General features: G+C 43.8%; 4 protein-coding genes across 8 annotated transcripts; all 4 read right to left on the reverse strand.

The window, feature by feature from the left end:
* Positions 1-3842: 3842 nt before the first annotated feature.
* On the reverse strand, positions 3843-14672 carry LOC114780054 (protein kinase C and casein kinase substrate in neurons protein 2-like). Its single transcript, XM_028967560.1, has 10 exons — positions 14554-14672; positions 8203-8271; positions 7971-8127; positions 6516-6751; positions 6058-6216; positions 5699-5874; positions 5049-5169; positions 4848-4918; positions 4682-4761; positions 3843-4279 (listed from the first exon to the last, which is right to left on the reverse strand). Exons 2-10 carry the CDS (start codon positions 8269-8271, stop codon positions 4167-4169), a joined length of 1182 nt encoding a protein of 393 aa, XP_028823393.1. The 5' UTR covers positions 14554-14672; the 3' UTR covers positions 3843-4166.
* A 1890-nt stretch (positions 14673-16562) lies between these two features.
* LOC114780053 (SH3 and multiple ankyrin repeat domains protein 1-like) lies at positions 16563-83264 on the reverse strand. 5 transcript variants are annotated; one of them, XM_028967555.1, is made up of 28 exons: positions 83149-83264; positions 82805-82904; positions 57005-57573; positions 53937-54140; positions 47161-47232; positions 46860-46968; positions 42960-43111; positions 42497-42664; positions 38070-38186; positions 37491-37568; positions 37342-37408; positions 37069-37250; positions 36573-36700; positions 35013-35134; positions 34563-34676; positions 33825-33903; positions 27301-27383; positions 27081-27205; positions 26864-26999; positions 26605-26685; positions 26333-26341; positions 26133-26159; positions 25886-25942; positions 25546-25661; positions 25270-25396; positions 20778-23865; positions 18300-19262; positions 16563-17804 (listed from the first exon to the last, which is right to left on the reverse strand). In XM_028967555.1, exons 3-28 carry the CDS (start codon positions 57536-57538, stop codon positions 17723-17725), a joined length of 7020 nt encoding a protein of 2339 aa, XP_028823388.1. In that variant the 5' UTR covers positions 57539-57573; positions 82805-82904; positions 83149-83264; the 3' UTR covers positions 16563-17722. The 5 variants fall into 5 exon arrangements, with proteins under 5 accessions (XP_028823388.1, XP_028823389.1, XP_028823387.1 ...); XM_028967556.1 differs by lacking the exon at positions 83149-83264 and having other exon boundaries at positions 35013-35131; positions 82805-83037; XM_028967554.1 differs by lacking the exon at positions 83149-83264 and having other exon boundaries at positions 82805-83037.
* A 9315-nt stretch (positions 83265-92579) lies between these two features.
* LOC114780064 (forkhead box protein K2-like) lies at positions 92580-99962 on the reverse strand. Its single transcript, XM_028967586.1, has 9 exons — positions 99524-99962; positions 99216-99410; positions 98704-98842; positions 98489-98635; positions 96556-96749; positions 96322-96485; positions 96039-96248; positions 95793-95957; positions 92580-93570 (listed from the first exon to the last, which is right to left on the reverse strand). The coding sequence occupies exons 1-9, from the start codon at positions 99811-99813 to the stop codon at positions 93422-93424; spliced, it is 1653 nt and encodes a 550-aa protein (XP_028823419.1). The 5' UTR covers positions 99814-99962; the 3' UTR covers positions 92580-93421.
* On the reverse strand, positions 96759-98466 carry LOC114780065 (uncharacterized). The gene is made up of 2 exons (XM_028967587.1): positions 98006-98466; positions 96759-97785 (listed from the first exon to the last, which is right to left on the reverse strand). Exons 1-2 carry the CDS (start codon positions 98242-98244, stop codon positions 96933-96935), a joined length of 1092 nt encoding a protein of 363 aa, XP_028823420.1. The 5' UTR covers positions 98245-98466; the 3' UTR covers positions 96759-96932.
* Positions 99963-101437: the final 1475 nt, after the last annotated feature.

The following is a 101437-nucleotide window of genomic DNA, read 5'->3' on the forward strand; positions in this document are numbered from 1 at the left end:
CAGGTCAGTCATGGTTTTTGTGTTTATTGGTGTGAGTGAAGAAGAACTTCTGTTGGTTTCATTCAATGTCGTCCCCACTTCCCCTCTTTGTGTCCACCAGATGGCAACCAAGCAGTGGAGCAGAACCCCAGGGAGGAAGTTCCTGACCCGACCCGCCGGTCCAGGACAAGGTGGACTAGCCCAGAAATACCCCTTCCAGCCATGGGGGGTGCTCCCTATAAGATTTTTTTGGGGTGGTGCGGTACGGGTTGGGGGCTCCTCCTGAGGGGAGGGTGGGTGGACAAGCAACGGAGCTGGGTCCTCCAGAAGCTGGTAGGCAGGGCGGGCCAGGCATGGGGCGGAGCGCCACAGAGCCCCCTGGATGGCATGAGGATCTAGCTGGGACAGCCAGAGGGTCCGGGTGGGGGCTGCTGGGGGCTCCGAGGATGTAGCCCGTGGAGGGGGGGGGCTCTGTCATGATTGGGTGCACCAATCTGCATGACAGCAGGGCAATTAAAAGGAACTTTGGTTGGAGATGTGGACCGGGCAACTGTTGTGTTAGTAGTTTTCAGTTCTGGTAATGGCAGGTTTGTTTGTGTTTTCCCTTTTGTTTCCCCTTTTTTTGGTGCTCATGCAGTTTGGGTTTTTGTGTTTAATAAATCATCCAGAATGTCCTATCTTGGCGCTTCCTTCCCCCGTCAGCTCGTGGACGTAACAGTCATGATCGAGAGGTGTCAGAATACTAAGTGCTTGCTGTATGTGGGGCTGCCTAGTCCAGTTAAAATGTTTAAACAGTGCTTCAGAAAATTATTGGTAAAATAATGTTCCAATTATTTTAATACATATCTAATTTATTTCCTTAATCAGGAGGTACTGTGAACTGATCAACCATCTTTGCTGCAAACCTAACAGCTCACCAGGTCTGTGCCTTACTTATTGATGCTCTACTCATGCAAAAATATTCTGTCATCTCACTTCTAACTTATTTCAATTTACAGCCTGCACGCTGTAAATAAAAAATCATTGGCATATAGACCTGAAATATGCTTGTAATTAGACAAAGATATTTAAAACAAATACATTCTTATGTTCATAATATTGTGTGTTGTGTGTTTTCTCATAATCTTTACTTTGAGAAGTATCAAAAAAAATTGTCAACAGTAATGTATTTGTATCTGTCAGGATTGACGGTGGCCAATCCTGACGGCGCATATAACCCCTAGATTTCCGCCCCTTCGAAAGGGACGACATTTTCGTGGACACTGAGCACGAACTTCAGTTTCTGTTTGGTATTTGAGTTCTGGCAATCGCCACATGCCTGCGGGCAAGTTTATGTTCTTTAATTAAGTTGATTTGTTTTCGGCCACCGCGCCATTGTTTCTTTGTGTTTAGTGTTTGTTTATTAATAAAACCCCATTCCCAGCATGTCCTGCTTCTGCGCTTCCTTCCCCTGTAAGTCCGCAGTCGTGACAGAATGTCGTCCCTCTACCCAAAAGCGCAGAGGTAAAAAGAAGCAGAGGAGACGAAACGCGCCCATCCATGATCGTCGAGAGGTCCGTGGGGAACCATGTCACTTCCAGGGGGGTGAGAAGCGGCAACAACGGCAGCGTTCCTCCAGCGAGGAGGTGGGCAGCCTCCAGCCCGAATGGCCAGAGTACTGCCCATGGGAGCTGATCGCGCCATGGGTCCAGGATGTCCGCAGGGTGGACGACCTTCGGAGTCACCGGTGGGAGGACACAGATGACGAAAGCGATAATGACGTGGATTTTCGGTGGGCGGTTGTTGCCGGGATGGCTCCGCCCAGCGTCCGTGATGACCCATGTGACTTCCGGGGGTACGAGGTGGACACGGACGACGACCAGGATGACGCCGTTTGGGCGGTCGGTGCAGGGATGGCTCCGCCCATCGTGCCCGTCCAGGATCGTCACGAGGTCCGTGGAGACCCACGTCCCTCCCAGCAGTGTGAGGAAAGCTGGTGGAAGAGGGCGACGGGAGGTCGCCAGCCAGCAACTGCGCTGCCGGGACTGCCTCGCAGGGAATCCTCCATTCCTGCTCCAGTCGCCGACCCTTCTTCCCTCTGCCCGGACGTTCTCCAGCGAAATGGCAGCGCAGCACCAGCGCCCACACCTGCTGGAGAAGACGTCCACCCCCCTCCACACCACACACCTACCACCATCTCCACCCACGAGCCCAGCCCCGTGTGGGACAGCCCAATGGTCCCAGGACCCTTCAGACGGGCAGCAGACACTGATAAGACCACCACCATCCTCGCGTGTCTGCTTGGGTCAGCATGGGGCTGGAGCGCAGCCCTCTGGCAGCAGGGAGAGACCGACAGGAGTTTTCGGGACTTCCAGCAGAGACTGAGGGCGGAGTTTGATCGGCCAGAGCCTGAGCCAGGGATCGAACTCTGCCCCTCCACCACATCCAGCGCCAGTCAGGATCCGGGGCAAGAAGACCCAGCACTGGTGGGCGATGAGAAGGTCGTGCCCACTGAGGAGGTCCCGGAGAGCCCAGAGAGGGAGCCAGACGACCCTCTCTTCTGTCTGTCTCTGTCTGTGTGTGTGTGCGTGGTATATGTGTCCGTATGTCACCCCCACTTCTACTCTTTGTGTCCACCAGATGGCGAACCAGCAGCAGAGCCGAACCCCAGGGAGGGAGTTCCCAACCTGACTGCGCTGGTCCAAGGCGAGGTGGACGAGCCCCAAGGTACCCCTAAGGCCAGCCGGGGGGGGTGCTCCCCCAAAGAATTTTTTGGGGGGGTGCAGTTCGGGTTGGGAGCTCGTCCTGAGGGGATAGGAGGTGGAGAAGCGATTGAGCTGGGTCCTCCGGTAGCCGGTGAGGAGGGCGGGCCATGGATTGGGCCTGCGCCCGCCTCCAGAGGGGTGGAGCGCCATAGAGCCCCCGGGTAGGCATGAGGACCCAGCTGGGACCGGCAGGAAGAGGGCCTTCTTGTCCCAACGGACGCAGAAGGGGCTAGACGGATGGTCTGGCAATGCCCCCCCCCTTGGCACCAGGGCCGTGCAGCAAGAGGGGCTGCATAGTCCCAGAAGGCCGTGGGTCCAGAGCCGCCATACGGGGCCACGCCGGGGAGCCAGGCCGAGGGTCCGGGGCCGCCATGCGGGACCACGCCGGGGAGCCAGCCCGAGGGTCCGGGGCCGCCATGCCTGACCACGCCGGGGAGCCAGCCCGAGGGACCGGGGCCGCCACGCCTGACCACGCCGGGGAGCCAGCCCGAGGGACCGGGGCCGCCACGCCTGACCACGCCGGGGAGCCAGCCCGAGGGACCGGGGCCGCCACGCCTGACCACGCCGGGGAGCCAGCCCGAGGGACCGGGGCCGCCACGCCTGACCACGCCGGGGAGCCAGCCCGAGGGACCGGGGCCGCCACGCCTGACCACGCCGGGGAGCCAGCCCAAGGGACCGGGTCCTCCAAGGGGAGGATACAGCAGGGCAGGAGCCCTGTGGTTGCCGCCGTCCGCCCCGCCGCCTCCACTGATGGTACTGTTGTGGCTCCGAGGACGTAGCCCTTGGAGGGGGGGCTCTGTCAGGATTGACTGCAGCTGTGCTAATCACCGGTGGCCAATCCTGACGGCGCATATAACCCCTAGATTTCCGCCCCTTCGAAAGGGACGACATTTTCGTGGACTCTCTGCACGAACTTGACCTGGTTTTGTTTCAAGTGTATTTTGAGTTCTGGCAATCGCCACACGCCTACGGGTTTGTTTACGTTCTTCATTAAGTTAAATCGTTTTCAGCCACCGCGCCATTCTTTATTTGTGTTTATTGTTTATTTAATAATAAAAAAAACCCTTCCCAGAATGTCAGACCTCTGCGCTTCCTTCCCCTGTAAGTCCGTAGACGTGACAGTATCATTTCATTTATTCCAAAGGTGGACAAAGAACAAGGATTTTCGGGAGTTTGAAATAGGACACTTGACTGGGTGGTAAGAATAAAAATATCTATTATGTCACATGGCTTAATTATTAAAAACACATCTTAATTAGATGTATGTACCATATAGGCCAGATAAGATTACCCCACATATAAAATTACCTTCCCTTTTTCAAACCTAACTAGTAAAAGACTACATAATTATTCAGCTTTTTACAGTATACAGCATGATCAGTGTAATCTTCATAAGGCATAAATATTTTTTTATAGTGAACAGATCTGCTCTACACCTGGTGGTCACTGCACCACCTCTACATAACTGGCCGGATAGAAGCCTTCTTTGCCACCCTCCTTCAATCCACGGCACCATCCTTGTTCATCTTCATCTTCAATTTTCAGAAACTGCTCTCCTGGGGAGGTTCAATTGACACAAATCAGGGTATGCTGGCATGTTCAAATATGTAGTGTATTTATAGGCTTTCATTGTAATTCTGAAAACATTCAGCACTTTTGTGTTATATTACACCATTTGGTTGAGGAGAATATCTCTTAATCTGTATTGTATGATTATGGCTAAGGAAGCAGACTTGTGACCGGAAGATTGCACTCATGGCAACCCACATGGGTGTTGGGTAAGCTTTGTAAAAGTTGTTGTCCATTTAAAAATTCTACTGCATGTTTGATATCAGGAGGTTTTGATTTCAAGAACCCCAAGATGGACTCCCAAAATGTTAGCCCCAAAATATGAATACACATTAGTGTATTGTAAAGGATCAGTTTGACAGGTTCTGTGCAAAACTTTCAGGTCATACCTTCTTTAAATGAGAGTTCATCGGCTTCATCCCCAACATAATTGTAGAGAGCACGCACTTTAACCCCTCCTATAATCACTCTAAGAGATGGGAAAACTTCAAAATGTCAGAAACAGATAACCCCTGCCCGCCAAAGATTAGCCTCCAAAGGCATAAAAAAACTTACATTCTTTCATCCAGACTTTTTTGTGATGGCTTTTTTCCACGTTTCAACTTGCACAATGGTGGAACCCATTCCTGACAAAGCATATGTTTATCAGACACCCTTATCCAGTGCAAATTACAATCAGTAGTGACACTCAGAGTTGACCCTCAAAAATGAAGAACACCAAATCACTGAATAAATGGATGTGTGGAAGGACAGAACCTCTAATCTGGGCCAATCAGTGGGCATTCCAGGGCCATGAAAATTCTTCCACCATCGCAGATCCTCTTGCTCATTGATGGACAAGAGTGCATGGTGGAGCTCAGTGTATACAGCCTTGACACTGATAGTTACAAAACACACAAAATGTAAAGTCTTTACAATAGTTACAATATTGCATGCACAGTAAAGGATAGACAGGAAGGATGTTGCAGATGAAACAGATCAAAAGGCATACTATATATACACACACACACACACACACAGACTACAGGCCAAAAGTTTGGACACACCTTCATATTCAACGTGTTTCCTTTATTTTCATGACCATTTACGTTGGTAGATTCTCACTGAAGGCATTAAAACTATGAATGAACACATGTGGAGTTCTGTACTTAACAAAAAAAGGTGAAATAAGTGAAAACATGTTTTATATTCTAGTTTCTTTGCTCTGATTACTGCTTTGCACACTCTTGGCATTCTCTCGATGAGCTTCAAGAGGTCGTCACCTGAAATGCAGTCTTGAAGGAGTTCCCAGAGGTGTTTAATAAATGTTGGTGTTGTTAAGTACATAACTCCACATGTGTTCATTCATAGCCTGTACTGTGTGTGTGTGTGTGTGTGTGTGTGTATGTGTATATATATGTACACACCTCTCATTGTTGGTGATGTCCAAATGACGATGTATTGACAAAAAAGCCTGTTTGAGAAAGCTGATACGTTTCCGCTCCTCCTCCTGTGATTGCTCAAAAATGGCCTCCATTTCCTGCATGTAGCAGGGAATGTAGGAGGAAACGTCTTCTAGAACCTTCTGATAATGTGCACAAGACTGAGAACAAAGATTCATGATTTTGAACAAAGAATCCATTCAAGAGCGAGTCTAATAGACATATTATCAGTTATGTCACAAAGAGGTTGCATAGATTTCACTAAAGAGCACTAAATAAAAAATTGTAATGAACATGTATGCCATCAACATATAATACATTAGATTTATCCTACAAGGACTCACATTGTCCCTGTCATGGCTGGCTTTCTCTCTGGCCTGCTGGATCTTGCTAAGTTTCTTACTGCTGGGGTTGACACTGTCCCTTGTTGCTTGTATCTCATGCTCCATTGCAGCCTGATATCTCTGGTAGGCCTTGTAATATGCCATACGACTTTTCTCTAGCTGCAGAAAGCCAGGTCCATAAACGAAAGATAAAGACATTGTGATGTTATTCTTTTTGTACATGTACATGTTCTGTAAATGTACAAAAGCAACAGCCACTTAATCTGACCATTTACAAGAAGTCATTTTAAAGAATCATATCTTATTATTTCACACAACAAATAAAAGTTAATATTATGAGACATAAATATACCAAAGTAAAAGTAAATTTCACACTTGTGGGACTAATAAAGGTCTTGTCTTATCTCATATTCTAATTTAGAATAAGGGAACAGTTTCTGCCCTTATTTCTTTTATACCTTCTTTATTTTTTTTGACCAGGGTTTTTGAGCCTGTTCAAAGCTGGTTTTGAAGTCATGTGACTCACGGAAGCCACAAAACATCTTGCGTTGGAAAGTGTTCTTCTGCCAGATTTGCAGTCGCTCTCCATCCTCAGAAAGAAGAGACTGAGATATGGAGGAATGCAGAACAGAAAGACGCTCAGCCGAGAGAAAGAAACACTGCCAGGCCTGCATGAGGGAACCATAGAGTGTTCCTGAGGACGGAGAGACAGAGAGATAGTAATAATCGTAATAATATGTGGCACTATTCAAAATGAGTGATTTAAGCGGAGAGGATTACATGTCTAAACTATAGATATATGCTGTGAAATAGTTACTGTAATTAATGTTAATTATTAGATCAGAAATTGCTGTAAGTCAGTGGTTCTCAAATGTATTCCATCACTCCACAGTTTGGACAAGGAGACATTATGATGATTACAATTTTTGTGTTGGCCAGTTAGATTTTGAGGCTTTTATGGCTTGACAAATACCCTAAATTCTTAATTCTTAAACTGTCATATTTTATGCCAAGAGTCTCTGAAATTATTGCTGTGTTTAAACATGCTTAAATATACAGCTCATGTCCTCACTTGCTGTGTGCTTTCCTGTAGTATTGACCATGTCTGACAGTGTAAACTAGTTCATTATGACCAAGATATACACATATACCCACTCTATACATACAGTACTGTACATACTGTACTGCATGTAAAATCTAAAATCAAAAATATATCTTCTATGTATATACCGACATGTTTTTTATTTTATTCTAGGACTATTTATTTGCTTATTTGTACAGTGAAATTTTATATTATACAGTTGCTATTGTCTTTTGCTGCTCTTATCTTGTACTGTCCACTTCCTGTGTGACAATGTAAATTTCCCACTTGTGGGACTAATAAATCTTATATTATTTTATTTTATCTTATCTTATCTTATCTTATCTTATCTTATCTTATCTTATCTTATCTTATCTTATCTTATCTTATCTTATCTTATATGAATGTTTAGGAAGCTCAGAAACACAGACCATTTTGAAAACCTGACCAGACACACTTTCCAGGTTTTATAAAGAGGAGAAAGAGGACATCTGATCACACATGTTAATGGACACACATAATTCCTGGATCTCAGGTGGTTTCTGACATACTAACAAATACTTTTAGTGTCAATGCTTGGCAGTTAAACAAATTTAGTTCAAAACAATCAGAATTGCTTGGGTTAGTAATTGCCACTGGTGGCTCTAATTTTTAAGGGTGATGGTTAAACACAGAGGACACATTTAACTGTGTCGCCGTGTGTTGTACTGTGTCTGCTTGGTTTGTTTAGTGTGGCTGCTAACAACCAATTAAATATCAAACATTTTTTAAATAATCTTATTTTGCTGTTTCAAAATGTCTTGTAAGTGTAGTAGATGACAACCACACTCACTTGTGTCAGTAATGGCCTTCCACTTATTGCTCCATAGACTGAGCTGTTGAGCATACAGTTTCTCAACGTGTGCTCGCTCCTGGAAACAGGCTGCAACATCATTGCACGTCTTGAAGGAGTCTTGAGTTCGCTGCACTGTACGCTCATAATTACCTGGCTATGGAAGATAACGTCAGATCACAATCAGTACCCTTCATCCACCACGACATTTAAATCTCCTCCTTACACTCACCATCCAGAAACTTTGCTTGCTTGTGTCCTCAGGAGGGTGTCTGGGGGCTTCAAGCTTCTTGGGATTCATCTGTGACACAGCAATTCAGAGTACAGGCAGGGTCATGGCTGCCAGATCGCATCCCAGGATATATAATGCTCTACTTATTGAAATGCCCGGCATCATCTGGCAGTGAAATCCAACAAGTTCAAAATGCTGCCACAGGAATTCTAACTCAAAAGAGAAAATTTTAACACACCACACCAATTCTGTCTTCCCTGTAACTGTACAATTTTGCATAGACTATAAAATTCTGATACAGTGTCAGAAAAATCTTTTTAGTCATCTACCATATCCACTCAGTCCCAGCCACATGAGTTTAATCTAGATCCTGGTTCCTGGTAATGACCTGCTGATGAGACATACCAGCATGAAATGTACCACAGGGTCACCACAGCCACAAACACCATAAAGGCTGAAGCAAGAGGAGTCTTCAGATGGACCAAAAGTACTAAAATATTATATTATTAACTTCCTGGGTGTACACATGACAGACAACCTCTCCTGGAACCTCAACACCACCTCCACCACCAAGAAAGCCGAGCAACGTCATACAGCTGAAGAAGGACAACTTCCCTCTTCCCATTTTCACATCATTCTTCTGGGGGAACATTGAGATGTTCTCTGCTGCAACATCACTGTCTGGTACAGGAACTGCACTGTCACTGAGCAGAAGGCCCTGCAGTGGATAGTGAAGAGCAGCAGAGCCCATCATCGGGGTTCCACTTCCACCCATCTATACATGCCCTTTTCTCCCTGCTACCATCTGGCAGATGGTTCTGCAGAATCAAAACTGTAACTGCCAGACACTTCAAGAGCGTCTTCCCCCAAGCAGTCAGAGCTCTCAATGCACTGCAAAGGCCAAAACACTGTTAGACCCCCAATCAGTACACAATGCACTACAATTTTGCACACCAGGCTATGCAGTATTACACACGTCATTAGACACATGAGAATTTGACAGAAATAATATTTGATGGGAAGACTGCATGGTCTATTGAGACTACATTCAATAGTTTACCAATGATAATGGTAACCCTGATTATGCATCTGCATGTTTGATTTGGTAGCGGTTTGGTAATTATTACAAAATTATTATCGCATTTGTGGGGTATGCTGATGGTATGTAATCAAGTTTCATTATAAGGACAGAAAACAGAGGTAAACAGAGAACGGGAGAGGAGGACCTTACACTATCTTTCAGGGTCTTGCACTGAGTGTTGCCAGATTGGTGTTGTCAAATATCTCCTAAAAAGGAATTAATTGAACTTTACTCAAAAATAACATACGGGTCATTCCATGTCAGATGGTCTCATCTCATTTCAGGTCTCATTGTCACAGTTTTTGACAAACCTGCTGATTCAAAACACATGACTCACTTATGAAGCTGAAATTGGGTGTGGATCAATATTGAGTGGGATTTAAGTGAACAAAGTCTTAATGTTTTGGGGGGACTATGATTTTGACAGGCGATATTGACCTTACTGTAAGCTACAGAGAAATGGTTCTCATATTGGGGCACTGGACACGCAGAGGACACATTTTGTCATGTGCTGTGCTGTGTATTACAATGACAATCACTTCACTTTCACTAAATATTGTTTTAAAGCTATTCTCCAAATCTATGGTGGGAACAAACAATAAACTATGCCCATATGAATAATTACTATGTAATGACTATGTAAAAACAATTTGTTTTCAAAGTGGATCAACTTTTTACTAAATCAAGCTCACAAAGTGAGTCAAGAAAAATAGATCTTTGGTTTGAGAGTTGTTGCAAAGTTATCATTACCTATGTAATATTCTGGATCCCCAGTCCACCAGGTTGAGCCATCTTGTTTGCCATTGTTTTAATCATAAATTCACTCATGTGTTTCCACAGTGAGACACTGGCAACAAAAAGTCACTGAGATAGAAGTGAGAAGTTTGCTATCCCAGCTGACTTGGTGACATGTTGGGATGAACTATCCACCATCCAGGAAACAATACATATTGAGTTTATTGGCCAATGCATTTTTCATTTTTCACCTGGCCCAATCTGCCCCCTCATTGGTCCCAGCTGGGCTAGGGTTTTTAGGTTCAGTGCAAGATGATCTTACCTTTGCTTTCTTCTCTGACCTTCTCTTACATGCTTTTACTTACTATATATATTATCTATGTGTGGTCTGTCTCTATCCACCCCTCTACCCTGCCTCCTTGCAGGAAAGATGGTCTCTTGTGCTCTTCAGCCCCCAATGCACCAGCTGACAGCCATGTAAATCTGAAGGGTTGGCCTGTAGTGGCCAACCCTTCAGATTTACATGGCTGTCAGCAGAACCAGCTTCACTGGGTGTGGGAAAAAGGAAGAGTTCACCAGGCTGCCTGTCCACACCCAACAATGACACGTCTTATTCCACAAGGATCCTGTCCTCGCCACCACCTTGGGTGGTTCTATTCTGTGCAGTTTTCCAGTTCTCTTCTTTTTATGTATGTATTTATTTATTTATTTCCCACCAACAAGAAGGGAACATTGAAAAAAAAAGGAAAAATAATCAATCAATTCACTTTTATGCTAATGACTACCAGATCTACATGCCCCTTAAATACAGGAACATGCTCTGTACAGCCATTACTTAAATGCCTTAAAGTGGTGGTTTTTGGCAGTCTCACACCAGTAAGGTGTATTTAGATTCTTTAGCCCAGTATGATAAGACAATTGCCACAAATTTGGGGGTCAAACTACATTTACATTTACAGCATTTATCAGACGCCCTTGTCCAGAGCGACTTACAATCAGTTACAGGGACAGTCTCCCTGGAGCAACTTAGGGTTAAGTGTCTTGCTCAGGGACACAATGGTAGTAAGTGGGACTCGAACCCAGGTCTTCTGGTTCATAGGCGAGTGTGTTACCCACTAGGCTACTACCACCCTCTAGATGCTGAACTTAAGCTTGATAGTCAAATTAAAGCAGTTGTTAAATCAAACCTCTTCCAACTGAGACAGCTGGCCCATTGCTTCCTTTGAGACAGTAATACACGCCTTGGTTACCACCTGGCTGGATTACTGCAATGCACTTTATATAGGGGTCAGTGCTTCTTCTATCATGCATCTCCAGAGGGTGCAAACTGGTGCATATTTTAATCTGGCACTCAGACATTTGAACACATTACCCTCTATTTCAGCTTCATTACACTATCTGTCCATGTCATTTAGAATTCATAAAAAAAATGTAAATTCCATCCTTTCTCTATGAGCTGCTCCAGCCTTTTCCACCCATGCAGTCCCTCAGGTCAGCCGATCAGCTGCTCCTTAGTGTAACCAGGACTCAGCACAAATTTAAAGGAGATTGTGCTTTTTCTGTAGCAGCGATCTCCTTCTAGAGATTTGACAGGCCTCTTCTCTGTCAGTTTTTGAATCCCATTTGAAAACCCATCTGGCCTTTGACACCTTATGAGATATTTAGATTTCATCTTTATTTATTTTTTTTTATGTCTCAATCAGTTTGTTTTATTAATCATTCACTTTATCTGGAAGTCCACAAGATAAAATTAACTTCAGAAAATCACATCATGCCCACAACCCTCTCATCATAAACAATTCAGCGGTGGAGATTGTAAAGAGCACCAAGTTCCTGGGTGTGCACATCACTGAGGAACTTACGTGGACAGGGGTCAAGAAAGCTCAGCAGAGACTACATTTACTGCGGAGGCTGAAACAGACAAGCCTTCCCCCCACCCATCCACACCATATTCTACAGAGGCACCGTCGAGAGCCTCCTCTGGTACGGCAACTGCAACACTTCTGACCACAAGAGCCTACAAAGGAGAGTGAAGACAGCTGGGAACAAGAGGCACAAGAGGCTTACAGAAAGGAGGAAGAAGAAGGCAATGCTGGGGTAAGCTGCTGGAAGAGGTTGGAGGGAGGGCCCACCTCTCCGCATGCAGGTCATGGACACACCTCCCCTCTGCCTGGCCACTCCCCAAAAGTTCCACTGCAGAGAGTCCACCCCTCCCAGCTACCACCAGTACCAGCTCCCAAAGAAGCACAATGCCGTCATCCGGTGTAGCATTGGAGCTGTCACCCACGCTCCCTGCAGTGAAGAGCCCGGTCCACTGCAGGTTCGGACGAGCATGCCCAACAGCACCAAGGATCTGTCCGCGGGTGTGTTCCCCGAGAGGAGGGTCTCCCAAAGGGACGCTGGGGGAGATAATGAAGAGACACTGTGTTTTGTCAGTCCTTATGTATATTCATATGCATATGTTGTGTTGCACTGGATAGGCCAATCAGGGAGAGGGCTGGCGAGGCCTCTGAATCCCAAGTTAGGGCCCGCAGGGAGAGGGCCCGCTCCTCAATTAGATGAGCCCGTGTTGTTCCCAGCCATTTTCCTTTGCTTCTTGGATGTCTTGTGTGTGTCATCATTCTGTGAGTTCACTATTTAGACACCTCTAATGAAGTGGAAAGCCAGGAAATGTCTTCTCAAAACTTTACAAATACTGAAACATGTCTACACTGCCATATGCACTCTAGTGCTCCCCTTCCTCCAGTATTATTGCTTTGCACCCCAGTGGTATGCCCAGTGGTAAGTTGGGGAGCATTTAAGTAATATTAATTAAACAATAAACTGCTGTTTCCATTTGTTGATTAAGACTATGAATTCTGATGCATTTGTCATCCTATTAAAGAAAGTAAAATTAAAACATCAGTCAGTGTGGGTTTATTTCTATGTTGCATGTTGCGTTGATCTGTCTCGCCTTTTAACACGATGCTCTATATACCTGAACACACCCAGAAAAGCACTCCCGCTTAGTGCTGGTAAATAATGTTCTTGTGCACAAAATAGAGAATCTGTCAAACACACTACTACAACTGGGGATTGTGTGGGGAAGGAGGCACAGAAACCGGACATCATGGCACAAAAGGGATTGTGGGAGTTGTGCCGTTAAGTGGCGGCTACCCTCTCTTATGGAACCTCGGTCAACCAATCCGGATTGAGCCCAGCTGTGATCGAGCAAGACTCCCTAATCAGGTACACCGGCATACATACATTCACTACTTGAAATAGTTACAGTTAAGGTCAGAACGATTAGCCTCCTTAATGAAATCCCTCCATATCCCTTAATATTTGACAAGCAAAATCATCATCGTGGAGGACTTACAGTCCAAGAAAAACTCCATTGCTAAAATGATGAAATTGAATCATGGTTCTATATCTAAGCATCTAACTTCAGAGATGTTGCTTTTGATTAAAGAAGTAAGAGAGAGGCCTTCAACCCCAGAAACACAGTTCCAAATGTTCCCCTCCAAATTACTTCCTGCAGAGGTTGAGGAAAGCCCATTTTCCACCACTCTTGAGAGCATTCTAAACAGCTGGTTTGGCAAATGCATGGAATTGGACTTCAAGACCCTACAGCGGATAGTGAGGACAGCTGAGAAGATCATTACTTATTTTTAGTGCTGTCTGTCTTGTGTTTTCATGATTTTTTATTTTTGTTCTGTCTCTCAATGTTCAAATAAAACTACTGTTTAAATTATGATTCATTTTTTGAAAGACCCGGTGTCCCTGGGTGACTGCTGGTACTGACTGCTGGTACTGAGTGGTACTGGAAATCAGACTGCATGTGGGAATCAGCCATGTGACAGTGTGTGGCTGTCTACCTCAAGCTACTGGAGGAATATGCTACTTGGTGTGCATTCTACTTTCGGCCAATCACAAAATGAGCTAGTATGCATAGAAAACTCTAACTCTATACATGCTTCAGTGGGGATATTTCTCACTGCTACACACAGAAAAAGCTTTATTGCGCAACAAGGAGAACACATTTAGCAACTGTAAGTGTGCAGCTTCTGTCATTCTTAAGATAAAAGAACTAAAGAGATATTAGACATGTCTACTGTAGTCACAGCTACAGTAATGAAGTACACAACTTGTCCTGCTCACAGAGGAACTGGACAAACAATACTCTGGACACATGCATGCATTTACTGTATTTATGCTGAGGTTGAGAATTTCAATTCTATGTCTGGAATCTGATATTGGATCCTATAAGCCCATCCCTTCTCCCACCTGTCCCCACCAGTTACATTCCGTCATGGAAGACAGGGCCAGCCCAAAATAAACTATTTTGAAAGGTCATGCTCGTTTCTCTGCTACAAAATATTCCATTGCATTTTTTCTCAATCTGCTTAATATTGTTCCCCTGAAGACAAACACCAACACAACACACATACAGTATAACGAAAAACACACTTATACGTCCAAGCTCAAATTTTGTATAAATGATCCATTACCAGATAAAAACAACTGTGATGGAGGAACTGAGATGATGAGATTACCTTTCTTTCTCTGGTAACAGTTACTCTCAGCTAGGTCTTTGCTTTTCCTCTGCAGTCCTCTCATCTCCCTTCTGCTCTTCCTTCTGCTCGGCTCCCTTGGTGTCGAGTCATGACATCACTTGCACGTGGCTCTTCTTCATTTACACACAAGCTCATCACATCATACCCATGGTCACATGATGGTTTCACAGATATTTTCTAACAATAGAACAATTTAATTTTGGAACTTTTTTTGGGAAGCGGTAATGTTGTGGAGAATTAAGACTGCAAAAATAAAGTAAAAATAATTTTTTAGTCTACACGTCTTATTGCCAGGTAGCTGTTGCACATGCTTGTAGATGTTTTTGACCTGTTCAGTCGTTAGTGGGAATAAGAGCCTTATCTTTGTTGGGCATGCATTGTTGGCTTGGTGTGCAGCCACTGCATGGCCCTACAGTTTACTGTTTAAAAGGTGACAGTTATATGCAAAAGGTAACAGATATGTAGAAAGGGGTAGGAAGCAAATATATGAAATAATTAAAAAGATGACAATGATAAACAATAGTAAAAAGACTAAACATGTTTTATAAATGTGCATCTTAGCTCAGTCTCAGGTTTTTTCTGACAGGAAACTGAGAAGTCAAGTGCGAAGGTTTGCACACACAAAATAAAAGGATTTTAAAAATCAAGGTCCCAAAAATAATACAGGTTTTTCGGGAATGAAATGTTTCTCATATTTTATATCTACAACAAACCACAACGCAGGATGCAGGTTCAGATGGACAGAGCAGACAACATGATGAATTTAATTGTCACTAATAAAGTGATAGTTTATATGTTACTTCAGTATTTTCAGCATTCTCTAGGGGGGGGACTGTCCCAGTGTGACAATCACTTCACTTTACTTTAACTACTGACTGTAAGTCACTCTGGATAAGGGCTTCGGATAAAGGCTGTAAATGTAAAAAAATGCAATGCTTTCCATTACAATTTCAAAGTAATTTTTAGAGCTCAGCAGCTTATGGAATCTAAATGGAGCAATAATAAAAATTTTGACAAAAAGGACATGAAACTACAAAATATACAATATTTTTCACCTGTTATTATTTCACCGGTCACACAGCTCTTCTGAAGTTAGTGACGTGGCTCTCCCTGTGTTGCTGTTCATTTCAGTTTATCTATCTGTGTGTTATTTCTGTTCATGATAGTCCCTGTGTGTTTTTTCTTAGGCACTTATGCCTCATCCTTGGCATGACAGAATAAGTGGCTTATAAAGGTAAATAACTGTTCGATGATATGCAGAAATGAAGATACGTGCTTTAAATTTAAGATGATGGGATACTGGGCACAGAGTGGGGCTAACCCATGAATGTTTTCCCACAGAAATCACCCTTCCTGCATTCACACCCACCGCCAGTTTAGAGACCCATGATGTGACAGGGAGAGCATTTGAATTCCATGCACACAAAGCCAGAGCCTGGGAGGTGTGAGGCCACACACTGTCTGCCATGAAATTGTGTAGCCCTTAAAGTACATTTTAAACCCTTCACAAGTATTCTGTAGAGGTTGACCTAACTGTACATTTTGGATCACTGTTGTGCTGAAAGAGTGCTCTTCAATGAAGTGACTGTTCCATTCACACTTTTATTATTTCACATGAATTCATGATATCATCCCATGGATACAAAATTTGTCCAGTGCCTTTCAAATGAACTCTGATTTTAACTGACCTGAGAGATGCCTGTGGCTCCATGGTCTTCACAGATACATTTTCCGTTCTGGTTTGCTATGTAGCTCACTGTTACTTCACAACCGCTGTCTACATTCTACAGGGCAGGCAGGAATCAGTCTTGGGTTCATTCGTTAACCAAGGGGACAATATATTTTTCACTTGGGTGATACAGGTGGCCGAAATCCATTATATGTGCTAGAGTTTATGTATCATAAAAGCAGTCAATTCAGAATGTATAATACTGGTTCGTTAGATTGTCAATAAAACATCATGCAGATGACGTCAAAAGAGACACGTAGTTGGTTTAGCATTTATTCAAATAGCTCAAGAATAACTCTGTATGGCATTATCTGTCATTAAAACCATAGAAACTCTTATTATTTATCTTATCTCTGTATACACAGGTTCATAGTGTATGTTGATATACAATTTAATTTAGATATTTGACTATGTTCTTAAATTTTCTTTTTTAAATGAAAGTATAGGTGCTTTCTACATAAATGATTCTGAATCCCTGGTAAGTTTTGTGTGTGTGTATGTGTGTGTGTGTGTGTGTGTGCATGCATGTGCATTTCTGAATGGGTTTCATAGAACACCTTTGTGTAGAAAGCACCTCAGGTAAAAACTAAAGGGCAAGTATTCAGGCTATCTGGAAGACAAATTTAATTTCGGAGCTTTAAATACATTTACGTACATAATAATCTATCAATAAAATATCAACTATAAATATGCAAATTAGTGAAAATTTATATTTTTTTATATATATATATATATATATACATATATATTCCTCATCAGCTCTACCATAGTCCTTTTTTATATTTAAGCAAATATCAGCATATATCGGTAATACTTTTGGCCCTTTGCATGTGGCCACAGCACACCAACACCACCATCTCAACATAGTGTATTATTATACCACAGTTACCTGTTAATATTTATTTATTGATATTGTGAAATGTCATGTTAATCTCTGATCCATGTGGTGGGATGATATTTAAAGAGACGCATCAGAAGGCCAATATCCCTTCCAGTTTTCCTCTCAAATAATTAAAACGTCAGGGGCAGGGTATAATGACAAATCATGAGAATAGTGGTGCTGGTAACATCATTACATAGTCCCACAAAGACACAATATGGTTCTTTAATACAACTGTTTTGTGTGCTGTTGTGACTGAAGATTTTCTCCCTTAGATGACTGCATGATTTGGTGACATTTTTTCAACACATTGGCAAATGTGAAAGTATTCTTTTGTATTTGTCACCATTTACATAGTGAACCCTGAAAGAAAAAAATATGTATTTGTCCCATCTCCTTTCTGGTTCCAGGATGCATTTTTGTTGTCCAGTTTTCTCAGCATTTTTTTTCAAATGAAATTCCTTTCCATTAGTCCTTTCTATTGTCCTTTTCTTGACCACACTCTCTCCACCCCCTCTCTTCCCCTGTCTGTCTCTGTTTCAGTTTTGAGTCCCCTCAGCTTTCATTCTGTCATTCTGTCCTTCAGAGGAAACAGTGGAGACAGAAAGAGGAGAGGAGAGCCTAGGAGAGAGTCCAAACCATGCGGTAAGACAGAGGGAGCAAGAATAAACAAGTGCTCTGGGAAAAAGGCATCTATAGACAATATGCTCTATAGATGGATAAACTAATATATGTAGTTAGAAATGGACATACACTCACTGTTAACTGATAAAGAACATATTTAAATGAACTCAACTTGTTGCATCAGGCCAAGGAGCAACCAGCTAAAAACCAAGCAAATATTAGTTTTGGTGTGTGTAGATATTTAAGGTAGCATCTTTACTTTTGACTCTATCACATTCAAATCCATGAAAAGTATATGTAAACTTCTAACCACAACTGTAGAGGAATAATGGTAAATTATTGACTGAGATTTGCAAAAAAAATGTTCACAGAGTAATGAAAATGGGTCATGCTATGTTTCAGACAAAAGAAAAAAGAGAAGTAGAGATTCTTGTTCTTCTGAAAACAGCCCTACACTCAACTCTCCTGAATTCTCTGCTTGTCTGGCCTCACCTGTTGGTAAGTGAACGGAGCGCACGCTCAATGTTCATCCGATGGCCTACTCTGCTCACGCCCAGATCCAGGAAGTCCTCCTTTGTCAGAGAGGGAAGGTGTGAGCCATCAATCTCATTGTCCAAGAAGCGTTCCCGGTGCTCCCCCAGGTTCAAGTAGGTTAGCCAATCAGCAACGTCATACTTGCTCCAGAAAGGAAGGGCTTTTGTGGCAAAAGGTCTGGTTGATGGAGGTAGGGTGAAAGGTGGATAGTTCACACAAGAAGGGGAGGAGCCTCCAGACAGGAACTGTGTTGGTGAGAAGCAGTGTGATACCATCAGGGGGTTACTTGCTGTGGCATGGGAGGGGGAGAAGAGAGGTGGGGGCGTGCTGGGAAAGAAGGAGTCAGTAAGTGGAAGAGAGTGGGCTGGCGGGGTGAGTGGAGACTGCAGCTCAAAAGGCGCGTTGTACAGTGCTGAGCTGGGGAAGACGGGCAGAGACGATGGCCGAGGGGGGCCGGGCTGAGGCCGATCTGTGCAGGAGATCAGAGGGCTAGGGGCTCTGCGCCTCACAGCGTGAGAGTGGTGGTTCTCAGACTGATGAACTTCAGTAGCCCGGTACTTAGAGCGATGTTTTGGAGAAGTGGTATATGGGGAGTAGGATGGAGAAAGAGGGGGATGACAATGGCTGAGAGGGGAGGCTGGGAGAGGTAGAGCAGGTGGGCATGTCCAGTCTGAAGGGGAAGACTGGGTTGGGCTGGATGGGGATGGGAAACTGGCTAAGGGGTTTGGGGTCAGCGTTGGTGATAAACTGCAACTGAGTGAGGGGAGTATGGACGTGGGCAGTGCTGATGGTAGAGTTGGGGAGAGGGGCAAGGTTGGGGAAAGTTCCCTCTGTAGCAACTGTGGGGCAGAAATGGGCAAAGGAGAGGAGGTGCTAGCAGAAGGAGAAATCAAGGTGGAAATGGAAGGGTCTTCTAGGAATCTGTTTGAAGACAGAACACAAGAGTGCAATCAATATTTGCATACTGCGACTGCAAATGGGGATTTTCCAAAAAAAAATTACATTTGTTGCATGGACCTTGTTAGAAAAACTCCCTCGGCTAGAACATGTGGGGCCATATTTTCCTGTCGTTAAATAGTTTATGGGGCATGTTAACAAATGTCTTAATCACTAGTTGAATAAAATAGAATCTACATGTCTGTGTTGTTAGCAGCTGTCTGATGCCGACATCATATTAGCTTAAACCCCAGCGTAGGGAAAGAAGGGGAACAGAAGAGTGGAAGCAGTTGAATGCTGTGCTACATGATATATTTATGTTAATTGAAAGAAAATATTCCGAATTGAAGTAGGGTGTGTGGGAACAGGCACCTGCAATTTTACACATCTTTCTCCCAGCAAGAAGACTGGCTGAGTTCTTGCTGTCTAAAAATAACTATCAAGCACTCCCTTCTCATTCGTATCTTCAATGCTGTCACATTAGTGAACATTCCCCACACACTGCGTCTTGCATGGGGAAATACAGCCCATAATGTCTTTCATTAATGGGCAAGCTCAGTCTACCATTGATAACCTGTTCTGCAAATGCAAATCCCAATGAGTACTTTTATACTTTAATGACAAATGTTTTCGGATAAGACAGGCATGATAGAATTTCTTACCACTGCTATTTGTACATTTGAAAAAATGGTATCCAGTTTTATAACACTTACAGCACGTAACTCCGGTTACTCTGGTATCCATGCACGATGTGCCTCTGTGATGCTTTGAAAACTCTGCCTACATCTGTTCGTTGGTGTGGTACAACCACAAATTCTTCTCCCTGGAAAAGCAGTCTCATCTCTGAAAGAATGAATTACGCTGCTTAACAGCTTAGTTTTCACTCTAAAGTAAAATTCATTGCATTCTTGGATGGATTTGCCATTGCACCTGATATTCTGAGCTTGCCCTTTGTTTTATAAATGCTTAGAGACATACTGAAAGTATTTATTTCTGTAGGAATATATATTGTGAAATTCACATATGATATAGTCATTTTCCTATAGTAAAGGGAATACATTCTGACCTTGTGCACCTATTGCAAGTCCAATGGTTAATAAAAAAAAATGAAGTAGAGCTGAATATGCTGTGACATTATTTTGCACTGAGAGACAGACTGTGGTGGTGTGTTGCCATGGCAATGCATGATTGCAGAGAGCTAGCATTCACAGAGCTTGCGCAATGCCCATGGCTTGCCACTGTGTGGTGATTCTTGGCTTTGATTATGTGGCGCTGATGGGTGGGCAGAGCTTAAAAGGGGCAATGAAGGATTAATATTACTATAATGATGGCACGAAGAGACAAGGAGCCTGAATACAGGTATACAGTTTTTTGTATAACATCACAGCCATGACAATCATGAATAAACATCAGCAGTGAGCTGGTAATGCATGACATTTGAGTGGCCTGTGGGTGAAGCATTTTGAAGCAGAGCACTTGAGAGTAGATGTGTTCACTCACCTGACTGTAGCGTGCTCCCTCTGGTCCTGCCATCCTCCAATCTGTTGGAGCTTGTTGCTCAGCTCACTAATGATGCTGGCCTTCACACTGGAAAGCGGGGAACTCAGTCTGTAATCCAAAAACAACGGCCCTTTAATGGCTCCAGGCTCACACCCCAGCCCTTCATCTTCATCTTCTTTCTGCTTCGGAGTGTGCTGGAGGAAAGGGGCAGCGCTTGTCTGACGCTGAAGCAGCGGGACTGGCCTGCCACTCTGATTGGTCCATCTATGCGTGCCATTGTTGTGTATTCTGAAAGCCATAGAAGAATCCAGAGACACCCGTCTATCTGTCTGTGATCCCTCTTTAACTTGACCTAGTCCTCCACTTTCTACACTCTCTCTCCTCCTTCCTCTATCACCTTCCCTCATTCCTAGGACGTCCAGGGGATGGACCTTGCTGCCCTCCGATTCTCCCATCCCACAATCCACCACAGCATGCTGCCACTTTCTTCCACCTTGCCTTGGTGCTTGAGGGTGTTGATTGCTTGGGGCTATGGTACCAGCAGCAGTGGTTGTGGAAACGGCATAAAGGGCGGGACTAGTTGTCATTGTAGAGTATGTGACAGTTGTCAGGGAGCCGTTGCCACAGTCCTGACCCTGACTCGCCGTGTAGAATAACGGCAGAGGGCGGTGGAGGGACTGAGAACCGGCAGAAGGAGGGGCGGGGGGAGGACGTACAGAGTGTTTGAGGGTAGATGGGGAGGTGGTAGGTGGGAAGCTCTGTGGGGAGGGGAGGCACGGTGACAGAGCCAACTGGGTGAGGTTTGCAACCTCACTGTCATATGACGTTAAGCTGGAGGCCGCTGAGTCCCCTGCCTGGGGAATATGTGGTGAATGGGGGGTGACAGCAGCACTATTGGGGAAGGGCTCTATGTTGCTACCCTGACCAGATCTTCTTAATGTATGTGGAGTGTAGGTGTTTGATGTGATCTGTGGTGTTGCAGCTTGGCTCAAGTGATGGAGAAGAGGCTGACTTGGGGAGTTTGATGTGGTCGAAGGGAGAGTTATGTTAGAGGCAGGTATTTTAGGGCAGAGTTGGGGTGGAGGAATTAGTGGGGAAGGAGGGAAGAGAAAAGGATGAACAATTGCGGATGGCTGGTGTGACAGCTGCTGCTCTTCAATTGTCACACTTGACTGCTGTTGTGACTGTAGCTGTAGCTCATCCTGCTGCTGAATGTGTTGGTTGTGCAGGTCCTTCTGCTGTGGTTGCTGAAGATGCTGCTGCTGTTGTGTGTAAGTGGGAGATCCTTGGAGACCATGGTCACTCCCGTTGGCAAACTGCAATGGAGGTGGCAGTGGGTCTGAAAACACAAACTCATCATCCACATCCACAGAGGGCGCTGGAGGGGGTAACACCATAAGTCCCACATCTGTTTCCACCACATCCTTCCTCCTACCTGATGCATCAAGTTCTTGTGCAGACAGAGTGGAGATGGTGGCAGCTTGAGTCCTTGCATATCCCAAGGAGTTTGCAGTATCTTCACTCTCCATGCATAGGAGTGATTGCCGTCGAGAAGATGGCTGCTGATTAGTCTGAGGTGGTTTCTGAACACATGAAGACATGCTTTTCAGCATGACCTCACCCCTCTCATGTTCGTGCTGCCAGTCCCACTGGTACTGATCATGGTACTGATTGTGATCTTGGGTTTGATATTGATTCTGATATTGGTTGTGGTATTGACTTTGATATTGTACATCCTCCTGTCTGTCTTCAGTGAACCGCACTCGCAGACCCTCCCTAGCCTCTTTTTCTAACTCTCCTGCCCTGGACCCTGTTCCAACCACAATTCCAGTCTGTTGAAGCAATCGAGAAGACTCAGGGCCACTGGGAATCATTGTTGACTGAGAAGGTCCTGCTATGTAGACAGAACCAGGAGGCTGATAGATGAAGGGGGTGGGTGGATTGTGTGGACTGGTCATGGAAACTGTTGAAGGAAACACCCCTGAACTGGACATCTGCCTGCCAAAGTGTCGTTCTTCACGGCATGTCCTCCGGTCATCCTTGAGGGCACGTTCACGTGCGGCTAGAGCCAATCCCAGTGGAGATGCTGGATCTAGAACCTTTCCTGTTAATGGATGAATGAAAGTGGTTGCCTGTGCATGTCTATGAGTGTGAGGTGAAGCATATTGGGGAAGGCCAAATGCTGGAGGCATACTAAGCCCCTGATCATTCAAGGAGTCACCAGCAAATAGGCCCTCATCTATTGATTTAGATGAACGCAGGCGGGGAGAGGTTCTCTCGGTTTGGTTTGTGGCAGTCTCATCAAGGACGTCTTCTTCTGATGAGTAGAAGAAGGAGGCACTCTTTCGACCGGAATCTCGGAAGCGTTTACGCTCTCTTTTTGTTGAGCTCATTACATCTCCCCCTGGTGGTCCAACATGGTCCTTCTGATCTTGGGCAAGAGGAACTGGCATAGAAGGTGGTGAAGGTCTGCTTACTGAAGGATTTATGGATTCTGATTCCTTATCCTGGTCTAATTCAGCAGGGGGCTCAGCATCAATGCTGCTACCTTGGCTAGAACGTCCACTACTGCTGGTGGAGGGTGCTTTGACAATAATGGTGGGTATGGGGATTGAGCTCTTATCCATAACCCGGGACTGTGTCTGCATTTGACTGCGAAGAGGAACACCTCCGTCCTCCACTTTGGGTTGTTTGAGCAACGGGCCCTTCCCCCCCCCTCTTCGTCCTGCTGCCTTGGCGATGGCCTGCTTGGGTGCTGCAGAAGTAATGTTAGAAGGAGGTGTAGCATTGCTGTATCCCCGTCGAAGAACGCCCATTTTGGCTCCTCCTTTGCGAATAGCATCAGCAGAATCTCGACGGGAGCCTGCTCGACTGACTGGAGGGGCCATGCCTGTCTGAGCGTGAGTCAAGAAGTGTGCCGGAGGGCCACTGTGAATTGGTTCGGGTCTCCTACCCCCAGATGATAAGGGGGGTTCGGGTGCTGAAGTGTCTGGGGGTGGGGGAATATCCTCTGGACCAGGCACTGAAAGGCTTCGAGACAGCTTCATGGTGGGAGGATGGAGCGACCCTCTTTCTTCATCTGCCACCCCTGACATTTCAGAGAAATAAACACATTAGAAATAAGAAATGTTACAGTGCATTCCTTTTAATGGCCTTGACACTAACTCTTGTTTAGACATGTGGTGCCAGCTGTAATTCTTATGAGCTGAATGAGTAAATATGGTCAGAGAAATGTTCAAAAAATGACCACCAGTGGTGGGGCAGTGGTGGCCTAGCGGTTAAGGAAGTGGCCCCGTAATCAGAAGGTTGCCGGTTCGAATCCCGAGCCGCCAAGATGCCACTGAGGTGCCACTGAGCAAAGCACCGTCCCCACACACTGCTCCCCGGGCGCCTGTCATGGCTGCCCACTGCTCACTAAGGGTGATGGGTTAAATGCAGAGGACAAATTTCACTGTGTGCACCGTGTGCTGTGCTGCTGTGAATCACATGTGACAATCACTTCACTTTAAACCAGTCATTCATTGGGGTGCCAATAGATTTCTTGTTTAATTTTTTAATTCTTGTTTTACAAATCTTTAAAAAGCTAAATTTGATTGCACTACTCCAACATTATTTCTAGAAATATATTTTGTTGAATGTCTCTCTTACACACACAATGTAACTTATGAATTCCCCCCAAACATTGTGAGTGTTTATACCTAAAAAATGTGATATTACAAAATAAATGAGGAGTATATAGAGTGAGTATACACAAAGACAATATAACTCCATGTTCATGGGGTTTCACACTCACTCTCTCACTTAATCCTGTCACTCAGGGTCTCAGGGTCCTATTCTGAGACACTGGGACAGGGTGGGGACTCATGCCAGCCTACCACAGGCTGCATACACACACCATTCAATCACACACATTCCACCTAATGCCTTTAGATGGTGGGAAGAAACTAGAGTTTCAATTAACAGAAAATTCTGAAAATTTTTGGAAGGGAATAGGGCCATGAACCTATTCCATGTTGTGTGTGGATGGATGTGTGAAACGTGGGCCTCTGAGTTCCTGGTCCTGCCTGTCCACTCCCAGTCCATCATAGCTGGGTCAGTGGGGGTCTTGTGTTTGTTGCGACCTGCCCTGCCACCACCCTGAGTTGTTGTGCAGGTTCCTCCTCCCAAACTCTTGATTTGCCATGTTTACCCTCACCCATCTTCTGACTGGACCACATCATGTCCTTGCCAATTCTTCTGTTGACCTAACAGCCTTGAACGCTTTATTCTGTACTTGAATTAATCTCTGTTTAGTTTAAAACACTCTGTCCGCCTATTCATTGACAGTGGACAATGTCTGCAGCATGTCTTTAACAGGTGCATCTAGCAGAATATAGTAGCATGTTTTGTACAGAAAGTGAAAGGGAAGTAAAGGGTGTCATGGGGGAGGTCAGTCGTCAACTCTTCACTGAAAGCTGTTCATTACTATGACTTGGTGCCCAATTTTACTCACCAATGGATTTCTGACGTAGAATGATGCCGTGTTGAGAGGTATGGCTTGATGAAAACTGAGGTTGGTTATAACCAATCCCAGATCCCGATGACATCATGGCAACACCTGATTGATCAACACTTGGTTGCTGGTAATGCAAAGCAAGTGGAGAAGAAAGTTCAGAACATGCAGTAATGCATTTATTTTGGATAATAAATTATATGTTTAGAATACATACCAAATCTGTATTTGAATTTGAAATCACTTCAAATATGTGAATTGCTGTGGTAACTGTACCTTGTTAGTGTAATAGCCCTTGTTTTGCTCTCTCCTCCCTGTATGACTGCGCTGAGCCCCTGAGTCAGATGGGCTGATGGTATGCTGTGCTGCAGCAAGTATTTCATCTAGTTTATCTGATTGACCAACAGACACATGGATGAAGAGAACTGCAGAGATATAGATTTCATTCCTGAAAATATCTAACTCCTTCAATGATGACAGTCAATCATACATGAATGTCAGCACTAAAATAGTGGAGTGATAGAAATAAGACTTACAACATTACTTTAACTTTTCTTTTTACAGTAGATACAGTAGATACAAAAAAGTAATAAACAATGTGTGTAGAGCTACTTACGAAGTGCCATCTGATAAACACTCCTCTTCTTTTCTGTGCTTTGAGAGGGCTCATACTCTAATAAAATGCAATAGTAAATAATAGTTTAATACTATCATTTCCTTTTGTACCCATACGTTAATGTTAACCATTAACATTTCTTACTAGAGCTTTTTAAATAGCTCTACTGGAGTAGTGGGTGTTTAAAATAAGGGAATGCATAGTCCACAATATACATTTTCAGCAATATTTAAAATGACATAAATACCAGCTTTTTTCTTCCAGGGAGAGTTAGCTAGGACAAATAAAACAATTTAAGCACTTGTTAGACTGTGTATAATGATTCATAATCCTGCACATATAAAAATTTGCATCTGATGAAGACAACAATGATGGGGCCACTCATGTCCATTGTTTATGGCTGTGTAAGAAGCAGAAATATGAATGTGAAAATAGAGTGATTCACACCTTTCTCCACTGAGGAACGTCAAGACAGCAGAGGAGAGGGAGGGGGAAGTGTCATTACAGGCAAAATTTGAAGCATTAGCATAAACCTTATTAGCATTTACCATGACAACACCAACAATAATTGCGTAATAATATCATCTTTAATAATATAATAAATGAATTAATGGTGTTCTTTTTTATTAATTGCACAATGTCATTGTAAAAATAATTCATGATTATAATTATTATCACTGTAGTACTATGAGCATTTTATAAAAACATCCTACACCCACCCATTTCCTCCAACTCAGAGGTCATCGATTTAGAGCGCAGTGCAATGGCTGAAGGGGTCAGTCTCTTAGTCTGTGGGGGCACTATTATGGAAGAAGGGGAAGGAGTGTGCAGTATTAGTCACCACATCACAATGCAACATCTTCCACATCTTAAATACATGGTTCACGCTGGTTAATTATATTTCATCCTACAATTCTTTATATATTAATCATTTTAGAAAATGATTGACATCCACCTAAATCCTGGATCAGCACACACCTTTCTTTTTGGGTGCCTCTTCCATCTCTGGGTTCCTCGCTACCATGACAACCTTTACCATCAGACTGCTCCCTCCTTGCCTTATCATGTTCACAACCTGCCTATGGCCCACCTTCACCACATTCTGCCCATTCACCTGATAGATAGAGAGAGGAAATATTGTAATGTAAGATGATGAAGAAGGGGGGCACAAACCTGTTCATCTGACAGTCCACACCTCAATAAGAAAGTCTCCCATTCGCAGCCCAGCCCTCCAGGCCACACCACCTTCATCCACTGACTCCAGATACTGGAGAGCTGGGAAGGCTGGTGTTGGACTGAACTCTTCAATGGGAGTTTGCGCTAGAGTCAGATAAATATAGGATATCAAAAATATCAGAAAAAAATCTGACGTCAGTGAGATGGAAGACGGTGGAAGATGGTGAAGAGACAATCACCTTTAGCTCCACGTAGAACAAAACCAAACCCCTCATTTTCTTTCTTTTGCAGGAGCACAGACTTCTCTTTTATAATGTAGTCACTGTAGAAGAGAAAGAATGACAATACGTCAATAAGTCAAAGCAGAAGGATTTGTAAATCCAGCCCTTCCTGGAATATGCTGCTTGAATATATCCTGGAATCTATCTATACTTCACCTATACTTGAACTGTACCATATAGTTTGACAGCCAATATTTTTAGTACAAATGAAGATATATAAATGTGCACGAACAAGGAAATGCATCATTATTCTGAACACTAACAGACTGAATATATACATACACTAACACTCTATATATGGTCTGGCAACTAAATTGTGTCATGGACACAATGGTAGTAAGTGGGATTTGAACCTGGGTCTTCTGGTTCATAGGCGAGTGTGCTACCCACCAGGCTACTACCACCCGTTTTTTGCTATTCTAGGACCTTATATTTACTTATTTTTACAGTGAACTTTTATATTATACTGTATTATATTATATTGTATTATTCTGCTCTTATCTTGTACTGTCCACTTCCTGCCAAGACAATGTAAATTTCCCACTGGTGGAACTAATAAGGCATCATCTTATCTCATCTCATCTCATCTTATCTCCTCCAACTCCTCTGTTTCCTCACCTTGCCTGTGCGTGACAGTGTTAGCCACTAGGCTACTACCACCTTTAATACTTCCATACAGATACACACTTTTATTAGACAGTTTAGTGTGAACCTGTAATATGCTACATACTATAAGAGGACAATGTCCATCAATCGAAAGTGAAGTGATTGTCATTGTGATAAACTGCAGCACACCATGGGATCAGGGTTGCCAATAATTTAAATAAAACTCTGGTCACAACCAATCCAACATCCTAACCACCGAGGCACTGCCACACCACGCCACCTTAAAGTAATTAGCTAAATAAGATGGTTAATGGATTCAAAACTGGAACAATGAAGACTGCTATGAAATATATCTCTTTAAAGTAAAGGGAGTCCCTCATTCTGGAGTTGTGGCTACAGATAGAATCTCCCAAAGCTTCCCAACCTGGTCGTAATGAATTCACCTTTGTTTTTAGAGTCATATAACTAATAAATGTTAAAGTTAGGCCTCTGATGTATTCAGTTCCATCTGATTCCATCTGAGGAATCTCCACAGATATGCAAACAGCACATTTGTGTAATGCTTCTGACATTGTAGTGGCCTGGGGAGATGTTCTGCTGGTCAAGGCAATAGAACTGCACTGGTTTCCCCACCTTTACTACCACACTGAATAAAAAAAGCTCTAACAAGCGAGCTGTCAGCCTACGATACACCATCCAACTAAAACGCAGGGAAATAACAAACTGTGAACCAAACCAGGTATTCCTTAAGTACTTACAACACAAGAACAGCAAAAGAAAAGATCTAAGAAGAATCTAACATACAAATTTCCCCTGAAAAAAAGAAATAAGCAAAGAACAATAAAATAATAAAAAATGTATTCAAATGCACACAGTCAGTCTTAGTTACTAATAAGCTTACGCCATCTGTGGCTCTATCTTTCTTTATCACACCCTCATTCCCTCTTTTTTCACACTCTGTCTCTCTTTTCTCACTTCTCTGTGCAATCTCTGTGGTGCTATCATGTTAAGTAAATGTAGCCAAACAATTCTAATACACTTACAGGTACAATGCACACACAAAACCCCGTCCTTACCCAGAATAACATAGAACAAGATCATAGAACTGCCCACAGACTACAGCTCAGATCGATTCTCCAACATTACAAAATCAGATCAAATTTTGGACATTTGGAAAAATAGTTTGCTCACCCTTATTTCTTAACAGCCATGGCAGTAAATAAATAGCAAAAATGCCTTTGCTTGTCAAGCATGCGGTGTAAGCTAGGAAACAGCAGGTTATGTGTTACAGGTTATGCTAGGCTGTAGAATTCCCAGAAACTGTTGGTCCCACACATGTACAGCCAATAATAAATCTCACCACTTCTTACTGTAAATATGACATTGCTGTGCACACGGTGATGTGCTAAATCCCATAACCTCCATACAGATTAACATACAGGATGACTCATATCCACAGTGATGGTTGGAATGGCATTACCACATCTACACACTGTGCAATAGATGCATGGACACTATAGAACGGAGCATGTCATAAAAACCAGAAGGTGAACAGATAGAGACTGACACATGTGCACACACACATGCACAAGAATGTGACAGAGAGAACACATGCACAGGCAGCATTTACACCATCAGAGGATACATGAAACCACCACAAAACACAAATCATGCACCTCTTCTCTGCGTCTCTCCAGCCCTCCTCACCCCCTCCCTCCATCCTTGGCAGGGAACGAAAGAAGAGGAGAAAAAACAAAGACAGAGAGACGCTACCTGTAAATGAACCACACGCTTTTGTTCCGTGGGCCCAGCGACGGCCAGGAAGAAGAGAGGGAGAGAGGGAGAGAGAGATCCCTCTCTCCGCAGCCCCCCATTGCCATTACCCCCTCCCTCTCCGCCTCCTCCTCCTCTCTTCTTCATCCAGTGATGAGGAGAGGAGGGGGAGGGAGAGAGAAAGAAATGGCATTCAGTCACTGCGACAGGGAGAGAACAAACACAAGCGAAAGAGATGGAAAAAATGGTGTGAGAGAGCGATATATTTTAAGATTAAAACATTTTGTGCATGGCCAGAGAATAGGGGATGGGGATAAGAGTTACATTTCCAGCTGTTTCCACACAGAGGCACACACCCACCTCTCTACAAAGGCCTGGTGTCCTGATCATCACACTAAAGCCACATCTATCTCTACATGTTATGCTTTCCCATCAATTTCTAAAATCTGCAACATATGGTAAATCCAGAGGAATGAGAATGCTACTGAAGACATAAGAACATGTCCCCAACTTTAGCAGAATTCCAGAACGTAACCAATGCATCTCTTAACAGGTTTGACATTTAGCAGGTTAAATAACACACAGTAATGTCCCTCAGAAGAACTGCATCTCCCCCGGAACTGCGTACAGTGATTTTTATGCAGAGTGCAACCTGGTTTTTATTCTAGAAATGTACAAGTTACACTCTGTTCTGCTGGTGAACTGTAGAGCCACAGCTCCAATCCTTCAGCAATCTTTTTGCAAAGCATGTCTATGCATCCATGCTGTTTGTCCAACTCTCCCTCAACCATGCAGCATTTTAGAAGATTTTTTTCTCATTGAGCATCCAATTTGGACCACCATTCATCTCACCAGCAGTAAACCTGGGCGCCTGAAACCAATAAAAGCAGGTGAGATACCATACCAGATTTATTTCTAATGCACTTTAACACATCCAAGGAGCCGTACATTAAATTTAAATGAAATTACCAGGAACAGGACAGACATGGACAAAAAGGTCATTAAAAATGAAAATAAAATAATTAAATAAAATGAGAGAAAATGCAGCAATTTGAATGAAACAAGGGGTCAAATTTTTTTTTGGTGCCTGGTTATTTATACCAGAATTAATGCCACAAGATCATGTTGGGATATGCAATGTATAGCATAGATAAATCTGCTGATTCAGTGTGCGGTCGGCATTCCCCAGGGACACCATCACAGACAACATTCGACTGTAGTCTCTCTGTCCGAAAAGCTAAAAAAATTCAATTTAGTAAAGCAAGTCCAGACAGCACAACATTATGCTTCTGAAGGAGAGCATGGCAGCTCCAGATGGGTAAAGGAGTGGCTGGTTCAGTTATGTCCTCACTTCATTAACAGCTCCGCTCTGGCTGAAGTGTTTATGTAGAGGTGTTCAGAGAAGAGAAACTTAAAAAGAATACTTCCTGCATACTCATGACATTCGAACCGGCAACCTTCTGATTACGGGGCCGCTTTCTTATCCGCTAGGCCACCGCTGCCCCTGTCACGTCAGGTCACAGATATAGTTCAGTGTGAGCTGCATCCAGGGATTGCCAGGAAAGTAAAAAGGTAGCCATGTCTAGTTTAAAAGCCCATTGAAGTCATATGACAGTTCCATCCAGCTATCACCATATGACTTGTGAGACCATGCAGAAGAAAACTGGAAGATTCTATGAGTCAGTCCACACCAGGATGTCCTTGGGGTGAAATCTACCTTGGTGCGAGACAGAAGTAAAGGAAGAGGCTGTGCTGGTATAAAGTTAATAAGATAATAAAAACATGTAAAAAGACATTGGGTAAGTGAAAGTGACGTGATTGTCATTGTGATACGCAGCACAGTACACGGTGACATGGATCCGCTTCTTTACCCGCTAGGCCACCACTGCCCCAGAGGTACTATATTTCCAGTGGCACTAACTAATGCAGCTAATAGTTGATTAAAAGGTTTTGGTTAAAAGCTTGACTGTATAGATACGTTTTTAGCTTAGATTTAAATGCTCATTGAAAGATTGTCCCATAGCAGCTCTGTAAGAAAATGCTGTTTAAGGGGGCAGGACGTTTGTTTAAGGGGGCCTTGTCACCGACTGCAGGTGTAATTACGTACTTGAAAGTGAAGTGACTGTGACCGTGAAATGTGTCCTCTTTAACCCTTCGCCTTAGTGAGCAGGCTGAGCAGTGTGCACTTTGCTCACTGGCACCTCAATGGCACCTTGGCGGTTCAGGATTTGAACCCACAACCTTCCGATTATGGGTCCACTTACTTACCCACTAGGCCACATTTAAAATTCACGCCCTTATCCAGAGTGACTTACAAAGTGCATTCATGTAATAAATAAATGATCAGTTCTGGTTCACTTGGACCACTACTATGAATACAATTGTTTTATTTGCTCTGTTGTAGTTTTTCTTCAGACTATAGTCAGACTATAAGAACGTTACAAGTTAGTCTAAGTATTCTGTACAGAGAAAAGTCTAAAGCCATCCAAGATGAAATGTCAGTTAGATATGCAGAGATTTTATTGGTATAGCAGTGGTAAGATTGTGGTAGTCTGTTTATAAGATCAGTGTAGGACTAATAATTTTGTGGTGCATATCAAAGGTAGATTGGGTCTTCTGGTTCATAGGCGAGTGTGCTACTCACCAGGCCACTACCACCCACATTTATATTAGAAGCAAACCACTGCCATGCTGAGCCCTGAATTCCAAACAGACATAGATAGACAGGAGAGTCTTACAATGAACTGTATCAAATGCTGCAAAGATGTGGAAGAGAATAAGAACAGATAAGAGTTCTGCTGATCTGGTTGTATGTAGCTTCTCAGAATAGGTGGATGGGCCGTCTCAGTAGAACAACCTGCTCTGAAGCAGACTACATCCAGGAGGTTGTTCTGAGACAGATGAAGTGATAGCTGGTTGTAGACACAGAGCTTTAGAAAGAAATGAGAGAAGAGACACTGGTGTCTGCAGGATCAGCAGTGTGTTTCTTTAGGATTGGAAGAACCCGGACTGTTTTAAAGGTAGTTTGACCAGATGTAAGTGAACCATTCATGGCGTGGTAAATGAAGTGGATAAGGTCAGGAGAGATGGTCTGGAGCATTGTGAAGGGGATTGGATCCAGTGGACAAATGGTTGGAATGCCTGTAAATATTATCTGATTTTGTCACGATGGCTGGACATGGCGAGGAAGGAGGGCACATACGCACGATGTCACGAGACAGGAATATAATACATAATACACACGACAAGGGAAACCTCACCAAACAATGGCCCGACACCGAACAGACACCAACAGCATAGCTTTATACAATTATATAATTATACAACATTACACGATCAGGAAACTCCGGACCCGGAGTAACCCCTGCCGGACCGGATCATGACCAGATTATAACTTGGATAGTAGGGCTTGTAGTGGTGGAGAATGTCTGGCAGATTTGCTCAATCTTTACTGTGAAGAAGTTGGTGAAATCTTCAGCATTTAGGGAAGATGGGGCAGGGGGAGTAAAACGGTTGAGTAGAGATGGGTATATGTTGTGGAGTTTTGTGGGGGTGCTAGTAGCCTAGTGGGTAACACACTTGCTTATGAACCAGAAGACCCAGGTTCAAACCCCACTTACTACCATTGTGTACTACCTGAGCAGGACACTTAACCCTGAGTGTCTACAGGGGGGGACTGTCCCTGTTACTACTGATTGTAAGTCGCTCTGGATAAGGACGTTTGATAAATGCTGGAAATGAGTTTTTGAGCACTGTGAGCCAGGGCTTCCAGTTTTTCTTTGTAGAAAGAAAATTTAGCAGAGGTGAGGTTGAGAATTTGCATAGAGGATTCTCATAATAGGTCCCTTAAATACTTTTTAATACTTTTTAAGTAAATTCAGGTAAAGAACATTCTTTTACTTGAACGTTTATATAACAAAATTCCACACATGCATCATTAGAGAGTGTAACCCCTCTGCAGCAGTATGATTTTGCCAGCACCATTATACAGTTTTTGTATCAAGTGGGTAATTACAGCATGAACTCTTTAACAATCACACTTTCATTCCAAAACATAACAATTAAATCATATATCCAGCTATGCTGGCCAGCGAGTTTGTAACCTGGGAGCCTCTAGGCCATCGTAAGTTCCCACTGTGTAATGGCGGAACAGTTTCCTGCGGGCTTTTTCACTGCGGGTCTCTGAAATACACACACGAAAAACCTAAATCAATGACATTATTTGTTGTGTACAGTACAGGCCACAAGTCTGCACACACCTTCTCATTCAATGTGTTTTCTTTATTTTCATGACCATTTACGTTGGTAGATTTTCACTGAAGGCATCAAAACTATGAATGAACACATGTGGAGTTCTGTACTTAACAAAAAGTGGAGACCTGACCTCCACAGTCACCGGACCTGAACCCAATCCAGATGGTTTGGGGTGAGCTGGACCAACAAGTGCTAAACACCTCTGGGAACTCCTTCAAGACTGTTGGAGAAGCATTTCAGGTGACGACCTCTTGAAGCTCATCGAGAGAATGCCAAGAGTGTGCAAAGCAGTAATCAGAGCAAAGAAACTAGAATATAAAACATGTTTTCACTTATTTCACCTTTTTTTGTTAAGTACAGAACTCCACATGTGTTCATTCATAGTTCTGATGCCTTCAGTGAGAATCTACCAACGTACATAGTCATGAAAATAAAGGAAACACGTTGGATGAGAAGGTGTGTCCAAACTTTTGGCCTGTATTGTATGTGTCTGTGTGAGCATGCAGGTGTTGGTGTTCCAACTATTATTCTTGCATTACTTTGTTTACATATGACAATGCTGACAGTTGATTTATTTAGGCTCTTACCAGTTTTGTGCTGTTGGTTTTGTGGTGGCACTTCCTCCACACACTCTGCAGGGAACCAGCCAGTGTGTCCCTTTATAGTCCCCTCCCAAAACCCCCCTTTTCCTACACTCAATACTAACAAAGAGAGAAAGAACATAAAGCATTAAGAGTAGGTGAGAAATTTACAAAGAGCAACATGATTATGGATTACTTTTCTACACTGTGTATTTTTTAATGAATATTGACTGTATTCTGTAAGCCAGCAACTGGTGATGCACGTCACAGTGTACTTCTTGGTACTGGTCCCAAGTTGGAGTAATTGGGGAGGGTTGAATCAGGAAGTGCATCCAGCATAAAACTTTGTGTTGTATTTAAATATTTGTGAAGAAAACCAGATCGTGTCCATTATGGGGACCCCTGGGGACAGGAGAAGTCGAAGGAATAAGAAAAAAATATAAATATGCTCCTCACCTTTGACCTTGTCTCCTTTGTTGAGGCTGAGTTCCCGGTCATTGCGTGCAGTATGAGAGTGAGTGACAATGAACACTCGACCTGGAACTGCACTATACAACCGTCGCTGCTGTCCACCTCTGCTGGGTTGATGGCAGGAAAGGAGATGATTTCAATTCAGTATTCAGCTTCTTTAAAAAAGTGTTAATAGTTTATTTTTATCAATGAATAAACAGAAGACAAACTTAAATCCAATTTATTTTTGTTGTGACCACCCTTCATAAAAGCATCAATTCTTTTATATGCTTGAACACAGTTTTTGAAGGAACTCTGGTGGTTGGAGAACTCTTAAAGAACTAACCAAGATCTAATCATTTGAGCTGCTTCAAATCCACCGGTACCTTCATGTAATTCCAGACAGACAATATGATGTGGTAGTGGGTAAGACACTCGTCTATGAACCAGAAGACCCAGGTTCGAATTCCACTTACTACCATCGTGTCCCTGAGCAAGACACTTAACCTTAAGTTGCTCCAGGGGGGGACTACTGATTGTAAGTCGCTCTGGATAAGGGCGTCTGATAAATGCTGTAAATGTAAATGATGTTGAGGTCACGGCTGCTATCCCCCCTCCTGGCCGCCAGGGGGCGCAGAGGCATACTTCTCACGTTTGTTTTAAGCCGACCTTCTTCGCCACAACCTCGCCTTTTTGGATTGCCCTCTTGTCTTGCATTTGCCATCAATGCTGACCAATTCGTCCATCCACAACCACAACTTCAGCCCAGCCTCTGACTTTGTATCCAACCATGATGACTTCCAGGCCTACAGACCTTCCAGGCCTACAGAGTTCTGCCAGCCACTAGTGCCCCTCCTTGTACTTCTCTATATGATGTAGAGAGTTTTTATTGACATTGGCTGTATGTTTCTGTTCGGCTGCAAAATAAATCTGGGGGCAATCATACACCTACATAATGGCAACTGCATGATGGATAAGTGTCTGCCTCTATTTCTCAGCACTGATGACACCATTAAATATATTCTTAGTTTTCAGGCTTTTTTTGCCTAAAACATTTGTATAGTGAGATATGTATTGGTAAAAGGAAGTATAAGTACATATTCAGCAGTTATAAAGCACCTTTGGCTCACCTTGTTGCAAAAGATGCTTAATGTGTGCTATTCGTACAGTGGATATAAAAAGTGTACACACCCATTTTAAAATGCCATTAGAGGTTGGCTTTAGAGTGCCAGCCACTCCACGTAACCTAACTCGCTTAACTGTCTATAGTCCAGCCCTTCCAGATGTCTTCTAGCTTCCAATCCTCATCCTCATACATCACAAGCCAAGCAGCTCCAGGACAGTGGACTGAAACTTCTGCCCTTACTTGTCTACTACTGGGTATGAAACTCCACTCTCAGTTCCTATCTTTGCACCGCAAACAGAACTAAGGTGAGTCTCGTAATTAATCAAATACAACATAAGTCCGTATCTAACCAGACAGTAGTAAAACTAATAATGCCATTTTGCATCTAGGTAAATATAAGTTTCAATTTTTCTCTCACAGTTCCCCTCTGATAGTCTTACCCCGGTTTCCCTCTTTGCTCTTTGTGCCACTCCTCTATATCACCCCCCCCTCGTCCTCGGGAGGGTGAACGGGTGCGAGAACGAGGGCTACTGGAGCTCCTGAGAGCTAAGGAAGCTCTGCGCTGGGCCTGAAATAGTGAAAAACATCGATGATATTACAGTTACATACACTGTCATTGATTCCATTTTCTAACATAGCAGATTTATGTGGTGGACCATTCTCAACACAGCAGTCACACGATTGAAGGATGTTGGTGTTATATCAGAGTTAATGGGACTGATGGGGTTTTACCTGCCTCTTCTGGGCCCACAAATATTCAGCGGATACCCCCCTTATAATCCAGGAACTGATCTTTATTGAAATATTTTACGATTTTTCTTAAAAGGCTGGTTTTAGGTGTACTGATTAAAAAATATGTCATGAATATTTTCTTTGAAGCTCAAATAACAGTTAGTTCTGAGGTCTCACTAAGTAAAATGATCCACTGTCATGCACCTGAACAGGTGCAGTGTTGGCTCCGTTGAAGGTGGGTGGGACCATTGGATCTGAAGGGTCCGAGATGTTCTCGCTCTTGGCTCGCAGGAGTGGGTGGGGATGAGAGTGGGGATTGGGGACCGGAATTGAAAGCGCATGTGCACTACTCAGAGGCACATATTTAGGGGACTCCAGAAAGGGAACTGCGGAAACCAGAAAGGAGGAAACAGTGGAAGTACTGAAATATTACAAAATAGTACAGTACAGTCATTTGAAATGAAAGTGCACACCTACCAGCATCTAAATCACTGTGGTTTTTGATGATCTCCCCAAGTTCAAAATGGCCAGACATTACAGCAACCTGAAAACATGTAAACACATACACAGATATCGTGAATATTGTTTAAATAGTGCTCAGAGAGAATAAAAGGTTGCCCATATACCTGAAAAGGGGTTTGACCATGGTTGTTTTTCATCTCCTTATTGGCTCCTCTGTATAGAAGGACACGTACACAGTTTTCCTTATTGGCCAAAGAGATGTGAGAAACAAAGCTTATAGTATTTGGATTATTACAGTAGAAGTAAGAGAATTGTAGGAGTAGAAATGAACAATAAAACATTACAGGATACTAGGGATGCAACACAATTTGAATAAAAGAGTCGGCAACGAATTTCATGATCGATTCATTGTGTCGCAAAGGTTTATTGTTCTGGCAGCTCAGGTGGCACTTTATTTTAAGTCTATATATTTGTCAGATGTAAAGCATACATATGTTTTTTTGTGTTAGTCCCTTTTTATTTTCAGTAAAAGGATTTAGATAAAGCGTTGGATATTTTTTTAAATCCGATTCCACTATTAATCAAAAATAATAATAAATAAATAAACAGATTAATCGATTATTAAAATAATCATTAGTTGAAGCTCTACAGGATACATCATGGAAAATTTTGTGAACATTTTGATCTGCCCTTGGAGCCTATACCTTTTATTTTATGGGATAATCTGAATAATCTGTATTTACCTTGTTATAAAGTGCACAAATGTGAAGTGCAGTGTTTCCTGATGCATTCTTGGAAGTGGAATCTGCACCATAGAAGAGCAAGTGTTCCAGGTGCTGTGCAAAACCATTCTGACAAGCCTGCGAAAGAAGAGCAAGGGAGGGAGGAAGGGACTGATATAATCTCTAATTCTACATATGTGTGGTGTGACATTGACTTGTTTATAACAGATATGACCAAAGCGAAGTCAGACATAAATTATTGTGAAAATGATTTAGGCAGGTGTAATAATAAACTATTATTAGTTTATTTAAATAAATTTACAAAATGTAGTGAATGAACATAAGATAAATGTAAAGCAAAGGGTGTGATCACCCTTTGTGTTTAAAACAGCACCAATTCTTCTAGGTACATCTGCACACAGTTTTTGAAAGATTTTGTTGGTAGGTTGTTCGAAACATCCAAGAGTATTAACCTGTCACGGTACCAGAACGGGACCAGAACGTGAGCACATGTCTGAAGAAGCGAGAAACCCCAGTGCGATTGAACACAAGGAGGCAGGTAAGTTTTCTTCCGGTTTAATAAGCGAACGAGAGCCGGCGTGAGCCGCAACACCACACGGATGTTATCGTTCGCATTTTAGATTGAAGGGACAGGATGAAGGAGAAGAGTTGATAGGTGAGGAGATGAACAGATGATCAATCTTACTGGGTTGAGGTGGAGAAGAGGCCAAGTCACGTTACCTCATCTCCGTGTTGCTCCCAGTCACATGGATGGAATAATGTAACAGTAACCCCCCTCCAGGGTTGACGCCCGACAGCCCCGGAGTGGAGTCGGTCTAGGATGAAGCGACTCGGGATCCACGAATGCTCATCGGGCCCGTAGTCGGCCCAGTGCACCAGATACTGGACCCGTCAACCCCTGCAATGAGAGTCGATGATTCGTTCGACCGTATAGGTGGGTCCCCCGTCGACGATCCATGGTGGTGGTGGATCCGGAGCTGGTGGATGGAAGGATGACGTGATGAAAGTTTCAGTGTGTTGACATGGAACACTGGATGAGCATGGATATTGGGTGGTAGTTGAAGACGGTAGGTGAGGGGATTCAGATGGCTGAGGATTTGAAACTGCCCGATGTACCGAGGGGACAGTTTGTGTGACTCGGTCCAGAGACAAAGATCTTAAGTGGACAGCCACATTCTCTGTCCCACTTGGAAGTGCAGTCGGCATCATTGTCATCAGTCATATTGGGCTGATGTGGATGCAATGCAATGTTCTACAGGCGTTTTTGCAGCCACGAATCATCTGACGGGCCAAAAGGACCCCACCTGCGGGCACTTGGTGGGTGAAGATGGCCGGTTGGAATCCGTAACAGACCTCAAAAGGGCTGTGTCCTGTGGCAGAGGAAACCTGCAGGTTATGGGCCCGTCCGCCCAAAGGAGGTAACCAGGTCAGGTGCGGTAATTGTCACAAGTGAAGCACCGTAAGTATCGTCCCAGTTGTTGGTTGGTTCTCTATACCTGGCCATTGGTCTGAGGGCGGTAGCCAGAAGAGAGAGTGCAGGTGGAACGGATGAGGCGGCTGTGTGCCTTCCACACAGCTGTGTCAAATTGGGGTACCCGATTGAAGACAATGTCCTGGGGGAATCCGTGAAGGTGGACGACGTGCTGGAGCACGAGATCAGCAGTGGCAGAGGAAGGTAGGGCGGACTGGGTGACCAAGTGGGCCACCTTGGAGAGTGCCCCCCCTCAGATGTGTCCACTTTCACAACAAAAGGAAGTGAAGGGTTCGGATGTTGGAGGACAGGGGCGGTGGTGAAATGACAGCACAGGGAGCTGAGATTGTACTGTAGCCACGGATGAAGAGACAATAGAAATTCACAAACCCTGGAAACCATTGCAGTTGTTTCAGTGTCGTGGATAGGGGCCATGATGCCACTGTTCCAGATTCTTGGGCTCCATGGCCAAACCCGGGGGCGAGATGGTAAAGCCCATGAACGTGGTAGAGAGCTGGTGGAAGGCACATTTTTCTAGCGTACAGTATAGCCGGTGGGTGAGCAATCTCCACTGTCCCAGCATGTTGTGGAGAGCGTTGTTGATGAACTGCTGAAATACGGCGGATGCATTACACAGTCCAAAGGGGATGACAAGTGATTCAAAGTGGCCGGTGGGGGTGATGAATGTCGTTTTCCACTTGTTGTCCTCATGAATGCGAATGCAGATTGTATGCAGAGCGCAGATCCAGTTTCATTAAATACTTGGCTCCCGAGAGGGCATACAAGGGGGGTGTTGGTAGAGTGGCAAGGGTGTGTGATTTTATTGAGGCTGTGATAGTCAATGCAGGCCCACCATCCTTCTTCGAGACAAAGATGAACCCTGCCGTTACCGGTGAGATAGATGGGCGGATGATCCAGTTCTAGAGCGCCTCTGCCACAAAATTGCGCCATGGCCAATCGCTCTGCTTTGGAGAGAGAGTAAAGATGTCCTCTAGGTGGTGTGGTTCCTGGTAGCAGGTCAATGGCCTGGCCAATATGGTGGCAGTTGGGCGGCTTTGGACGGACTGAAGATGGTGGCAAGGTTGTGATAACAGGACGGGACAGTGTCAAGGACGGGCCGTGGCAGAAAACAGTGGAGATGACAGTGCGCTACCCACTCCAACACTATGCCCGATGACCAATACAGGTGCGGTTCATGGATGGCCAGCCAGGGGAACCCAAGGAGGAGAGATTAGATGATGATAGTGGTGATCAGGAAATTGATGTCTTCAATGTGGGAATCAACACAGAGCCGCAGAGCCACAGAGAGTTCCAGGCCGCCCCGGGCTCCACAAAGACGGTGGTGGAGACTGTGTGCTGGTTCCGGCTAAGAGGGTACCAGCATGGGACCGGAACGTGAGCACATCTTGGAAGAAACAAGAAACCCTGGTGCGATTGGACACAAAGAGGGAGGGAAGTCTTCTTTCGGTTTAATCTGCGAACGAGAGCCGGCATGAGCCACAACACCACACGGATGTTGACATTCACATTCTAGGTTGAATTGGGGAAGGGACAGGATGAGAGGGAAGAGTTGCGAGGTGATGAGATGGACAGCTTACGTAGTTGAGATGGAAAAGAAGCCAAGTTGAGTTGACGAATGCCAATCAGTGACTGAGCAGCTGGTAGTGGCCATCTTGGCAATTTATGGGAGTTGGAATATGTGGCAGACCTCAAAAGGACTGTGGCAGAGGAAACCTGCAGGTTTTGGGCCAGCTCCGCCCAAAGAAGGTAACCTGGCCAGGTTGATGCGCCGCAGGTATCATCCCAGTTGTTGGTTGGTTCGCTCCACCTGGCCGCTGGTCTGAAGGTGGTAGCCAGAGAAGAGACTGCAGGTGGAACCGATGAGATGGCAGAATGCCTTCTACATGGGGTGAGTTGGAATTTTGGTGTCGATGAAGGGGGAGGAAGAGGCCCATCACCTGGGTGACTCGTTTCCTGGACAGATGGGGCAGATGGCGCGATGGTGTGAAGAAGAAGTGCACTATGCACACAGGTCACCCAAGCTGCATTGGTTCCGCCCAGTTGTCTGGGTGAGTGGTAGCATGATGACGTAGTGATGGTGGAGGTCCAGTCCAGTGCACGACAGAAGTTGAAGAGGCAGTTTTCGGATGAGCCAGCAGGTGACAGTCAATGCGCAGAGTCAGTTGGATAAGGGCTTCTCTACCATCTCCCGGCTGACTATCTTCCCACAGATTTGCGGGACCAGCCCTGCATAATAAATCATCTGGAGGGCGTGGGTGTCCAGCGGAGTCTTGGCAGCCAGGGTCCGGAATTTCAAGGTGAATTGATGAGGAACCCTGGCGCAGATGGTAAGGCCACGACGAGACGAGGCAGGTAAGTTTCTTCCAATTTAATCCGCGAACAAGAGCTGGCGTGAGCCACAACACCACATGGATGTTGACGTTCGCTTTCAAGGTTGAATTGGGGTGGGGACAGGATGAGAGGGAAGAGTTGAGAGGTGAGGAGATGGACAGGATAAAGCTTACATGGTTGAGGTGGAAAAGGACCCGCGTTGAGTTGAATAATCAATGACCGAGCGGCTGGCAGTGGCCATCTTGCCAATAAATTGGATTCACATTTACCTCATCCCCGTGTTGCACCCAGTCATGTGAATCATGTGACACCTACAAAGTTGTATGATGGATGTATCTGCCTGTATTGATCAGCATTAAAGACAGCATTAATCCTGACCAAATCTCCAAAACATATTTACAGGAATGCAGCTGCAAACATGCAACGTATTTCCTTCAGCATTTAATTTTTCCTGCAGACGCTCTCCATACATTCACTCATGTGCAGCATTTTGTAAATTCTTACAATGTTTTGTTAACAGCATTCTTAGTTTACAGTACTTTCCCACACCTGCCTAAAACTTTGCACAAACCTCTCAGCTTTCAAGAACCACAAACCCACACACCTGGTGTGACTCATCCCAGCCATTCTCATCTCTTATGCCTAGTCGGGCTCTGTAGTAAAGCAGTGTCTCACAACAAGACGTGTCCCCCCCTACCAGTACTGAATGGTACAGGGGAGTCAGGCCACACCGGTCTTTATAGTCAGGGGACGCTCTCATCGCCAGCAGAACCTGGGAGAATGGAGATTGTGAGGGTTTGCATGTGAGTAAAACAGTTTTCTTTATTACTGTATTACTACATCAGTGTTGATCAGGTGGATTTTCTTGTCAAAGGCAACATAGATTTTTAGTCACATAGTGAATTATTTGCAGAACCCCAAATGTCTGCCTCTCATTGTGTGCATGTGTGAAATTGACCTAGATGTGTTTTGGTAAGCTATGCACTGCTTTGGAGTTTCTGTGTTTTGACTCTTGTGGTTTTTTCTGTTCACTATGATGCCGTGTGGCATTACAGTGTGTGTCTTACCTGCAGTGCAGGGTTATTGTGGGCTCGGACAGCTTTGTGTAAGGGTGTAAGGCCATCTCTGGATCTGAAGTCCACATGCGCTCCATTCAACACCAAACATCTAACCATCTCTACAGATAAACCTAACTGAACCGCCAGTGACAGGGGAGTCTCTGAGATGAAGAGAGAAAAAGTGTTTTTTTGAATGAGCATTGAATTTCATTTGTTTGATACAGTGATGTACAAACCATGTAAAGCAGCAACACCTAATGTCAAATATTACTCCAGTCTTTTTACATTTGTATCAGATAAACATATTATGATTTATTAGTATTTGAGCTTTTTCCGGTCAACCTATTAAGTCACAGACCAAATCAATAGTAAAACTATTTACCTTGAAACAAATAAGGTTTAGGATGGTAGTAGCCTAGTGGGTAACACTCTCACCTATGAACCGGAAGACCCAGGTTCAAATCCCACTTACTACCATTGTGTCCCTGAGCAAGACCCTTAACCCTGAGTGTCTCCAGGGGGGGGACTGTCCCTGTTACTATTGATTGTAAGTCGCTCTGGGTAAGGGCGTCTGGTAAATGCCGTAAATGTAAATGTATGGTGAATTGTATGGCTTTAAAGTGCACTACATGCTTTACTTATGACCAAAGTCATGTATTGGATATACATAGTTCTGAGTCCAGATGAAAACAGACATCCAAGAGATTATTAATCATATTGTGTGAGAGTGTTCAATTTTAAATTTAGAACAATAATTTCAGACAGACTTAAAATAAGGTTTTCTCTAATGTCACATGAACATAGTGACTGATGTCTTAAAATGATCATAAACAATATATATTCAAGGCAAATAATCCTGGTAGAACCCAGTGGATATGAAATAAAAATAATTGTGAAGAAGCAAAGTTGATTTAGGTGGTGATTTTAAGACTCCTTGCACTTTGATGTACACAACTGTCTGTACAACTAAAACCAGTCTTTTACAATACATGTTAACATGTTCATTTGACTGAAATCACACTAAATCAAATGTCTCTGGATTAACACACTCAGATAATGTGTTCAAAAGTCATGTAATCATTTGACCAAGGTCTAGGTGTTCAATTCAGTGTCCAAGGCAGCTGGAATAACATGCATGCCATTTGCAAAATAATTAACGGGTATACTGTAAACCACTCAACATATGCAGAGTGAGTGTGAATGTACGTGTGTGTGTGTGTGTGTGTGTGTGTGTGTGTGTGTGTGTGTGTGTGTGTATGTATATATGTATTTTAGTCCAGCAGAGGGCAGTGGTGGTACACAGCTGGCATGATAAAAGGAAATGGTAGAACAAGACTACAGTCTGTATTAAGTCTGAGTGTGTATTTCATGCAGTTTTCTGATTAACTGCCATATGATTAACATATATATTGTGTTCATCTCCACAGAGGGAAGACAAGTGGATGTTATTGCATGTTCTTTTAGTAGTTACATAGAGTAACTGACAAAAGTCTTGTCGCTTATATCTTTTGTAGAAATTACTATTAACCTGCCTTTTAATTCATCAATTGGTGTTAGAAGTTGCTCATATGGAAAGCTAAACCCTACCAAATAATCTTTAATGCATGCCTCCCAGAGTTCATCAGTATTCTTTTGTTTCATCTTCCATGCTTCCTCTTTCATCCTACCCCACACATGCTCAATGATGTTCATGTCTGGTGACTGGGCTGGTCAATCCTGGAGCATCTTGATCTTCTTCACCTTGAGGAACTTTGATGTGGAGATAGAAGCATGTGATGGAGCACCATCCTGCTGTAGAATTTGGCCTTTTTATGGTTGGGAATATAAAAGGTAGCTAGGATTTTGTCACGCTGGTGAGCTGACGGGGGAGGGAAGTGCAGAGGTGGGACATGCTGGGAAATGAACATCAGCACGAGGGCTGTAAACAGGGAAATAAAAGGGAGACAAAGTAAACAAACCCGCAGGCGTGTGCCGATTGCCAGAACTCAAAAGACTTAACCCATACACCGTTGCAAAGTCAAGTTCACGAAAATGTCGGAGCTCCAGAAGGGGCGGGGCTCCAGTCCTTTTTAAGCTGTCCGGATTGGGCACAGGTGATAAGACCAGGTGGCGTCAATCCTGACAGATTTCTTGGTATTTCAGACTATTGCTGTTACCTTCCACCCTGCAGATCTCTCACACATCCCCATACTGGATGGAACCCCATAGCATGATTTTTCCACCACCAAACATCACTGTTTTCTGGGTGAATCTCGGATCCATTAGGGCTCCAGTAGGTCTCCTGCAACATTTGCGGTGACTGTGGTGTAATTCAACAGAAGATTCGTGTGAAAAATCCAACTTCTGCCACTTTTCCAGCATCCATCCTTTTAGCAGGCCGTGGGCCCTCGCAAATAAGCTGGCCTTGGATTTTCAAGCCAACAAACGGTCCTCTCAAGCAATTGTCTTGTCTGTCTGACCTGGGCTTGTCAAAAACCAAAAACTCTTCACCTTTTTTTTTTTATCCTCTGTACTTGACGCTGAGACACATTGAAGGTGTCTGCCACATCAGCAGTGGATCTGGTCTTCAGCCTCTTGATAGTCAACACTTTACTCTCAGGGTGAATGTTAGGCATGTTTGCAGAGGTCTAGTTGCAGTTGATGTGAAGGTCTAGTGGGGTTCTGGGGTTCTTTTTATACACACCTGAGACCTAATGGATCCATTATTAGTGACAGGTGAAGCTCATATGACAAGATGACAACACTTATGTCTTTGCAAAAAGGACTCAATGGGCTTTACCAAGCTTTGAATATTAGAATACTTTTTGACAGTTTCCTATGGGACACTTTCCTGTCCCATAGGCTTTAAATGTGTGATTGATTATTATCTTCCTTAAACAATACCAGAAATGTGAATTGAGAATAAAACTGTACCATCCATTATATCTTCCTCCCTATCACAGGGACAGTCCCCCTGGGTTAAGTGTCAGGGTTAAGTGTCTTGTACAGGGACACAAAGTCTGTACTACCAACCCAAATCATGCCAACAAGTAATAATGAACATTCTATTATGGACTTTGCAGAAACATTTGACTCATCCACACCATAGAAAGATGAATATCTGTTGAAAACAAGCAAGAGTGACTAAGGTCGTTTAACCTTGAAACCTAATGAAAGCATTTCCACTTAAATAGTCTCAGAGCAATACCACAATCCTTTCTCAATGGGTCAGTGGTGGCCTATCAGCTAAGGAAACCGACTCGTAACCAAAAGGCTGCAGGTTCAAATCTGAAGCTGTCAACGTTCCACTAAGGTCACTTTGATCAAGGTACTGTCCTCACTCACTGCTCCCCAGTCACCTTTCATGGCTGCCCACTGCTCACCGTGTGCTGTCTGAACAAGCACGTTCAGTTAGATTGTTCCAGCTTGTACAAGATTTGAGAAAAAAAGCACAATCCTGAAAAGTATTGCAGAGCCTGACTGATATCAGTCAACATTTTGATGCTTATCTCCCATGCAGTAGCTTGATCAAACATTCTGGAAACTTACTGTGTTTGTGCACAAATCTAAACTGGCCAAATCAGAAACGGTGTTGGTTTCCAGTCACATATCTGCATTTTCCCTTTTAATTCACCCAAATTGTAAGGAATTTGTTATGTGATTTTGACATGCAATTTAATCAATGCATGAGAATTAGTGAAAAAAAAAAAGTATTAAGGACAGACGTAAAAAAGGTAGGGGGACCGAAACATGACATCAGACAGGATGCAGAGGAGTAGAAAGAGAAAAAGATAAAAGTAAAAAGTATATCAAAATGGAAATACTTTAGTGAAGTAAATTGACCTTCATTGTACATATATTAAGTGCAGTTACTTTATTAATGTGCACCTCTGCTTTGACATTTACTTTTTACTTTGACACAGAACTCACCTCCAGTCTCTGAGTGATGGTAGTTCGGATCAAGGCCTTTCTCTAGCACTTTAGAAACTTTCTCTAGAGCTCCAGTCTGGACATATTCTAGAAACCTCTTCAAACTCACCTGGGGCATGAAGAACAAACAACTCCACAAACTTAGCTAGGAACAGCTACAAATAGTCTTACATTTTGACTGTTCTTTTGTCTTTTTTACTCTTTTACTCACTTTATCAAACATATGATAGACCTACAGTTTTTTTAATCAAATGGAAATTAAAATGCCATATAATATAATGCAGTTGTTTAGAAGCAGTACCTTAGTGTGTAGCTTTGCAAGTTGTTTCTCATCCAAGTTGGTCTGCTTGTAAACTCTTGTCTTGTACCTAAACTGTGGGAATCCATGAAATAAAGAGATTTCTTCTTACTAACAGTCAAATCCTGATTGTGTGAACATCAGATTGTTTGAAAGCATGTTATCAGTAACACTGAGCTGCATATTAGGGTGCAGTGTGTGTCGATCGCTGTTCTATCTGATCAGGCTGAAGATCATTCACTTTACATGTACAGCATTTACCAGATGCCCTTATCCAGAGTGTCTTACAATCAGTAGTTACAGGGACAGTCCCCCCCCTGGAGACACTCAGGGTTAAGTGTCTTGCTCAGGGATTCAATGGTAGTAAGTGGGATTTGAACCTGGGTCTTCTGGTCCATAGGCGAGTGTGTTACCCACTAGGCTACTAGCACCCCAATTCTCTCTGTGAGTCAGAACCTGCATCATCAGAAAACTTTTCATAAGTATAGGTGGCTTTTCTGCTGGTGACGACAGAAGCATAACTACCAACAAACATTCTACATTTGGAGTAAATGATGGAGTAGAAGATCCCTTACTCACGATCGGGTAGGAATAGCGTGCTTGTCAAATTTTTAATCACTAATCAGCGCATTCCTAATTTATATATATGAAAAAGTAGAACTTTTACCAATTTTAGTCTGCTTCTTATTTTGTTAACTTGCACTAGACCATAAACACCCTTGTACCAGATGAAATATCTTTTCTGATGTTAAAACTGTAACAAGAACTAAATGTATAATTTTAGGTTTTCGATGAAACAGTCCAGACGTCTCACACACTAGTTGTACACAGATAGGTGATATTGTAGGTGGACCTGGCACATCCGAAGAGTTAGTATTTCGATCTCTGGTGGCCTCAGCAGTGAGGCATTTGGGAGACTGACAGAGCCCTGAATAGTTGGATAGTTTCAGTGTCCTCAAAATAATATTAGCTTTGTTAATAACTGGACGTTCTTTGAGGGATAAGGAGAAAGAGTCAGTTTGACTTAGAATCTTTACTCCAAACTGACACCAAAAGCGCAGTCCAGGCAGCAGACAGAGAGACTTATCCAAATGCCTGCTGGTCTATTAGTAGTCCCACCCACAGCTACTGGCCGTGACTTTTACCATATTGAGACTGTCTGTTCCCCACCAAAATCCATCTGCAAAATCCATCTGCAAGCAGTGTCTCTATAAAACTTGTCTCTTAAACAACTTTCATAGAAAGCTGAATTGATGAATGAACTTTTAACAGGAAAGACATTACACTTTCTCTGCCTTTCGGAAATTTGGCCCAATCAAAATAACTTAACCTTGTGTGTGCAAGTTCATAGTTCTGTGTTTTCCGATTTGTTCTATAATGTAAAAAAATGCAAGACCTATAAATGAGTAGGTGCATTCAAACTTTTCTAAGTCAGAGGGTCAACTGGGCAGTGGTGTCCTAGCGGGTAAGGGAGTAGACCCGTGATCAGAAAGTTGCCAGTTTGAATGCTGAGCTGCCAAGGTGCCACTGAGGTGCCACAGAGCAAAGCATCGTCCCCACACACTGCTCCCCATACCCTGATTTTCTGATTTGACATGATTTCTCAAATTTCTTGTTCAGACTTGGTGGATAATTACAATCTAATTCTTGTTGGTGACTTTGATGTTCACTGTCACCTCCGTGCCGGCTCCAACCCTCCTACATGTTCCCCCTCCCCTTAGGATCTGTGTCTGTGTCAGTGTGATGTGTTTCTTGTAGTTGTGGGCGCCATGGTAACATAATATAGTATGCACATGGCAATAGCTCATTTATGCTTCCGGGTTGTGGGATCCTCACCACATTTCCTTCCCAGGTCCCATCGGCATGGTATAAAGGGTGTCATGTTCCCCTTCATAAGCCCTGCAAGATCCAGGGTGTAGCCATTCTCCAACACGCCTCCTTTTTCTCTCATACAGGAGAGTTCTGGGCTTTACAGGTACCAGCGAGCTGGACCGATCTCCGATACCAACCAGTACAAGTGTGAGTGTGCCATAAACCTGCTTCTCAGACTGATACTCATCTATTCACGGACGGGCATCGTTCAGCACCAGGCATGCTGGCTCATTTTTCCCTTTTTCTTTAACCAAAATAAACTATATTCCTTTTTGTTCCCGACCATTGGTGTTCACATATCGTTCACTTCCCTCCTCACTCGTGACATTCACATAGACACACTCTTGATCTTTTTCTTAAGTGACCCAGTTACAACAATTCGTGACAACTAGCTTCCTGCCGCCAACACATTTAACCTCATCATATTAGACCAATGAAATTACCGAAAATGTCACAGTGGACCAATGAAACTGTTTTAGCAAACTCACTGTAACGGTAGTCACATGTATGTATGTATCTAGACTTTAAAGGTTTTAATACTGCAGATGCAATAAATGTAGCCTTCAAAAAACAAGCCTTCAATCCGCCTGTCAGTCTCTTGCGCCTTCTTCCCTCACTCGTAAACAAGACGCCAAGATACTTAAACTCCTCCACTTGAGGCAGGACCTCTCTCCCGACCCGGAGTTGGCAAGCCACCCTTTTCTGGTCTCAGATTTGGAGTTCCTGATCCTCTTCCCAGCCGCTTCACACTCAGCTGCAAACCTACCCAGCAAGAGCTGAAGGTCAGAGCCTGATGAAGCGAAAAGCAGAGATGAGATTCTCCTGCCACCAAACTCAACACCCTCCACACCACGGCTGCGCCTAGAAATTCTGTCCATATAGAACCGATGACAAAGGGCAGCACTGGTGGAGTCCAACCCTCACCGGGATCAGGTCTGACTTACTGCCAGCTATGCAGACAAGCTCACGTTCCTCTGGTACAGGGACTGAATGGCCCTTAACAAAAGGCAATCCACCCCATACTCCTGGAGCACCCCCCCATAGGGTGTCCCTGGAGACACGCTCATAAGCCTTCTCCAAATGTGGATTTGTTGGGCAAACTTCCATGCCCCCTCCATCACCCTAGCAAGGGTAAAGCTGGTCCACAGTTCCACGGCCAGGACAAAAACCACATTGCTCCTCCTCAATCCGAGATTTAACTATCGACCGGACCCTCCAGTACCTTGGAGTAGACCTTTCCAGGGAGGCTATAGTTGGAACACACACTTTGGTCCACCTTCCTAAAAAACGGGGACCACCACCCAAGTCTGCCACTCCACCGGAACTGTCTCCAATGTCCACGCAATGTTGAAGAGACCTGTCAACCACAACAGCCCAGGACTGAGCTCATCCACCCACAGGGCTCCGCCGCTGTGCACCTGTTTTACTACCTCAGCAACTTCTGCGTCTGAGATTGGACAGTCCATATGCAGGTATCCCAGCTCTGGTTCCTCCTTGGTGGGATTGAGGAGCTCCTCAAACTATTCCTTCCACCGCCCGACTATAGCCCCAGTCAACATCAGCAGCTCCCCATCCCCACTGTAAACAGTGTGAGCGAGTTGCTGCCTTCCTCTCCTGAGGCATCGGATGGTTTGCCAGAACCTCTTTGGAGCTGATCGGTAGTCTTTCTCAATGGCCTGTCAAATTTTCACTGCAGTTTAACCGAAGCTTTGGGAACTTTTTTTTGAAGAAATAGATGGAGTGATCAACCCCACATGGATCCTCTTTTAACAACACATCCTCAGCACTCACACTCACCTCCAGTTTAAAAGCAAGTTTAAAAAAAACAGACATAAAAGCATTTTGCACTACAACACAGCAGTCAAGTCGCGGCAAACATCACCATCAGAAGAGTCTTACAGTAGAATCTTACACTAACACTCTGCCCTTCCCAGAAACAGTGTAATTCCATCTTTCAAGTGGTGACTGAGAAGCTAAGAATGGCTTAAACTGTCTGAATCTGACATTGACCTACTTCCTAACCCAAGTAGGTCACTGTTGCTTTACATTTTGCCAAGTTCAAGGTCAGCGACACATCATGCTGTTGCTTGAAGATAGAGGCCAAGGTCTGCTGTGCTCAGACCATGTAGATGAACAGATTATAATATCATCAAAATAGTCCTTGCACTTCCGAACTTGAGCACCTAAATAAAAGTTGTGACGCCTGTTACTACTACAATATACTGGAGCAGCAACATGAGCTGAATCAACCTCATCTTCTCAATCTTCCATTATTGAAGATGAAAAATAATCCATCTTTGTGTATTCTGTACAGAAACAACATAAATAAAATATTTGTTTCCGTCTCATTCTGATCAAAATTCCCATATATTAAGCCATCATGTTAGTTCCTCTGGGAGGCTGCCTGGCAATCGCAGGCTCTTTAAGCAGCTTGAGGGGGCATGAACTGTAACTGCAGATACAAGCAATAAATGTGGAGCATCGATTTTAAGCTTTGGTGAAACTGTTCCAATGCCCCTTGTGGTTGAGGCACTTCACACCTTGTGTGTAATCCCCATTTCTACCAACACCTGCTTAGAAATGCAGGACAAAAGTAAAAAATAACTGAACTAAGACCCTCACTGTGTGTTTTTCTTCCTTTTTCAAGGAACGTAACACGATTGCTTCCAGAAAACATGTGGCACTACACATAATTGCAGGTGGAATAAACTGGTATGACATACCCACCAACTGACAACTGTGGCATGATCTGCAATACTTACAACATCAGACTGTAATCCAGGCCAAAGAAGAGGCAAACTATATGGTTGTATGTTCTTGTCACTCCTAAGTGACCAGGTTAGGGTTAGGGTATCATGCCCTAAAAACCAAACGTGTGATCGGACCTTTAAAATCCATCCCAAATACACCACTTGCTCATTAAAACTCCCTTATCCCAGAAACATGGCACTGACTCTGCAATCACATTCTCCTGGGCAACAACAGACACTTTTGCACGTTTAACCTTCAGGCTGCATCTACTGCAGCATGAAACCGATGTGTCTTTTATCAGCAGTTCTGAGCAAACAGCGACTGCACACAGACCTGAAAACATATCACACATCATAACTCCATGTTGAACTGTTCCACAGAACACAAAGGGGTCACAAAGAGCTTGACTTGTTTGCAGAAGGATTGACAGAATGAACAAAGCCAACGCCTTCAGGTGAGGATCTTGAATTTTTTTTAAACCCAACCTGGGGTAAATGGAGGGTTGCATCAGAAGGCATCCAGGGAAACTCTTTTGGCATGCCAGTTGGACAGAAAACCAGACCAGTTGATCCAATGTTGCAACCCCTAAAAAGGTTTTGGACAATTAGAGATGTGATGAAGACTCATGAGCGGTTAAGGAAGCGGCCCCGTAATCAGAAGGTTGCCGGTTAGAATCCCGATCCGCCAAGGTGTCACTGAGGTGCCCCTGAGCAAAGCACCGTCCCCACACACTGCTCCCCGGGCGCCTGTCATGGTGCCCACTGCTTACTCAGGGTGATGGGTTAAATGCAGAGGACAAATTTCACTGTGTACACTGCGTGGGCTGTGCTGCTGTGTATCACATGTGACAATCACTTCACTTTCACTTTCAGACGTGAACTTCATTAGACAAAGTAATCGAAGATTGTTTTGCCCTATTCTGACATTTTCATCCAAGTCTCTTTTCCAGTCTTCAGCTAGACATGGGCTACTGGATTTTATATAAGGAACACCCTCCTCCATCAACCCAATTTTATTGTTGTCAGTAAACTTCAGTCCAACTTTTCCCCTTCCTGAAGAAACTTTCCTCATTTACCTGACCATTCAGAGTCACAAACATTCCCACTGGCTGGGCTGGAGAAGAGCACACACCAAATTTATTTCAAAGAAAGATTAGCAGGTTCCCCAATCACAGTAAGGAGTGGCAGGAGTCAGATAATAACTGGACCCCCCACAATCCCACATGGAACTCCCACAGGAAGAGGGGTAGCGAGAGAGACGACAATTTACACACATAACACCCCAACAGGATGTCACACTATAACATAAAATGTGGAGTGGAGGGGTGTGAATACTTTCTGATGGCATTGTAAATGGTCATTCCCCACCTGCAAGTGATACAAACTTATACTACTAAGAGATTTACTGTTTATTTAGTTAGGAATTATGTGGAAATAGTGACGCGCTACCACGAATATAAAATTGCTTACATTTTCAAGGCTTGTGAAACATTTTTGTTCTCTAAGCTAAACACATACTGAAAAAGCATTGTGATCATAAGGAACCCAACTTTAGGATCTGATATATGATGCCACTTTATTCAATAACAACTTTCACTGTTACACTAATGAAATGTAACTGTTCATCTTTGTTAAATCACACCAGAAGAACAAAAAGTGCACATTTTACCACAAAATGCATTAAAATTTAGTTTAATTGGGTTCTCTACTTTAAGGGCTTAAGTGTGAAAATCTGATGGTATTTATGCAGATCTGTAGAGAGTTCTAACGAATACAAACTTTCAAACACTACTGTACTTTACTTCTGCACTTCATTAGAGAGAGACAAGCACTTCAGGTCAATGTTGTTACTTTTCCAACTGAATAAAGCTGATTACTGTTGTCCCAATTTCTTGCAGAGAGAAGAGACATTACTTTGACATTCCTTCATTTAGAATATTCTTAAAACAATGATGGCAAGGGGAAAGAATACAGTAATTTTCCTCAGGCTCAGCACTCTGGCACACCAGTGAAACACATGTGTCATTCCAGAGCTTTGTGTGTCCTTTTAGAGCAATAGATCATGCCAGTGTACATTGATGTCAAAATGCTTGCCTGGTACTGAGATTCTCAAACATAACCTGATAAAACAGATGGAGGGCTGGAGAGATACTCTACCTCTAAATAGGGCACCCCTTTCTCAAAGGATTGTGGATATTCTTGCAGCAAGTGCTCTTCATTCAAAAAGCTGGCATCTTGGCCATCGGCAGCAGGCTGAAAGAGGCCGTAGTTGTAAACATCCCATAGCGATTCACTCAAGGAACATATGATCTGCAGCTTTGCACTCCATACTGTTGCATCAGGGTCAAACCCCAGACACTTCTGCATGGAGAAAGAGAGAGAAGGTTTGTCATTTAGCCATACATAAATTAACAATTGCATAGATCTTTAAAAATTCTGAGTCTAATTATTTGTGGTAAATATTACATTTCAATCTGTAAATTGTGTAATTGATCCATCAAACTGTCCAGAAAAGCCACCAGCATTGTCAAGGTCTTCAAATGTATATAGAATCAGAAGTTTGGAGTCACTGGGTGTAGGGTCAGAAAAATATGTCTGTCCAATCTTTCTGAAGGTGATTCCAGATGATAGAGCCATCAGAGAAAGAGGAGGAATGGAAAGTGTCTGGAATAGTCACATTTCTACAGAAAGAGGTTCAGAGCAGGGAGCGAGCACTGCAAGATAGAGAACAAGCCATACAAGCTACCATTCAATGATGGGAGGTTTAAAAGGCCTAGCGCACAATCTGCTGCTGCACTGCACACAGCCAACCAGAAACTGTTTATTTTGTGATGAAGCTGAACACAAATCCGAAAACTGCCCAAACCATGACAATTTTGAAAGAAAGGACAAGTTGAGAAGAATGGGAAGCTGTTCTGTAGAATAAGGAATGTGGAAGAAGACACCATGTTGCCGTGTGCTCCAGCGGAAAGAAAGATGGGACGCTGTTGGAAGATGGGACAAACAGTGGAGGGGTTGATGTACAACAGGTGGGAAATGGAGACATTTCAAATGAAGTGAATGTTGAACTTAAATCCAGTTAAAAGGCTGCTGCTAGTGACACCAATGTCTGTGAACCAGTACTGGAGCTTGAGAATTCCAGCAAACAGAAGTTCTCAGAGTGACAGCGTGGATCTGAAGAGTCCTAAACAAGGCTAAACCAGCAACATCTAATTTACACGGTGAGCTAACTGCATCTGAACGTCTTAAAGCTGAAAGGCACTGGATTCAAATTCAGCAGCAGGGTTTCAATCAGCATATCCAGCTACTGAAGGATGGGAAACCTACAAGACACGACAGTAAGGTCCGAGAACTCAAACCTTTTCTTGATGAAGGTTGCAGCAGCCTAACTTTACATTCCGAGAACAACATCGTAGAGGATTTGCAATGACAACACTTCATAATGCTTACTTGAGATTTTGGCACATTTATTAAGAAATCACATGTACATAAGTATTCACAGACTTTGCTCAGTACTTTGTTGATGCACCTTGGGTAATGAAGTCTTTTTGAATATGATGCCACAAGCTTGGCCCACCTTTTCTTGGCCAGTTTCTTTGCAGCACCTCTCAAGCTTCATCAGGTTGGATGTGAAGCATCGGCGCAGCCATTTTAAGATCTCTCCAGAGATGTTCAATGGGACATTTACTGCTGAAAGATGAACCATTGCTCCAGTGTGAGTTCAAGGATGCTCTGGATTAAGTTTTCTTCCAGGATGTCTCTGTACATTGCTGCAGTCATCGTTCCCTCTACCCTGACTAGTCTCCTAATTCCTGCACCTGAAAAACGTCCCCACAGCACGATGCTGCCACCACCATGCTTCACTGTAGGGATGGTATTGGCCTGGTTTCCTGCAAATGTGACACCTGGCATTCATACCAAAGAGTTCAATCTCATCAGACCAGAGAACTTGTTTGATTCCATCAATCAATCCAATCAGCACAAGACTTGTGATCACGGTTTCGAATATGTAGATGACTAATATGTAGAATCTCAGTGTCTCATTTACACTATGCGGTTTTTCCTGGTTGTTCCCTGCTGTGGGGTAAAAATACATCACAAAAAGCTCACGATTTATGTGTGCACACTATACGGTCCGATACTCGAAGCGACCTGACTGGTCGCAATACCTGAGCAATATGAAGAAGAAGAAGTGATGCTGAACGAAGCGGAACGTGCTGCTTAGGCCATTTGGTGCACGGAAACAGCGCATATGGCTACAGAGGGATAAGACTGAATTCGATTTTCCAGTATAAATAACTTTTCTCCCTGTTGTTCCAGTCATGATAAGTAGGTGAGATGATGTTAAAAAGTTTGTGAACGAGATTCCATGTCCCTCTGCGTTTGCACATGCGCAGTGACGACACATTTCAAGCAGGTTTGATAGTCTTACGACTTTTCAGGAGAGGTGAATCAGTGGTCGTACATGATGTACATTGTACAATGCACGATGCACAATGAGTTTCGTGTAAAAGGCTGTGATGTGCTTTCTCCGTTTTTTTATTTATAATAAATTTAGAAAAAACAATCTTATTCTGCGGGGGAAATTAATTTAAATGAATTTAAATAATTTTGGAATAAGACTGAAACAAAACAAAATATTGAAACAGAGATGCGCTGTACGTAGCCACTCCTTCATTGCCCAGGTGGGGGTTTTGGGATCACCAAGTTTCATCTTCAATGCTCTCTTTGATGGAAGGAGGTTTTGACCTAAAATCGCACAATGCATATATATGATCTCGGCAGTGGTGGCCTAGCAGTTCCGATCACAGTGGGTGTGGCAACCCAGCATTCTCCCTCCAAACACAAGTTCTGGTCTCATCCTAGTCTTGTGCAGGTGTACAATCTTGTCCCTGGTGTCTTTGCCATGGTGGAGACTGACTGTTGGATAGGTGTCTCTTATACAGATAACCAGGTTCCATTAATACAGGTAATGAGTGAAGGATAGAAGAGCTTCTTAAAGAAGAAGCAACAGGTCTGTGAGGGCCAGAATTCTTGCTTGATTGTAGGTGCTAAATACTAATTTTCGTCACCATACATATAAAACTGTATGCGATTTTCTTGAGTTCATTTTTTCCATTCTGTCTCACATAGTCTTTTTAAGTGGGACTACAACAGAATATTGGAATTACGTAAAAGAGTACCTGAATAACCATTCATATTGAGCTGTAACACTAACTACTAACCGTCTGCTTAATGTCAGGGATGCCTATGCGGAACACCATCATAGTCAGTCGCGTTTCCTCCAGCGGTGACACAGTTGTCATGCTGCGTTCCATCATGTGCCGCCTCCTCTGTTGCTGATTGTCTGAGGCCTGATAGAACTGAAGGTTATTGGCTGGGGGTTGAATAAACTGCTGTTTATTTGCCGGTTCAAGATACATAGCACCCTGGTTGGCAGAAAAGGAGATGCCTCTCTGAACTGCAGGCAGGGCAGATCTTGACTTCCTGTCTCCCCTCTGTCGTCCAATCACAATGGCTGCTGGTTTAAGGCCATCTGCCTTGGCGTCATGTATTGGTCGTCCTCCTTGCAGCCCCAGCTCTTCTTTTTCGTCCTCTATCCCCATCATCCCATTTAGCCTTTCTGTTCCCCCTTCTTTTCTCTCTATCCATCCATCCTCCTCTTGCCCCTGTGCATCCTTCTCTTCTGCCCCAGAAATGTTTTTGGTATTTCCCAGCATGCTCTGCTTTTTCTTATCAGCTAACAAAGGTGGTTTCATGGCAACCTGTATGGCTGTAACTGTGACGGCCTCATCTGAAACAAACAAACAAAAACAGAATGTTACATAACTCACAAATACCATGAATAGCAGGGGTGATAAATACATGAGCATTATAGAAAAAAGCATTTTAATCAATACTTTGGACTGAGATTACATAAGTTGTGGTGTAGTGACAGTGGCTCCTCTGCCTCATACAATTAGCATTTTTAAAAAACAGGTTGCTTTATTAATGACAAAACATTAATGAAACAATATTGACCCAATAAATGTCTTCAATAAATACCAAAAAAAATCATGAGAGTATGTCACCACCTTAGCCTGTGATATTGAATTGATTTAAACAATTCACAAAATGGACATGCCACCCCAAATATTCAGAATTCTAGAATAATAAAAGCTGAATATATGTAATGAATAACTGCATGATCATAGAAAAGATAAAGCAATCACACAGGAATCCAGAGACTATATCAAATTTAAAAGATCAAGAAAGGACAAAAAATGTCACTTTCAAATAAAATGCTATAAAAATATTATATATTAACATATATTAAAACAACTCAATCTTTTAGAACTACTTCAGCCTGATGCAAAGATGTCAAATATTTATGTGTTATGCTTTTTATCGTTTTAATAATTTCATAATGATTAATAAATCCCTACATTTTAAATACAAAAAAAATCAATAAAATAATTACATTTACATTTACGGTACATTTACATTTAAGGTTAAAGTTTATTTGATTAAAGTTTTTACCCACTAAATACTTATTACCTCTTTGTGATTTAAAATTACATTAAAAACACAAAATCGTTTGGACAAGAATTTTTTTTATTTCAGAAAAGGAACATTGAATGATGAGACAGAGAAAGAGAGAGATATCCAGCTCATGCGAAGCAGATGCTGCCAGCTTTTCTTTTTCCTCACATCTACCGCACCTTGCAGTTATTTCTGCAGCGAGTGATGAATGGAAAAGGCACCCTCGTTTTTAGATGTGTGGAGGTACGGTTTCTGCTCCTACCAGGATGGATGTCCACACAACATAGGCAACAACCTAAAAAAAAACATATATAAATGATCCAAGTATTTTTTCTCATGAAATACAGATTTATTTTACTTGCTTTATTGTATATGTCAATTTGAAATAAATATTCTACTCATCTTTGAGATAAGAAGATAAATAAATGCATAACTGATGCGTAAAGGCACATACCTCATCAAGGTTGTCAACACTTCCTTTGCATTTGATTTGTTTCTTGATCTGTAAAAACTAGACAAAATGAGCAGCCCCACTCAAGCCCGTCCATGTCTTGCCAGTCTGCAAGTTTCAACAGGAGTTTATAGCTAGAGATCAGGTCAAGGATTCCGGCACCAGTGTAGCATGGAGGTCCTGGGATCGAACGTGTGGCTGCTGGGACATAGTGGAGTATCTGAGAGTTTGTGGGAGACCAAAATGATTTTTTATTTGTTGAAGTCCATCTCTGCTTGGCTACTTCATCCGTGTCCCCTCCATGTTTAGACCAGATGACTGGTCTGGTAGATTGCCCCACCTGGTGGACATCTATGAAAGTGTGACGTTGAAAGCCTTGTGTACTAAAAAAAGTCTTAAAGTCAAGGATTGCATGAATTTTTTGATAGCTTAGCCATTTTATGCTATTTTAACAAACTGACACCACAATAATAATATCTTCAAATATCTTCTAGCATATTCATAAAAACATTAGCACGAGGGATGGAGACATCGGTCAGAGAGCTTCTATAATGAACAGAAAGGTTGATATGCACCCACAAGGGACATTTACAACAATTGGTTTTAATGGTGTTAAACAAATCATAAACATAATTATAAACTTCATATTACCAGCAGCTAAGCACAATTTCAAAATGTCAGTTTTCGCCACTTATGAACCATAAGTAGGAATGGGTATTTGCTAAGTGGGGATATTTTAACAAATTAGTCAGATTCAAAGTGCCACTTTTGGATTCCATAAAATGTGACACTTTGGTATGACTGTGAGATATATAAAGTATGACATATACACAAATAAATAAATATAAGAATATGAAAACTGTTTAAATTGGAAAAATATTAAAATGTGAATTATATTTTCATATAATTCACAACCATTCACAACATGAATCACTATACGTCACATGAACAGGTACGCCACCATAAGAGTTTAAGAACAGAAAGTATTTCATTGGATTTGTAATGCAGGATGGTGCTTGATTTTTAAGTTCTCAATAAACTCATCACTGACTGAGAACATCAAAAGGAAAATTCAACACCAAATCATGTGTTGGAATTGGATACCACAGGACACTTTCAGAGGGTTCCATAAATCAGAACCACTTTGATGGCACAAGGATCATGTACAAGTGAGAGAATTTAAACAGTTTGAAACACAAAGTGAACATGAAAAAAGTAATAAAGAGACAAATATTTTCCATAATACTTAGCTTTCTGTGAAGAAACGATTTTTTCTCTCTCTTGGGCTTTAGGATCCAGTAGGCAAAACTTTTTTTAAAACGCTGCCTTTTATGTAGTGCACTGGGGAAGTGCAGAGTAAATATCTTTTGAATGTAGGGGCAGTGGTGGCCTAGCGGGTGCCAGAAGGTGCCACTGAGGTCCCAATGAGTGAAGTACCGTGCCCACACACTGCCTGGGTGCCTTTCATGGCTGCCCACTGCTCACTAAGGGATGGCTTGTGCCTTCGTCGTGTCACTGTGTGCAATCGCGCTGCAATCACTTCTGCTTTCACCTTCATTAGATTGACGTGGCCATGAACCCTGCGATTGGCACAGATATATCTAGGGCTACTTTTGTCACTTTTAACCCATTTATGACAACATCCCCACTGTCAATCCATGAATAAAAGCAAAACCCTGAAGATATCAAGATGGTGACTCTCTTCAGACCTCTCTTCACTGTCAGGGACTTCCATGGCTCTTCCATGCCTTCCTTACCCTGAGTCCCTGACTATGTCCTCTCTGGTGTCCTTTTTTAGCTAAGAGCCACTTGTTTTTGTGTGTCTTCCTACTCCTGTCCTTAGGTGTCCTGATGTCTTAATGTCTCCCCTCTTTAGATGCACTGGATGGCTCACATATCCTTGTCTGTCTGCCCAAAAGTATATATATCTGACAACATTCATTTCTAATGCTTTGTTTGATGTCATCATTTTTTATGTGCACATACCTTTCATGTGTGTACAAGTCATTTTTTCTATATTTTCTATATGTACTAAGCATGCTTCAGTTGACAGAAGAAGCAATCTACATTTTAAGGGAATTACAACTGAAAAGTGAAATTATAATAATTATTATTATTTATTCATCAAAAAAGCCGCAAATTTGATTTAACATTCAACACAGTTAGTATCATTGTGAAACAACATTAGGAACATCATCATACACTCTTTCAAACAAAGTTGAATTTGCTTCTCTCTCATATATAGGGCAGCGACCGTGTGTAGATGTATTTTCAGTGAACCACTCCCCAGAAAATTTAATTGGAGAACTTCCAGGGAACAGATTGTCCCACTTTGGTGCCCCGCAAAGAAAAGTGGAGCGGCCAAGACCAGTCATCTACCCTTATATCTCTCCCCAACCTCATCTTTCACCCTATTTTCAAGCATAGTGTCATTCTGAAAACAGAACACTCACAGGTAAACTCCATGCATCCTTTACACAGACAATACACATGTTTTTTCTAATAGAATCTAAAAAATGAAACATTAAAATTCATTTCACATACAAATCAAATGTCCCTTCAAGATTGGTGTCACACTAGGGCTTCCTTAATATAATGGTGTCTTAATGGAGGTTATTTACATACTGCTTGGTAGTTGCTGTAGTTCTTTGGATTTTGTTTCAAGGTGGCTGCTAGGAAGTCCAGGGGAATTTAAAGTGAAGTGAAGTGATTGTCACATGTGATACACAGCAGCACAGCACACAGTGCACACAGTGAAATTTGTCCTCTGCATTTAACCCATCACCCTGAGTGAGCAGTGGGCAGCCATGACCAGCGCCCGGGGAGCAGTGTGTGGGGACGGTGCTTTTGCTCAGTGGCACCTCAGTGGCACCTTGGCGGATCGGGATTCGAACCGGCCAGCTTCTGATTACGAGGCCGCTTCCTTAACCGCTAGGCCACCACTGCCCCACCTTAGCCGCGTGGTGCTGGGTCAGTCAATTAACTAACTAATAAATCAATTAAAGTCAATTCAGAGATTCACAAACATAAGCACAGCCCTCACATTCTTTCCTTGGGACAACACTGACGATATGACACTTTGATCAAATGTAGTCAGGGTATGACCCACCTTGACCGCAGGGGACATCATTCCCAGCTCTGACCCTCTGCTTAGCCAAACAGTACAGATCCATTACTCCCTCCTTAGAGTTCACACAACACTCAGCATACACCTCCTCCCTGTCCACTGTACTGTCTTACTTGGTTCATTTCCACCACTTGTTGCTCTGCTCTCACTATACTCATCCTTTAAACCACAGTCCTATGCAGAGACAGTGACATTTACTTGTTGCCAGCCATCAGGTCACCATGTTGCAGTGAAATGGGAATCTGGGTTTTCAGTTTGTTCCTAGCTGAGTCAGATAACTACTTTTCTGGGACAGCAGATTGTCACTCAAAACCAGGTTTTTAAAACAGCGCACAACCATGCCTCCACTGCCTTTGGTCTTATTCTGCCATTCATGAACACCCAAACCCTATAGCCAGTGCTGTATCCCGCAGCCTGAAGGTTATATTGGCAGGCTGCTCCCTGTTCTTATTAACATCCTTGTTCTGCCGGAACTGGCACAGTCAAGCCAGCCTGGTAATATGGTAATATGGGGCAGTGGTGAGGAAGCGGCCCCATAATCAGAAGGTTTGAATCAGTTTGAATCCCGATACACCAAGGTGCCACTGAGGTGTTGAAGGAAGTGTTGTTGTACCATCAACCAGGAGGACTGGACTGGTGGTGCCGCAGCGACTATGGGAGCAGGTTTTATTCATGTGCCATTCAATTCCCTGGAGGGTCACATAAGTACTACGAAGACTTACGAGAGAATTGTGGCCAGGTTTTATTAGCCCGGGGTGTATAAGGATGTGTTGGAATTCTGCCTGTCTGGAATGCCAATTAACAAGTAATCATAAGACCTGGCCCTTACAGCCACAAGCAATCATACAGTCCTGGACAAAAGTCTTCTTGCTTGTGTACACATTGACCTCAAGTGCCGCTGAAATATATTTCTAATCAAGATTTTTTTACAAGAAATTACTTTACATTTACTTTACATTACATTTTATTCCCAACAGCTTTTGTAATAATGTTTCAGTGCAAAACGAAACTGTCAAAAATTATTCTACTATTCAAAGCTTTGTAAAGCCCATTGAGTCAATTTTTGCAAAGACATAAGCGTTGCCTTAACATATGAGCTTCACCTGTGACTAAAAATGGATCAGTTATGTCTCAGGTGTATAAAAAGAACCCCAGTACACTAGACCTTCACATCAACTGCAACTAGACCTCTGCAAACATGCCTAACATTCACCCTGAGACTAAAGTGTTGATTAACAAGAGGCTGAAGACCAGATCCACTGATGATGTGGCAGACACCTTCAATGTGTCTCGGCATCAAGATTTCAAGAGACTGGAGACTGGTTTTTGACAAGCCCAGCTCAGACAGACCCCGCAAGACACCTGCTTGAGAGGTAATAATGTTGGCTCCAGATTGGCTGCTCCTGTGTGGAAGTGTGCGCCATGTCAGGAGCCGTATTTGTACACGTGTAACAACTGAGAGTACCGAAATGTCATGTTTGTTTTTGGGGTTTCTGTATTTGTAGGGTGGGAGTTGTAAAGCTGTAAAAGGGTATTTGTATGGGGGTATCTTTGTTATTTTGAATTCTTGCAGGTGAGGTGCGGTATGTACACGCTAGTTTAGTCCTTTTGATAATTCGGTGGCAGGTTCAGTGTCTGGTAGTTATTTCCTTTTGGTTGTTACTTTGTTTGCTTACTACAGGTTTTTTATTAGCTTTTTTAGAACTTTTTTGGCTTATGTTTACGTAACCGGGTGGGAAATTCCAATTTGTCCCTATTTAAATAATGTACGCATTTGGCCCATGGGTGGCGGAAGATAACCGGGTCACTGTGAAGTGAGGGCTCGGGTTGTATCTTCCGGTCTCCACAAGTGGAGACATAGCGAACTCGGTATTGTTGAGAAGTGAAAAACGGACTTGTGTCCACGGAGCGCGATATTTCCGTGGTGTGCGAGCCATTTTGAGCAGTTATAGGGGGAGTTTGTAAGGAACCTGAGAGTCGTATTTTGGACAGTGTTATTTTTGTTCCCCGTTGTTTTGTTGGAATTAGACATTTTATTTGTTCATTGAAATCAGGGGTCCATGTTTATTCATTTCTTTTCTGTTAGAAACAAAAACCAGCCGTTTCTCCGCTCTGAGCAGCTAGCAAATAAAGAAACCCACGTTAAATTTACGGTTGTGTGGTGCCACATTTTTGGTACCAGGAGTGGGGTTTGCTGGTTTTGCTCATTTTATTTTGAAGTGTTGGTTTTTGTAGTGTAAAATACGGCAGTGGGGGACGATTTCTGGCACAGGAGGTTTGTTCCAGTGATGTGGTCCAGCCGAAGGGGCGGAGCATTGTGCCACATCTGCAGAGTGGAGTGACTTCGAGGGAGCAGACAAAATATCACACGGCCCAAATGAAGAGAAGGGCGTTGTTCTGGAAGAGTCAACGGGACCGCATGACCCCATGGATGAAATGCAGCAACACATACAGGAACTGAGGCAATGCGAAATGAAACCGTCACCCGGGCTACCAGTTCTGGACGTTCAGCAGTCCAGAACGACATATTTATATTTTTGTGGGGATTTGTGTAAGGATGGGAGGTCTGTGAGGGATTTCATTGAGGAGGTTGAACGGCTTCTTCTACATTCAAACCTTCAGAGCCCATTCATCCTCTCTCTGTAAAGGTGCCCAGCTTTAGAAGAAGTGCGGTTATGCAAAGGGGATGGAGCTATGGGGGCTACTGAAGTCTTTAAGGTTCTGAGGGAAGCCTTTGGGAAAGACGTAATGCCACTCAGCTCCTGCAAGCCTTTTATGACCGTAGGCAGTTAGACAGTGAGGACCTCCGTGAATACTCTCATGCTTTATCTCAAGTCATAAGCTCAATTGTACATCACTCTCCTGGTGCTTCATCTGATACTAGGAGAGTTCTCCAGGGTTCATCAGAAACCCGAGTCCAGTCTTCTTGATGTCAGGCAGGAAGGTATTCTGTGGTTAGCAGAGGATAACAGGTACAGTGGTGCTCGAGTAGCGTGTAACCAACATGTCCACTCAGAGGAAGTGGAGGAGGCTCGTTGTACAGCTGTGGGGTTGGGAAATGGGAAATCTACTGCCTTGTAGAACAGGGCGAGGCAATCGCTGAACTGACCAAAGCGATTAAGGAGTTAGCAGCACAAAAGATGTCACAGCATAATCTTTGTATTAGCCCTAAGTCTAATTCACCTGCAAAGGAACCACATTTTACAGAAGATGGCCAGCCTATCTGTTTCCACTGTAACGGTGCGTGTAAAAGAGGCGTCACAGCAACATGAGGGTCCAGGGAAACTTGAAAAAGAAGTTGGAAGGCCTGTACCAAATTCAACTAATCACAACAGCAGCAGTGAAGGTGCCTGGTAAAGAGAGTGAAATTCATTCTGAGGTGAAGTGCTTGTCACTTCTCCCTCAGAAGACCATGCTAATGGGCAACAAAGTGCAAAATCTCAACTAGCCAGAAGACGAGGATGACCCCAACTACAAATTTGAACTCATTACACACACACACACACACAATAAAGAACAATCATGTTGGTATACTTGTATTTCGTTTTTGTGAGATGTTGAGATGATATGTTCAGACCTATAAGATGAGATTTTATCTAGTTTTTGAAGGGTATTTTGTTTAATTGGTCAAAACTAATGGTGTCATGGTGAATGGATGGACACATTTGCATGACATGTCATTTATCATTTATTACAAAGAACATAACATAACAAACAGGTCAAGGACCCGATTAAGACATGGGACACATTAACATTCATTCACATTGATCAAAAAAATACAGGGAACACAGAAACAAGACATCCTAGATTCGAATGAATTACATATTCTTATGAAATACTTTGTTCTTTAAATAGTTGAATGTGCGGACAACAAAATCACACAGGAATTATCAATGGAAATCAAATTATCAACCCATGGAGGTCTGGATTTGGAGTTAAAGTGGAAAACCACACTAAAAGCTGATTCAACTTGGTGGCCTAGTGGGTAAGGAAACAGACCCATAATCAGGTTGCCGGTTCGAATCCCTCAGGTGACAATCACTTTATTTTCACTTAAAACAAGTCAAATGAGGTTCAGTAGTGTGGCCTCCATGTGCATGTATGACCCCCCAACAACGCCTGTGCATGGTCCTGATGAGCTGGCAAATGGTCTGTTGAGGGATCTCTTCCCGGACCTGGAATAAAGCATTTTGCATAAAGCATTTTTCCTATTTTTGGTTAATCATGGACTTTTACTACATTTACATTTACAGCATTTATCAGACGCCCTTATCCAGAGCGACTTACAATCAGTAGTTACAGGGACAGTCCCCCCCTGGAGAAACTCAGGGTTAAGGGTCTTGCTCAGGGACACAATGGTAGTTAGCGGGATTCGAACCTGGGTCTTCTGGTTCATAGGTGAGTGTGCTACCCACTAGGCTACTACCACCCAATTTTAGTAAATCAGCAGGTGTTCAATTCTTTTTTTCTTTGACTGTAAGTGACTGTCAGTACCCATGAATCTTATCAAAGAACAGATTCTGGCTCAGATTTATAAAAAGTATTTAACTGTAGTTAATAGTGTGTTGGAATGTGTCATGAATGTGATTATTCAGTCTGTTTCTGCTGACGTTGTGGTTATAGTTGCTGTTTCAATAGTCAATACCAAACTTTGACATTAATACATTCTTCATGAATCATCCAGACCAGTGCCTGAATGTACATAAAAGGATTTCAGATGAAGTGAAAGTGAAGTGATTGTCATCGTGATACACTGCTGCACAGCACACGGTGACACAATGAAATTTGTCCTCTGCTTTTAACCCATCACCCTTGGTGAGCAGTGGGCACCATGACAGGGAGCAGTGTGTGGGGACGGTGCTTTGCTCAGTGGCACCTTGGCGGATCGGGATTCTGATTATGGGGCACAGGGAATTCCCAGTGGCTGGAGAAAGGAAGATTCAGGCAGTTCTGCAGTAAAAAACTTAGAAGGTTGACATCACGTATTACTGCGTAGAGCAAAATCGAAATGTTGTTCCAAACTTTATCAAAGTTAATGTTATTGAATTGCACCTGCTCGGTTTTTGACATCACTCTGAACTTTCACCTTTACCCTTTACAAGTATGATGTGGTATATCTTTCGTCTTCATATAAATACAAATGAACACTAAAACCCTTTTTCCCCATATATGTGAGCAGATGGTTGAAAACGCCTTGCATAGGAATTCTGGGGGAGAGGATATTGAAGAGCACAGTACACAGAGACAGCTTGTGAAATGATAGAGAGACATGGGAAAGAGTTAACAAGATCATGAAGAGCCTATTCTCTCATTGGTATACCATAAGTACTTGGAAGTAAAGCTCACTCAAGATCATGAGTTGTCTTTTCTCAACAGCAATTTCCCCTCCCGTCAGCAAAAGGAAAAGTATGGCCTGGGAATTACTGCACTCTTTCCCACACTGAAGGATCCTTTTTCACCAACAGGCTATGTAAGTCATACAGTAATAATGCGAAAGCAGCATAGACTCAATTAAGATTATTTAATAATGGAGCTTCAATAGCTAATAACACAATTTCAAAATGCTGCTGTATGAAGATTTTTTCTTTATAGTGACTGCTATATTGTAACAGGAGCATTTCTAAGATGGGGTGAAGTACACTGCATGGCATCTCAAGACCATGTCCAAGTGTGCAATTAAACAGTTGGCAAAGGAAGCCTCAGTGCCTCAAGTCATGTAGATGCCTGCAAGGAGGCCATGGAGGGCAATGGAGATGTCTGCAAGGAAGCTATTTCAGGAGACTGCAAGTGTACTTGAGTGTACTCCAGAGGATGAAGATGCCGTTCCAGGATCTGCCAGGACCTGGAACATGACCTATAAAGAACTGCAGATGTCTTCAAAACTTTCACACTTTTTTGAAATCAAAAGACTGTTGAGTTGTACATTTCTGTTATTTTCATATAGTCTTTAATGTTTTTATTTTAAGCTCAGTTGAATGGTAGCATTGAAACCCATTAGTCATCCTGGTCTGATGAAATCTATTTTAAACATCTTTGTTCTGACAAAGGTTTACAAAATTTTAGATGACATACTATCCATCTTAAATATACATGTTTGTGAATATATCTCATATTGGTCCAAATCACTTCATGGCTTCATTTATATGCTTGTGAATGATCAACATAATGGAAAGCATTCGAGGACCTGCTTTGGAAGTAATTAAAGCAGCTTGGGATGACGTGCTGAATCTGGTGAAGATCTATATTTCACTTTTAGGCTCAACCAATTTTGTAAGGAGACTTGAAGAACCTTTAAGCAAAGTACTACAGAAAGGAGGAATTTCACTCGCTGGTAAGGACAGTAAGAGTGGAACAACTGCTATGAGCTGATTTGATGCTGCTGCAACTAGGACTAAGGGAGGTTAGGCAACCCGCCTAATTTTCTCCAATTGCTTATTGAAGTTTGCACTGAGGAAGACTATGAAGATTCTGAACACATCGATGTATAAGGGGTGGTAGTAGCCACCCCTTATACATCGCCTATGACCCAGAAGACCCAGGTTCAAGTCCTGCTTACTACCATTGTGTCCCTGAGCAAGACACTTAACCCTAAGTTGCTCCAGGGGGGGACTGTCCCTGTAACTACTGATTGTAAGTCGCTCTGGATAAGGGCGCCTGGTAAATGCTGTAAATGTAAATGTAAATAACATGGCAGGTTAATGTAATGCTAGCTATACAGACGAAATTCGAAATGAGGAAATCACTGCTCTGAAGAAGCAGGTGAAACGACTACAAAACAAAGTACACCCTAGTGGTAGTTTGATCACTGAGGTCACTTTTACTACTGGAATATAGCCACCCAGCCTACAAGGTTAGTGCCAAAAGACCCTGCTCAACAAAGTGATGAATATTTTTGTTACAGATGTGGGGGTGCAGGACACATTGCTAACAAATGTTGCAATGAGGAAACCCAGAGATTGGTCATTCAGAAGTTAATTAAATTGATAAAAGGCTCAAAGAATAAGCTAAAATCTACTGTCCACGGCAATAACAGTAACGTTATCTGTTCAGTGAAACAAAGTGCCGTTCATCAGAATAATGGCCTTTGTATTCCTGATGGACTTGTAGGACCTTCTACCATTATACCACTGAAGGTCATGCTTGTGATACCTTGCTTGACAGCACGTCACAGGTCACTATAATCTTTGAGCCCTGGCATTGGGAACATCTCCTAAATGTTCCTATTCTCCCAGTGACTGGACTTGCTGTTTGGGGGTTAAGCGAGTCAAGCTACCCCTACAAGTGCTACTGGGAGAACCAGAGACTCTGGCTGTCTTAACATTAGTGTGTCCCAGGGGACCTGTTCAAACTCCAGTGATCATTAGGACAAATGCTAGATTGGAGTCAAGAGGAGTGAAATTGACGTGAATAGCTTCTCAGTAGTGGTTCACAATGAGTCTTTGAAAGAAACTGTGCTTCAAGAAGGAAAGGTGCTTGCGCTGTGGATATATCCAGTGGATTCTGTCTTGCCTGTGTTAGTCTCTTCGCCAAACTGGATCCCGCTTTATTCAGATTTGGAGATTCACCCATCCCATCCAAATGGAAGCGTAGATTAAGCCAACAACTTGCATAGGAAGGAGGAAAAAACTTGCAAAGGATAGCGAGGGAAAAAATATCACGCCACACATTGATGGCGCCCTCTGTTCTGTCGCATGGAAGTCAAGTATGTCTCAAAGGATGGCATTGCTACAGACCTAGAAAAGGTAGCAGCCATTGCTAATTGACCACAACCCATTGATTTGAAGAAACTCTGATCTTTCATGTTTCTGTGGTATTACCGTAGATTTATCCTGAATTACTGAATTAAGAATTATCCAGAGGGGTTGAGACCTGTTACATACGTCAGTCAAAGATTTAATAGTGCTGAACAGAGATATCACATCCCTCAGTCAGAATTTTGATTTATTGTGGAAACAGACAAAAACCCACTCATATCTGTTCTGAAGTCTGCTAAGCTTAATGGTACTGGGCATAGATGGCTAGCAGCATTGGCTATGTATGATTTTGACATGCATTACAGACCTGGAAAAGAGAAGATTGACGCTGATCTCCTCTCTTAAACTCAATGGTAGTGGTGTGGCAAATAGTTTAGGGGGCAGTGGTGGCCTAGCGGTTAAGGAAGCGGCCCCGTAATCAGAAGGTGGCCGGTTCGAATCCCGATCTGCCAAGGTGCCACTGAGGCAGGCCCCACACACTGCTCCTCGGGCGCCTGTCATGGTGCCCACTGCTTACCAAGGGTGATGGTTAAATACTGAGGACACATTTCATTGTGTCACCGTGTGCTGTGCTGCAGTATTTCACAATGACAATCACTTTCACTTTAGTGTCAGCGGGAGATCGTCATTGGAAATCACATGACAGGAGAAAAAGGTGCAGGGGTGGTGGCAACCTCCAAGAACGAAGGGCGACTGAGGTTCCGGGCGCTGTAGATTCAGATGAGAGTGGACGAGCTATTGGCGAACGTGAAGAGACAGAGAGAGCTGGAGTTACTGTGGCTTACTGAGACCAAGATGGCGCCGTGGATGGCAGCCTCGGTACTGCGCTCTCTCTTACTTTCTCTTTTTTTGTTTATTTTCTGCGTGTTTGGTCACACAGATCATATCACGTTCTCCAGAGATCAACTGCTAAACTTCAGCCAGTCATCTCAAAACATTCCTTACCCTTTCTTCACAAACCCGGAAAGTTTTTTGGACATTTTATTCGGAGGAGCAGCGGCTATCTGCGGGACAACACCTCCATCCACCTGGCGAACCTCCGCTCCCTTCCTAACAAAATGGACGAGCTGCTGCTTCTCAACCGGACCAACACGGACTTTGCATGTTCTGCTGCTCTTTGTTTCACTGAAACTTGGCTCAGTGAACGCACCCCCGATGCGGCACTAAACCTGCCGAGCTTCCACCTCCACCGTGAGGATGCGTATCGGAGCTCTCGGGGAAATCAAAGGGAGGCGGAATCTGCTTCTACGTTAACGAAGGTTGGTGCACTGATGTCAGTGTTACAGAAATTCTGCAGCCCAAACCTGGAAACTTTTTTCACCCACTGCAAACCTTTTTATTCACCGCGGGAGTTCTCTTCCTTTGTTCTGGTCGGAGTTTACATCCCTCCTCAGGCCAATGCTGGCTGACCAGATCACCACCCTGGAAAGGAAATTCCCTGACTCTCTTTTTATTGTCCTCTGGGACTTCAACAGAGCAAAACTGAATCACGAACTCCCAAAATACAGACAACATATCGATTGCCCCACCAGGGAAAAAATCCCACTGGACCTCTGTTACACCACCATAAAAGACGCTTATCGCTCTGTCCCCCGGGCAGCTTTGGGACATTCTGATCACTGCCTGGTCCATCTTATTCCAGTTTACAGGCAACAACTCAAACGGGCCAAGCCTGTGGTCAAAACTGTGAAGAAGTGGACCAATGCAGCAAAGCAGGAACTGCAGGACTGTTTTTGAAACTGCATCAAAAAATCTGGATGAGCTGACAGACACTGTGACATCATACATCGGTTTCTGTGAAGATGTGTGTGTACCAACCAAGACCTTCTGCACATACAACAACAATAAACCATGGTTCAGTCCCAAACTGCAGAATCTTCGCCAGGCCAAGGAGGAGGCCTACAGAAGTGGTGACATGGTCCTGTACAAGCAAGGCAGAAACACGCTGACCAAGGAGATTTCTCAGCCAACGACCCAGGGTCAGTCTGGAGAGGCCTGCAAGAGTTCACCAGCTACAGACGACCCCCGCCCCCTGCTGCAGCAAACAAAGACCTGGCAGAGGAATGTAACACCTTCTACTGCAGGTTTGAGAGGGACATATTCACACCCCTCAACCACCCCACTCCAGAGACAATGACCACCATCACTCCTCACTCCCCCCCATCCTCCTCTGTCACCCACCCCTTCCCAGAGACAATGACCCCTGTCACACCTCTCTCCCTCCACCCTCCTCCCTCACCCTCCCCTGCCCAGAGTCAACGACTCCAATCACAACTCTCTTCCCCACCCTCCCCCCTGGAACTCAGAATACACGTTGAAGATGTGCGTCGGCTGTTCCAGAAACAGAAGACCAGGAAAGCCGCAGGTCCAGACAGTGTCTCCCCCTCCTGTCTCAAAGCCTGTGCTGAGCAGCTGGCTCCCATCTTCACCCACATCTTCAACAGATCCCTGGAGCTGTGTGAAGTTCCCACCTGCTTCAAACGCTCCACCATTATTCCGGTATCCAAGAAACCCACCATCACTGGTCTGAATGACTACAGACCTGTCGCCTTGACGTCTGTAGTCATGAAGTCCTTTGAACGCCTGGTTTTAGCCCATCTGAAGAACATCACGGGACACCAGCTGGACCCCCTGCAGTTTGCCTACCGGGCAAACAGGTCGGTGGATGATGTAGTGAATATGGGGCTGCATTACATCCTGCAACATCTCGACCGCCCGGGAACCTACGCCAGGATCCTGTTTGTGGACTTCAGCTCGGCATTCAACACCATTGTGCCTGAACTCCTCACCTCCAAACTCTCCCAGCTCAGCGTGTCACCTGGTACCTGCAAGTGGATCACCAGCTTCCTGACAGACAGGAAGCAGCAAGTGAGGCTGAGGGAGATCACTTCTGGAACACGGTCCCTCAGTACTGGTGCCCCTCACGGATGTGTCCTCTCCCCACTTCTCTTCTCCCTGTACACCAACGACTGCCCTCCAGGAACTCAACTGTGAAACTCCTGAAGTTTGCAGACGACACCACTGTCATTGGGCTCATCCAGGATGGTGATGAGTCTGCATACCGACAGGAAGTTGAGCGGCTGGTACTCTGGTGCAGTCAACACAACCTGGAGCTGAACACGCTCAAGACTGTGGAGATGACGGTGGACTTCAGGAGACATCCCTCAACATTGCCCCCCCTCACCATATCAGACAGTCCGGTGTCTATTGTGGAGACCTTCAAGTTCCTGGGCACCACCATTTCCCAGGACCTGAAGTGGGAGACCAACATCTCCTCCATCCCCAAAAAGACCCAGCAGAGGATGTACTTCCTGAGGCAACTGGGGAAGTACAGTCTTCCACAGGAGCTGCTGATCCAGTTCTACACTGCGGTCATTGAGTCTGTCCTGTGCTCCTCCATCACTGTCTGGTATGGAGCAGCCACTAAACCGGACAGGATCAGACTGCAGCGGACTGTACGGTCAGCAGAAAGGATCACCGGTGCCCCCTTGCCCTCCATCCAGGACCTGTACCTCTCAAGATCCAGGAAAAGGGCAGGGAAAATCATCTCAGACCCCTCACACCCTGGTCACAGGCTCTTTGACCTGCTGCCCTCTGGCAGACGTTATAGAAGCCTGCAGACCAGGAACAGTTTCTTCCCCCTCGCCATCTCCCTCCTAAACAGCTGATACTGTAAATCACCTCCATCATTGCACACTGCACTTTATGTTCACTTGTATATAAGATTTAGTTTGTTTTTTGCCTATTTATTCATAAAATGTAGATATAGTTATTTATAAATCACAAACAATCCACAATTTGTACAATAACACCACATCCTTGCACATTGTTGTTGTTGTTGTTGTTTGTTGTTGTTTTTTATCTGTTTTTCCTACATTGTACTTGAGAGACACCATCATCCGGAATCAAATCCCTTGTATGTGCTTGCACTTGCTTGGCCAATAAATACGATTCTTAGGCACAGGAAAAAAGTGGCTGGCTGAAGAAGTCGTGGACAGCCTGGGTCTTTCACATCGGCGCATATATTACATTTACTGTCACAAGAGGAATCCGGTGACGCACTTGCAGACATACTATGGGCGAGCCGTCGTACCAGGAGAGGACACTAGATGCGTTTGGTCGGTGAGGGAGAGACTGGCGGGGAATGAGGATGGGGAGGAAGCAGTGGACGTGCTGCTGCACAGCGGGGAGTGAGTTTGGGATCTGTGGGAAGTAATGGGGCAGAGGAGAACCGGAAGACAGCGGGTTTCAGGGTCTTCTGGTTCATAGGCGAGTGTGTTACCCACTAGGCTACTACCACCCGCTATTGTGTGTATGGACAGGGACAGAGTGGTGGTTCGGACACATTTGGGGCATAGAAAACAGGCAAAGATAATCCAGAGAGAAGAATTGGGGGAATGTGGATCAGGAGAAAATGCTATGATAAGGTACATGGGACCTAGCTGTACTTCAGGCAAAACCATACAATGAGCAGGCAGTGAGTTCATGGGCCTGTTGTTTAACTGTGCAGGTTGACCTTCTGGGTCAGCACCTCTAGCCTCTTCTGTGTTTGTGCACCACCTACTGTCCCACTTGCCAAGACACCTTATCGCACATCTGTGACCAACAAACATGCAAGCTAGCACTCAAGACCCCTCACACCCACTTAATTCTGCCTTTAAGTTTGTTCTCTCCAAATGCCGGAAGTAGGACAGAGGAGGAACTTCTGATACCCCCCAAAATCAAACATTATCACCTCACACACTCTCGCCTCACACATTCCCACCTCCCCGACCCACCAAACCCAGACCTCCTTTCAAAACATGATGCACCTTACGGCTGCTGTTAGGTAAAGTTATTTATCATTGTTCACATTGCAATATACAGAAAATTGTTAGTGTGTCATCTGTTCTGTCTAATTTTACAATTGTTACATGTGTGCGCTGCTCCACTGTGCCTTTTAAATTGCCCCTTGGGGACAAATAAAGTTCTTTGTATTGAATGGAATTGAGGTACTTATGACCAGGTCCCAGTCAAAGAAACTAAATTTATCTTTTGCAATTCTTATATTTGTGAACTGCTTGAGAGATCATGTGTATCAGAATAAGCCATATATGAAGACTTTTGTGATGGAAGTTACCAAAACAACAGACCTCTTTGCAAATGAAACTTGTTCAAAACGTGGTGTTCACAAAATTGGTGCAATGTATTTTATTCTCAGAAATCTACTTCCACATTTAAATGCTACATCAATGAATATTCATTTGGTTTCATGCAAAAGTTTTGGAAAAATTGTTAATGTTTTAGTCAACAGTGTCACCTTCTTCATAGTTCACATGCTTGTGACTGAAAACGTCAATGAACATTGCCACGCCTATAGAGTGTTTGAAACCGACAAAAAGTATTTTTTTTAAAGCAGGCTTAAATAAACAAGCCCTTTGACCTACAAATTAGGTCAATTTGATCTATAAATTGATGACAATTTAGACTGTGCCATTGTTTTATTTTTTTTTTTGTAGAGTACGATGACTTCACATGGATTTTTATTGAATATAACACAATAGTCATAATTGCACATCTATCTGTTATTAGTATTAGACTATTAGTATACGATTAGTATAACAATAACACAAATGGAGCATTTTAAAACTAAGTAAATTCAATGAAGTAACACTCCCAGTTGTTAATTTGAAAATATTAACACTATACAAAGGGTTAAATTTACTCAAAACCATTGAGAATTATATAAAATCTAGGATAGTGTTTAGGGGGGCAGTGGTGGCCTAGCGGTTAAGGAAGCTGTGTGAAAATTTCACTGTGTGCACCGTGTGCTGTGCTGCTGTGTATCACATGTGACAATCACTTCACTTTGTCACTTTAATTTAACACTGTGGAAGTTTACTGAGAGCCTTCTGTTCTTCTTTTGGTCACTGAACTGTCTCTGAGCTGAGTGTGGTTTTTACCAAATCTTGGGATGAACTTAAAAAATGCTTGACTCATAGAAAAACCAGAGATTTATTGACAACACAGTTTACGTGGCAGAAAAAAAGAACAGGGTGACAAATACAAGACTAAACACATCTAGAATTGTCTAATTTAGAGGGGCAATCCAGGTCCCTCGCCCTGATCTTTGGGACCACCTCCGGATGCTCCTCTGCCATGAGCCAAACCTGGAACCCGCTATACAGACCAAAATATTCATTCATTAGACGACATCAGCCGGGAAACAGGAACACAGGCCCCCTCGACCTCACAGGGGGACAGGACGTGAGTGTCGGGAGCCAGGCAGAAACCGTTGGGAATCTGTACCTCCAGCCACTCCGAGTAAATGTACGTGATCCTGGCCCGAAACTTTAAAAACAAGTTGGTGTGAACATTCAGTGTACCATTCTGTGTCCAGTCCAGAAGAAATCCATTGTATTTAAAGGCTTTATTCCGCTGCCACCGGCAAATATACCAGCTAAGTTACTCAGAACATCGGTCCCTGTCTGGATTACCTCCCAAACAAAGAGACCATTTTGGTGCAGATGGGACAGGAAGCAGAAGAGGGTAAGAGGGACGGCATTCAAGCTAGGCTTATACTTATAAAACAGGCTACCACTGCCCAGCAAACACACAGTCTATAATCAGCGAGATTGATGAGCGGAGATTAAGGATTTCATTGACTGTTTGCCGTGCAGATGGGACTGCAGATTCTGGAAATTTATGTAAGAAACTCTCGGTGAACAGAATTAATGAACAGAATTGCTCACCAAATTTGGAGTTTATCATGCTGAAGTGCAGGCTGAAGTGCCTGAGGAAGTTCACCAGCCCTCTTGTGGGGCAATGGTGGCCTAGCGGTTAAGGAATCGGCCCCATAGTCAGAAGGTTGCCGTTTCGAATCTTGATCTGTCAAGGTGCCACTGAGGTGCCACCGAGCAAAGAACTGTCCCCACACACTGCTCCCCGGGCGCCTGTAATGGCTGCCTACTGCTCACTCAGGGTGATGGTTAAATACAGAGGAAAAATTTCACTGTGTGCACCGTGTGCTGTGCATCACAAGTGACAATCACTTCACTTCCCCAAACATAAGCCATAGAAGAACAGGGGATCCAGTGGCCTACTCAACACAGGGTTTCTGCAGGTTTAAGGAAGCCAAATGTCTAACATTTTAAGGCCACTTTCACCACCTTCATCGGGATCGTCAACTACAACTCTCCAAGGGTCCAAGAGTTTTTCCTCGACAGACATGCTCTTCTAAAATACAGTTTTAATTGTATTTTACCTTAAGTAATATATTATTATTTGATTTGATTTAGAAAATTTAGCTGTCTAGCTCCATACGCGGTTCCACTCTCGATTTAAGGATTAGGGGTATTTTTTAATGATATTTAAGGTCTTAATTTTTGAAAATCTGATTTAAGACTTTTTACAGATCCATAGATACCCTGTCAACAGCCAAGGCTACCCTGAAGGAAGGTATCAGAGAACCAATCGCTCCTACAAGGTAAAGACAGAAGAGAACTTTGATAACTCTGGGGTACGAATGTCCATTACGTATGCATTGGGGTATGTAATGGACATTCAAATGACATGCCTTGCAGCTCTTTCTGTGGAGGACATCGAGGAAATCTACCTATTCGGTGCCATGATAACATATCTTGTGCTGATTGAATTAGACACTGCCCTGATTATTAAAGATTGGAAATGGACAAAAGGGTGTCTCTGGGTGTGTAACTATTACACACCCAGTAAAAATGTCCATAGTTGCTGTATATCATCCTCCAGGTCCGCTGGGGAACTTTGTAGAGGAACTAGACACAACTCTCTCCTCAATTATAGATGAGGAACTGCCCCTTGTGCAACTAGGAGACTTCAACCTCGATCTCCTCAAGCCACAAACAACTGACTTCTAACACTTCATCACTGCTTCCAACTTCACACTTCTCTGCACGCCCGCAACGCACAGAGCGGGAAAACAACTAGATCTCGTACTCACACGCAAATGCTCCACAGTCAACACATCTGTCATTTCTCTACATCTATCTGATCACTCTTTTATTCACTTCAGACTATCCCCCCTGGCACGCACCACACCCACCTCACACTTAACACAATTTCGCCCTCTGCCCTACTCAACTGTCTTCCACTGTTTCCTCTGAGCTCTCCCCCCTAGACATCCTCTCTATTCAGGACCCTAACTGTGCTACAGACATCCTCTGCTCCACACTAACATCTTGCCTCGAGAGACTCTGCCCTCTAACCTCAAAACTAAAACACGTGCGACTCCACCCTCGCCGTGGATCTCTGACGAGGTTCGCCGCCACAGGACCCATCTTAGAGCAGCTGAAAGGCAGTGGAGGAAATCCAAGTGCCCGCTTCAACTTAATAAGTATCAATCTCTCCTAAAATCCTTCTCTGCTGCTGTAACTACAGCAAAGACCAGATACTTCCAGGACAAAGTAAGCAACTGCAATGACTCTCGAAAACTTTTCTTGACTTTCAACCGTCTCCTGAATCCTCCACCCCCCCCACTTCTCTCTACATTTACATTTACAGCATTTATCAGACGCCCTTATCCAGAGCGACTTACAATCAGTAGTTACAGGGACAGTCTCCCTGGAGCAACTTAGGGTTAAGTGTCTTGCTCAGGGACACAATGGTAGTAAGTGGGATTCGAACCCAGGTCTTCTGGTTCATAGGCGAGTGTGTTAGTAGTGTGAAGTAGGGTGAAGAAGAAGACTTCGCTACCTTCTTCACAGAGAAGGTGGCTGACATTAGCAAACAATTCTCACCGCCTAACCCCAGACCCCGTCCTGCTGTTACCTCTGAAACCAGGAATCTGTCTTCCTTTACTCCCCTCTCTGAATCAGACGTGTCTAAATTTCTCCAGTCTAGTCACCCCACCACCTGCTCCGTGGATCCAATCCCCTCACACCTCCTTCAGTCCATACAGCCCACCATAGTATCTGCTCTGACACACGTCTTAAACTCCTCACTCACAACAGGAACATTCCCCACTGCTTTCAAACAGGCTGTCATTTGTCCCCTGCTCAAAAAACCCACATTAAACCCGTCTCTATTGGATAGCTACCGCCCAGTCTCCAACCTTCCTTTTCTTTCCAAAATTCTTGAAAGAGCAGTCCTGGCTCAACTTTCCTCATTTCTCCAAGAGCATGATCTTCTCGACCCTTTTCAGTCTGGTTTCAGGAAAGGGCATTCAACTGAAACCTCCCTCCTGGCAATGATGGATGACCTTCGTGCTGCAAGAGCTGCCCGCTCTGCCCGCGATCATCTGTCCTTGTCCTACTTGATCTATCTGCTGCCTTAGATACAGTTAACCATGAAATTCTTCTCACCACACTCTCTGATTTAGGAGTTACAGGAACCTCACCTCTTATCTTCACGGCAGGTCCTTCAAGGTATCATGGGGAGGTGAGACATCTGTCCTCTCTAGGGTAACCACAGGGGTTCCCCCTTCTATTCTCAATATACACTCGCTGACTTGGTCACATCATCCAATCACATGGCTTCTCCTATCACTCTTATGCTGATGACACCCAGCTCTATCTGTCATTCCCACCAGAAGATGCTACTATAGCAACAAAAATTTCGGCCTGCCTCTCAGACATATTGGCATGGATGTCTGAGCGACACCTCCAACTCAATCTATCCAAAACTGAGATTCTGATCTTTCCGGGCAACAATTCCCCTCAACAAAACCTTTCAATTCAAATTGGCTCGCTACTGTTAACACCCACGGCATCTGCAAAACGCCTTGGAGTTTGGATAGATGACAAACTGAGTTTGAACCATCATGTTGCTGTGATCTCCAGATCCTGCAGGTTCACTCTCTACAACATTCGCAAGATTCGGCCTTTTCTCTCACAACAGGCTACGCAGCTCCTCGTCCAGGCAATGGTCATCTCCAAACTCGACTACTGTAACTCTCTCCTGGCTGGAGCCTCTGCAGTCACCATAAAACCACTCCAGATGATCCAAAATATGGCAGCCCATCTCATCTTCAATCAGCCAAAATACACCCATGTTACACCTCTTCTTACCTCCCTCCACCGGCTCCCGGTAGCTGCTCGCATTGAGTTCAAATCCTTGATGCTGCCGACAGGGCTTTAAATGGAACTGCGCCCTCCTACATCAACACACTACTACCTAGCTACACCCCTGCACAGAAGCTACAATACTACCTCCTACATCAACACAATACTACCTAGCTACACTCCTGCACAGAAGCTACAATACTACCTCCTACATCAACACAATACTACCTAGCTACACCCCTGCACAGAAGCTACAATACTACCTCCTACATCAACACAATACTACCTAGCTACACCCCTGCACAGAAGCTACAATACTACCTCCTACATCAACACAATACTACCTAGCTACACCCCTGCACAGAAGCTACAATACTACCTCTTACATCAACACAATACTACCTAGCTACACTCCTGCACAGAAGCTACAATACTACCTCCTACATCAATACAATACTACCTAGCTACACTCCTGCACAGAAGCTACAATACTACCTCCTACATCAACACAATACTACCTAGCTACACCCCTGCACAGAAGCTACAATACTACCTCCTACATCAATACAATACTACCTAGCTACACTCCTGCACAGAAGCTACAATACTACCTCCTACATCAACACAATACTACCTAGCTACACCCCTGCACAGAAGCTACAATACTACCTCCTACATCAACACACTACTACCTAGCTACACCCCTGCACAGAAGCTACAATACTACCTCCTACATCAACACACTACTACCTAGCTACACTCCTGCACAGAAGCTACAATACTACCTCCTACATCAACACAATACTACCTAGCTACACTCCTGCACAGAAGCTACAATCCTACCTCCTACATCAACACAATACTACCTAGCTACACTCCTGCACAGAAGCTACAATACTACCTCCTACATCAACACACTACTACCTAGCTACACCCCTGCACAGAAGCTACAATACTACCTCCTACATCAACACAATACTACCTAGCTACACCCCTGCACAGAAGCTACAATACTACCTCCTACATCAACACACTACTACCTAGCTACACCCCTGCACAGAAGCTACAATACTACCTCCTACATCAACACACTACTACCTAGCTACACCCCTGCACAGAAGCTACAATACTACCTCCTACATCAACACACTACTACCTAGCTACACCCCTGCACAGAAGCTACAATACTACCTCCTACATCAACACAATACTACCTAGCTACACCCCTGCACGCTCTCTCAGATCTGCAAACGAAAGGAGACTAAAAATTCCTCCTCACGGGGTCTCCGATTCCAATCATCTCTGTTCTCCGTTGTTGTCCCTGGCTGGTGGAACAACCTGCCCTCCTCCACACGACTAGCCGAGACTATCACCACTTTTAAGAAGCAGGTGAAAACTTTCTTGTTCAAAAAATATTACAGACAAATCTAACACTTACACACGCACATGTGTACACATTGTACAAACAATACAAAAATGTATAAATACATTATAATTTTTCTTCGTCTAGCACCTTACAATCTCTGAGCATGCTCTTCACTGACAAGTTTGAGCCTTATCAGGGCTCTTAGTTTGTAAACTCAATATTCTATAGAAGTCGAACGAGAATTGCTGGTGTCTTCCTCTTGTAAGTTGCTTTGGATAAAAGTGTCTGCTAAATAAAGTAAAGTAAAGTAAAGTAAAAGAGATGATTGTTGACTTCAGAAAAGAATGGAGGGACCACTCTCCACTGAACATCAACGGATCTTGTGTGGAGATTGAAAAGAAGACAAAGTTCCTTGGTGTTCATCTACAGGAGAACCTCCCCTGGTCTCCCAACACCAAGAAAGCCCAGCAACGTCTATAATTCATGCGGAGCCTGAGGAAAGCCCATCCTCAACATCCTCATCCTTCCATAGAGGGACTATTGAGAGCATTCTGACCAGCTGCATCACTGTCTGTTTTGGGAACTGCACCGTATTGGACTGCAAGACCCTACAGCAGATAGTGAGGACAGCTGAGAAGATCATCAGAGTCATCCATTCCCTCTGTAACAGAATTTACAACACACACTGCATCAGGAAAGCCACCAGCATTGTGAAGGACTCTACACACCCCTCAAATTTTTTTTCACCCTCGTGCCATCTGGAAAAGGGTACTGAAGCATTCAGGCCCTCACTGCCACACTCCACAACAGCTTCTTTCCACAGGCCATCAGACACCTGAACACTCAGGTACTTTCATTTTTGGACTGAAACACACACACACAATATCTGTTATATTGTAATATTATCTGTCTGTAATATGATCTATTATTGCACTGTTCCATTTTGCACAGCAGTATTTGCACTTTATTATTCATTTGACTAGTTTTGCATGGTCTGTCTCATTGTCTACATATTTTTAAATGTTATTCTTGCACTGCCTGTGTCCCCTGTTTTCTCATTACGTAGCCCAGTTTGTCTGTGTTGCACACATGCACTTTATGTCAGTATATAACTTTGTGTCAGTATATAACTTTGTTTTAATTGTTCAAATGTTATATGTAGCACCAGGTTACAGAGAAACATTGTTTTGTTTTACTAGGTACTGTCTAACATGTATAAAGCTGAATTGCCTTGAACTTGAATGTATTGGTCTAGAGTGAGTATAATCCTTATTTATTTCAGCCGCTATTAGTAGGTCAGGTGAGATCAATAAACATCGGAATGATGATCCATTTTAGGTTGATTCATTCAACAATGTAACTGACCTTAACTTAAGATAATTTATAAGATTAAAATGTTTAAAACAATGACACTGATACACAGCTTCTCAATAAGGCCACACATCACAACCCTTCAAATACAAACATGCAAACACACAGCTCTAACTCACATCCAAGCAAATCCCTCTCACATCAAACACACATGCACAAGTCATTATATTCACATTTTATATCATCTCTCCCAGCACATCACTGCAGCAGCACACACAGTACACACATCTAATCCCACAAGACATAAAAATGCACATATGAACAGGCATGCATGAACGCCCATGCCTTACTGTGGCTGTCGCACATTATTTTCAATTTCTTAGAATTGTTAAAAAAAGATTACACATTAGATCTACAAAACACTTATTTTCATAACGAATATTAAAATATTCAATTCAGATCATTAAAGTGGTACTACCTGTGCTGTTTCATCTTTGTCATGCTCTGTCCATCCACAGCAGTCTCCTTCACCCAACCAAACAGGGTCCAGTAATGCAGCAGTTAAAAAACAGATCCAGCTGGAGAGAAAATAAAACAGGTCATGGAAAAGTGCCAGCAACAGGAGGAAAAAAGCTATGCATAGTATATTTCAATCAATTCACATATCTTCTCAAATAGATCTCTGTGACCAATTGGTGGAAAGCAAAGAAAAGAAATATTCCAGAGTGCACACAGCTCCACAGCTCCCTCTGCCTCTTGTCTCTCCCTCCCTTTATTGCACCCTCTCGTCACTCCACCATACACACCACACAGAGCCTTTACCTTTGCTTAAACCAGTTTTTGTCCAATCTCTCCCCATCTGTCTCCCTTCTTGGCTTAGTTTCTGAGTCTCTTTACTGTGTTTACTTCACGAATGCCCTGGTACCTTTCTGAGGAAGGGACTTTAGAGAAGAGGCCAGTAAGTGTGCACATGTTAACAGGAAAGATAGAGAGAAAAAGAGAAAAGTGTGTGTGCGTGTGTGTGTGTGTGTGTGTGTGTTCTGCACCATCTTCCATCAGATGTAGGTCATCTCCACTTTAAAAATAAGATGAACTCCCCAGACACATTCACAGGCCATTTAATATAACACTGCTATTAACTAATGCTCTTCATTATGATCATAATTTTCTAGTGTCACAGAAACGGTTTGTGTCGTATTATGTTCTTTAAAACACATAATACATGCACCAAATTCCACACACTCACACACTTCAACATAGAGGCAGACACACTTGAGCTAAACCGGGTCACGGGCAGACAGAGGAGACAGAAAAAGGGAGATGGGTCAGAAGAAAAAAGACTAATTGTAGGCAAATTGAATAGTAGACAAATTTCTTTGCCCGAGGTCCCATTTCCTAAGAAGTAATATAGGCTGTGCTTGTGTGATTTTCTATTATCAGAAAATGTTCAGATAGTTTCTCTGTTGTTGCCAACTACAGCTTACTGCAGAAAAAAACAGAAATAGCACCACCCTGTGATTTGGTACAATGAGTGAAAATTCCACCACGTCCTACATCCATCCGCCTCTCCTGTCATAGTCCTGAAAACCCATCTGGCCACACCGCTCCTGCAAACTTCAGGCACTGCCAGAAACACGAAAACAGAGAGGCAGGCATCCCGAACCCCACCATGGACCGAGATGAATACTGGAAATTTGCAGAATGTCACTGGCATAAGATAAGATAAGATCAACCTTTATTAGTCCCACAAGTGGGAAATTGCATTTGTCATGGCAGAAAGTGGATAGAAACAGAGGTAATAGCAGCAAAAAATAAATATGTATATGTATTTATCTACAAATGTACAATTGAGATCTACACGGGTGCAATGGGTAAAGTAATGGGTAAAATTGGTAAAGTGCAAAGGGTAGACCTGTACAGTTGGTAATTACCGTGATGTATTTGAAGTGTGTGTTTGTTTGTCTGTGTGTGTGAGTGGTCAACTGTGAGGTCTTTGTTATAGAGTCTCACAGTGGTAGGAAGAAAAGACCTTCTGAACCTCTCCTTCCCACATCGTGTTGCTCAGGGACACGATGGTAGTAAGTGGGGTTTGAACCTGGGTCTTCTGGTTCATAGGTGAATGTGTTAGTCCACTACCATCAGTCTACTACCACCCACCACTAGGATGGTGTAAAAAAAAAAAACTCCCACGTGAAGAATACCCAATGCACAAAGAAAACACTCTCATTTTTCCTCCTGATGTAAATTGTGCCACTGAGCCACTAGGGAACTCCTCACACATTCCTCTTGGTGAATTTCTGTTGGTAGGTCGTTCTGCCATGACTGAGGTACGACACAAGGCACAAATGCACAACATTAGGATTAAAGAGGACAGAAAATAAACAGAATTACTGTCATGAGAGCCAAAAACACGACGCAAATCAAACTTATATTGTCACATGTCCCTCATGTAACAGTGACTAGGCTAATAGGCTTACCCATCAATCAACATCCTCTCAGCCTCAAATGCAGACCATCTACCATTTACCCACTGAGACATACTGTATGTGATTTTGGGCTGTATAAGAAATAAATGATGATGATGATTTCAATGCTTGTCCTCTGTGCCTCTCATTTCAAAAGGAATGAAGAATGCAGTCCAGTCATCTTTTCCCTCATATATTGAATACTATTTTGGGCTGTTGCAGCATGCAGAATATTGTACAGGAGAGAGGAGTTCACTGAGATTGGCCTGTCTTGCCCTGCCACGTCTCCCTGTAGGTGCTGGTTCCTTGCTAGGTGGAGGTATGGTGCCTGGACAGGACGGGGTGTCGGGGCTGGACGGGGTGTCTGTTTCAGCAACTTACTACCCGTTACTATCATTCCTTCTGCACGTACCACCAGCACCCCGACATAAGAATAGGATTATTAAATGTTAGATCTCTCACACCTAAAACGCTCATTGTCAATGAAATGATTACAGATCAGGGGTTAGATGTACTGTGCCTGACCGAAACCTGGTTAAAACCAAACGAATTTGTAGCATTAAACGAGTCTAGTCCTCCTGGATACAGCTATGTACACCAACCTCGCTTAACTGGAAGAGGAGGTGGCGTCGCAGTAATTTATAAGGATAACCTCGGTATTACTTATAAACCCGGACAAGGATTTAACTCTTTTGAGATTCTACATACCAATATAACTCATGTAGTCTCACAAAATAAAAATCCTAAATTCATTCCATTGATTATTATTTATAGACCCCCTGGACCTTATTCTGAGTTTCTTAGTGAATTTACAGATTTTGTCTCCAACTTAGTTGTATCTGTGGATAAAGCCCTAATTGTCGGCGACTTTAACGTCCACTGTGATAAATTAGAAGACTCACTAAGAATCGCATTCCTGTCTTTATTAGACTCAGTTGGAGTTAACCAACATGTAACAGGACCTACTCACGAAGGTGGTCACACACTCGATCTTGTGTTGACCTTCGGTTTAAATATAGAAGATATAGTCACTCTTCCGCAATCTGAAATGGTCTCAGATCATTTCCTCATCGCTTTTAAAATATGTCTCAGACACAACAAACTCAATCCCCCTCGTTATAGAGACAAACGGACAATTACATCAAGTACGGCACAGAGGTTTATTAATACCTTACCAGATTTATCAACGCTGATAAACTCACCGTCAAACCCCGCTGAACTTGACCAAGCGACCAAATGTCTAGAATTAACACTGCGTAGTACGTTAGATATAGTCGCTCCCCTCAAAAGGAAGATAGTAAGAGATAAAAACTTAACTCCTTGGTATAATGATCACACGTGCTCGCTTAAGAAGACCGCCCGGAAATTAGAACGCAAATGGCGTCAAAGTAAATTAAACATATTCCGAATAGCTTGGAAGGAGAGCCTACTTAACTATAAGAAGGCACTTAGCACGGCTTGATCAACGTATCTGTCCTCGTTAATAGACAAAAACAAAAATAATCCCGGATTCCTGTTTAAAACTATAGCCAAACTAACCAGGAATAAGACAGAAACGGATGCGACCACTCAATATCATCATAGTAGCGATGATTTTATGAATTTCTTTAATACTAAAATTGTCGCAAATAGAGAGAAGATTAAAAGCACAACAAATAGCTCCGCTGATATTTCCATGGAAAATAATCTTCTAATAGACGACCACCGATTAGAACGATTCAACCCTATTAAAGAGCATGAATTAATCAAATTAATCTCATCATCAAATCAATGTACTTGCGCTTTGGATCCGATTCCAACAAGGCTCCTTAAGCAAATAGCACCCGATATTATAAATTCTACCCTCAAAATTGTTAACTCGTCGCTTAGCACCGGCCACGTACCAAGTTCGTTCAAGGTAGCAGTCATTAGACCCCTGATTAAAAAGCCGGATCTTGATCGCAGTCAGCTTTCATATCCAACCTTCTGTTCATATCAAAAATCTTAGAAAAAGTTGTAGCCCAGCAGCTGAGCGCATACCTAGACTGTAACAACATCCATGAAGTATATCAATCAGGATTTAGACCTCATCATAGCACTGAGACAGCGCTGGTTAAAGTGGTTAATGACCTGCTGTTGGCCTCTGATCAGGGACGCATCTCGCTGCTTGTCCTGCTTGATCTGAGTGCAGCGTTTGACACTATCGATCACGCTATTCTCCTTGCCAGGTTAGAGAATGTTATCGGGATTAAGGGAACAGCCCTTGTATGGTTCAGATCATATTTGACCAACCGATATCAGTTTGTGGACATCAATGGTGTTTCGTCTTCACATAGTAAAGTAGAGTTTGGTGTTCCACAAGGCTCTGTCCTAGGTCCGTTACTTTTTTCTCTATACATGTTACCTTTAGGCGACGTCATCCGCAAACACGGTATTAGCTTTCATTGCTACGCTGACGACACACAGCTGTATCTGTCAGCAATGCCAGCAGCTGAACAATATAGAGAATTGTCTGAAGGACATTAGACAGTGGATGCTCACCAACTTTCTCCTGTTAAACCCTGACAAGACAGAAGCGCTTGTAATCGGGCCTCAAGCAGCCAGACATAAACTGGCTGACTACACCATAACCCTGGATAGCCTTTCTATCTCACCGAGTATTGAAGTGAAGGATCTAGGTGTCCTCATTGATGCAGGTCTCTCATTCAGTTCGCATGTAGATAATGTCACTAGAATAGCATTCTTTCACCTTAGAAATATTGCGAAAATAAGAAATATCATTTCAATGCATGATCCAGAAAAGTTGGTCCATGCATTTATTACATCAAGGTTAGATTACTGCAATGCATTATTGTCTGGATGCTCTAGTAGGTTCATGAGTAAACTCCAGCTAGTACAGAATGCTGCAGCCAGAGTTCTAACTAGAACTAGGAAATTTGACCACATCACCCCAGTCTTACAATCACTGCACTGGTTACCCATCAAATTTAGGACCAGTAACATCATTATGGACGTGTAATCTAGACCATGACACTGGACTACATCCTGGACTTCTCCAACCCTACAACTGTAGGACTTATTATTATATCATCCCCAACCCTGCACTGACACCATTTGAAGGCTCACTCTACCCTGGAAGGGGGTCCCTCTCTCTATCACTCCTTCCCAACGTTTCTTCCTTTCTTTTTTTCTCTCTCCTAGAGTTTTCTTGTGTGGAGTTTTTCCTTGTGTGCAGAAGGGTCAAGTGTGGGGGGTGTCAACTGTAGGGCCTGCCAAAGCCCATTGAGACGTACTGTATGTGATTTTGGGCTATATAAGAAATAAATGTTGTTGTTGTTGCTGTGGGTGGTAGTAGCCTAGTGGGTAACACACTCGCCTATGAACCAGAAGACCCGGGTTCGAATCCCACTTACTACCATCGTGTCCTTGAGCAAGACTCTTAACCCTAAATTGCTCCAGGGGGGGACTGTCCCTGTAACTACTGATTGTAAGTCGCTCTGGATAAGGGCGTCTGATAAATGCTGTAAATGTAAATGCCTGTGGTCCTTCTAGTCCAGGAGATGCATCCACATTTCACTCTAGCTGGAGCTGTGCTGAGAGAACACTAATGAATTACATTCAATTTTGGTGAGAAGTCTGGGATGTTACAGGAGCTGGTGGACCAAACATCTTGAATAGAACTCCCCACAGAAGAGCCAGCACGTATAGGAGAAGAACTTGGTACAAACTATGACATTTCTGAGGTCTCTGGATGATGTGGTAGTGAATTTTCTTTACTACAGCCCCTAATTGGGCCAAGCCTAGGGAAACAATCTGTAGGTGGAGTAGTCAGGCAGGTGGAGTATTTGGCCTGCTAGCTGCTCCTTCTTGACTGAATTGCGCCTCCTGAATCTCATTCTTCTCTGTTCCGATGTTCCAACTACTGACCAATCACTGTGCTGCATTTGTTCCAATTTCAACGGAGGCGGGGTTACTGTCTGGCCAATCGCTGCGCACCACTTCTTCCGATTCCAACAAACGCGGTTCAATGAGCCAATCGCTGCGCCGGATATGTTTCCCGTGGATTTGATGCGTGAAACTCGTGCATTAATGGGAAACATTTCGGTGGCGCATATCTACAGACGTTCGTTGCAGACGTGTAACTGCAGCGCCGGCAGAGTAACGTGGCTTTTTAAAATGCTTCTAAATACTTTTGCTCATTGTGCTTGTCGTGTTTGAGTGAACCAGCCTGCGCTCCTACTCTTTACACGGTTTTATTTTCAGCCATGGAGCGACTTCACTCCCATAAGGCATTGCGTGTGCAAGTTGACTTAACAGGCGTGCAGCAAATGTGCAAACGAGGCATTAGAGGCCAAAAAGGCAGAAATAAATGCATTCAAATATCTGTGTTTATTATTATGAATAAAGTATTACAAATCAATATGCTGTAAAGGCATGTATGTTTGAAATGAGTAATATTATCTATCTGTAATATTGTCTATTATTGCACTGTTCCATTTTGCACATGTATTATTCATTTCGCCTGTTTAGTGCTGTCTGTCTCGTTGTCTACGTGTAAATGTGTCCTGTTTACACGTTATGGAGCCCAGATTATCTTCACAGAGAAAACAAGTCATTATTTTATTTAAAAAATGCTTTTGCCATAATGATGGACCTCTAGTCTTTACAGCTACATACATACATATAAACCTTGTCTTTACACTGCGTGTCAGTAATTATGCAAGGTATTTTTTTTAAAGTGAAGTGATGCATATGCATGAGTCATATGAAGACTGATAAGAAGTGGTGATGTGTGAACCGAGCTGCAAGGTGTGGCGAGTACCTGAGACCTCAGGTTAAGCCTTTGCTGTAGTTATTTGTGTTCAGCGATGATGCCAAGCTTTATTGGAGATTGCATGTCTTTATTTGTCCTTGGTATTGTGTTTGACGTGATTGGGTTCGCTATTCTGTTGGTGGGAATATTTGGAAATGTACGTCTGGATGGAAGATTTTATGGAGACTTTCTCATATACACAGGGTCCATTATTGTCTTCCTCAGTTTGGCTTGGTGGATTTTGTGGTATACAGGGAACGTTAAGCTCTCAGAAGGATTCAAAAGCAACACTCTGGGCCGTTTTACACAGTGGGCCAGGAGGTTTTCAGAAAAATGTTCCAAGACCCGGAGGAAGAGCATGAAGAGTGACCACAGAGCTTCAGAAATCATCCTGGAGAACCCAGGTCTTGCTGTCTACAATAACACAGGTATCCAGAACAATGCTGTGTCCATGGTGGACAATATACTAGAGCTTGGTATCCCGAGAAGCCCTGAGGTCCTGCTGTAGACCACTGCTGAAGAAAAGACAGGAGCAGCTACTCCAGGCTACTGCAGGTGAGTTGTAATATCTGTAATCTGTATTGTAATGAACAATTTGATTGAGCTACTCTAATTTAAATGATCTTTATTTTTCCTCATTTAAATGTTATTTCAGGGCAGTGAATACAAAGATAAGTAAAAGCACAAAGGAAATGTTTTATTTCCTGGTGCAATTCACTGTTAATAAACTACATTACAAATTTGAATCATTTAGGTCACTAATTGAAGTTTTATTAGAAGGAACATCCAATAAGTACATTTAAAAGGCTAGTGTGGGATGGGGCTGTACTGTGCGATTTTAACTCTGGAAAAGACATCAGTCCATCATATCCGTACACAAACGGTGCCGTAGTGGCCTAGCGGTTAAGGGAGCGGCCCCGTAATCAGAAGGTGCCACTGAGCAAAGCACCGTCCCCACACACTGCTCCCCAGGCACCTGTCATGGCTGCCCACTGCTCACTCAGGGTGATGGGTTAAATGCAGAGGACACATTTCACTGTGTGCATCATGTGCTGCTGTGTATCACATGTGACAATCACTTCACTATTTTTAAACATTGTAATGCGCACTTAAAACCTCAATAATGTCATAAAAAAACTACATAAAGTCATCTTGCAGCTAGAAGTTTTGCATATTACACTAAATGCTGTGATGCTCAGCGGGTGCTAATCACTACGCAGGCAGATTCTGCAAGCATTTCATTCATATGTCAGTCTCAAGCTTAACGTGTAGAATTGGCTGAGACTTTGATGAGTGTGTTTTTGAGCGAATAGGGCGTGGTTTATATTGGAATCTGTTCCCTACTGAAGACAAATGATGACAGAATGTCACTTTGGCCATGCCTACCTTTGCACAGAATGTATTTGTTCATTTTGCAGGTGATCTTCGTGATCTCTGACTGCACTCTTTAGGAACGAGGACCAGGACCAGGACCGGCTTGCAGGACATTTTTTTAAAATGTACATTTCATATACTTTACTCAACTAAATCATAACAGGAAACTAGAAATCCTGTTTTATTTTTTACTTTTGGATTTACAAAACTACTTCTCATTAATAAGTAACTTGATTCTTCCCAGTAACTTGTAGAATGTTATTCACTTTACCCGCCATGACTGGTGCACAATTTTGGCTACTCCTACCAGGTCCATGCTATATATACAAAATCAATAATTGAAAAAAATTAAGAAACTCCCAAATCACACACACTCAAAAGAAAAAATGGACCAATCTACTATATCTACTATATGATCTACTATATGATGTACTGCATTTGCTGGAACCTGAAAAAAAAAACGAGCTCAAAGAGCAGGAAGGTCTGAATGAGGTCTGCTGAGCTTTGTCCCTTGTTAAGGATATGAGCCAGTAAGACAGTATTTCTTGTGCTGAATAATGTGAGTTAGGGAAGGGAAAATACGTGACCAAATGTTCCGATGTCCCAGACATTTGTTTTAAGCTGTTGAGTCAATTCGAGACTATCACCATCCCACACTCACTGATTGATTGATCTTTTTATCTCTGCGTCCGGCTTTACACAAGACTGCAAACAAACCTACTCGGTGACTTATGTCTGAAAAAGGTGTGGTGCGTTAACTACTGTACCAAGCAGACCAAAGAGGACCGCTTCAGCCCCGAGCCACAGTCACCAGAAAAAAGGATTTTTTAACTGTCTAAACCCCTTTTCACATCAAATAAATGCATTTATTAAAAACAATGTCAGTTCACTGATTTTTATGCAGAAATATGAACACGGTCAAATCGCTCAACAGTGAGATCAAACACAACGCCTCTACAGCAACAGCAAGCTCAGTTTTCACAATGAGGGTCGAAAGATGACTTTCATTCTGAAATGTAAAAGCCTGGACTCGTTTTGTTTGTTGACTCCGCAGTAATAAATCTGCTCATCAATGATTACACGTCTACCATGACGTAGTAAACATTGCAGTGATTTAGACCAGTAGTTCCCAGCATAAGGGTCCACGACTCTCCAAGGGATGGCGCTAGAGATTGTAGAAGATCTGCACACTTTCATCTGTGCTTATATTTGTGAACATTAAATATATAAATCCCAATAACACATCCAATAGGATCAACAAAACTGTATAATTCAATAGGCTATATACAGTAGACTATAGTGTAAAAACAAAAATCTACCAAACCAACCGTTTAGTTTTTGCAAATAAAAGTGTAATTAATCACTATATTCTTTTCATGTGGGTTGGGGAGTGCTTCGATGAAAAAGGTTGGAAGCTATTCGAGTGACAATGTGGCTCCCTAAAAGACACAATTTAAAGACAAAAAGGGAAACGGACACAAATAATATATACTATACAGTTGGAACTGGATTTATTTATTGTTTAAAAAAAAAAAAAAAAAAAAGCAGCTGAAGAACCTTATTTTCTTCATGAACATTTGAACAGTTTAAAATAAACCAGGCAAAATTTCTGCCAATGTCAACGTAATGATTACACATACAGCAAACAATAAGGGGGAATATAAAGGAATGTTAACTGCAGCGCTGTCTTCACGCAGCTAGGACTTTTGATCACACACAAATGGAAATTTACAGGTCTTGTTTTAAAAAAAAAAAAATCTCTTTTTAATTCTACCAATCAATAAGAAGAAGAAAAAAAAAAAAAAATCAAGAGTAAAAAAACCTCAAACTTGACTGGACTCCAGCTGAGAGATCCAGCTTTGTGGAACACACAGCAATTTAATGTGCTATTGCCTTATGCCTTTGTATATCTGTAACTGGCTTTATGGGTGTGTAACTACACGTGCGTACACACAGATCAGGGCTGAGGACCTGAATTAGTAAAAAACACTCAGGTCAGCTGTAATGTGGGTTAAAATGTCTAGCTGCCACTTTCTCTAACAGAACACCCACAGACTGCAGTGCTAGTTCCCGGGTTCAGGATGATCATATGAGTGGTGATTATAAGAGTTGCTATCTGACCAGACTTCAGAAGACCAGGTTTGCTTTATTCTGCTGTTGTGAAGAGTTCCATGTTTTAAAAAAAAAGAGGTAAGTAAATGAACTGCTCCTTTACTCCTTGCATAGTGGTGGTTAACATGAGCAGACAACTGCCTGTTTGAGCCAGTATTATGCACTTTAAGTACTATAATTCAGTAAACCTTCCCATACCGAATCTTCTTCAGACTGCTCGTTTTGATTCATTATTGGTTCTCAGTACACAGATCTTAAAAATCTTCTTTTGGTAATGGTCTGGCAAATCGCACCAAACCGTTACCAAAAGAAAGTTAGGTGGGAGGAGTTCACGAGGTGAAAAGAACAACCTTCAGTCCCTGTCTGCCATGGCTGCAGTTTCTTCCACACTTTTGACCTTTTTGGGATCTGGATGCTCAGGTGGGTCTGATGTTCGCTTGGTGGGCAGCAATGTTGAAGCTGAGGCATGGGTTGCCAGAATGTTGAGGGGTTTCACCACAGCTGAGAGAAGAAAATCACAAAATTCAGACTGAGCAGGCTTTGAACTGATGAATCTTTGACATGCATCACAAATAATTAAAGAAATAAATACACCGCGTTTCCCAGTTTTCAATATATTATTATATAAATTGCACTTGGATGCCTGTGGGCTGTGGTGGCCAGTGGGTGAGGAAGGTTGCCAGTTCTGCTCCCCGGGCGCCTGTCATGGCTGCCCACTGCTCACCAAGGGTGATGGTTAAAAGCAGAGGACACATTTCACCGTGTGCACCATGTGCTGTGCTGCAGTGTTTCACAATGACAATCACTTCAGTGAATCAGAACATGCTAGTTAAGGGCAATATGCCCTAAAAACATAATCTCAATATTTCTTGAAACTTTGAAAGAGAGCTGAAAGGACTGATCAGGGAGGGAAAAGGCAGAGGATGGAGAACCATCTTCACCACAACAATGTGAGCGAAGTATGGAGAGGCCTTAGAACCATCTCAGGCCACAAAGATCAGAACTCTCTGCCTGTGGGGGATGTGAGGTGGGCAAATGAACTGAATCACTTCTTTAACAGGTTTGATTCTTCAACATCATCTGCAGACACCTCCACCCTCACTGCTCTGACATCCCACCTGATGAAGACCCTGGAGCGGCTGGTCCTGGCTCAGCTTCAGCCCCTGGTGAGCTCATCACTGGACCCACTTCAGTTTGCCTACCATTTACATTTACAGCATTTACCAGACGTCCTTATCCAGAGCGACTTACAGTCAGTAGTTACAGGGACAGTCCCCCCCTGGAGACACTCAGGGTTAAGTGTCCTGCTCAGGGACACGATGGTAGTAAGTGGGGTTTGAACCTGCGTCTTCTGGTTCATAGGCAAGTGTGTTACCCACTAGGAGACATCTCCTCCTACACTGTTCCCTCCCTCGCCTGGAGAATGCTAGGAGCACGGTGAGAATCATGTTCTTTGGTTTCTCCAGTGCCTTCAACACCATCCTTCCCACAATCCTGAGGGACATGCTGTGTGGACCACAGGAGTGGACCATCACCTCACAACGTGGATCCTGGACTACCTCACCAACCGACCACAGTATGTGAGGACTCAGGGCTGTGTGTTGGACAGGGGGGTCTGCAGTGCGGGATCCCCCCAGGAAACGGTTCTGCCATGGTTCTTTTACCATCTATACTGCGGACGTCACCTACAACTCCAACTGCTTCCCACAGAAGTTCTCTGATGACTCACAAATGGGGACAAGGAGTACAGTACAGACACTTTGTGGACTGGTGCCAGCAGAACTACCTCCAGATCAACACTGGAAAGACCAAGGAGATGGTGGTAGACCTCCGTAGGCAAAAACATCCTCCACTGCAACCAATGAACATCCAGGGCATGAACATTAAGGCTGTGGAGAGCTACAAGTACCTTGGCGTTCATCTGAACAATAAACTGGACTAACAACTCTCATGCCCTCTACAGGAAAGAACAGATACGCTGTACCTACTGTGGGGGCTCAGGTCTTTTAGGGTGAAGGGCACACTCTTGAAGACCTTTTATGACTCTGTGGTGGCCTTAGCCATATTTTATGGTCTAATATATATATATGCAGCACAACACACGGTGCACACAGTGAAATGTGTCCTCTGCATTTAACCCATCACCCTGAGTGAGCAGTGGGCAGCCATGACAAACAAGATATGCACTTTATATGAATGTTGTCAAGAAAATGTATATTTCGATAGCCATTAGCATTGGTACTTCAATTCCAGTTTTGCATCTGCTGGTTCATGGCCAGCAAACTATACAAACTTTCACCAACTGGGGCAAAATATGCATTCAGATTTATTTGAGGGTTGCATGTGGCAGAATGTAAGAAATGATGTTCTACAGCACCAGCCAACCAGTTGGGTTAAGCCCACAGTGTTGTAGTGATTGTGTTGTGACATTTTTTTCTTATATGGCCCATAATCACATACAGTACGTCTCAATGTGCTTTGAGAGGCCCTACAGTGGACACCCCCCACACTTGACCCTTCTGCACACAAGGAAAAAGAAAGGAAAAACAGAGAGGGTAGAGTGAGCCTGCCAGTGGTGTCAGTGCAGGCTTTGTTTCATTACGTTGGTCTGACATGATGGGGTTAAATGTGCTGGAAGCTAGTTGGCCCATAAAAAGCCATAAATTAGCTGCATTGTTGAAAAGTAGCGGCGTATTGTCCAGAATGGACATCTGGGGACTCACCTGAGTGGGCTGTGCTGACAGGCACTGTATGAGTGCCATTCTGGGAGATTGTCCTGACTGGCAGTTGGTGCTGGCCCAGGAAGGTAACGGTCTGGGAGTTCTGAATAATGCATCTGGCTCCATCTACAACTGCATTTGACAGGGCAAGTATGGGCTCTCCTTTCCCTGAAGAACAAAGACGAACGTTCTAAGAGCGAGTAGGCCACGTAAAATAAAGCATTATTTTCCAACGTGTGGTTAAATCACCTTTGGCCTCTGAATGAGCTTCTGTCCTGGACAAGGTTTGAGCATCAGCAGTAATATTGGCCATGCTGCCTACAGCCAGAGCAGGAATCTGCTGCACCACATGCAGCGTCTGAACCACGGGGGCGGGGGCCGGACTAGCCGCCACGGTGTAGCTGACTGGCTGAAGCGTGTGAGGTAGCTGCCGCTGGACCGCTATGAGAACCGGCTGGCCTGAGAGACATGAGAATAGAACGTGCATAATATAACGGAAAAAGCATTATGAAACATGGGACCTGCCACGTACCAGTGAGGTTTTTTCCAAAGTGCGCTTCTTGAATAACAGCTAGTTTGGGCTGGACAGCGGGGGGAGGCTCTGGTGAGCCCTCTCGAGATAAGCTGTCGGGGGTCTGTACCCCACTAGAGGTAGCAGAGAGCAGACCCGTGTGGCTGGGCGAGGCGGGCGCACTCCTGGAAAAAGGACAGGACAGTTCCACCAGAAAAGCTCACGTACCAACTGTAATAAAGAAAAAACAGTCACCTAGAAGCAAGCGAGCCAAGCGGGGTTCTGAAGCAGGGTACCCCACGGGGTCTGCGCTTACGGAAGGCCTGCTCAGTGAGTTTGCCCTCAGAGGATGGGTCTATCCTCCAGAAGGAGCCCTTTCCTGGTTCCTCTTGAGATCTGGGCACTTTAATAAAGTAGCGGTTCAGAGACAGATTGTGACGGATTGAGTTCTGCAACAGAAAGTTAGCAACAGGACAGCGTTAGGACACGATTACATGCTTCCAATCAAGCTGTGTGCGCAACCACAAAAACTGCTCTTCTAATATATTACTACAACAGACGAATCACTCTAATAAATCCCAGCTTCAACGGCCCTGTCAAATTCACCAGGCAAATTCATCAAGGCAACTACTTCATAAAAATGGCTTCTGGTTGGCATCCTGGTGCCAAGTGCTGGACGTGAAGAGGACGAGCTGCAGGACATGAAGCAGGAGGATCCGGTGCTGGACATGTGAAGAGGACAAGCTGCAGGACATGAAGCAGGAGGATCCGGTGATGCGCACGGTGCAGTGCTGGACACATGAAGAGGAGGACAAGCTGCAGGACATGAAGCAGGAGGATCTGGTGCTGGACACATGAAGAGGAGGACAAGCTGCAGGACATGAAGCAGGAGGATCCGGTGCTGGACACGTGAAGTGGAGGACGAGCTGCAGGACATGAAGCAGGAGGATCCGGTGCTGGACACGTGAAGAGGAGGACGAGCTGCAGGACATGAAGCAGGAGGATCCGGTGCTGGACATGTGAAGAGGAGGACGAGCTGCAGGACATGAAGCAGGAGGATCCGGTGCTGGACACATGAAGAGGAGGACAAGCTGCAGGACATGAAGCAGGAGGATCCGGTGCTGGACACATGAAGAGGAGGACAAGCTGCAGGACATGAAGCAGGAGGATCCGGTGCTGGACACGTGAAGAGGAGGACGAGCTGCAGGACATGAAGCAGGAGGATCCGGTGCTGGACACGTGAAGAGGAGGACGAGCTGCAGGACATGAAGCAGGAGGATCCGGTGCTGGACACGTGAAGAGGAGGACGAGCTGCAGGACATGAAGCAGGAGGATCCGGTGCTGGACACGTGAAGAGGAGGACGAGCTGCAGGACATGAAGCAGGAGGATCCGGTGCTGGACACATGAAGAGGAGGACAAGCTGCAGGACATGAAGCAGGAGGATCCGGTGCTGGACATGTGAAGAGGAGGACGAGCTGCAGGACATGAAGCAGGAGGATCCGGTGCTGGACACATGAAGAGGAGGACGAGCTGCAGGACATGAAGCAGGAGGATCCGGTGCTGGACATGTGAAGAGGAGGACGAGCTGCAGGACATGAAGCAGGAGGATCCGGTGCTGGACACATGAAGAGGAGGACAAGCTGCAGGACATGAAGCAGGAGGATCCGGTGCTGGACATGTGAAGAGGAGGACGAGCTGCAGGACATGAAGCAGGAGGATCTGGTGCTGGACATGTGACCCGCAACGTTGACCGCGTCTCGCATGACTGATTTGTGATTTGAGCGAGTGAGACGGTTGGCAGGGTTGGAAGCCATGACAGTCGTGGGATCCGTTATGTCTCGTACGTAGAGCGAATGTGGTTGGACGAGCTTGGAAGCTTTGGTGTCGATTGACGCCCAGAGGATGAACTTGTAGTGTGTGTTTTGTCCCCAGGTGATGGACATGTTGCTGTATCTATAGCTAACGGACGTAGTCTTGACAAACACGCATCAACTGTAGTGTATGTAGGCAAGTATACTTTATAAAAATTCCTTTGTAAAACATGTTTAGGGTGTTAGACGATAAAATGATGTTGTGCAAATTTGCACTATGGTTTCAAAATTGAAAGGATTTGTATGAGAAAATAAACCAATCCAGAGCCTGTAACTGGGCGGAGCTATAGGGTGTGAGTGTAAGGTGCTCTCGCACCTGCCAGCCCTTGTCTGCGGTCCTGTAGTAGGGGTAGTTCTTGGTGATGTGGGTGTAGATCCCGTTCAGCGTGAGCTGTTTGTCAGGTGCCGCTGTAACTGCCTGCACAATCAGCTGTGCATACGAGTACAGCGGCTTGGAGTCATCCTGGACAGAGGAAAATATTACACAATACATGTCAATAATTCTGTGTGAAGTGTATGTAAGGGTATTACCTTAGGACTGTCCCCTCCAGAGGCATCCTTGTCATTTTCAGACTGGGAGTTGTATCCAACGAGGTCAGTGGTGAGGCCACGCCCCATTCTGCTGCTTAAACCAACCCCTCGCGGGCTGGATGGACAGGAGTTGGCAGCACTAAAAAGAAAAAGAGAGAATTCATTTAAAATTATATCTATTAGCCCCATTTTCACATCAAACACACCAAAAGAAAAAGAACCCTTAAACAAAGTCCAACCCACAAGGCTTCACAACCGTCCCCACTCACTATCAGGCCATTAAGAACCACCCAAACCCAATCCTCCATGCTGCACTAAACTACATTTACAGGGACAGTCCCCCCTGGAGACACTGCTCAGGGACACGATGGTAGTAAGTGGGGCTTGAACCTGGCTCCATCTACTAAGATTATTACACAGAGGCATTGTGATACACAGCAGCACAGTAGACACAGTGAAATGTGTCCTCTGTATTTAACCACCACCCTTGGTGACAGTGGGAGCGGCCACACCTGAGGGTCCCAGTGGGCGATGGCAACGGGCTCATGAGGTGTGACATGTTGTCCGGAATGTTGATGGTCAGCGGGGATATCTGGGGCTGGAAGGGCTTCACCGGCGACTCGGGGGCAGTCCAGGGCACCTTCTCATCAGCGTACAAGGCGGTGAAAGTGATCTTTATGTTAGTGCTGGGGAAGCGGAAGGTGCATCTGTTGAAAAGGAGAGACGAATCCGTTATTGATTATGGTCAGATATTTACAATTATTACAGTGGTTGCATATATCCATCATTTCCTGATTTTTGCTGAATGAAAGGGCCTCACACTCGGGGCAGCTGCAGCGGCGGAGCCCCGCGTCTCTGGAACACCCCGTCCACGAACACCCCGTTCTTCCCGAGGCAGCGGAGGTAGAAGCCCCCGCCGCCGCCGCCGCCGCCGCCGCCGGCCTCGTCCTTGCCCGCCGTGAATATCTCCAGATGTCGCCTGGAAATGAAGCTGGTGTGGCCCATGCTCACGTCCACGGAGCCGTGGGACGAGTTCCGGCCGATGGTCACCGAGCGCTTCCTCACCAGGTACTCGAACTCCCGGCCCTCCAGCCTGGCGACCGCCGCCATCTTACCGGCCTTTATTCCCGGTTTATGGCGATATGTCGGCGGGAACGCTTTCCAATCCCTTTACAATCCCCCGCACCAAGCCAGGGCCATGGGCACGAACCCGCCCGCCGCCGCCGCCGCCGCCGCACCGAGAGGAAGACGTGAACCGGGACCTCCTGAACACGCCAAAGGGGCGGGATCCCCGTTACTGACGGCCCGAGCGGCCAATCAGCTTTCGATGCAGCCCAGCGATGAAGAGGATGGAGCAGAGCGAAGAAAACGAGCAGTCGAACACGAGGTCGAAGTAGTGGAGATTCAATCAGATCATTTCGAGATAATAAAATATCAGGTCATTCTGGCCTCTGGGCATCAAGAACTGGCTTAGCATGTGGGGCAGTGGTGACCTAGCAGTTAAAGAAGCCGCCCCATAATCAGACGGTTGTCGGTTCGAATCCCCATCCGCCAAAGGTGCCACCGTCCCCACACGCTGCTCCCCGATGCTCACCAAGGGAGATGGTTAAATGCAGAGGACACATGTTGTTGTGTCACCGTGTGCTGTGGTGGTAATAGCCTAGCGGGTAACACACTCGCCTATGAACCAGAAGACCCGGGTTTGAATCCCACTTATTACCATTGTGTCCCTGAGCAAGACAGGGACTGTCCCTGTAACTACTGATTGTAAGTCGCTCTGGATAAGGGCGTCTGATAAGTGTGTGCTGGAGTTAAATGGTTACACTAGATTTATAAATGTATTTCTTCTTTTCTTGTGTCTTTTATTTTCTTATTTTCTAAAGACTTTTATTTTGTTTACCTGTATTCTGATGTGGGTAAGGGAATTATAATGATAATCCGGGTGTTTGTTTAATTGTAGAATGTTAAAATGTGTTAATGTTTCTGGTTATGTTAAATATGTTTCTGTATTTTTGTTTGTTCAATTTATGATTATTATAAAAAGTTATGTGGGTTCTAAAACTTTGATCACCCCCCGAAAAGTGGTTGGATGCGGCCGTGCCCTTGGGTTAGTGGGTTGGAGACCCGGTTTAGTTCTCTTAGACACATGGCATGAGCTGTGAGAGGTGCGTGGGGTTTGTGTGCAAAAAGTGATTTTTTCTTCTATTTTAATTTATGTACATATTTGTGAATATTTTTTTATGTTCTGTTATTACTGTATATTGTAGAGAGAGGTGCAGAGAGACGCGGTTTGTGACGCGATATTCTGACCTTGCTTTTGTACAAGTATGCAGTATTTTAAATTGTAAATACTTTATGTTATTGTTCGTTCTCTTGGACACATGGCATGAGCTGTGAGAGAGAGAGGTGCAGAGAGACGCGATTTGTGACGCGATATTCTGACCTTGCTTTTGTACAAGTATGCGGTATTATATATTGTAAATACTTTATGTTAATGTTTAGTTAATGTTTAATATTTAATGTGGGTCGGGATGGGCAGTTTTTGAAGAAACTTGTAAATGGTCCCGAACGGGCCATCTATGGAAGAGGTACAGGCCGGCGTGCCAAATCGGGAGGACGGGGACGATTCAAGTCAAGTGTCAGTGAAAGTGATTGTCATTGTGAAAGTAGAAAGAAAGTAGAAAGAGCCTTGGTGGCATGAAGAAGGCCAGAATTAAAAAGAAGCCAGAGCATT

The sequence above is a fragment of the Denticeps clupeoides genome, unplaced genomic scaffold (genome assembly GCF_900700375.1).
Source record: "Denticeps clupeoides unplaced genomic scaffold, fDenClu1.1, whole genome shotgun sequence".
Lineage (NCBI taxonomy): Eukaryota > Metazoa > Chordata > Actinopteri > Clupeiformes > Denticipitidae > Denticeps > Denticeps clupeoides.

Bases quoted from the DNA above. Each gene is read 5' to 3' on its own strand.
- LOC114780054 (XM_028967560.1), bottom strand. From the start codon at position 8,271: ATGAATCCCAAGAAGCTTGAAGCCCCCAGACACCCTCCTGAGGACACA. The intron at 8,128-8,202 runs GTGAGTGTAAGG...TATCTTCCATAG, and splicing joins GCAAGCAAAGTTTCTGGATG to CCAGGTAATTATGAGCGTAC. The intron at 4,280-4,681 runs GTATGACCTGAA...GAACCTCCCCAG, and splicing joins TGAACTCTCATTTAAAGAAG to GAGAGCAGTTTCTGAAAATT.
- LOC114780065 (XM_028967587.1), bottom strand. From the start codon at position 98,244: ATGTCCATCACCTGGGGACAAAACACACACTACAAGTTCATCCTCTGG. The intron at 97,786-98,005 runs GTCCTGCAGCTC...CTCCTGCTTCAT, and splicing joins ACCAGATCCTCCTGCTTCAT to GTCCTGCAGCTCGTCCTCCT.
- LOC114780064 (XM_028967586.1), bottom strand. From the start codon at position 99,813: ATGGCGGCGGTCGCCAGGCTGGAGGGCCGGGAGTTCGAGTACCTGGTG. The intron at 99,411-99,523 runs GTGAGGCCCTTT...CCTTTTCAACAG, and splicing joins CCGCTGCAGCTGCCCCGAGT to ATGCACCTTCCGCTTCCCCA. The intron at 96,249-96,321 runs GTACGTGGCAGG...CATGTCTCTCAG, and splicing joins CTTTGGAAAAAACCTCACTG to GCCAGCCGGTTCTCATAGCG.
- LOC114780053 (XM_028967555.1), bottom strand. From the start codon at position 57,538: ATGAAACCACCTTTGTTAGCTGATAAGAAAAAGCAGAGCATGCTGGGA. The intron at 37,251-37,341 runs GTAGGTGTGCAC...TGGTTTCCGCAG, and splicing joins CCACAGTGATTTAGATGCTG to TTCCCTTTCTGGAGTCCCCT. The intron at 36,701-37,068 runs GTGCATGACAGT...TCACTATTTCAG, and splicing joins CCAACACTGCACCTGTTCAG to GCCCAGCGCAGAGCTTCCTT.